Raw genomic sequence first — 143,688 nt, forward strand, 5'->3', positions numbered from 1 at the left:
CCCGCTCCGCGGCCGCTCACAACGCGCTGCGAGCGCAGCCAGATGGAGAAAGGTTCCGTCAGGAAAGTTTAACTCAGCGGGGAAGCTGCAGCCAGTGGAGGACACGGTTCTCTCTCTGAGCTCTCCAAAAGCCTTGGAAAGCTTACAGTGGTGTCATATGCTGCTTTGGGGAATGCTCGCAGTCCGGAGGCGGCCGCCAGCCCTCTTTCGCTTCCTTCTTTCTTTATTTATTTTTTTGCTTCGCGCTGAGTTTAATTTGGGTAGCAGGATTCAGCATTTTCAAGTTGGAAAAAACTTGGTGGAAGAAGATATTTTAGGAAAACCCTGTCATGTGAACTAGCGGGAGCCGATCAAACCGAGCTATTAAAAGAAAGACATCGTATTTTTAAACGGTCCGGACTAGGGAAGCCAACCTGCGTGCCATGACTGCCGAGCCGTGACTGCTCCCCGATTATAGCTCAGCGTGGGATGAGGTGAAGCTTTCCGTCGGGGTCGCCCATTCTCCGCTCGCTCTGGGATACCCCGTGGCAGGACCCCCCACCCTCGCCCCCCAGGGTGCCCCCCACCTCCCGCTCCCCTGCTCTGCTGCAGGATCCTGTGCTCCCATCTCTGCCCACCTGCACTTTGCCCACCCCCCCAGCTCCTCCCCAGCTGGTGTGGTCCCAGAGAGGGGGGCAGAGCTGCAGGAGGGGTATGGGGTGCACAGCCGGTGGTGCTGCGCCCCTGCCCAAGCAGCACGGTGACACTGGATGCCCCTTCCTGTTGGAAACAGAAAACGAGCAGCTCTGATTTTGCTTCAAGTGATGCAGATGGGGGATCTGGCGTGGAACTGGCTTAGGGAGTGTGCTATGCTGGCGTTGGGGGTGAAATCTGTGGGCTCTGAAGAAGAGCAGAGTGTTGCTGGGTGCAGCAGGACCGGATCCATCCCAGAGGGGAGCTGGGGCCTGGGGTGCACCCGCACCCACACCCACACCCACCGCTCTGTGGGGCATCATCGCACCCACAACGCCAGGGCTGCACAGGGCTGAGAAAGGGCAAATCCTGGAGGTGCCAGGGCAGCCTCGTGGTGCTGCTCTGAGCTGCTCCTTCCTCCAGCACCGCGGTGCCTTTGATGTGCAGGATGAGCCGTGAAGGGAAACCTTCCAGGCAGCAGCCCAAAGGTGACACTTGCAGATGACATTGCTGCTCAGAGGGCGGAGGGGCTCATCCTCTGCAGGGGAGGAGGACCGCTCTCCCCGGGAGCCCCCGGCTGTGTGTGTGGGAGGGATGCTCGGCCCCATGGGGTGACTGTGCAGTGGGATGGCGCTCCCCAGCACCCTCAGGGCTCAGTGGCAGCACATTGCATTCACAGGGTGCGGAGCTGGGGAAAGTATTTCCGCCCCTGCACGTCCAAAAATGACAAAGGCTAGGAAAGTGAGGTGCGCTGAGTTTCCCTGGCCTGCCTGCAGTTGCTAGCCTGCAAGACAACAAACTAGAGAAGCAGAAAGTTTGATTGTGATACCTCCTCCGAGTCGATTTTGGGACTGAGAGAGTGAAAAATGGAAACGGCGCGCGGGTGCCAGGCGGCCCTCTGCTCGGCGCCGGCCAAGTCCCGCTGCAGTGACTCACTCCCCGCTGCTGCCCAGGGCTCCAGCTGACCCCGGCAGCCACCCCGGCTCCGTGGGGCTGAGCGGTGCTGTCAGAGCGGGATCGCTTCTGGGGAGAAGCAGGGGCGAGCAGTGCAGGCAGCGCAGCAGCACACAGGCGCCTGTTAACGTGGCAGTGAAAGCTGCATGTGGCAGCAGCACACGGCTGGCGACATCTTGGACTTTATTTTCCTGTTTTCTTTCGCTTTATTTTCCTGTTTATACATAGTGCGTGTAAACACACCCACGTTGTCTTGGTTTCGGAGGCTTCCTCGGCTATTTCGTTCCTGCTGAGCTCCACGTGTATCAGTGGAAAGCTGTGGGGCTGCTCCTCTCTCTTCTAAAGGGATCCAGAAATAGAAGCAGAGAGGTCTGCAAAGTGCCACCAAACAAATTAACCCCTATTATTTTGTCTCACTTTTCGTCTCCTGTATGAAGACTTGAAGCAGCACTAATTAGAAGCCAAAGCCCGTGCCAGTAACGCGATGGGTATTAATAAGGTGCTGGCAAATTTAAAAGACGTAAATGTGAGCTTGGGACTCGAGTTCTCTCAATGATTTATTCAAAGGTAAAAGCAGCAGCAGCCTGGGCTCGTCCCTGCTGGGAAGAAGGAAAACTTCTGCACAGAAGCCCCGTTGCTCTGAAAGGCTTTGCAGTGCCTGCAAGTTTTGTTTAAAAAGCACACACTGGGATTTTTAACATCATCCATATTTCTTTCTTTCTCGCTCTCTAGCTTTCTGCTCAACAATTAAGTGCTTGTGCTGCAGACTGAGAAAGCCGCAGAGCTGCCTTGGCCCGGAGCTGGGAGACGTCATGGATTCCTGAGTGTGAATTTTGCAGGAAAGCCCTCGGTTTGGGAGATGGAGGCGATCCAGGGGTTTCCATGGCACTGGGATAAACAGGAGGAAACAGTGAGGGAATCCCGTTATTTTACAGCATTCAAAGACTATAAACACTCGGAGCAGGGAAGGAAGTGGCCTTTCCCTCTCTAGTAACCCTCATCTCAGAGCAGAGAACTGACTTCACTTCAGGAACAAGCTCAGCCCAGTTCGGATCCCTCTTAGCACCTCCAAACAGAGGAGGCGAGCAGGAGGGGTTCCCTCTGTCTGGGCAGCATTGGTCGAACATGGTTTAAAGAAGACTTTTTTTATTCTATTTTTTTTTTCCCTGATACTGATTTTTTTTTTTAATTTCTATTTTTTTTTTAATTTAAATTCCCGATGCAGAGAGAAACTGCCTGCAGGCTGGTACATTACCACCACATCATGAGGTCTATGGATCAAGGTAGGGTCTCGCTGGGGTGCCGTGTCTGTGCGCTGTGTGTGTGTCCCCGTGCCTCTCCCCTTCCCAGGGCTGCGCCGCTCACCGCGGCCCGTTGTGCCGCGGGCAGAGAGGAGGGGGTCGGGGCCGGGAGGTCCCGCGGGGAAGGGACCGGACGGGGTTTGGGTTTGGTTTGAAGGCGATACAAACCCGTCTGGAGAAACCTCCTTTAAACCTCGGCCAGAGAGGCTCTCCTCTTCCAAGCCATCACCCGAGGCGGCTCGCTGTCAAACCTCCGGGCCGCTTAACCCTTCCGCCCCCTGCCCGGGGCTGGATCTCAGGGCCCCGCAGGCGGCTTCCCCGGGTCCGCCGGCGGCGGAGGCGGCGCCGCTCTCGGACGGGCGGCTCTGGGGCCGCGCTGCGGGGCCGGGGGGGGGAGGGACGCGGGGGGACGCGGGTTCGGAGCTCCCCGGGGCGGTCCCCGCTCGGGGCGAGGCGGCCCGAGGGCTCCGGAGATGCGAGGGGAGACGCGCTCCGCTCCCGCTGCCCTCGCCGCGGCGTCTCGGTGCCGGTGGAGGGAAGAGTTAAGCGCGGAGAGAGGAGGAGTCTGAGCCGCCGTCAGCGCCGGCGCCGGGGTCCGCTCGGTCCCCGCTCGGAGCCGCCAGCCCGCTTCCGCCGCCGCGATCCCCCCCCAGTCCCGGCGGGGCGGGGGCCGGGGCACCGCGGCACGCTCCGGCTGCGGGGCCGGGGGGGGGGCCCTGCGGGGGCTGCGGCCGTCAGGGAACGCGTCCTCGGAGCTCCCGGGAGCGGAGCCGGGCGGAGGATGCAAGCCCCCGCAGCGCGGCTCTGGGTCGGCGCCGGCGCTCCCCCGGCCCTGCAGCCCCCTGCCCGCTCGGCACAGCACCCCGAGGGCCGGGCTGGGGGTGCGGGGGGGAGGGGGAGCGCAGGTGAGTCGCTGTTTCTGACGGCGGAGCTGCGCTGGGGGGCGGGGGGTGGAGGATGGAAGCGCTTTTCCAGCGGCTCGTCCCATTTTCGGTTCGGCTCCGCTCCCCGGGGCCGCCCCACGCGGGGTCGGGGACGCGCGGGGAGGGACGCGGCCGCTGCCGCGGGGCTGCGCTGGCAGAGCTCGTAGTAGCGGCTGTTTCTTTTCTTTTTTTTTTTCTTCCTACCTTAGTAAGCTCCCCGGGCACCTGCCAAAATACACTCTTAACACGCGCACCCGAAAGGGCTCATCCGAGAACTCGGTAGAGCCAATGGAAAGGCGCGGACGGGCTTTGCACCGCCTCAGGATCAGGCCATCGCGCTGCCTCCCGTGTCCTCGGTTTTCTCCGGCCGCAACTCCCTCTCTCCCGAGCGCCTCAGCTCTTAGTCACTCTCACAACAACCCGGAGAGGATTCCTGCCCCCACAGAACACTGCAGGAGTTTCATTAATGTAGGGCATGTAAAAAAGTGTAAATTTGGGCTCTAGCCCCACCTTACAATTAGAGCAGGCTCAGAGTGGGGAAGGAAGGCTGCACGTGGCTGTGTGCAGAAGCGCAGTGCTTTCCAGCCGTGCTCTCTTGAGCTGCAAATGTCAGCAGGACGCGTGCACAGCAGAGGTTTTCATCAGGTGACCACGTCCCCGTGTCGTCCCGATTTCCCACATTCTCGGCGTGGCCCCATCCTGCGGGCCAGCACTTAGAGCAGCTCACAGCCAGTGAATCACTACGGAGCCTCTCTCACAGGGCAGAAATCGCATTCGCAGATGGGACACTGACATAATTGGAGCACTCTTTTATAACATTCCAATAGATATTCTAACTGAAATGTTTCATCATTCATTTTTTGGAAGCGGCCAAGGATAATAATATCCTAGAGCTTCTTTTCCACTACTGGCTTCATCTATTTTTTTAAACTATGATATGCGCATTCCTTTGGTTTGCACAGCAGACTTCAGAACTTAATGGGAACGTGGAGATGTGAGCAAATTTTCCATCGTCCTTTCTTGCCAAACCGCTTTAAGCCTAAAATTTGGGGGTACCATCTCTGACTCAACCTGAGCCCAAAATTGAATGGTAGCTGTGCAAGTGCGTCCCTTAAAGGAAGCGCCGGAATATTCCCCCCCCCCGTTCCTTTTTCTCTCGTCGTGCTCCCGCTCCCCAGGCTGAGCCATCAGTGCCTTGTGGTCTGAGCTCATTTGAAGAGCTTGGAGAAGGTCCACGTGCGAGCCCTGCTAGATTCCTGTCGTTCGCCCCATGGACCGTCAGCGCTCTTTGGTTCTGAGGACAGCTTTGTGAGGCAGTTTGTAAGAGGGATTTGTACCCTCTCTGAGTTTGAGGCGCCGAACAGAAGCACAGCATTTTAAATCACCCTTCCCTCCCTCTTCCCCATCAGAGATGTTTGATGCGAGCGTTCCATGCCATGCACATGGCAGCTGGCAGTCCCTGTGCTTCGAGAGGAGCGTCCCGCTCCTTTCTCAGCTCTGAACACGGTCCGTTCCCTCGTGCTGCCGACCTTCCTGGTGCGGGGAATGCCGTGGGGCACTGGAAGGAGAAACCGAGACTCAGAAGCGGTGTATGAGATCCGCGGTCGATGTGAACACTGAGAATTGTGTTCAGTGCTTTTTAAATCACAGTCCGCACTACACTAAAAAATATCCGGAGCTTCGCTGTTGGATCTCTCGTCCCCGAGTACCTCGGTAGTCCGGCGTTCACATACTTCTGAAGTTTATTAAAGCGGAGTCCTGCCAGGGGCGAGCTCTCGTCCAACTATGTGGAAAAGGACTCCTTCCATTCTCCAGTTCCCTGAAATGGCAACACGATGTATTTCCAGTTATGCTCTGTGCGGAGGCTGCCGCAAGTATACGTGGCTGCAATTTTTGTTACTGCTGCCAAGGACAGAGTTTTGCTTAACTCCTTGAAACACCTTTCTGGCTGATGAGAGCAGCAGTACAGAAAAGCAGGAGCTGACGCTGAGCCCCAGAGCTGCAGTGTGGGTGTCGGTGTGGGTCGGGGGGGCTGCGTCACTCGAAGGGAGAAAACATGGAGGAGTCTCATGGAGAGGAGCGGTTCCTTGTGTGGAAAAGGAGAGTTAGGGACAGCAGCTAGTGTTTCCTGTCCTCGCACGCCGCATTCTAGCCTTTCTCTCCAGTCTTAATGGGAAACAAGCATTAGGAAGCGTTTGTCACATTGTTTGGGTTCTTCCTTTGATTTGGGGTGGCTGGATGCCTGTTCTGAGCGCACGTCTCGAGCCCACAGATGACTTCAGCCTGGTAGTTCTCCTGCCTTGTCTTCACTGCAGATTACTAATGGCCCTCTGGGTGGATTTGTAAGTCCTGTAGCTGCAACGCTCAGGCATCTTTTTCTGACGGTTGGCTTGAGAACGTGTTTGGGGTTTAAGTTAAACTCAGTCCTCGGAGGACTCCAGAAGCTGCAGCTGTCCCTCGATCTGCATGCTGCAGCTGCTTGCACCCCGTGATGGTTGGTTCATGCATTTCCATTTAGGCCAGATCTGAGCTCGACACAGCACGTCGGTAGGTTCCAGCACAGCCCGCGGGGCACAGCATCGTAACTCACACCTCTGCAGCCCTGTGGGAAGCGTCGTTCCCATCGGACCGATGTCCTCACGTGCCCTGTGTGCACAAGAAGGGAGCAGGGGAAGCTGCTGAGCAGCGTGCCCGGTGGCTCAGCTCCCTGACATCTGTCAGGTTGTGTGCTGGGCAGAAGAGCTGACTCCTGCAAACTGAGCTAATTCCTCCGTTTCTCCAACACTTCTCTCATTGCTGTCTTGTCACCCGAATTCCTGGCCAGTGTCAGAATTTATGATTCGATGAATTAGCAGCGAAGCTATGTCGTATGACATGGTCCTCTTGGAAAGCAGAAGGTACATTTTCCATTTGTGGAGTATTACTAATTCTAGGAGTAGCTCAGGAGAACTTCGAAACTTTACATTCTTAATGGGTTGCAGACGAGCTGGGAAGCACGGGATAAAGGATCGGAGAGAGGCCGAGCAGAAGATGGGGTCACTTCCCCATGCTCTCTGCCAGTCACCCGCGTCTAAATTTGAAAGGCCAATGTTATCATTTGCGTCTTTTCTTTTTGTGGCTAATATAAATGATGTTATCCACTCGTGCTCCATGTGTTGTGAGCTGGAAGGCTGACAGCTCCCTTTAGAGCTCAGCCAAGATCAGCAAGTCTATTTGGTTTTTCTAACAAATTTCAAATAGAACGGCCAACGATAAAAGCTCAGTGCTCCAGCAAATGGTAAGCATCATTTCAGAACAGATAAATAAAGATGCCAATTTAATATATCTTCTTTCTTCAAACTCAAACACTCGGGAACGAGTTGAAGCCCTCAGACGCCGCAGCCCCCGCCCCCCGCGGGGCCGCTCCCCGCACGCGTTCCCGGGGGCAGGAGCTCGGCCCCGGCTGCACGCAGCCTCCTGGGGGGCCCGGTCCCGGATCCCGGTAGCCACGACCGCTGATCACCGGCTTCCCCGGCTGCACCCGGCGGCAGCGCAGCCCGTTCGTGGCCGCAGCGCACAGCGAGGAGCTCCAGAGCGCTGGGAATCCACGTCTGTAGCGTCAGGAATCGCTGCAGCAGATGAGGTGGACTTGAACCGTGGTCTCCGGCTCAACCGCAGAGAGACACTGCATCCGTTAGGGAGCCGAGCAGGAGGAGCAGCCTCACACAGCCCCGGCCTTTGCGCGCTGCTCACACGCGTGTGCACACAGCTGCACGTGCACAGTCCACACCCGCTGCTGCTCGTGGCTGCGGGGGGGGACGCTGCACGGCTCGGTGTGCTGCGGCTCGTGAGAAAAACTCCTCTAGTCTTCGCGGAGTTAAAACACGGCACTGAGCGCAGTGACATCCCTCGTTCATCTGGCGGCTGCGAATACGGAGCAGCGTGCAGACAGAGCATACCGGTAGGGCTCCTGCTATTTCCAGCTAACCGTCTCCTCCTGCAGAGGTCTCAGTACAAAGCTCAGCCCAGCAGGTCTGCGGGACCCCCTGCCCCCCAGGAAGGCTGCTTCCCCTATCCGTAACCACGTTCGAGTAAAGAATGAACGTCACTAAGGCCTGATGTCCCACAGCAGTGCCCGTGCAGGTGCCCTCCCCCCCTCCCGGCAGCAGAGGGCCCCGTGCAGTGTTTGCTTTCGCCAATAGGTGCCCCTAACGCATCCCGGAGCTGCGGGCACGGTGCTCGCCGGGCGCCCCGCAGAAGCCCGGGGGAGGAGGAGTCCAGTTCTTGTGCTCTGATCTGGGAAAGCACAGAGGGAAACAGCGTGATGAGGAGGTCATTCCTTGGCTGCCATCTAAAGGTGACAGGTTGGAACCCTACATGCTGAGACCCCGATTGATGTGCCAGACTTTCTGCCAGCTCAGCCAGCAGCTAGGGGCAGATTTGTAACGCAGTTAACGTTGTCCTGCTGACTGACTTAACAACACAAACAAGTTGAGGTGGATGCTGATACACTTTTTTAACGACCTCGGTCCCTCTGCCTTTGCCCTTCTATGCTGCCCACGGGCTAAGAGCATTTTTCAAACCCACAGACCCAACGACAGCAGCGTGCACACTGCTAACAGGGGCCGTACAGACAGTGACTGTGGGAACAGAGCCCTCTGACCACAGCTGCTGCAAACACACAGATTTAGGATCTCCAGGTGAGGTCACGGCTGGAGGCAGCGGGCTGCTGGCAGGCAGGGCCAGCACGAGGTGCAGATGAACGGAGGCAATGTGGCCCAGGGGCAGCAGGACTCGGTCGGTGAAATGCTGTTTGTGAGCAGGCAGGGAAAGAACAGAGGCCTTGTGCAAGATGAGCTTCGTGTTTCTGCGAGTTGAGAGAGGTTGACTTGTGAGTGCAGGAGGAGATACACCCCGAAGCTGCCTGGTGCCTTGCAGAGAGGGGAGGGAGCACGTGGCATGGGATGCAAAGCACCTGGAGAAGGCGAGGGCAGCACCTGCGCTCCTGGAGCTGCTGCAGATCCCACCAGCACGGCCTGGGGTGGGGGAGGCAGCGTGCAGGACGCAAGGTCGTGCTCAGCACAGAGGGCGGCCCACGCCGTGGGAGCTCAGTGGGACTTCCCGAGGCTTCCCACGCCACCACTGCACCCCCAGCACTGTGCGAGGCCATCCGCGGCCCCACAGCCCCGCGCTTCCCTTTCCCGTTTCGCTTCCCCCGCTCCTCCAGCATCCTCCCGCAGCAGACACCCTCTCCCCGGGGCCGGTGCGGGCCGGGCCGGGCTCCTCCTCCCCGGGGGCGGCTCCGGGCTGCAGGTGGCTGCTCGGGAGCAGGAAGCTGCCACCGCTCGGCTCCCGATCCCCTTCTCGTGCTACCGCCGTCGGGGCAGCGGAGCCGCCCTCAGCGACCCCTGGAGGACCTTATTATTTTGTTTTGGTTCGGTTTGTTTTCCCCACCTTTCTCTTCCCCCCCCCCCTCCTTTTTTTTTTTTTCTTTCCCCCTCCTGACTCCACTCGCACTTGGAAGGATACCTCCGGCTCCCATCGCCCTTCGGGCTCCTGTCGCAGCAGGCCAGCCCCGGACGAGCCGCCCTCTCCGCCGCTGCCCGCAGGGGGTGGTCGCGATGAGCTCCGCTGCCCAGGGTGCGGAGCCCGACCCGCAGGACGGGACCCCCGGGCACTGCCCCGGCCCCGGCCCGGCCCGGGACGGCAGCCCGCAGGAGGAGTTTGATTTCTCTATCCTCTTCGATTACGACTACCTGAAGCCGATCGAAGGTTGGTGAGGAGTCGCCTCGCCCCGACGGGGCCCCGGGGCCGGGCGCTGCCTGCGGTCGCTCGGGGTCCCCGAGGCGCTGCCGTGCCCCGTGGGGTCGGTCCCCGCGCAGGACCCCGGGCCGCGTGGCGGTGGTGGATGCGGAGCGGTGCTGTTGGCACCTGCGGGCGGTGGCTGTCCCCGCACGCTGCCGGTGACCGAGCGTCCGCAAGCGGCAGCGGGATTTCTTGTTGGGTACGAAAGTGGTGCACGTGGGAACTCGAGCCCAGCGCTGGGAGACGAATCAGGAGCGCTCGGCTCGGTCGGTCTCCTTGAGACCGTCGTCATCGTGCTAGCGGGTGTGCTGGGGGCACGGGGCAGGAGCACGGCGGCGGTGGGCGGGCAGAGCAGGGGGAGCCGGCTCCCGCCTGGGGCTCAAACACCGTGCACTTAAGAACAAGAAAAAGTCAGTGCGTTCTGCTTTCCCGAGTGGATGCAGGTCCGTGGTGCTACCAGCACCGTGATGTGTTCCCTGAGGTTGAGACTGATAATTCTAACAGTTAATGGTACCAAGAATTAGCGGTTCCTATCCCTTGAAACGCGGGTTTGTGCGAAGCAGCGGAAGCTGAAAGAGGCAGAGCCCAGGGGATGTGCTGCCTGCAGGCTGCTTCTGAGAGCTGCTGTGCTCTGCAGAGCCGAGGAGGCGTTTCCTGCTCGTGGGAGCCCGCTAGGCCTGAGCTGGGCTGTCCGCAGAGAAAAGGAGGGTCCTGATGGACGTGAGCTCTTTGCTCACCTGTTCACACGCACACTGTGCCCGCACGGCCGCTGAGGAGGGGCACTTAATGGCAGCAGATGTACAGAGCTGGATGTTGCCTCCAGGTTCAGTGTAGACCAAACCTTACTGAAAGAAATCCTCAATGGGAAGAGGTCGGAGATTTTAATGAAAATGTGTTCAATCTCAGTGAAAGCTTCAGATACTTTTTTTTCTCTCTCCACATCTTTTCTTTCCTCAGTGCTGAGTCCTGCTGGGAGGCTCGAAGTGGGAAGTCCCACGCAGCATAATAGTGCGTAGGTGGGGGTAGAAAGTTTTAATCTTCTCAACCGCATAAACGCGGAGCAGTGTGTGCGTGTAGGAGAAGTAACTTCCTTCTCAAGCCTGCTTTCTCCCCGTCTGAATGACTGGGAGCCATAATTAGTAGTAATTTTGTTTGTTCCAAAGATGGTAATCATTAGCATAAAAAAAAAAGGAAAGATCACAACCATATATACCAGCATTGTAATCTGGAGAGCATTCTCTCTCGCTTTGAAAAGGCACCAGCCGACGTCTGCAAGCAATCCAGTATACATCCGTGACCTTTCATGTACAAAAGATTAAAGCGTGTTTACACGAGAACAGAAAATGTTCGAATTTTGGGGAAGGGTTTGTCCACATGCTGGTGGTAAATGCTGCTCGCTGTGCGTGTGCGGTGCTGCCCTCATCTGAACCGCACTTGGGAAAAACAGATCCTTTCTGTGGAGGATCCCAAATGGAACCGAAGCCATCGGAGCGTGTGAGGATGTCAGTGCTGTTCCTCACAGCTCCTGCACCAGCAACCCTCTGTGGACGCAAAAAGTCCTTTTTTCTTTGAAGAAGCAGTGGTAACCGTGAGGCCCCAGCACTGCGCCGGGAGAGGAAATTGTTTCTGGTGAACGTTTTTGAAGGTCGTGATGTGATAGTATCCACTGGAGCTTATGTTTTAAAAGTAGGATCAGTATCACAACTTGTTGTCATGGAAATGCCAGGAATATTCATCCTGAAAGCCGCTGGCGCTCAGCAGTGCTCGTGTGTGCCTGAGACAACAGGAACATGGATCGCTATGAAAGCAACAGGGGAAAAAGAGTCAATAAAAACCCTACAGTCAATATTATTAATATTGGATATCCCTCGTTCAGCCAACCGTTTCCATGAGCAGGAGCCTTGTACCCAGTGCCATTTTCCGTGTGCCTTTTCCCCTCTTTGCCAGACGTGGTTTATCCATCTGCTGCACTCCCCAGGCAGGAGGGACAGGGATGGGGATGTGCCAGTGGTGCTGTGAGGTGGCTCCCCTGGCTGCCAGGGACTCGTGGTTTCGCTCGGGTGAGGAAGATGCTTCCCATCCTGTCAGAGAGCCTGTCGATTCGCTTCCTTCCAGGGGACACACGGAGGTACCACTGCTGCTATCCCAAATGTCATCTTATTTCAAGCTTGGAAGGTGCAGGCTGCTCCTCGGGGTGGGCAGGTTCCAGTCCCAGCGGGGGCACGACGGAGCTGAGGAGAGCTTGCTCCTGCACAAGGGATTTCCTCATGGATGTGTTCTGACAGATGTTCTGTGTATTGTTCCTTAGCACTTCATGCTGCCTCTAAGCTGAAGAGACACAGAAGTGAAAATCCAGGCGGGTGCTCTGGGTCAGGTCTTGCATCTTTGCTCTGTGCTCAGCGTGGATGGGATGATGCGTGGGATGGCAGTGGCATTTGTTACAGCTGAGGTTAATCCCTCTGTGCAGTGGTCCCCTGAGTGCTGTTCTGAAATCTGGAATTCAAACAGAGCCCCCTTATAATGAGGTTCCACAGCGAAGGTGAGAGTGGCAGCTGGAAGCCTTCCCCACAGGACCCAGCCCTTCCTGCAGCTCGGCCCTGCTGCTGTTACACCTTGCAGTAAGGATCTACGGGGAAGCAGCTGTGTGTCTGTAATCCATGGAGGGGAAGCAGGGAATGTTTGTAAATGTGACTGTTCTGAATGCTTGTTTGTGCACAGACAGGCACAGGGACATTGCCAGGTCTCATAGATGTCGAACCCCAGATAGTTTGCCCACCTCATTCATTCTTTTTCTCCCTGTACGAAGCTGTCAGCAGGGGAAGGAGCAGTGCTTGCAGCTCAGTGCTGGGACCTGGCTCGGTAACACAGCACGCAGTGTTCTGCAGCAGCCCTACCGTAAGGAGACAAATATGCACATGGAGCACAGAATACCAGATTTCACTCAGGAAACCGACTTTCACTGTGAGCTTCCAAGCAGCTAGTGTAAATAGCAGAACACTCAGCATCTGACAGACACAGAGCGCTCGGCACTGGCCCTTGGAAACGACAATCTGCAGTTTTCAAAGTTTTGGACTCCTACACAAATAACTCCATCTAAATCACAGGAGCTGCTGCAAGCGGACGAGGACAACGCTGCGCGCCCCCACCCGCACGCAGCTGCTGTCCTGAGCTTTTCTCAGCTGGTGATCTGTGAACCCATCAAGGAACGCGGTCGCTGCGATGATCTGATGTTCCCTGGTCTCATGCTGCTTGGGAAGGTCGCGTTCAGCTGACAGCAGCTTGGAGGCGCTGCCTTCAAGTGATGCTGCAGAGTGGGGGCTGCTGCTGCCCCCAGCACGGGGACTGGGAAATGCCCTGGGCAGCGTGTGGAAAGCTGAAATCCTTCGGAACTTCACTCCGATGATCTTCCCCCCCCCCCCCCGTGTTTTAGCTCTCCTTGTTAACTGCGTCTAATGTGAGCACCTGGGGGGGCTGCCGGCTGAGCTGCTGCCAGCAGTCGTGTGTCTGCAGCGGCTGACGTGCTGCTTGTTTATTGCATGGCAGTGTGCAGAGCTCTGCTTGCGTTTCCTATCGTGAGGAGGGAAGATTGTCTTTAGAACAGTAACCGCGTAAGGGCTGTGGGACCAGGCGGGAGCGATGGAGCTGTCAGCGTGCACGGGGTGGGGGAGGACTTGGGGCATCCCGAGCCCTGGGGCCGGGACCGGAGGGGATGTGACGAAGTTTGCCGACAGCTCGCACTGAGCTGACGGGGAGCAAAGAGGTGCGGTGTTGCTTGGATGTGAAGCTCTTTTAAGTCCCTTTCAAACGAGAAGGACGTTGGGTCGGTGAATCAGAGGGTGATTCAGCAGCAAAACCTAAGGCTGAGAAGTGCCCAGGGGAGGGGAGGTGGGGAAGCGCTGTAATTACACGTGTGGAATGGAGATGCCGCAGGAGCTGGGTCACTCCCTGTGACGTCTGTTCAGCTGTGGTCGAAAAGTTGTCTGCAGGAGGAGCTTGGTCTGCATGTGGGATGCGGGAATGGGTGAATCCTTGGCGATGGCAGAACCCTGGGTGCAGAGCTGCTCCTCCGCAGTTGCCGCATGATGGTTTTAAAGCTACTTCAGTGTTTGAAAAACATTGCTAGGTCACCTGGTCCCAACAGCCCTCTTGGAGGGGATGCAGTAGCCCCTCACCTCCTGCTGCCTCTGGACAGGGGTTCGCTGCCCTCTGCTCCTGGGGGCAGCTTTTCCTGCATCAACCCCTGGAGAGGCACAGGCACTGCTGCCTGCCTGGGCCCATGTGCCTGGAGGCACTGCCCTGCTCTGGGCTGCGGTGTGTTCTTGTTGGTGCTGTGTTTGGAAGAACAAGCCCCGTGGTGCTTTTGCGTGGGTCCCGCAGCCCAGGCTGCTCGACAGTGACTTTGCCACAGCTCTGAAAGCACACAGGGCCTGGGGCTCTCCCCAGAAAAACCCTCATTCTGTGAGGAATGTGCTGAGCCCCAGCTGCTGTCTACAGCACTGTCACATCCCGGTGCTGCTGCCTGCTGCGTTGATAACTCGGTGCTGGGGTGGGGGTAGGGAAATGTTTTTGCTCTGAGGAAGGCTGTGGGTGTTGTCTGCTTGGCAGAGGGTGCCTGCCCTACTTGCTCCCTGCTAGCACTGTGAGCAGTCTGGCTTTGCGTGGCCGTGAAGCGCTGCAATGCTGTGAGGAACGCCGCGTGGAGGCACGGTCCTGTTGCAGCTTGTTGGCGTGCATAAAAAGGGTTATTAATATCTGGAGCATGGATCATCCTTTGGAGGGTGAAAGTGCTCGTGCAGACACAGTATTTCAGTGAAAGACAAAGTTAAAGTCTTCTGAAGGCTGATTTTTAATGAACCAGAATGAGGGAGGGGGGTTGTCTGCCGGACCTTAGCGTTACACGCACACGTACAAATATCTTGCTGCTTTCCCCGTAGCCCCCAATGCAAATCTCAGTGCAGCAGTGTCACTGCTTGGCTCGAGCTGTGAGGAGCTGTGCTGCTGTTCCCAGCAGCTCCTGGCACGCATCCGGAGCAGATGTGTGGGGCAGTGCTGGAGGTGCTGTGCAGGGAACCGTGCGCCGCTGTCCCTGGGTGGGAGCCACGAGTGCCGATGGCTGCGTGAATCCCATCTCAAGCCTCGCTCTGTTTGGTGCAAACTTTGCTTTATTGCATCAATTTAAATCCGAATGATTCTTCTGAAAGCAGTGGGAGTGATGTTCAGTGGGAGTGCCAGGAGGTGTGGGGCTGCGCTGAGCCCCGAGGAGGGGTGAGCCGCACCGATATCTGCGTATGATGCAACAGAATTTGGGTGATGTGACACACGAATTCCCACGGGTGAGATAATGGTGCTAAGAAGCGTGCAGCTCCAAGTTCAGTCACTCGCTGCTTCTTCCCTACTCCCCAAGGAGCAACGGGCTGGGATTAAGGGCTGGGGGGAACCCAAGGGCTCTGCAAAGCTCCCCCAGTCTCCTCTGATTCTGTCCTGTGTGGATTCTGTGTGGGTTGGTTGGTCGGTGGATTTCAATGAATGCCGATGCTCTGCAGTTCCTCTTAAGTTGCTCTGTTTTCTCCAGGTTGTGCAAAGTGTTCAGCACAGAAAGCAGCAGCAGTCTGAGGCTCTGCCTCTGTATCATCTTCAGCCCGAGTTAATTTTACCAAAAGCTCCTGGAGCTGATGAGTCCCATACTTGGGAAACACTGTTCATTTGGGGGAGAAAATGGGCTCATCATCAAAAAGTAAAGGTGGCTTTGAACTTCTCCTTACGTTTGCTACAGACCCAACTGTGGAGGGTTTTGCTTTTGCATTCAGAAGAATTCAGTAGTGAAAGCTAACAGAAAACCCCTGAAATTGAATCACAGTGGCTGTGTGTAGAAGCACCACTACGGGCTCTTCTGCTCCTGCACAAAGTGCAGTCGTCTCTGCCCTGGCTCTGCTGTGATGTACTGCTCATGGGAAATGCTTCCTCGTGAGGGGTGGGAGGTGGGGAAGGGCTGAGTGATGAAGTGAACTAACACAGGCCGAGAATCTCTGGCAACTGAGAATTTGTGCACCAGGAGAGAGGGTTACCCTGAACACTTCCCTGTTATTCCGTGCTTTGTGACTCCTCTCTGGACAAAGTGCTCCCTGAGCTGAGGCTGTGAAGTGTTTGCCTGTAAGCATGGGGTTGGATCCTTTCTGTCTCTCTTTTCTCACAAATCATTGTGAATGTGTTTTCTGGTCATCTGGTGCCTTCTCATGCAAAAGTTGTTAATAAAACACATTGGGCTGATAAGGAACCAGACAACTGGCTTTTGTTTTGGGAGCCTGAACTCAGCACTGGTTTCATGAAGCCTTCTTCTGGCTGGGATTTGATGTGTAAGAAATATTTTGCTCTCCATCGAAAGCTGTTCCTCAACATTTCGGTTTTAGGTAGGCTTGCTTGGAAGTGGTTTCATGATGTGATGGTCTCACTCCAGCTCATAGCTGATGGAAGTTGACTGGAACCACAATGCCCCAGTTGGTGCTAATGGGTTTAGTCGTCCAAATGGATAGGAAGGCCAACAGAGACTCTGGGCAGAGAGGCTGACGCGTTGTGTGCCCCTCCAGGTGAGCCCTCAGCTCAGGGCTCGGGTGGTGGGAGCCCGGCAGGGCAGCGTGGAGGTGCTGGAAGTGCTTCTGTCCATGCTGCATCTGCTCTGGAGCTTCCCTGGCTGTTAATCCAGTACTTTTCACAAATATGAATTGCAGTTAAAAATAATTAAACAAATATTTACCTAATATCTGATCACAAGCAGTTTATAAATATGCATATTTTTTAATCCGTGATTTCTCAGCTTCTGTAACAATATTTATAGTCTTAAAGAGACCCTTCTTTTTCCAGAAGAACCGACTCCACATAAAACCAACAGCCCACCCTCTGGAGTTGCATACGCTCATGATGTCTTGGACTGTGGCCTCAAGCCATGCCCCCTGCCTTTTCCTAGCCTTTCTGCAGATCCCATGGGCAGATATGGACAGCCAGATAGCATAGGGACAGCACCTACGCACCCTGCCAACACCGCAGGGGCCTCTGCTCCGAGTCCTAGGATTGAAATTACTTCATATCCTGAACTGATTAATTCAGGGGGTCCCTTCCGCAGCAGAGACACAGATGTTCTTTTGGTAGAACATCAGTCAAACTCAGCTACCACTAGCCCAAGGGTTACCCTGCCCGTCCCTGGCTTTGAGGGCTACAGAGAACCACTGTGTCTGAGCCCAGCTAGTAGCGGCTCTTCTGCAAGTTTCATTTCAGAGACAAATTTATCTCCTTGCACATCACCATGTGTTTCACCAAATAATGGTCCTAGTGATGACCTTTGTCCGCAGTTTCAAAACATCCATACTCATTATTCTCCTAGAACCTCTCCAATAATGTCACCACGAACAAGCATCACGGAGGAAACCTGCTTGGGACAACATTCTCCATCACCACGTCCCAACTCAAGGTCTTCATCACCAGGTGCAAAACGGAGGTACTCTTGCACTCAGCAGCCTTCCACTTCTCCACGACAGTCAAGGACCCCCTCTCCACAATCCTCTCCGCACATCCCCCTGAGGGACGACAGCTCTACGGTTACTTACACGCAGCTGTCCAGCGCTCCTCTTTCCATGGATGCTATGAGCAGCCTTCCTACAGATCCTTCCTGTGGTGTTCCCACGAAAATTTGGAAAACCAGCCCTGACCCTTCGTCGATGCCTTCACACAAAAACAGCATTCCGTGCCACGTCTTTCAGACTGTTGACTTCCACGGGCCCTGCGAGCAGGAGGACAGGAGAAACTCGGCGCCAGAATCGATTTTGTTGGTTCCTCCATCCTGGACAAAGCAACTGATGCCAGCGATACCTATCTGCAGGTATGTAATGCTTCTCGTGGCTGTGGGTTCTGTGATGGTGTGATGCCCGTGTATGGTGATCCCTAGGGAGTGTTTCCTCAGGTAGATCCTGCTGCAAAGCAGAGCTCTGTGCTTAGGGACAGCACAGGTTAATGGGAGCCCAATCCATTAAGATTTGGAGAGATAAAAATCATGGGGTTGCAGGAAACATTGTAGAAGTGATTCGTTGGTACCACAGCATACAACGTTCACATCAGTTTGCTTAACTGTGTAAAGACTAGATCCCAAACAAGCTCTGACAGAGGTTAAACGCTCTCATTACCTCCTGCTACTTTTAATTCCACGGACACCTCACAAATTCCCATCAAGAATGAAAATGAATATCAGGTAGAGTGTGCCGCTCCAAGTCAGACCAAACATTCCTTCGACCCCGAGGGACTTGCTGTTTATTGATTTATGAAGTGCCATTTAACCAAGGTCTCAGTTGCTGCACATGAGCTCCCTCCATTGCTGGCACGGGCACACCCAGCTGGGCTCCTGAACGTGTTAGTGGAACCCTGGTGGGGGTTTTGAAGGACAGATGTGCTGGGGCTTTGAGAAGTGAGGTGCTGAAAGCTTCATCCTGCCTGTCTCTGTGCCCAGCTTGCCCGTCCAGTCGCTCCCGCCCCTCGAGTGGCCGCTGTCCTGCCAGTCCGGCTCCTACGAGCTGCGCATCGAGGTGCAGCCCAAACCCCACCACCGTGCACACTACGAGACCGAGGGGAGCCGAGGGGCTGTCAAGGCCCCGACTGGAGGCCATCCTGTCGTCCAGGTAAGGGACTGGAGAGGAAACGCGTGGAGGAAAACGGGCTGGCTTATGGTGGAGGGCTGTGCCGGGCACTGACCCAGAAATGGAGAGCTTGTAGCTCTGGGTGTGAATGTAGATGTGCATGAAATGCCTGAAGTTGGACGGTGGTGAGTTTCTGGAAGTTTGGAAAGTTGGTTTGGATTGGCTTGTGAAAACTCAGAAACTGAACAAAAATATTTGCTACTTTTTCTGGGCTAAATGTTAGAAATCCTGTGATCCAACTCTGTCATAAGATGTCCAGATGCCCTAAATCCCAACCGAGCCCGTTTTACCTTGGAAACAGGCTCTCTCTGTCAGTTAGGGTGTTTTGAGATGCTCAAGATGTCAAGAGATCATGCCTGGCTTTCAAGCTCCATGATCAACCAAACTGAGATTTAAAATGAATAGCAGGTTGTGTTAGATCTGTGGTCCTGTGTCCTCCTAGCAGTGGTGGGTGAGTGTTTCAGAGCCTTGATGCCCTGGGTTCCTGCAGAACAAGTTCCCCTGAAATGTAGGTCAGAGAAACTCACCTGTGTGTGATTCAAGCACTTGTTACCCTCGTTTCAGTCTGTGCCTGCTTTATACATAACTTACTGATAGTTTTGCTCATCATCTATGGTAACTTGCTGCCTCCTTTTTGTCCTGGATATGTGACACCAATAGGAAATGGTACTAGCTGTAATTGTGGTGTGATAAGGAGATAGGAGGGCATCAGAATTACGTAGCAGTGGGGATGAGTTGAAGAACATTTGGCCCTTGTAAAGCTGTGGCTATGGGGAGGATGTGTTGACCAGCTTTGTAACTTTACAGAGAAAGAATGAATGAGTTTAAGCAAGAGCTGTCTTCTGAATTGGGCTGATGTCTGTCCAGTAACAACAATTTCTGTCCCTTAGATTTTGGTTGTAGTGCTATAAAAATCTGGTTCTGATCCCACTTATGCTTGTGAGAAGGGAATTCATACTGCTGTTATCAGCAAACCAAATCCAGGCTGATGGGGATGAGGGTAACCAAATTTGGCCCTCAGCTGATGAGCTGATCCATGGAGGAGTTCTTCACTGTGCAAAGTCTGTGTGAAGAAATGTCTGAGAAGCTGGGCTGCAGCCACTTCGGGCTTCTCACTCATTTCCTCCTCATTTCAGACAGCATTGTTCAGGAAGGAAAGCCAGGGTTTTGGTCAGGGTTGTAAGGTACTGGTGCGACACTGCTGGTAACGATGCATGGCAACTGTCTGGCTCAGCTACAGCTTTCAGTGAGCAAAGTTGGGGTGCATCCTGCAGCTGTTCCCATCGCACTCATGACTTGCCACAGGAAGCCCTGGCCAGGAAAATGCTGAGGTCTGTGCTCCATTCTAAGCATGTGATCAATACGAGTAATTTCACTGGGTTGATTTGTGCTTAACTTCAAACATATGTTAAATATTGCCCTGCAGGCTCAGCCCCTTTTAAAATCAAGCCATAAATTGTTAAATCAATGAATGTGTTTACTTTGGTTGAGCTGGACTTGTGTGTGTATACTGGATACAGCATGATAATAAATAGCGATCCCATTTCTCATAACTTAATGGATGTGATTCTCCTTAATTTATAAATCTGACAAAATCATAACCCAGCATGGTGTGCTGGCAGCTCCCTGGCTGTGTGAACCGTGCGTGCACTCAGCACTTGGTCATTTCTCAGTTGCTTACAAATAGTATCTCTTACCTTCCCAGGATGTTCCTAACCTCTGGATGTTTATTGCAGTGAAGGAGTTTCTTGTCATGTGGATAAATACAAGTGTTTTGTTTCCTTCCTGTAATCAGTATCAATCAAAGAGGGATTTATATTTTCTGTCAGAGGCAGCAACTGATATTCCTAGTTTTATCATAATTTGCCTTCAAGCTTAAGGATCTTAAACTGTGAAATCAAAGATCCCCGTTAAAGCCTCGCGAGCAGATGTGCCTCCACACAGCTGTGCCTGCATATGGGGGAAATATGGCCAGATTCTTTGTGAAGGTTTATCATAAACCTGGAAGTATTTGTTGGCTCTCTGTTCACTTGAACGTAACAGAGTTCATGTGGGTACAGAGCAGTGAGATGGATGCACCTGTATGGTTTATGACATCTGAAACTCATGAAGGCTAGTAAAATCCAGCGCTTTCATGTCGTGAGTTATTTGGCTTCAGGGCTTCTTTTCTGCTTTCCCCTCAGTGCATTTTAACTTTTGTGTTCCTGTCAGATTCCAATATTACAGCCACAGACAAAATGAAACAGAAGAGATTTCCAGTGCTGCAGGAAGTGCACAAGTTTCAGGCAACCGATGGCAGGGCAGTTGGGTTAGTGTATGGGAACTGCTGAATCACGGCCTGATCCACTGATCGATCACCTGGGGTGAGAACCCAGTCAGCCATGGGCGCACAGGTGGAGGTGATATACCTGTGTGAGTGGAAGGGGTGGAGCCTGGCTGCACCTCTCCCAAACCCCATTTAAGGGCTGACCACCACCAGGGAAGGATCTCTTCCTGGAGATCCCTCCCGTGTGGAGTCCCCAGCGAGCCTTTATCATCCTGAAGGTGAGCCATCTTCTTTTGCTTACTATTTTTGTACCATCTCTATAGACCACTGAAATATACCATCTTCTATACTATTTCTGAGTACCATCCTTGAGGATTATTTACCCTACAGTTAGGTTCCTTTCCGTCAGGCTGTGTCTGCTCTCAGCCCTGGAGCACGCGTGCAGTGTGTGCTGGTGGCAGAGCTGCCTGCAGCCTCCAGGCCCTACACTGGGACTGGCACACTTTGAAAACGTCAGAGCTGAGCACACCGACCACTCCTGGGTTCGTTGGCTTTTGGTTTTGTCTTTTTTTGAGCACTCAGACCCCTCCACACCAACTTTCTGGAATCCAGTGCTGTCTCTTAAACTTTTGGACTTACTCACTGAGAACTGTGAGTGGGAAGCCCCAGCAGAGTGGTGGCACTTATGGAAAGAGTGAACATCCCGCTCGTGATGCTGCATCCTACAGCCGCCTCTGATAAACTGCTATTCCTCTATTTTGATTACCTTTTCTAAAATATAATATATATTTTTTTCTAATTTCCTGTTAAATTAACCCTTCGTGTGATGCATTATCCAGCTGAGCCTTCTGGAGCAAGAAATGCAGGCTAGTCTTTGCAACTTCGTGTTGGTCTGCAGTATTTACTTTTTGAAAACTAATTTTGCATGCAAGTTTCTTCTTTTGGGTGCTCTGAAGCTACAAACCAGCAGATCTCATATCCTCCAGGCCTTATCTTGTGGTTTATCTTTCTGATGCTGCTTCCTCCTCTTCACATGTCTAGCCCCGAGAGTTTGTGCTCTGCACCAGTTGTGCGCTCCAACTTTGGAAAGAGAACTGTCTGATTAATCAAAATGACAATTTAGATGGGCGGTGCACAAGTGGCCATTTGCTTTGTTTGCCTGGGGAAGGAAGAGAGAAGGCATTAATCCCATAGAACGTTCACGACATCTCACTTCAGAGATCATCTAGAGACATGGAGAAGTGAAGGCTCCCAGTTCAGTTCTGAATCACTCTTTGTAGGAAGCTGCAGCTTGCTGTCAACTACAGTGAAACTTGATCCTTTTAGAGGTGTAAGTTGGATGCCAACATTTTTCTAGTCTAAGTGTCCCCTAGAAGCAACATCACTGAGAACAAGGAAATCTGGAGTAGCAGGGACAAAGCAGAACTCTGCACGCATGTACCTTCTTGCAGGCCCATCCACGTGCTGAGACAGCAGAGGAGACGTGACTCGTCCTCCTTTCCAACTCTTTTTCACTGAAGTTTAGGGATAGCTGCTTCTTTTACCCAACTGCTCTCATCAAGGCTTAAAAATGGGTGCGTTTCTCCTATTGCACGTGGGGAAATGTGGCAGTAGGAACTCCTGTGTTTCAGGGAAACAGATTTTCAATTCTTCAGCAAAGTTGGTGATGAAAAGAAATGAACTATTTGATAGGAAAGATTGGGTACAATCTGGGCTTCACCCCATGGTCAATAAGAGTGTCTGGTCCCTTAAAAGCCATAACAATTTAGAAAGCTCAGTGCTTCTGTTCTTGTCCTATTGCTTTGCATGAAGTCTGACTTTTTCCACGACTGAACTGAAGTTATATGTTATTGTGTGATACTTCAGGGAGCTCTAAGTAGGGCCCTTGCCTTTCCTTCAAGGCAAGAGAAAGGGAAAGGAAAGGCTTTAAAGGAAGATGAGCAGTTGGCTTATGCAAGTGATTACCCACGCGCTCTGGATAGTTGGATCTGTCCTTGCTTCATTAGAAGTAGTTGTGTTCTGAAATACTCGGGGTCCCTGGAGGTGGTTGGTGCTAGATAAGTGTGTGCAGTGACAAAGAGCATCAGTTTCCACTGTGCATCTGCTGTGGCCTACAGAGAGGCTGAGGTATACTGTTCTGTTCGGGATCTGTTTGAGAGACTTGCTCCTCAGGGTTTTTCCCAGCTGCCCATGTGTTTTGGACTTTGCTTGCTGTTAGCAGTCCCCGGGGAAGCTGTGTTTTACGCAGCTCTTCAGCGCAGTAATTTGTAGTAATTTTCTCAAAGGAGTGTGCCTAACTCTGGCATTTTGGGTTTTATTGCCATCTTAGCAAAGCCTTCCCCTGATAGATTGCTTCTCTAACTTATCTTTACAAAAGGCCCAAATCCTTCTGAATGCAAACAAGCACAGAAGCAGTCGGTAACTTCTGCATCTTTCTAGCACTCTCCCCGTGTTATTAATTAAGATTTTCATCTGCAAAGCTGTTGCCTTCCTCTGCTCGTGTCAGATAATTCAATCAGCTCAGCACAGCCCGGGGCTGCCATTTGTGGAAGCAGACAGGAGCACTTGATGCCGGGGCTCTCATCTTTAAAGGCAGTGCCGGGCTGATGCAGCCTGAGCCGCAGAGCAGCCATGGCTGAGCTGCATCTGCTCGGTGTCCAGGGGCACCAGCAGGCTTTGCAGGAGCAGCTGCTGCTAGAGCTGGCATCGGGGGCTGGGACCATGCTCTCTCCTTGAAGACCTGCAAAGTGGCCCGGCACGACGTGACACAGCACGCCTACCCCTGGGTGGTCACTTTTCAAACTGTGGTGACTTTCACTGCCTCTTTATTTATTTATTTATTCGTTAAAAAGAAGCCGTAATTGTGGAGCTGTTAATGGAACACACAGGAGCTGCTTTACAATAACAAACGTATGTTCACTTTCCTTTTATATTTGAATTCTGCCGTGTGTGTTTTCTTGTGGTTTCCAAGTCAAAGACGACTTTGTTTTCTAGCCTAGGCTTCCCGTGGGGCTCTGGCTTGTAAATGTGTGTGACTTCCAACAGTCAACTAATTGTTTTGCTTATTAGTGAAACCAGAACCTTTGATGGAAACTCAAAACCAAATCACAGCTTGATATCGTAATTCCCCTCTCCCAAGTGGGGCTGGATGGATGCTGTGCTGGGGGCGCACGGCGGTAGCTGAGTTTGACCTCCTCTGCCCATCCCCCAGTTCAGGGAAGGGGAAGTCAGAGCTCTGGGATGGAGCTGGGTGCTTGCACATTTGGCCTCTGTGGGCTGCGCTGGGCGCGTGCAGCAGAGCGAGCTGGTGCTGTGCCACGCTTCTGTGCTGCTCCCATTGCCTTCACTTCCTTCTTGTAGCAAGGGGAAGCATCGCACAGGCTCTGGCTGCTGTTGGACCTTGGGGATCCTGCCCCCAGCTCACAGTGTACGACGAACTGTCGGTGTTTCATGCCTAATTTGCCTGCAGGATTGTTTGCACAACTGTGGTGATGGTACGTGCCTTTCGAGGGCTGAGCTGCTGCTTCGTGCATCCATTTGCTGTGGTTACACGTGCTACTGCAGGGATGGATGTGCAATTCTGAGAATGCAGACCTTGGTTTTGGATAGGTCTGGGAAACTCTCAAAACAAATATCCCATCAAATGCAAGGGCAGATGAGTTGGTACCCCTCACACTGTCCTGGTTCATCCTGGTAGTGTGACGGTACCTGGGGGTCCATCTGAAAGCTCACTGGAGCCAGTGAAGAATTGTAGATAAATTGGAGGTGAGGTAGGGAAACATGGATGAGCCTGAAACTGGCTTTTGTTGCGATGTGGAACTGGACTGAATAATATGGTACCAACTAAACCAAATTTAGAGGAAGAGCTGACTCATAATAGTTGCTAACGATGATGCAAGAAGATGCAAGAAGAGAACTGCTCGATAACAATGAGAACGATTAGCTACTGAGAATACTTACCAGAGCATGAATTACGTTCTCTGTTGCTTAAAGTCATTAAGCTGAGTTTGTCTGAGTGGAAGGGATGCTGACCCTCACAGAGTGCTGAGGGAGGGGTGGTGAAACTGAGGCACAGAGAGGCAACAAGCTGCCTCTGTTACCCAGTGTGCCTGGTCTCAAGACAGGGAGGAACTAAAGCCTGCTTTGACCTCAGTTGCTTCTTCCAGCCCTCTCTGCCCTGGACCTCTGCTTTAACCCCTGGTAAAAGCAAATTAGCCCAGCTAGATACTGGGAGCCTGGTCCTCATTTATGGTGAGGAGCAGCACAAATGAGATTCAGTCCTTGGAAATCTCCTTATGGTTTGTGTTTTTCTGCTATGTCCCAAGTACATCAAATTGAACAGAAATGTGACAAGTTTCAACTTTATTGCTCAATGTCAGCTCTTATGAAAGCAGACGGGCAAGCTGCTACACGGTATGGTGTCTGGGGGAGGTCTTTGTTAATTACTGACAGCTATTGATATGCTGCTCTCCCTGAGACAATACGCTTTTCCATCTTGGTCAGAATACTGTTGAATAAAGGCCCCCCTAAAAATCCTTGGAAGCGTTGCAGCCGGACAGCATTAATGATCAAAGCACAAAGTTCCTTCAACTGGGAAACGAAGTGACCGGGCGCTGCAGAAGTGCTATGGCAAGCAGGGACTGTTCAGACAGGCACGTGTTGCTCTGCTCTGCTCTGCCGCGGGCTGTCCTGAGATGCTTGCTGGCGTGGCAGGCAGCGTCCGGGCAGTGAGGTCTGAGCTGGGGAATCGGTGGTGCTGGTGGAGCCCTGGATCACAGGCGTAGCTCTGCAGCCTCTGGCTGCTCCAGGAGGAAGGTGGGAGCTGAGGCAGTGGGGGCTCCTTCCTCAGGCAGCTGAGGGCCGAGCCTGAGTGCTTTCTTATCTTCTCATGTACAGCAGGAAAAGGGAAGCAGTAGGAGGAAGCGATTTCTCACGCGGCTTTCTATTTGCTTCTAATTAAGCGTTGCCGGTTGAGCTCTGTTTTCCCACTTTTTGCCAGCGCCTGATGGTGGCCCTGAATCACCACGGCCACACACGTGCACACCCCTTTCAGGGGGAAGCTGAAATGACTTCCACGAGGAGATAGCAAGTAGTATGCAGCAGTCAATAGGCAGAGCCTCGTGGTATGGTGAGCTGGAAGAAGCAGAAGAGCCGATTCATTTCAGATACATTAATTCACTAGTCTCAGTGTCCATATTCCCCAGCTTTATGCTCTCCTCCTGGCAGTAGCTTGCATTGTCTAGACAGGAAGATGTGCAAAATCATCTTTAAAGATGTGTAGTGTTATATGCCCCGGGAGGAAGACCTCAATTCTTGACAAGCAGAGCTCTGTTGGGATGTGTGGGAAACAAATTATTCCATTCTAATCTCAAAGGCCATCAGTGTCTGTATCATGCAGCCTGCCTCACACAGGTCCTCAAAGGGCTCTCCAGAGGTGCCTTCAAGGCTTGCACATGCTCCTGCTGCTGTCTGGCAAAGCCCATCACCGTTTGCATGCAGACTAGGTAGTTATTTGCCTTGCAGATGTGAAACTTGAAGTCCTCAAGAATGGAAAAGGCAAACACAGAAACTTTCAGTACTATCAGAAACCAAGATCTTGTAGCTGGTGAGAGGAGCTGGTGCTCATTGCACAGAGCTTGGCAGCTCCCAGAGCAAGGCACAGCATGGCAGGGATGAGTTCTCACTGCACTTACTGCCTGCGGGTGACAGAAGCCACTGCTCCTCACTGCCTTGGGATTCCTCAATTTAGAACAGTTATCTCCATCTGCTCTTCCTACTTCTTGATAATGGCATCATTTTATGTGAACTGCATAGTTCTTAAATTGAAGTAAATATGTGCTATACTTAAAAGTTCTGAAAGTTTCCCCAAATTCCCTCTTGGTATGCTTGTGTTGTATCTGTGGGTGACCACCTACAGAATCCTTAAGGGATTTTTCTGACCGCTGTTGTTGGATCCCTCCGTTCCCAGATAGCATAACCGAGCACTGCTGCAGGCTTTGCTTTGCAAACAGATTTGCTGCTTACACAGTGCTGCAAAGGTGAACCTGTGTTTTTAAATCACTGCAGCCAGAGGTGATGCAGGCTGTGCAGCTGCAGGCTTCCATTCATCTGAACACTGAGTTAGGAACCCATTTGGACTTGCACTTCAGACTTGCTCTGTAAGTGCTGTGTATTCAGGTCTGCCCTCTCTGTTCGTAGGACGACCTGAGTTTTTATATAACACAGGGAAAATAATGCCTTATCTCATAACACGTGGTCTCAGTGGCTGCAGTTGGCAGCGCTATCTCAGGAACTGTGCCCATGCACAGCTGCTAATGGCACAGCTGCTTGTGTTTTGCATGCAGAATTGCATGTGCCATTCTGAAAACGTCAGTTAACTGCCTCTTCTCCCAAATTTGACTGCTATTGATCTATGGATGGAGTGTAGAGTGAATGAATTTTGTTTATGCAGAGGTGAGCTGGTGATTTTAATCATGCCACAGATTTCCATTTTGTTTAGAAACCCAATCCTAACAGCAAAAACCGAACAAGAAAAGTCTCCTTGTTTTCTGAATGATGTTATTTGTTTATCTGCCAAAGTGCTTTGCATTTCCTTAGGTCACAGACCAGCCCATGTCTGGCTATGTTAATATTATAAGAGTTATGTAGAAGTAAAGTTTAAGAAAAATCTTTCAACTGAAAGAAATAGGATCTTAAAATCCCAAAATAGAGTATGGAAAGGTACACATCATGTCTGGCTTCTCTTTCCCCTTGTGGCAAATGTGACTCAAAGGAGTTGGTTTTTTTCCAGCTCGATTTGTATACAGTTTGGGGGAGTTTTATTGTGAATAGCTCACCTTATAATACACAAACATATTTCCTTTCAGAGCTCTCTATTCGTAAATCTTTCTCGATTCTCACTCTCTTGAAGCTGAAACCCAGTTTGGGTTTTTTTTTTTTTTAGTTAATTAGTGCCAGGAGTGGGAAAGGTGCAGGGCTGGTCCTCTGCTCTCATCCCTGGTGTGCTCCCACTGCCTGAGCAGCAGTGAAGCATTGCTCCCTGCCCTTGGGCAGCTGCAGCTCTGCAGTGCCAGCTGTGCTCTGCCCTTCTGAGAGATGAGCAAAAGAGTGGGACTAGAAAATTCTGAGACGTTAGAGGAGCATGGTTGTTGCTAAGGGAGTTCTGTGTATGAAAATGGCAGCCCAAAATATTAGTTCCTTCCTGTCCCTGTGAAGAAGGTTTAGCATCCCTGCTGCCCTGTTACAGATGGAGAGAAATTACATGGCCCAAACAAAGCAATGCAGTAAGTTAGTGGCAAAGCTGGGTGTGAAGCTCTGACTGCAGTGTGCCTGCAGCAGTTCTGTGAGCTGTCCATCCTCAGTTTGGTTCCTAACTCATCCTGATGTACTCTTGGCATATGAGTGGCAGATATAAATGCTTGTGCTAAACCATCACCTGTGTAATTCTTTATAATGTAAAATATAAGCGGTTAAGATAAGATCATGCCTTTTTAAATTAGGATGCTCAACACTTCTATATATCTTATTTTGTGTTTGCTTTATATAATGCTATTTTGATTTACAGTGATGTCATCCCAAAGCATTGCCATAGTGCCGTAAATTACCAAGTAATTACCTTACTTTCTTCCACTGATCAAACCATTCATTTCAAATCTGGTCCTGTGAAGGATGAGGTCTTTTACGATGTGCTTTATTGCCCTCGTCCCTCAGGTGACACAAACACTGCTGTATGAGCAGACAGTCATCTCCTCTTTTTTTTTAAGCACGTATGAATTTAGGCAGGTGTACACCTACATATGTATGTGCTATTAGAAGACCAGGAATACTTCTACCTAGGGAATGTGCTCTGTACGTGAGGAGAAACAATGCTTACAATTAATTTTCAAGGTGGCCAGTATTAAAGCCTGAGTATGGAGCCAGTTCTGCTACAGCTGCTATCGGCTGTGCTCACTTGGGGCAAGTTTTCCTTTGTAATTTATTACCTGTTTTCCTGTGTTCCAGTCTCCCAGTGATAACTCGGGGGTTTTGTTCAGCCAGTTCATAGGCAGAGCAAATGCTGCTTTGCTGTCACTGTAGCCACTCCAGCCCAAGGTGTCCTCTCATCATCTGAGCTGGGCCTACAAAGAATTGTGCTGTCAGGCATGATAACTGTGCTCAGTGCTTAAGAAAAAAAACTCCCCTCTTGTCCCTTGTAAAGACAAGCCGGCTTTTTGTCATACAATGTCTTCTTGGTGAAGGCCAGGAAATCCTGGATTTTGAAGGTACCGTGCTTAGGCTGCATTTCAGCATCACTCCTGCAGGACCTGGGCTTAGTGGGCCTCCTCATGGGTAAGCAGGGGATGATTCACACTCAGGGCTGTTCCTGATAGACCTGTCATCCAGACCTCTGTTGCCTTTAGTCTTTTATTTTTTTTGCCTCACTCCACCTGTTTCTGAACCTCCCCATGGCTTACCACATTCTAGGCAAGGCTGCTCCTCAGTACCAGCAACCCTCATGCTCAGAGCCCAGCTCTGCCCCTCCTCTGCTCGCTGCTAACGGGAGTGTTGGCACAGAGCCTTGGACCCTCCTAAGCAAAGCACTCGTGTGTGTGTGTGTTACTGTAGATGTCTGAGCTGCGTCTGGGCCGGGTTCTGGGGTTCTTCCATGTGCAACCTGTGCTTAAGGTCTCTTGGCTTCAATGGAGCCTTGGGCTGTAAGGTCTCTGGGGCACAGACAGCATCTTTGTGTGCCTTGCAAATACGTGCTAGGTGAGTAATGATAGCTTAGCAGAGTGAGTGTCGCTTTACATTTGCCATACCGAAGGAAGGTTGCCAGGACTGCGTTGATGCTGCATGTGGTCCCCTTCCGGGGGGGAATTAATCCTCCTGTGCAAAGATACCTCCTGCTGACTGGTGAAAAGAAAAATAAAGAAAAAGGAAAAGGTTTGGCCATGATTACCATTAGCTTAATCTTCCTTTTTTTTGTGATCTTCTAGTACTGTTTGCTTTGCTCAGCTTCATCAAGCTTTTGTATGTGGATGGAATAATTGAAAACAAATTTAGTGTGTCTTGGACTGTAACGTTCTCTTCCAGCATCATCACTGTCTGTGTGGTAGATAAATGTCTGGTTTTCATTTTTGGTTATGTGGGAAATTTAGGACGATTTGATTTGTAATTTTGAACGTTATTAAAGAAGAAGATATTTCTTTGTTTTCTGACCTACAAAGAAATTGTGGCATTGTTGCTTCTCTTGCAGCAAATATTGTTTATGAACATGTTATTTATTATAGTAGGATCCGTTTATGTCTTTGAACTGTAGAGTGTCTTACCTCTAAGGTCAACCATGTTCTCATTGTGTCACAGAACAAGAAGACCATCTCAACCTGCACAGATGATATTTAGTGTAAAGACTATGTAAGAATTTTGCAGACAGGGAGCTTTGTAGGGTGAAGATGTAGATGTTAAAAGAGAACATCCTCCTAGAGGGAAGAAGCTAATGGGCAGAAGATACAGTGCTGTGAGCAGACAGTGGATGTGTGTGCTGTGTGCATGTGAAACAGCGGGTGGTGCATTTCAGCAGTGGTGACAGTGATGTGAAAGACAAGCCACGTTCCTGACAGCATGCAGGTTTCTGTAAGCACAATTTGCAGGATCTTGTTCATCGCTGGCAAAAATGCACAGCTAATGATGATGACCAAGTTGTAGCTGAGAATTTACTCTATCGAATAGTGTTATTGTGCTCTTTGTATCTGCCGTAGTTTCATTGGAAATAAATAGGAGGCATTACTTTTGGAGTGGCCTTCTTTCTGATCTCCATACCTTTGTCCACCTGTGTAAATCTCCTGAAATGAGGGTACTGCAGGCTCTGGGTGTGATAACAGATTTTTAATGTCTTGCCAGCTCCACGGTTACATGGAGAACAAACCCTTGGGCCTCCAGATCTTCATTGGGACAGCGGACGAACGGATCCTTAAACCTCACGCCTTCTATCAAGTCCATCGCATTACAGGAAAAACTGTCACCACCACCAGCTATGAAAAAATTATTGGCAACACCAAAGTTTTAGAGATCCCACTGGAACCCAAGAACAACATGAAAGCAACGTAAGCATATTTCTTTTTATTAGCCAAGTTGCGGATGTTCAGTTCCTCCTCCTGTGGGAAGCAGGCACTGAAATGGATAAAGCTGTCTGCCCTGGGAAGACCCTCCTTTCCAGAGCATTTGTCTGATACATGAACGTGAGGCCCTTTTTATGGAACTTGGAGCAGACAGTTACAAGTACCTGGGAGAAAGCTGCTCCAAGGCATTCATCAGCTAAGCATGCACGTGCTTCTGCTACGTGTCCCAGTTGCTGCAGTAACGATGTGGTAATTGCCTGTTGTATCCAAAGTCAGAATCGTTCAGTGTGGCACTGAGGGAAATGAGGCTCAGATCTCAAGTCCTTATGCCACAGGGGTGCGAACAGGGAGCAGTAGACAGTGGAGGAAAAGCATACATTTCATTTTACAGCAGTTAATGGAATAGAAAACATCTCTCCTGGACTCAGCCAAGTGCTCTGGCCATGGAATTGCACTCTCCTGTTGTAGTAGGTTACCAGAAAAGCAAGTACGGGCACATCTTTTCTGTATTATTCCTTCCAGTTTTATGGAGGCAGAGGGATGAAGTGGGCACCAGTCTGAAACTTCAGGCTTGAATGTGTGCCAGACAGCATGAGAGTGATTGCTCTGCAGAGGGAAGAGCTGTATCTCCATCCTTCAGAGGATACTGACAAACTTGGCAGAGCAGCTTTGTTTCTAAGCCCCTCTGCATCATCACAAAATCCACATTCTTTCTTCATATATCTTTTTTTTTTTTTGTAATAGAATATATACCTAGTTTCTCCTTTTCCTCTGAGCCTCTCCTTCCTCTGTACCCGAAGAAGTAAATAAAAGCCTGCATCTCAGATTTAAGCAGCCAAGTGCTAAATGGATCGTGATTGTCTCTTCCAAATTAGTAACCCTGGAATAATGAACCCCTGCACATAAGCGATGGTGGGGGGGGTAGGAAATTGAGTTGGGCTTATTCTTCCAAAATGTGTTTTTCATTCGTATGGGATGTGAGGCATCTTTTAAACGACGCAAAGACATGTTGGCAGTGACCATTAACAGGGCACCCTCAGCGCTGAGCTGCAGAACTCGGATCCTGTAACTACGTATTGGCACTTCCTATGGCCTGGGCCCTGCTGTGGCTGCACAAGGCTCAGCACGAGTCGGCCTGCCATCATCACACGATGCTCAGAGCAGTGCTGGGCCCTGCAGCCCCCCCTCCCCTCCTGCTCCCGTCCTCCTCCCTTTGAGCAGAGCTGTGGTGAATGGGGGCAGAGCAGAATTTTCTTTTTTTTCCCGGGTTGAGCCTGCTCTGAACAGCCCGTGTGTTTGGCAGCATTGACTGTGCGGGCATCCTGAAGCTGAGGAACGCGGACATTGAGCTGCGTAAGGGTGAGACAGACATCGGCCGGAAGAACACCCGCGTCCGGCTCGTCTTCCGCGTGCACATCCCTGAGTCCAGCGGCCGCATCATCTCTCTGCAGGCAGCGTCCAACCCCATCGAGTGCTGTGAGTACCGCCGGGTCCTGCCGGGAGCTCGGGGGTGCGGATGGGGCTGTGTGCATCCTGCTGTTTGTGCTCCAGTGCGTGCGCTCTCAGGAGCGGTCTTTGTAGGGAAGGTGCGGCCAGAACTGGTTGTCTGCACGCTGGTGGTTGGAGGCTTTGAATCCTGTGACAGGAGCACGAATGAAGCGGACGGCAGGACCGTCAGGTTTGGGTCCATCGTGGTGGTTGTCTTTTCGAGGTGACAGTGCTGCTGAGGTGTGTGCTGCCCAGCAGGCTGCAGTTGAAGCAGGGGAAGCCCAGGTTATTCTGGTATTCCCCTGAGAGACAGAAGAAAACTCACAGGTTTGATTTCTAGGGGCATGTTCTGTAAGTGTGTAAGCTGAGAAACCTGCACCTCCCACTTGTTTTAACGTACTGGATCCTGAGAAAGAGAGGCCTCCTTGAGGTGTGCCCAGGGTCACAGTCATTTCTGGAGGGGCTCCACCCACTCTGCTGGTTTACACGCATCCTGTGATGCTTTTTGTTGGTAAATGGTATCTTTTCTGAGGGCTGGGGATTTCACAAATACAAAATGAACAGTTTTCCTCTTCCTTTGCTGAATGACTCACCCCTTTAGCAGAACCTGTCTTGCCATAAACCATGTTAAGGTAGTCATTGAAGAGTTTCTCAGGTGCATTTTATTTATTGAGATGCAGGCTTACTTAAATAACAGCTGCTTACAACAGGAGAGGAGAAACTTTGGATGGAAAATCAAGGGAAATTGTAACTAGTGAATCACTGAAACAAACAGAAAAACAACAAGCCAGTAGAAATTAATTTTAAAAGAGAGGCAAAGGAGATAATGGTGGATGTGTCCATTCTCCTGGCAGTTCTTACGAGAGGATACCAACTATCGGGGTGCTTTTGCTTTTCGGTTTCTTTTCCAATTGAAAATGGCCTATTTTTGCCTGTAACAGGGACCTGCTCAGGCAGGGAAACTCTGGGTGTAACTCGTATGTCAGCTGTGCAGACAGATAGCACAGATGGATGGTCCCTGGGTTGTGCGTGAGCTCACCGCTGCACCCCAGTTATTCCAGTTCTCCTACCAGAAAACAAACACCGCTTCCACAGAGCCGGGCAGCTCTAAGACCCGTCCACAGAGGCACGCTGTATTTGTGCCCATCACTGGTGAGCATTCAAGCAGAAATCCAGTCATGGTTTACAGAGTCAGATCACATTTTCTGAATCATACGTGCGCACCATTGCCTGTGCAGTGACTATTTGCACCAGCTTAAGATGTCTAGGCATTTATTCTGAGATGTGCTTACTTAGATGAGTCCTAAAGGTGTCAATAAGCCAAGGGTGAAGGTAGTAGTTCAAGTGGCCTATGTGTAAGTTTATTGTAATTGAACTGAATGTAAGAAATGTTAGTTGCATAGGCAGACAAGAAAGCACGCGCGAGAAACTCGTGGAAATAGAGTGTACAGTGATCTGAAGTAGGCCGCTTTGGTTCAGAGTGCATTGCATATTTACAGGGCTTTTGCCTTTAAGTAGCAGCCCAGTTCTGGGAAGGTGGTTAGAAGCACGGCTTGGCTCAGCCAGCACTACTAATGCAGGTCAAATCACACTCGAGATGGCAGTCAGGGTTTCTCGCAGCCCGCTCGCGTCGCGGTGCTCAGATGAGCTCGGGGACCTGTCACACTGGTGCAGCAGGAGCGTGCTGGGGCTCGGGGATGTTTCCCCTTTGCATCCCGGTTTCCTCCTCCCTGTGCTGCTGGGATTCTCTTTTTCACCACTGTTTGCTTTTTGTTTTTTTGACGTGGCCGCGTGGGAGCCCTTCTCCCCACGGCCTCTCCTGGAGGATCTCTTCTGTCTGGTAGCTGTTAATGATGTCTCCCCGGGAAGGCCTCAGTAAGTAGCAGCTTTAGGACAGAGAACTGCTGCTCCCCGGAGAGCACTGTTGCTACCAACAGAACATCCGAGCGCTCTCCTCAGCAGAAGCCGATCCTGGCTGAAAATCCCACCGGTGTCAGCAGATCATTAGCTGCAGTGAAGCAAGAACTGTGAAGTGTCTGCTTTTCTAGAGGGCGATTTTGGTTCTGCCTCATCTGTGTCACATCCAGCACTTGACAGGTTTTAGGAGGGGATTTCACAGGTTCAAAGAACCATCCGGAGCAGTTCCTCCCCAGGCAGCTGTGTGGGAGGAACGCAGAGGTGCTGTGCTGTTCAGTGATGGGTTATGCCTCGAAGTGGACCTTGGATCCAGACGTGCCTGTGCACTCAGCAGCTCGCAGAGGTCTTATCCTTTTGCCTGTTGATTTGCTCTGAAGCCTCTGAGGAGGCAAAGGCATCTGAAAGCCCTCTGATGGCTGTAACAGGCTCTCACTTAGGAAGGGATAAGAAAGCTGCTGTGTTGGAGGTGTGGCACTGGAAGGGTGAGAAAAACTTCTTCCAATTGTTGCTCCGTGCTGACCTCAGATCTGAGTGTAAGCATGAGTCCCAACCTCTGCCGGTATTGAGAATGTAATCAGAACAAAGTGCTTCTCAGTGGCAGTCCTTTGCTGCCAAAGCACAGCATTGTCATCATCACCACGGCACGTCTGAGGTCACAGCAGCTATCGCAGAGCTGTGAACAAGCTGCTGTCACACGAGGGGGTGAAATCTCAGCCGTGAGGAGTCCTGCAGTTAACCTGACCCTTCATATGCAGCTGTAACAGCAACAAGTATGCAGTGAATTGCCCATGGAGAATTGTGGTGTTTGCAGACCTGCTTGTTATTTTCAAACCGTTCCGGCAGCATCTTCAGTGTCAGTTCTGTTTGTTTCCTTCGATGTGCTGCTCCCTGCAAGCTGAAGCTTGTCTTGGTGAGTGGTTGATCACTGCTCCTGGGCTGAGATATCCACGGAGTGGGGAAGGAGCAGCATCGAAGGCATTTCAGAGCAGCCACAAAAGCACATGTGAGAAGCTGCCTGCTTTACTTCATGCTGTTGACAACGGAGAGCTGCTTAATGCAAATGTCTGAGATGTGAAAATGAGGTCAGGAGTCCCACACGCAGTGTCACAGATTTCATTCTGGTGGGTCGTGGTCACAGCTTCCTAAAGCAGCTCACAGTGCTCGTGTCATATAATCTATGTTTGCTGAAACTGTGCACACAAAGCCCTTAAAACACAAATGATGGCACTTGGCACGAGAGAGAGAAAAAGTCTATAGCCTTGTTCTTATAATAGATATTCCATGGTGGTAAAAACAAAACAAACAAAACTTATTACTGAAGAACAGTGTGTCCATCTAAGGAATTTAAAATAGCTTCTATTATTGACAGTATTTTGTTCCACTAAATTTGGTCAAATATCTTATTTCCCTTCAATCAATTTCCCTGGAAGTTTCCTTTATTTTTCTCTCCTTCTAGTAGATTTTCCCGTATTAGACAATCTGAGCCTATGATATTTGACACATTAATAACTCCAGAGGAAAGAGCTAGTCATTAGAAAGAATGTTGTCCTGGCAAAGCACTGAGTGCTTTTCCTCGGCCGCGAGTTGTGCTGGCTGGAATACGGTGGCAGGAGATGGAGCCCTGCTTTACTGAGCTGAAAAAGTAGAAGCAAAGGGTCGCTTCGCACCTGAGAGACACTCATGTGCAACCAGAGATGTGATTAGTGTGAGAGCAGCATGGTTTCCAGCTGAATTAAGGGAATTTCCCCCCTTCGTTTCAACTCCAAGACAGTCGTGCAGTTCACCATAATGCAAAAACTGGGGCTTTTCCTGAAGTGGAATTTGCCTCTCTCCTATAGCACGGAATTTAAAAGTTAGTTCTGACATCTTTTGCCGATTTCCTTGTGCAACCAGAAGTTTTTAATCTGGAAAATCTGAGTCAGAATGCCCACCCCTTTTGCAGGCTGCAAGCCTTGCTGCAGTGGCGAAGTCCTGTTTATGCCTTTGCAGTGCTGCTGCTGCTGCTAAAAGTAAGCGACCCAGCCCCATGGAGCATGGATTTCTGAGCATAATTTAGGCTGAGCAGATCTCCTCCACAAGGGATTAAAGGGAAATGCTGTGCATACCCGCAGAGATGATCGACAGAGAAGTGAACCGAGGCCATGGTTTTCCTGTCGTTAATCACATGCTGGTTTGTTGAGCTGGCTGCAGTTCATAGAAAGTGTCGTATTTATCTGACACTGCTGCCATCAGTGCTTCTCGCTCCTTTGCAAGGGCATCATAAAATAAATTATGTGCAGAGGAGGAGGTGGAGAAAAGCCCTCTGTTATTGGTGCTTTGTTTCTTGGATGGCTCTGTACAAACTGCTATTAAGCCTCACTGGTAACAAGTTGGAAACTGTTGTCATCCCATACTGGGCTCTCCTTTTGGCAGCATTTGGATCACATTTCAAGGCTTTGCATCGCAACGGTTGGAAATGTGCTTTATTTACTTGGTTCTCACTTAAGCCTTCAGCTACCCCATGCTCTTACCGGGGGGAAATCCCGCCACCCTTCTGTCCTTGGTCCTCTCCCAGCTCTCCTGCAGTGCAGCTCTGCAGCCTTCACCTCTCTGCCCACCCGGGGAACTCAGGGTGCTTCAGTGTGTGATGAATGGGATCAGAGTCTCTCAGGACATTAATGAACTGGATAAGCAGAGGGCACAGGAGTGCTGCTCCTATCAATCCTCCCGCAGGCAAGCAGGTTGCAATAAATAAACAGTGTGACAGGAGGAAAGAGGTATTTATTTTGGCTCGTTAGGGTTTGCACTGAGGTGGAAGAATTAATCCCACAACAAATCACGCTGCTACTCAGGCACTGCTGTTGCTTCTAGGGTTTAGGATTATTATTTTTTTTTTTTTAGCACCAGACAGGCAGCTCTGATTGCCCTTCTCCAACCCAACAGGAGACAGTGGCTTCAGCCAAGCGCCTTTTGGGGTTTGAAAAGTCATGTCAGGGTTGATGAGTGATGGTGTGAAGGATTCCGGTGAGCCGGGGCTGCCTGGGATGTGGTAGGAGCAGGTGATCCCAAAGAGAGACCTGGATGTTTGGCCTGGGGCAACTGCTGTGCTGAGGGTGCTGGTCCGGAGTCCTCCTCTTTTAACATCTTGATTATAGTTTAATTGGCTTGTGATGACAGAGGTAATTAGAATTAATTAGAAAAAGAAAAAGAGGTAATTCCAGCATTTTCCTCACTGAGCTGCAGGTGGTCCTCAGTCCTGCTCCTTTTGGTCACCCAGATAAGATCCCTTCTGAACTGTGCTCAGCTATAGGATGAGATACAGGGACAGCAGGATGGTTTAAGCACAGGATCCAGAGTTGCTGCAGGTGTCAGCAGTATAGCACAGAGCAGCTATTCTTTGGCCTCTACTCCACAGAAATGTGTGCGGAGGCCTTCAGCTTCTCTGCAGAATAGGGCATTGAGGAGCTGCACTGATAGAAAGAGGCTATGGAGTGTCTGCCCTGCAAGTATCGTCAGACCTGCGCTGCTCTGTGCAGATTTCACAAGCCTGTTCCTCCCGAGGAGCAGATAACGTCGGTGTTTTTTTTCTTTGCCTACATTCCCTGACCCATTCCTCGCTCTTTGCACGTGCAGAAGAGAGACTGCCTAGACAGTTCCTCTCTGGAGGCTGTTAAGATACATTTAACTTCAGTTAAGACTCCTCATAAAACGAGTCAGCGTTTGGGCAAGACAAGGCAGCACCTGGAAGCCCTCCAAGCCGGTGGAAGGAAACGCGATGCTCAGGCAGAGCTAGAGCTGCTCGGCCGGGGGAGCCATGGAGAAGCTGTGCTGATGGGGAGAGAGAGGGGCTCTCAGGCAGAGCTGAGATTCCCCAGGGGCACGGATGAGTAACGCTTTCCTGGGGGGTATTTGGAGCCACAGTAGGTGTTTCCACGTAGTCCTTTCTCAAAATATCCCTTTTTCATCCTAGACACCCAAAAGCCCCTCTGCCAAAAAAGGGCCGATTGTCGGTGCTGTGGGCAGGTGAGGATGCAAGAAAAACCTGTCTTGGCACTCTGCTTATGGTCAGCCTGCAGGTTTGTACGTTCCATGTGCAGCCTTCAGCCCACCAGCCCAGAGATTTAGGTCTCTATCCTTCTTTCATCAGCTGGCACAGGAAAGGAGACCGAGGGGACGAGCTGTGTGGCATGGCAGCAGCATGTGGGCCCCCGGGCACTGCGGGCAGGGCAGGAGGCACAGGGGCTGCATCCCTCCCAGCTGGGGCTGCCCAGAGGTGGTGCAGCTGCTGGGACAGCCGCTGCCTTTCTCTCTTGTGTCACTGTGTGCATTGTGTTTCTTGGCACCGTGCATCCATGACATCTTGATTTGCAGACAGTCAAATAAAATTGAAAAATAATGCCCCCCTATTAATAGATTGACACACTGCTTCAGGCCAAGTGTGAGTATTTCTATAGCATTTGCTCTGCTGCCTTATGTCAGTAACTGTTGCTATTGAAAGTAAACACCCCAACTGGTTAAATCAACAGTGTTTTGTTTATTCAAAGCTCATAAACTCCAGTAGCTGTAGGTCACTTTATGAAGTGCCAACCCCTGGGGGAAGAGAAGGAATAGTGTGAAATTATTGCATACAGTCCACCCATCATGAGCCTTAGAGGAAGGGGATTTATTGGCAATTAATATTTCTTGCAGAGGAGAATAAAGTAATCCTATTGAGACAATTCCGTGCTGAACCTCGAGCCTCCCTTCTCATGAAAATGGGAATTGGGGTGAGATGTTCTTGCAGGCCTGGGTGAAAAATAAGATATTAGAAAATGAAAACTATTTTTTTAGAAAATGGTTTGCAAACCACCCAGTGGGAGGAGAACGGTGCCAGCAAAACGTGCAAGAGGGAAGCCTGGTGCTCAGTAGGCACCTGAGTTCCTCCCCCTCTCCCTTTTGCATGATACCTACACTGCAAAACTCAACGGGAAGGTTTCCAAATGGCATTGTTGTGCTGCACATTTAAAGTAGATGTGGGTTTTGTGGACCTATAACCTATGTTACTAACTCTGGGCCTGGTTAAAAGCTCTTCTGCAGATGCCCGTAGCCTGTGCCTGCATGTATCTTTGCCCCAGCCTGCTGCCGGCCAGGATGAGACTGCATCAGCAAACCCCAGAACTCCTCTGCACACTGCAGGCTTTGGGCAGCGTTGCTCAGCTGCCCTGCTCTGCTCCCCAGTGTACCTGCTGCCCTCCCCAGCTCCCTGGTAGGTCGTCGCAGCGTACACAAACACTGCACTGGATGGAAGTTGGACAGAGACTCGGTCTTCAGCAGCCATTTCCAACTTGCCTGGATCCAAATGTAATTAAGATGAGTCAGATGGTTATTTCCAGGCTAAATTTTGTCCTTCTTCAGCCTGAAGAAGCCTTGCAAACCATTGGTTGGTGGGATGACAGGCTACAAAGCTCCCTGTTAAGGCACTGAAGTCTGCAGAAGTCGTAGATTAATCTGCAGTTTTGAAAATTTGGGACACTCAGGAAGTGAAGTGAATGAATAGGAATAAACAGTGTTCAGGGCAAAGTGTAAATACGTTTTCTCCTGAGTGCTGTAGACACGATCTTAGTTACTGCTATTAACTCGTAAGCCTTTGAGGTTCCAGACCTTTGTGATAAATCCAATTATGAACTCATCAAAAGTGTGAGGACTTAGGGCTCGGAATTAATCATGCAGCCATGTGAAAGAAATTAGCAGCTTCTGTGAAAGTAATCTGAACATATATTCTTAATTGGCAGCATCTTAGCCCAGCTGTTGTAATATATCTGAAGGGAACAATGAGTCATAAGGTTGTTTTAAATAGATTTTTTTTAAATGCCTTTTGAACAGCAAAAGAAACTTACAGTTATCGACTTATTTGTATTTCTAATGAGAGCAGAAATTGTCCGAGTGCAGAAGGGCTTCCACTGAGCTCGTCTCTGCTAGAGATCTTGTCCTCCTCTCCCACGTGCACCCGTCCTCGTGGTTTAGTGCTTGTGTTTTCCCCCTGAATATACCAACTTTGTTTTGATGCAGTGAGAGAATTTGGGCAGCTCTTGCTGCAGCCGAGGGCTGCCAGCTTTTCAGCTCTACGTAAGGCTGCAGAGCAGTACCAGGATGCAAGGATGCCTGCACCACAGCTCTGCCTGTGTGAGTGGAGCCCGGCACCGATCATGTAGGATAACACTTCCTTACTTTTGGTCCAGGAGTGATTGGTGTTCAGTGAAGGCAAGACACAAGTGCTCAGGGCCTCTTGGGAACAGGCTTTTTGTTGCAGAAAGTTAAAATCCAGCCAAGGCAGCTGCTAGATAGATGAGCAGCATCCTCTGGAGGCCTTTCCAGTTGGGGTGGATGAATCTGGAGGAGCTGGAGTGCAGGTCATGAACTCGCAGTTCACCAGCCCCGAGCTGCTGCCCACCTGGTCTGCTTGCAGGGAAGCTCATGATGCTTTCCATCTGTCTGCGCTGCAGGGAACGATTCTCACGTCTTCACTTTCTTTGGTTCCTGCTCCATGTGAGCAGAGGGTTAAGGTGGGCTCACAGGGAAGGTGACCAGGACCCTCCAAAGCTCTCCTGACCCCGGGGCCGGCCCCACATAGGGCCTGGTCTGTGGGAGGCAGTGAGCGTTGGTAGCAAAGGTTTATTTTTATTTTTTTTTCTGAAGGAATTTGGTGTTATTCAGTGGAATCCTCTCTGCAGGTGGAATTTTTGGGCTCCAGAGCTGTAGTGTGCCTGCACTTGAAAATTTGGCCATTTATTTGGAAACAGACATGGGCAAGTTCCAGCTCATTCATCCAAGCTGTCCTTTTTCAAGGACAAGGAGTAAGGCCAGCACAGCTGAAACGCCGCAGCCAGCTCCCGAATGTTTCCAAATAAAATGCCTTGAGTAAGTTTATTTTTCCCTCTCAAACCTAAATTTAGCACCCTGGAGAAGCTGCTTTGGCAGTCAGTGGATGGTAACGATGACAAGATCAATCTGTGGATAGTTCTGGGCAGATTTGGAAAGTGCTGGTAAAACAGAGTTGATTTCATTCATGTCTGTATTTTGTCCACAGCCCAAAGGTCTGCTCACGAACTTCCAATGGTTGAAAGACAAGACATCGATAGCTGCCTGGTGTATGGAGGGCAGCAGATGATCCTGACGGGACAGAATTTCACCGCAGAGTCCAAGGTGGTGTTCACAGAGAAAACTTCAGGTAAGGCAGTTGTTAGTCTCACTTTCCCTAATGAGATAAGGCAAATCTGCAGTACTGTTGTGTCTCGTGGTGCTGTCCTATGGTTTGTGCTCGGGAGTACTCAACCCTACTTCAGTGAGTAATCCCCTGCAGGCTGTGCTAAGTAAAACCAAATCTCTCAACTTGAGTTAACCATGTGAGTGAAATCAGTGCTGGGAGCAAACATCTGCATCGCTGGCAATGCAGGCACTGTTGGAAAGTAAATCAAAGCTGTGTCATGGGGAAGGTTCACAAGAATACAGACACTGGGAATCAGCAGAAAAAGGATGCATTGTCAAAGGAGTGGGATGACCATTACGTGCTCCACTGTGCTCGTTTGAGGGACTCGTGTTTATGAACAATACTGTAGAAATAAAAATTGAAATGAGCATTTTTTATTGCGGTGAACTGCAGTCAGGGGTTGGGTTTTCTGCCCTTAGAAGTCTATGGGGAAAAAATGTTCACAATGTGTATTTTGGTATCAAAGCAAAATATTTTTATATGCACAGTGAAACACAAGAGTGCATCGCTTCATCTTCTATATTTTTTTCAGATATTTTTACATTGATTGTTTCCACATTAGTAGTTCTCACATCACGTCTTAGCTGGAGCCATTTTAAGCATAAGCAAAAGCATGTATTTCCCCACAGTGTGAAGGGAAATAGTGCCTCCATGGGCAAACGAAGTTCAAGGCTGTGAAACATGCTGAAATTAAATGGAAAATAATCCAAAATGCCACAAAACATGTAGAAACATATTGACTGTGGGCTTGCTTCTGTAAGAGCCTTTCTCTTCGTGTCAGTTCTCTCCAGGGAGGCTGCTGAGCTCTCTGAAGATTTCTCTCTAACTTTACCACATACCCCTGAAACATAGTTGAAATTTGCACTGCTTCAGAGTGTGCAGGTTTACATCACCCCAGCACTGCCACTGTGAGCTGAGGCACTGAGTTGAATTACGCAGCCACCTCAGGCTGTGCACAGCTCCTGCCACTGCTGGCTGTGCGGACGTGCAGCAGGGCCAAGCGCATCCCTGGCACAGGAACCCTCAAAAACCTGTTTTGTTTAGGCTGGAACAAAACAAATCAAAATCAAAGAGAGAAGTGACCTGTTATGGCACAATACTATATTTTTTTTCAGCAGGGCTACCCGTTTCAAATCATGTTTTGCCAAAGTTTTCAGGTAATATTGCTAGCTCTTGGGCAACCATGAAGGGAGAATGATTGCAGATTTTAAATTCTCTCTCTTCTCCTTTCATCTTTGCTATTTGCTCAACTTACACAGGGCCCATACAAGATGACCCCAAGCCCTGCTTCGTGTTGGATGAATATAAGTAATAAGAATAATGAGAGGTTACTGGGAGTTATTTAATTGGCTAGCATCACCTCTGCTGCTTTTGCCAAATTTGTGTTATTGTGTCTTCCTCATGGCACGCCGTAATAAACATCCCTTGACTTCTGACTCAAAGAATACCTTGGCCCAGAAAATGCACCTAGCGTGGTCTAATAATTCAGTGGGCAGCAGAAATTCAGCGTTCTGCTGTAGTTAGTGACCTGCTTTCTGGGAGCGGAAATTGTTTCTTTTCTATCATGCATTGGCAGGCATTTCATCTCACCTCACTAAGCAGTATTTATATTTTATTGGATTTTCTAAGGCTGTTTTACAAAGCAACATTTGTTCGTTTGTAGATGGTCTGGACTTGTTTAACTTGCCCCTCCTCAGGCCTGATTTCTGTATTCTGAATAATGTGCCCTGCAAGGATAACAACGATGGCCAGGGAACAGGAAAGCACTTGGCAGTATGAAAGGCCAGACTGTGCCATCCTCTGCTCTTGTTGGTTGCAGTGAGACAAAGGAATTAGGAGTACTAAAATGCAGCACTTTGTTTTATGTCAGCTTTGCAGTCTCCGTGCTGTTAAGAAAACACTGTCCCTACGTTTCCTGTCAGTGAGCTATGGCAGAGAAAGCTTAAGCACTGGATCGAGTGACTTGTGAGGAGGGATTTAGAGAAATTTCATTTCCCAGGTGAATTGCATGTGCGTGATTTATTGGGAAATGCTTTTGGCAAAAAATAAGAATCCAGCCAAGCATTGATGTATATGAGCATCCACTGGTGAAGCTGGGGGAACAAAAAGCATGCGAGGGGGCCTGATTTCTTCTCGCAGCACCTGCTAGCCGTGCTGTTTCTCAGTAAAGAAGAGTCAGTAGTCCTCTGAACTGTGAGGGCTCCTTTGAGCCTGAGCAGTCAGTGCACTTTTCTTGGCGCTCTTCGTTTCCTTTCGAGTCCATGGATTAATTCCTTCCCTCTGTGCTGCCACTGTTCCGTCGATGTCAGCGAATCATGAAGGTGCATGGGAGCATGCTTGGCAGCCCGCGATGGTACCTGTCCCAAGAATGCTGTGCAGTAACTAAAGGAGATGATACACTAAAAAGGAGGGAGATCTTAATGCCATTTCGAGGAAACATCTGAAATGCCCAGCCCCTATTTCCGTGTGAGAGCAGAGAAGGCTCTGTCTGGAATAGATGTTAGAAAGTAAAAAGAACAACAACATTTTCCACACTAAATCTAAAGCTTTTCTTCACTACTGGGGAAACTGCACTTTCTTTTCTTTTTTTACCTCCTGGTAGTGGAGAGCCATGACTTATCCCAGCAGCCGTGCTCTGTCTGGAGCAGAGATTTGCACGCTGGCATCCCGTGTCCCACACTGCTCCCCTGCTACCTCCGCAGCCAAGCTCAGGCTGCTGGGCTTTGAGTAAATGATTGGCAGAGGGCATGTTTGGAGGCTGGGAAGCCTGAATTCAAACCTTTCATCTGGATTAGAAGTGTGTACAGTCTGGTGGTTTGCGTAGTGTGTTTGGGGACCCGCTGTGCTGCAGGTTTGGTAGCTCCTTGTGTGTCCAGGCACTGCTCAGTAATTCAGCAATAGGTCTTGCAAATAGGCCCTGAAGTGCTTTTAGTGTGAAGATTTCTGTCTTTAATAGATGCATGTTAAGGTGAGGAAGGTTTAGAAAATGAGCTGGATATGCAAATCATGCAGGGGCTGATGTAACTTCAGCTGAATGCAGTAGATGGAGAATAAAGCCTTCCCACAGGGCTTGTTAACGAGTGGCCCAGGCAGGCTCAAAGTGAGGAGCTTACTCACCTGTGACTCTCAGCTTCTCCCTTTAAGAACTGTGGACTATTCACGTTACTATTGCAGTGCCATGCCTGGCTGTCATTGTGTTGGGCTGCATGGACACAGCAAAAGAGGCCGGTTCTGCAGGCGAGTTTCTCAATTAGAAATGTCACTGGTGGAAGGAGGTGGATACTGCGCTCACCTCGGAGAGCTTGCTTGCTGCAGCTCCTGCCTGCACAGCACTGTGCAGAAAGCTCTCATAAGCTGCTCAGCAGCAAACTAAACCACAATAAACACGAAGGTGGGTGGGTTGCTCGCTGCTCGCGTGGCCCTGCCTGTCATGTCCTCTCCCAGCTCATGGTGCTGCCCCAGGAGCCACTGAAAGAACGGTACCTTTGTGAAGGCAGGAGCATGCAGCAGCTCTCAGGGGAAACACAGTTTTCTCTGCGTTTTGTTTTAACAGCCACAAGCCTTCTCTGTGCCAGCAAGCGCTATTTGATTTCCCACCTTTGCCACTAGTTTTAGCTCTACCAGTAACAGCAAGGGTGAGAACAGCAGTGTGGACAAGTATCTCATGGCTTTTGGCATGCTGTACTCTGCTGATGCCCTCGGTTTGGCTTATTTGTCTGGATTTAAGATTGGAGTAGATTCCATTTTTAGTGAGATTCCTTTTTTTTCCCCAAAATGTTCTGTGCACATGCTTGTGTGCAGTGAGCTGTTCTCCCGAGCAGGATTTCAGAGACATTCCCCCTCCTGGGCCCACCCAGAGCCTGGGGTCTGGATCGGTGCCTGCAGTGAGCCAGGCACTGAGGTTGAGGTCTCACAGAGTGATCTGCTCTTGGGGCTCACGGCTCTCAGATAGGTTTTACTCTTCAGATGGGTACTTAAAGCGTTCTTCAGTTTCCTCTGGATTTTGTTGCTCACTCATTATTGTGACACAGAGAAATGTGGAACTGTTTGTACCTGTGACCAAAATGCTGCATGCTTCTGAGAACAATAATGAATAGTTCTTGCATCGCTGTTACTGAGCACAATAGATGTAATTTTTCCCCAAGAAATACCTGGAAAATAAAGAATACTCCCAAAATTACTCTGGGATTTCATTATGAACCAACTACGTTTTGTATTAAGCTAACTCACCACCAAGAAGGCTGTGAAAGACTCATTCTAGGCTTGTGGCAGGAAATGGCAGCAGGAAACAAACTGAAGAGGCAGGAGCTCAGTGCTCTGTGTGTGATCGAGGGGATGAAGTGCCTGTGTTGGAACTGCTGATGCCTAAATTTGATTCATTTTCTTACTGATAAGGCTTACCAACTTGCAGGCATTATAGTTCTAAGTTCTTTTTAAGGTTCTGTCTGCCTGATGAGCGATTGTGATCTCTAGCTGCTGTAGGGCAGGGAAGCTCATGCATTGGAGTCAGTGCTGCACACAAAAGCAGAGCTGGGTTCAAGGTCTGGACTCATAGAAACCTAACTGAGCCTATCCATCTGGATCGAGACGGGCCAGGGGAAGTTACTGGATGGGATTGCCCAGCTAGAATTTTTTGAAGTGCGTGTATTCTTTCAATTTTGATCTGGAAGAGAGCGCTGGGAAAGCAGTCCTGTGGCTATTGAGAGTTCTGAATATGCTAAAGGTCAGGGGTGTTAGTGTTTGGTTAAGGGCCACATCTTACAGTGCAGTTAAAAAAACAACAGAGCACAACAGTTTGGGAATCCCCTCTTGTATTTGTTTTAATTATCATGTAATAATTTGCAAGTCAGATGCTGTTGGTTGCATTGTTTACTCCCATTTGTGTACTGGTAACTGCTGCTCTGCTATGAGTGATAGAGAAGTTCCGTGTTTCTCCAGGAGAAAAGTGCAAATGGACTGGCTTTCCCGTGCCAAACTCTTATGGTGGCCACATGGACATCATGAATCATCGCTAGGACAATGTGGGTGGTGGAGGAACAACCCAAACAGAAAGCGTACATCTTTGGATGAGATCCACCGTAAATCTTCCAGTTCAGCTCCACAGTGCAGGGAGAGGAGGAGGTGCTCTCTGCGCCCTCTGAACTGATGCAGCTGTCAGGTCTCTGAAGCAGGGACACTCCGAGTGCATTTAACAAAAATAAATCTTTCCAGCCTCCAGATTCAAGCAATAGAGTTCTAGGGTCTTTTTTTTCTTTCTTTTTTTTTTTTCCCTCGAGTTCCCTTACTGTCTGTCTCGGTAATATTTTTATGACAGTGGTTTCGTAGGATGCTAGTACCTGGAGCAGGTGAATCTGAGCATCCAGGAACATCTGCTGCTTTCAGGAGAGCTCACTGCAGGGCAGGATCAGGACGGTGTTCACTGTGCACACCAATCTGCCCCAGGAATTAGTGAGTGGTGAGTTGAACCCTTCATCTGTGCAGTGCCCAAAATGCTGCGTGTGAATGGAGGCACTTACCCCAGGCACAAGCCATGGAGCCTGTGCCAGCACACGGAGCAGCAGGAGGGGCAAGTCCTGCCAGCCTTTCTTCTTTCCTCTCTCTTTCCTGTCCCTACCCCCTCTAGCTCCAACCTGTAGCCCCTGTGGTGTATCTGACAGCATTACTAAAACATTCAGAACACAGTTCTCAGTTTGCTGCATCACCACCGTGCCCATCATGTCAGTAGTGCACAGCTTCAGGTGAGCATCTGTCCTCCAGCATGTGCCTATCCTAAGGATGGCCACTTTCTGCTTCTCGGGTGCACGTTTATGTCCGTGGGAGGTGGCTGTGGGAGGTAGGCTCTCACTGCACACCCAGATACACTAACTGCAACGGGTTGTGTACTCGGGAGCAGCCATGTTCCTGTTTTAGCTCAGTATCTTACATTTACATCCCCTGCAATGACTTGACTATCACTAGAATAACAGTAACTGTTCTAATGGTATCTGTACAACTCGCACTCTCACTCAAATCTCCAGCACTTGTCTACATCTCTCACTATAGACACATTCATTATTTTAATTCTGAACAAATCATTTCAACTCTTTGAAACAGACTACTTTCAGTGTGAGAAGCAAGCAAGATCTGTAGGGGTTTTGCTTTCAAACTCAGTTTTCAGTATTGCTGTTGTATTGCAGGGGAGAGATTTCCACTCGCTAGAAAGGTTCTTGTTCAGAAAGCACAATGAGTTGGACGCGATGATGCTATCAATCTTCCTGCACCACTCCCTGCAAAAGTTAGAAGGAAATCACAGCTCCCTAGAAAGATTTTATATTCACAGCTTATAGATGGGAAGAGTGATTGTTTGTTCCTTACATATTTAGACATAGTTAAATTGCACAACGGAATAAAAATATAAGAAATTAAAAATGTATGGCTTCTTACAATCCCACTCTTCTGGTCTGCAGCTGTAGCAAGAGATCAGGGGACTTGCTTATGAAAAGCAGCCAAAGAGTCCAGAGAGATGGGGTAAATTTTTTGCTAATGGGGAGACTTCAACAAGTGGTTTTGGAGCAGTGAGCTGTGTGCTCTCAGCTGTATGCTGCCAGGCCCCAGAGGGAGAAGCAAGGCAGCCTGAACAAGGGGAGATGCGTTGAGCCCAGAGGCAGTGTTGCCTCACGCCTGTGGATCCCAAGGCATGTACTGATAGCTCTCCTATGCAGGAAGTGCTCCGTGATGGGAGGGCATTATGACACATAAAGCGTGAAAGAAGTTGGCTTGTGTATTGATAACAGTGAGGAAATGGGGCTGAAGATGAAGTATCTTCTCTGGGAGATAAAGGAATTGCAGGACTGCTGAGAACAACATTCCCCTTTTCTGTTGTGTTGAGGCTGAAGCTCCTCACCGTGCCCCAGATGGGGGCTGGATGCCACTCAGTGTTTTGTCAGTGATCAAAAGATGTCCTGAAGAATGTAAAAAACAGAGAACGACTTTCAACAAGTTTCTCTTTGAACTTTTGATGCAAAATTATTGATGCAACTTATTCAGCAAATCAAAGATAAAAGAGAAACCCAAAACATTTCAAAACTTTCATTTTTTTCCCCTGAATCCATTGAACAGAGATGTTTTGTAGCTCAGTTCAGCAGACAACCTTCAATCTGTCACGCAAGCTGGAAGCTCCAGTTCTCTCACTGGATTTCTAAACCAGTGAACTGAAATAGAAAGTTAAAGCGGTGGAGAGGAGCAGGACATCCCTTAGCACCTGCACCACAGCTCAGTGACACGCACTGCTCGCTGCCCATTGCAGTGCAGGTTTGTCAGGTGCCTTAACCTGAGAAAAAATCCCAGCATCTGGTAAAAACAGACCGACCAACTACTGGTTCTTCATTTCATTATGGAAAAGGCCTAGGACGAAAGCACAAATCTCTGGGGATATTTATGGAGTTAGCATAAGTAAGGGTGGTACTGTCATTTGAAATGAGTCCATTTGTTCACAACATGTGAAGTTCTGCAGAGAGTATATGAAACAAATTTGCTATCTTGCTCTTTTCCTGGTAGTTCAGGAAGCATGCAAGCAGTAGCACTTTTTCTGCTCTACTATTTATAACTAGACTTTAGCATTAAAAGCTGCATTCACATCTCCAACTCTAAACCTGCAGAGCGATGAATGGGGTGATCCAGGGGAATAAATTATTGGTCTCTGTGTCAAGAGGCCCATCTGATTTTTACGTTGGCTGAAAATGATCACCTTTCAGATTAATCTGTCCTTGTCATGCCTTGCAGTGCACTGTTGCAGTGGTTGTTGCTGCAAATAAAGTCAGAACTAGAGAGGGTTGGGGGGGGGGGTCATTCTCTTTGAGTTTCTGTTCTGTTTGTTCTTTCTGAGTGAAAGAGAAAGGCATCCAGAGCTACCATCACTTCCGAACAGTGCTGAGTGACGTGTTCACCAGGCAGACAGCAGTTGGCCCTTTTTTGTTTCGCAGATTGGAGACTTTTGGGGTAAAGTGGACATGTGCTGCTGCTTCTTGCTATCGTAGCTGCTGAAAGCCCAGCAAATCTTTTGTGCACAGGTTTATCACACGGCCAAAACGTGCTGCTGGAGCCGGGTGCACTCATAATCCCTCAGGACAGCTGTTAGACATGAAGCCGGGGAGCTCAGAAAAACACTGCAAAACAGGAAAAAATCTAAGGATCACGCACACAAAAATGCAGAAGAGTGTGTGGCTGCAGAAATGGAGTTGCCATAGCTGTCAGAGGCTCAGCGAGACAGGGTGGAATCCAGTGTTTTGGAAGGTTTCCCCGTATGACACAGGATTTTGGAATTTTACAGCTGGTAAATCCTTATTAACACAGGCAGCCACTGCTGGCCTGGATTCCTGGCTCGCCGTTTGCTATGGGGGCGCCTCGTGGAAGCGGGCCTGCTCCTCGTTATTCAGCTTTGAATCTTAATTGTTTAAAGAGAAAATGAAAAAAATAATCACTCTGGGAACAAACAAGGGGCAGAGAGACAAGCTCCCATCACCTGTTGACAGAAAATCGATCATTTAGAAAGCTGGCACGGGGAGTGGAATTCCCTATTCTCCCACTTAGTCATCGCATCCTGGTGTGACTCATTTTATTACACGGAGGTTCCCAGTGGTTTTATTTTGAGAGGAGCTTTTGTTTAATAATTTATACACACACACACACACAGACACACATACAAACACACATATAATCTTAAGCAAACAACTAATCTATTTTGATGAGTTGGCATAAGGAGTTGTTTGGGAGAGCCGTGGGGTGACAGGCTGCCTCTGCTGCTTTGCTGCTCAACTACTGTCTGTATGGGCTTTTTTAGTGTGAATTGAATTCCTCAACAATAGCTGGGGAGAAATCTCCTCTAGACTTGTTCTCACTGTGCAAAATGTCAGATGTGGGGCTGGGCTGGATGGCGAATGACTAATCCTGTTGGCCTTTTACCTCCCAGACCTTGACTTGTAGCTTTGGCCTCGGTGACTCAAACTCACGTCCTCAGTTAAATGAAGACGCTGGCCTCAGCTCTATAAACAGAGCTTCATTAACTGCAGTGGGCAGTCCTGCTTCAGAAAGAAAAATGAAGCTCAGTGAAAGAGTCAGTAGCTCTTCTTTTGCACGTTGTCATTTCATTCAGGCTGTGTTTGCTCTAACATTTAAAAACCATTCTGAAGTAGGAGCTTAGGAGGCCGCAGCTGCTTAGGTCTGGATGCTGAGCAAACTTGCTCTGACACGAACCAGAATAACTTCCCAGCTAAAAGCAGAACTCCTCCTCGAAAAGAGCAAGGATTTGTGCATGTTTTCCCCTGTCTATAAGGTTTCCGCATCCCAAAAGTGTCTGTTTTGCTGGGAAGCCCCTGATATTTGTTTTGTTCTTGAGGTGACTTAAAAAGCCTTGTCTGCTTCCAGAGATGCCTGCTGTGTACTGATAAAACCTGCCAGAGGTAATTGTTGGGTGTTTTTGGAAGTTTTCTCAAAACGTATTGAAGCAGGGCAGTTCATTGCAAGCCCAAAGGGAGCACTGCAGAAATGTGTGGGGAGAGCAGTGCCCCGCTTGCTACCAGGCTCAGTGTCTGTGGGGGACTCGCACGGTTTGCTGCCTGGGAAAAAGGTAACAGGTTGTTCATTAAGTAATTTGTGTAATGCTTGACTGAAAAGCAATGTGCATTTTCAGGCATAAAATCACATGCAGGCACAGGATCACAGACAGCGTCGGCACAATAGTGCACTTAGTCTGCAGTTGGAGAGAACTGCAAAGAAAATTTCCTGAACCTCTCAGTCCATCAGTCATGCTTGTTCAAATAAAGCAGCAAGTTTGTTTCACTGCTAGTTACTGACCCCAAAGTCATGAGTAAAGGATCATGAATAATGTGTAAAGGCTGTAACTGGTTCAGAAAACCTTTAATTGGCTAGTTAAAACAAGCCTTGTAAGGGGCTGCAGAGAATCACCCAAAATGTTCCTAATGCAGGCTGACGTTTTGATTTTCCCCAAAGTTTGAAGCAAGACTTTTGGTATGATCACAGTTTGAGCTACATAGGGTAGAATTACGTTCTTCCAACAACTCATTCATTCCTCCAAAGAGTGCTGACACAATCAGATCTCTCATCGGGGTTTAATGCTACGTCTCATAACCCTGAAGCAGCACAAAAATCTCTATTTCCTGAACGTTTCACTGACCTGTGGTGTTAAAGACTTGCCAACTAAGACAAACCATTAAATGAGCAGGGAACCACAACAGTAAAAATAGTGCGTGAGGCTGCCGCGGCTGCTGAGCCCTCAGGGTCTACGTCCAAAAATATTTTATCATCCTGAGTGGAACTGCCACTCCGTTCAGAGCCACGGGTTGGTTCCCCATTGGGGAGGTGGAATTTGAGGTGCACCACACACGTGGAGCTGACACTGAGCTTTCACGTTGCTGTGCACATACCGGGGCGTCCTGCAGTGCTCTGCCTGGTGCGTGTCACTGCTGACACTTTGCCTCTTTAAAATGCCTCAGCAAAAGTGGTGCTGCTGTACTACTGCAGTTGTTGCACTATTGCAGGATAGCTATCTGTACTTGCTGTCCGTAGATTAAGTTACCTGTCAAGCTGAGGCTTGATTTTCTTGGTTTGCAGGCAGGACTGATGATCTGTCCCGTTTGTGGCACTGTAGAGTTATGGAATAACTGAGGCTGGAAGGGACCTCGGGACATCACTGTGCCTGATTTCCTGCTCAAACACACATGCCCTGAGCGTGCAGATCTGCTGACCCTCTGAGCACAAGTAATCATAGTTCTGTGTGTGCATGTATTTCTCATTTTATTCACAGCCTCTCACTTCCTTCTGCCAGAAGTTCATTGTAATGTGCCTGTTCAGAGGGGTTAAAACAAAACCAAATATTGATTACTTTGAAGTCAATGCATTCACAACTGTGGGAGTGATGCGAGACAGAAGGAGCCATCATTGGAATTTAAGCATAAAGGTCAGCACGTGAGCTGCAGGGTGCTTATATTCAACTGGGCTTTGGTGCCTAAAGAGCAGGGATTGATGCTGCTGACAGATTTGTTAGGATCCCGTTTAGCTGCTGCAAGCATTAACATATCCAAACAGAAGTGTTATCATTGGAATGATAACCCCAAATAGAATTACTTCTTGTTTGGTTGGGCTTTGTCTCACTCTTACTCTCCCCAGACTTTGGACTCAGCCTAAATGTCACTTGATTTTTATGGCTGGCTTCATTAGCTTTTAGTGCAATTTCAGTGGCTGGGTTACTAAATCAAATCAACTGTGATTGCGGTTACATATGTTTCACAGGCCTTGTGAGTATGGCAGATGACTTTCAGAACTATTTCTCTTTTATTTTTTGCACTGTGGACTGACTGATCCTTTTGAGATCTACCTTCTATGTGAAGTTAGGGCTATTGCATCTGCACAGACTGTTTGAATTTAACAGTATAGAACCAAAGATGAAAACACTGCCTGGAGGGAAAACAGTGTCAAGTATTCCCAGCTGGCAGGCCTTGTCAGGACATCTTCATACTGCATTGCTGACATTATTCCTGGTGCGTGTCTCTATTAGGACTATTGTGCCATATCTTCTTGTTTCGTATCTTCCTGTTTCCTTTTACCTCAGAGGGCTCTAAAAATTGTTCTTTCGGAGTTGTTTTGGCATATGTGGTAAGGTTCCTTAGCGCCTGTTATGATGGTTTCTTTTCTCAAGTGTCACCTCAAAGGGGAATCCCCCCACGAGGGATGTACTGCCTTGTCATCAGATGATGCATTTGGTACCTGCGGGATTAAACCCACAGCCTCCCACTTCCCCACTGCAGCCATAGTAAAGCATTAGCTGCATTAGTAGGGGTATAGATTTAACCAGCAACAGCCCAGAGCAGTGGCCAAAGCAAATGCTTGTTGTTAACTAGTGGAATACTTTCCATTCATCTGCACAGCGGTCCCCTGGGATGGCAGGGCTAGCAGCAGCCAGGAGAGAGGCTCGCTGCTCCAATTGCACCGCCTGCTCCGGCCATCCCCTCCCCACCACCACCACCGATCCACATCCTAGCGTGGACAAGGCAACTGACCTGTAGGGGAGAGTCTTGAAAGGCTGAAAAGAGGAGACAGAGATATTCTGTATTTCCTCCTTGCAACACGTGCTGCAGCAAGTGCTGGAGGGAGGTGTTTGGACATTGCCTTGCAGTGGCAATGTGTGTGTGTATGCGTGAGAGCAGCAAACACGGCAAGCCAAGGGAAACACAGGGGAAGGAGGGAGGGGGCACACTGTGGGCACCCAACGAAACCATCCTTCTCCTGGTGGGTATTTAAGGGCCAGAATGTAGCTGAGGTTTCCTAGGTAGGAGGTGCCAGGGAAGGCATGGTCCTGCTGGGCTCACAGGGCACGCTGGGACCCTGGGGCTGAAGCAGTGTGAGCCCTTCCCAGGGAGATGCAACCCAAAGAGCTGGGCACATCTGTCAGGTCAGTGTCTGGGAAGGGGAGAACAAAGAGAAAGCAACAGAAGAAATGCAAAATGCATTTAAAAATACTCTTTCATTTCCCTTTTTGCCAGAAGCAGAAGTACTTAAATAACAGAGGACAAAAGCAGCTTTTGCAGCATTTCCAAGAACCAGGAAAAATAACAAGTCCTCTGAGAAGAAGTGTTTTTATGAGACTTTATGCTGTGCTACCAGGCCTGGGCATGCAGGAGGGGAACCCTGCAATTCCTCCCTCTGTAATGCAGGCACCAGCCCCGTGGCTGGCTCATTTTCATCAGTGACCTGGAGGAGGGGATAGAATGCACTCTCTGCAAGTTTGCAGGTGACACGAAGCTGCGAGGAGTGGCTCCCTGCTTTGGCAGGGAGGTTGGACTTGATGGTCTTCAGAGGTCCCTTCTAACTTCTGAGATGCCACAGAGTTCTGTAGTTGGCTTCCCAATTACATCTTGAATCTGTCCGTGTTGAACTCGTTCTAGAAAACCTCCATGCTCAGAGCATCTGCCAGCTTCACAGTCCAGCACCTCTAGAAGTCAGCCCTGGAGTGGCCCAGTTTGCATGCTACAGTCTGCATGCACTGGAGCTGAATTTTTAGGATGCTCACCCAGGCTTTCCTTCACCTCCACACCCCACTGTCCCCTTCCGCACTGAGGGAACTGTGTGGTCTGAAAGCAGCAGGAAGCTGTGCCCCTGACCCAGTGTGAGCATTAACAGCATATCTGACCTTCAGGTGCCCTCCCTCAGTCAGGCTGGCTGAAATCAAGTCTGCTAAAAAGCAGATGTTGCACCTGTGTGGAATATTTCATTCCTCAGTCTGCTTAATTTCTACATAAACATTTAATTTTAATAGGTAAGTCTTTTCCTGGCGAGAGAAGTGTTCAGTGATGTATTTAAATGAAATGCTTTTGGTTGGGACTGGGAAGGTGGTTGAAATTAAGTCCATTTGGAGAGCTTTGCTATTTTATTTTATTTTATTTTATTTTATTTTATTTTATTTTATTTTATTTTATTTTATTATTTTATTTTATTTTATTTTATTTTATTTTATTTTATTTTATTTTATTTTATTTTATTTTATTTTATTTTATTTTATTTTATTTTATTTTATTTTATTTTATTTTATTTTATTATTTTCTAAGCCTTATGATTAAAACAAAAAAAGTTGCAGTTAGGTTAATACTGTAATGTTCTTCTAGATGGGCAGCAGATCTGGGAAATGGAGGCAACAGTGGATAAAGATAAGAGCCAGCCTGTAAGTATGCAAAACATTGGATGTCCTCTCCTTGAGCTTCTCAGACAGCAGCTTGTATTCAGGGGGTAGTTTCCAAAGAGTGTCTCAACAGAAAGAGCTGCTATCTGACTGCTGTGAGGAACAAATGTCAAATGCTTCAGTAGTAGATGTGTTGCAAAAAGAAACTATTCATTTAGCAGTAACCCACAGCGAATTGAATGACTGCTAGATTTTGTGTTCTTGCAGAAGACTCTATTGTATCAGCCCAGTTTTGGAAGGGTCCTCTGCAGGATGCTGGCTGTCCTGACTTCCTTTTGCCTGTGTGGAAGTCTTGGGTGCACTGTACTGTGCAGGACAGGATTTGCACTACAGTATTTAAAATTAACACTGGTCTTTCAAGGGAACGAGTCTCATTGTTCACTTTGCTACTGGGACTGTACTGTAGTAGCTCAGCACATTTAGGAGCTAGCACTTGCATTGCCATGGGCCATGCCTGCCCTTGCAGAAGAGCATGGGGCACTCGCTGTTAATTTCCATGGAACCAAGATCTGGCTGTGTATAAGAGATCTATAGAATAACCAAGTTTAACTGACACAGAGCACTTAGCTGTTTGTCAAGCACCCATTCCGTGTGTTTTATTTGTAGCTGAGGTATCTGCAAATTGAGGACAATGTCATGCACCAGGAGGATACAGTGCCTAGAAACCGATCTCCTAATGCCAGAAGTCTTCCTCTTTTCACCATCTGTCCTTGTTTCCTTTCTTCCTCACATACTCTTCTTGATAGGGATGAATGGGAAGGTTTCTCTTCCTTGGTCCCTGGGCATGTAATGGGGGAGATGCTCGCCACAGTCTGCTGTTGGCCTCAGTTACTGATTCTGCCCTGTCTCCTCTTGCTGTTTCAGAGCATGCTTTTTGTGGAAATACCGGAGTACCGCAACAAGCACATCCGCACACCCGTGAAGGTGAATTTCTATGTCATCAATGGTAAAAGAAAAAGAAGCCAACCCCAGCATTTTACCTATCACCCAGGTAATTCTCAGGGACGGAGCAAGTTGTTGCCTAGTTCTCATGAGTGGGATTTTACTTTCTGCAGTGTTGTTTTCTTGCCATTATATGAGGACCTAGATTTTACTAATTTGATTCGGCTAATTTCTGATAAGTGCTCAACCACTGTTTGGTTTAAAGGATGCACATGACTTCAGATTGAGGATTTCCCATAAACTTACGGGGACAGTTACGTAGGCCATGGACTGATTCTGCCTCATTCTCTTGATGGGAGTTTGCCAGCAACATCAGTGGGAGCAGACTCAGTCTGTGACACGATTTGACCCTGTGAAAACAATGACCATTGCCTTCCTCAGTTGACGTGTACAACAGAAAGATAACATCGGATCTGGGAAAATTAACAAGGGCTTGGTATGGAGGAAGAAGAGTAATACATACTCTTCAGAATGGGGCTTGTTGAGAAAAAAATGAGTGCTTTTCTGATGTTTTAACTCTTGGGAATTGGTGAGCAATCTCACAATAAACGCAACAGGATTACTAATGAGATTCCCAGAATTACTTAGCTTTGGCTGGGAGAAAAATGTTGTGAGAAAATCAGAGTGTGGTGCTTGTGGAAACCAGAAAGCATAAAATAACAGTACTGGATTTTTTCGAGCTTCAAAATGAAGTCTTAATTTGACTGGTCTCTAAGAACAGGCAAACACTCATCCTGCTTCTTATTTTAATCTCCTCCAACTTAACAATTGTTGATCCTCTCCTCAGATGTAGGGATTGTGTAGGATATCACTGATACGGTGCTGAATTGTTCTCCTATCGAATAATATTGAAAAGTGTGACTCTATTTTGACACAAACCCCACCTCTGAAACAGACCACTGCAGAGCAGAAAAGCTTACACTTTCCAGAGATAGCACTGTTGCATGACCGTTATATGGTTCCTATTGTATGATATTTATGTACTGAGCTTTGGGAAAGATTTGACCCCCCAGAAAATAGCCTTAGGAACGTCAGAGTTTGCAGAAGACCATCATTTACCCATACCCAGATTCACGCAGCTTTTCCTAAGGGGTGGTCTTTGTACTGAGGATGTTACTTGTAGCAGATGGCCTGTAGGACAGCCCCAAAGTGGTTCTTCGCTGCCTTTGGTCACCAGCTAAATGTTTGGCAGAAAACCGAAATGTTGTACGTGTCACTGAGTGTCTGCTCACTCACCCTTCTTTTGAGATGCAAATGTTACATGAAACACTCACTTATGGGCTTCTTGTTTTGCTTATGTTACAGAATGGCTCTTTAATGAATTAATATATGTGTTAAAATGCCGTAATTTTCGTTTTTGAGAAATTTATGGTTAAATAATTGATTAAAGATTTTCTGGAACATCTTAGCATAAAAAGCTTTCAAGTGAGAGCCTCTCACGGTTGCATATATATGTTTTGTTAAGCGTAATGCCTGTGAGATAGGTGCTCGCACATGCAGATCTTGTAAATGGTTTAAATCTCTTTTTACTTCAAGGAAAACCTCTCTGTTTCTCATCAGCTTGTTTGCATGCTTTATTGTAGTACCATCAATCAAAACAGAGCCCATTGATGACTATGATCCAGCCTTAATCTGCAATACAGTGCACAGTGGTCTGGGAACAGTGACACAGCCGTACTATTCACAGCACACAATGGTCACCGAATCCCCTTCCTGTCTTGTGGCCACTATGGCTCCCTGCCAGCAGTTGCGCTCAGGCCTTTCTTCTCCTGATTCTCGATACCACCAGCAGAATCCTGCTGCAGTAGTGTACCAAAGAAGCAAGAGCCTCAGCCCAAGCCAGCTGGGCTACCAGCAATCCAGTTTGATGGCTACACCGGTCGCTATTTCAGATACCCATAGGTCAGTGCTAGTGCATGCTGGTTCCCCAGGCCAAACTTCAGCAGTGCTCCACCACTCTCCAGGCAACCAGCAATCTTCTCCAGTGATTCACTACTCTCCAACCAACCAGCAGCTGAGGTGTGGAAGTCACCAGGAATTTCAGCACATCATGTGCTGTGAAAATTTTACATCCAATGTTGCAAGACCAAGCCAGCCCCAAGTCAGTCCAGCGCAAAGATTAAGTCCGAGTTCATATCCTACTGTGATCCAGCAGCAGACAGCTTCAGGCCCACGAGCAGCAAAAAATGGACCACCAGTCAGCGACCAGAAGGAAGTATTACCAGCTGGAGTCACTATTAAGCAGGAGCAGAATCTGGACCAAGCATACCTGGATGACGGTAAGCACCACTCTTCTCTTGTACGGGTCCGATGGTTGGAGGGAGGGGTGAAGTTCATGGCTTGTAAATCCCACCTGTTCCTCGGCACAACAATGATGTGGCCTCCTTTAGAGGACTGTGGGTATTTGCTGTTTGCTCATGAAAGTATGTTTTTTGTCTTTCATCAATCGCACTGCTGGTAGATGGCATTGTGCTCTGCCAACCGAGCAGAAGCAGCGTTGGGCAGGAGCCCTCTGTCTTGCTTGGTGACATGGTCTGAGCCTTTACGTTTCAAGCTGCTGCCATTTTGTTTCCATTTGCCAAGCGTTACTTGGAAAAATGGAGAAACTGAAACAAAACGCACTTTAAAATTATTTTTTATTATTCATATCAGGGCAAAGTCTGCTCTGTAAAACGCTTCTGTACATTTTGTACCAAAAAAAACCACCCATTGAACAGTCCACCAAGGCCTGTAATGAATAGGGTTGTGCTGCAGGCAAAACTATTGCAGATGTTCTAGATGAACAGTAGGACATTGATAACCAAAACAATGCTGTTTCTTTGTTGTGAGCTCTGCAGATTTAGCCTTTAGGAATGAATATAAGTTAGAGTAAAGCTTTCTTTGAACATATCCTGCTTGTTCTTAGGTAGGCAGATACTGGCAAGTTGGTTCAGTGGTTCTTTTATTAAAATAGTAGGACTGTTTGTTGCAAGAGGAAATCAATGCAAAAATTAATACTAGCTGCTGACTAGTGCAATCATAAAGGCCACTAGCAAAACTTACATTGATTTTACTGGAGCAGAGTGAGACTGCTTGATATGTTGCTGCAAATACAGGACATTTTTGCAAAGTAAAGACCTGATTTTTGCATGTATTCCCTGCTGTTGTCCTTACAGTCCAGGTAACTGCGTGCATGATTTGAGATTTCTCCTTCAGTAACCCACTAGAATCGTAAAATTGTGCTCTTGAAAGAATCTTTCTCCTAGGTTGAGGTACTGAATGCTCTGTGGTTGTGTCACACAGTTTTGCTGCTTATGTGGACAAGGTAGATAGAACCTGCAGTGTTTTCTCCATTAGGCTCTGTCTGAAATGTGGTTAATACATTTTTGGTGCCACGACAGTAAGGTCTGGAGAGTTCTTGCCAATCTCCTTGTCTGCAGAGAAGTGTCAAATTGGGCTTTAACAGTGAATTTGATTTAGGAGATTTGCTAGACCTGCACAAAAACAGCTAAAATCCACTTCCCGCTCAGAGAATGGGGCGTGATAATGAAGCAAGATAATCTTTCTGATGATAAAAATGAATGCTGTGTTGTAAGGTACTTTTGGTATGCCTAGCTGAGGGGTTCCTCCAGGTTTCTATGTAGAAATACTTGGCACAAACCTTGTATGAGAAATAGAAAGAAGGAAAAGTGAGGTTAAAGCCAGCAAACTTCAGTCGAGCCCAAGTTCACTTAAACGAACTCCCAAAATAGACCACAACTTTAATTTCAGTGGATTTTGAATCAGACCAGAAACATGTGAATACAGCATAGCTCACAAGGGATGTGCTTGACCTTTGTGCTAAGAGGAGCCATTAGGCAGAACAGCAGCAAGTTAGAAATCAAATTCCAGGCTTCTGCCTGGGAGTTAGTAGGTCAATTCTGCTCCACAAGGCAAGCAAGGTGACATTGGCCACATCCAGCTCCTTACTGACTTTGGTGAGTTTACATCAGTTAGGAGTGTGACTTGGAGAACTGTGATTTACTTTAGGACTTTGCAAAACTTTTGATTCTGAAATGTTCAAACTTGAATTGAAAAGCCACTTTGTTTGCTGCTGGGGAGAAGTGACTCAGAACTTAACAAAAGCCATATTTTTCCTAAGGAGAAAGTTTATTTTTGTGCTTTATAGTATTAAAAGAAACCAAACCCAAAGGATTATGGAGGCTTTACCCTCAAATCCCTTTTATCCAGAAAACTCTTCTGAGATAAGTGAGCCGTTAGGTCTTGTTGTGATTTTTCTCAGGCAGATAGTGAGGTGATGGCTCCTCAGCCTGGCTTGGCACGAGTGCACGCCCTGGCACTGATGTTCAGATGTTAGGCAATGACTGCTCTGGTGTCACTCGCTTCCCTTGTCTCCTGTTCCCTTCCCCCATCTTCCTCCTCCCTCCTCTTTGTTCTTCTTTCTCCATATTTCTGCTGACAATTCGGCTTTCGACCCTTGCTGCAGTTCTGACCTCTTCTTCTCAACCCTTGTCCTCTGCCTGCATGGTTAACACACAGCCTCAATGTTCTGGACTTTGCTTCTATTCTGAGCTCTGCCACGAGCTTCTTGTGTGCCTTGGGACAGGCCCTGCTCCATCACTTCTCACTCCTGAAGCTGCTGCCTCTCAGAGGGGGTACAGAGTCCCAGTGTTTGAGCCCTCCTCAATGTGACCAGGGGAGAACATCTCATAGATAACACAATTACTTTAACAGAATTTATTTACGTGTATATACACACTCACACACGTAGCTTTCTGATGATGAACTAGTGTAAAGAAGAATCCCCAGAGGAAGGGACTGTACATGAAAAATGAGCAGCAAAATCTTTGCTGCACACTTCTGCCTCTGAGATTCGTTCCTGCTGGAAACACGTTGGGAGTGAAGATAAGCCATGGTCAGGAATACCTTCAGGGGACATCAGGTGATGCTGGCAAGAAGTGGCAGGTAGGGATTCTGTAATGTTCATCACCAAAACCAACCGCTGAAGTAAAAGCTATAAAAAAAAAGCTGATTATTTGCAACACCGTCCAAAATGTTTTGGTGCTGACTTGGAGAAGGGCAGAATGCAGAGCAGGAGTGACTGGGGCCTGGGGCACTGGCTGTGCTGCAGCAGGACCAGAGGTTTCCTGCACAGCCCTGGGAAGCTGCTCAGCTGCCTGCCACAGCTCCCATCTGTCACACAGAGACACTGGGATGGTGTGAGAAAAGCAGGAGGAGGGTGAATGCATCACAGACAAAGCATTCAGATGCCACACAATCTGGAAGTGTCTTGTAGAGGTTCAGTGTAACTGTGGTGTTGGGTCTTTCCATATACAAAGGAGTGGACGTGCAGCTGCTGATTCATCAACCTGCCTGCCCCAGATTTAGTCTTCCTTTTAGCTTTAGTTGTCACATTGTGTGCTTCTTACTTTACAAAGAGAAGTGGTTGTCACTATTCAGATGGTAACTATCTAACCACATCTGACACTCAGAGCCCTTGATACAGCATCTTTAAGTGATGTTTGGAGCAGCGGTAATCTTCAGTGCGGAGAAGCAAGGCAGGTGCTCGTGCAGGGCAGTCACACTGACGATTGGCAGAGGTGTTTCATGGTGAACTCACGGGTTCCAGAGATTTCAGGTGCAGGAGAAACTGCTCAGAAGCTTGATCTGCAGTGTGTGCCTGTAATTCACCAGCACTTCCCCCTCATTGTGAGCAATGTTAGTCCCCAGCACCGCAACCGTTGCCCAGACTTGGGAGTGTGGAAGATCTTTACTTATTCTTTTCGTGTTCTGTCATTCAACTGCTAGAAAATCCAGAGTCTGAACTCAAATGCAAATCTTTCCTTTCCTCCATGGTCAGGAGGAATTGTTTTCTGAGCAGCTTTTCTCTCTCCATGCAGAAAGTGGGGGCTGTTGGAGGACGTTTTACTTTGATTTATGGTTGTCTTCATCGTGTGTCTGCACTTGACAAATGTGCAGAGAAAAAGAGTGATCCAGGGCAGGGGGGAAGTGTTCCTGGTTCCCCATGTTTTAGACAGGAGTGAATTTGCATGTTACAAATGAGCTGTGGTTCAGTGCAGGCAGCAATTTGCATCATAAAAAAGCCATGCTCTGTTTTTAATTAGAGCTACTTTTCATAGAAGGTGTGGTCATTTCTGCTCAGACGGGGCTTTGCTAAACGTGAAGCACGTATGTTCTCCAAAGCATTTTGCTCAAGAGCACCAGCAAGGCTGAGTATTCATCAGCCTCATTCCTGATGCTCTGACTGACTTTATTCCAGATATTTTCTGTTCCCTGATGGGACCTTATGCCTCTTTTCGGGTACACTGCATGCTTCATTTTTGGGCTGCTGCTATTGTGTGTTTGTGTCACATTAGGACTGAAGTCCTGCAGTCACACTTACAGAGTCCTGCTTTGCTAGGTGTGATATGAAAAAAGAACAAAAAGGGGGAGGGAGAAGGATCGTTGTATCAAGAAGCAGGTCTCCTGGGCTGTGTCACCATCTGAAAATTCAGCCCCCTCTCTAAGGGCTGCTCTTCTCCCCATACGCTTTCTGAGTGGTGTCCTGCCGCCCAAAAGCATGCGAAAGAAAACAAAGTGAGAAAAAGAAAAACCCATACATCTAAAACCAGCAGCAGAGGAAGGAAGAAAATGAATCAAGTGATTAAAACCATAGTTCCACTGGCACCTCTTTGTTCTCGAGCTCAGTAATCTGTAATTGGTGCAGCAAGTGCCCACAGGCAAGTTGTGTTACAAAGCATTTCCTGTTCAAAAGAACATGCAGACTCCATTAGGAGACCACGGGCACGGCCGCCAAGAACTGACAGCGCAGGATGGGCACGGGACGCGCTCCCGGTGCCTCGATGGGCAGGGTCCCACCAGGAGCTGATGCACCCAGACAGCAAAGCCCCGTGCACACCATTTGCTGCTGTTTGAAGACTTAACCAGTGGGCAGTTATCAGCAGAAAGCCCTTAGCTTTCGGAAGGCATCAAGCGATTCTCACTGATGGTTTTGAAATGCTGGCAGAGTCACTTGAAAAAAAGAACTTGTTCATGCATTTAGGAATTGAAGGCTTCTAAACCACAATAAAGTCCTTTCCCAGACTTGCTGTCCATTTACTCCATGCTCATGGCATTCCTTAGGCAGTCTGAATCACAGACAGCAGACAGCTCTTATAAAGAAGACCATAGACACCCATCTGTTGGGAGACATCTGCCAAAATAGGCCATATCCACTTTCAGTTTAAAGGGATAACAACAATAACATTTTTCAGTGCAGTGACACTGTTCGTTCGGTGCAGAGGAACAGTCACAAACTGCAGTAATTCCTCTGCAGAAAGCAGCAGGCAAGGCTTCTCCCCTGCTCTTACAGATGGATGTGGAGCACGGAGCTGCTGGGCGATTTGCTCACGGTGATGCAGAGTGCCATGCTAAAACAGCAACTGGCCAGAGGGGTCCCAGGCTGCCGGGTCCCTGAGTCACTGCCTGCCTGTGAACCACAGCCCACACGTAGCAGCAGGAGGAATGGCACAGCTGCTCTTCCCATTTTGTCTTTCCAGCAAACTCTCCTTTCTTACTGTTTATATCCGAGTATACTATCTGCTTTCTAGAAGTGAATGATTGACTGCTGGCAGGGATACATTACCTGTCTCTGAAGCAGGTGTGGCTGCTAGAATCACCCTCATTTCTTAGGGCACAGCCTGGAGAAAGGGCAAAGCTGTTGTATAAGCAAGTGCAGGGTGTAAGAAAAATGAGTCTGGGGTCTTGCTGTCAGCTCGGGGTGGCACTGAGCGTTCTGCACAGAAAGGCTTTCAGTTCAGTCGAAGCCAGAACTGTTCTGAGAACGTTTTTTGGAAATGGAGGCTGTTGGCAATGAGAAATGTGAAGATAGGAAATGGCTTATAACAAAACTGCAAAGCAGGTCCTAGAGCTAGATTCACCGTTTTGCACTGAGCTGGAGGAGTACTGCCTGGAAACCTTTCCCCAGGCTTGTCTTAGGCAGCTTACCACAGAACTACGCTGCTTGAGGCGGCTGAGTTCTTCTCTTTTGCTAGCACAGCTGTTACGGTAAGAGCCATGGTATAGGCACAGCTCTGTTGGTGTAAAAACGCTGCCATCAGCACGTCTGGTGCTGAGGAGGGGGAGCACCACCAGCTGCTTTGGGAAGGGTTCTGTACCAGCACGGCCATGGCTGCGCAGGCACAGCATCGCCAGCAGCACCAGTGCCTCTCAGCTGGCTGAACTTGGAGGGCTGCAGCCCACGTCATAGAATGGATTCTCACGTGGACAGTAATTGCATGAGCTCAGCTTCGTACGCTTACTGCCTCCAAATGAATCCCGATGCCGTCACTGCCTGAAAGACGATGCAGTGTGCGGGATTCGTTTATCAGAAGGATGTGTTGTTGGGGGAACTGTGCCCCCTGAGAGCTACAGCAGCAGCTAGCTGTGTTCTCACCACTTTAACATCAGTACTTTGGAACTGAGTGTGTGTAACCATCAATCTGCATGGCAGCTCAAATTTTTTGCTAGTCCTTTGCCATTTCGTAGCGAGTCTTGGAATACTGATAGAGATTTGAAGTCCCTATGCAGGCCACTGCAGCAAAACAGGAGATTACCTTTTTTCTCCTAGTGATCTTTTCAAGTTTGGTCCAAGAACAACAACAAAGCACATTAAAACTGTGACCATATCTTGGTCTTTCAGCATCCAGGAGGGCAAAAAGATGCAGTGGGGATTGATGGCCCGATGTTAAAACCACTCTCATGGTTGTTGGGTGCCTACAGCACCTGCGTTTGGTGTTGATGCTCTTCGCAGTTTCATTTGTTACAAATGCTGTCAGTGCTGAGAATGCGTGAAAGTGAGAAAAGGGGAGGGATGTTTTCTGCCCTGAAAGCCCAGCATGATGTGGGGGTTCCTGTCCTGCAGTGCGGGTGAGGCTGCAGGCAGCTCGGGCCATCTTCAGACTGCGCTCCCAAAACCTTGCAAGCAGCTGCAAAGAGCCACATCGTGCTGGAAAGCTTGGACAACATCTGCACATTTCTTTAACTGTTGTGAAATAAGATGCCTGGCGTAGGGAACCATCTTAAAGACACACAGCCTGCTAGCAGAGCAAACAGTTGCAGACAGTATCAGGGTTCCAGCAGTTTCCACTGGCAGGCAGCACAGAGCTGTGGGACACCTGTGGCCCACGCAGCTTTTCGTCTCTCACAGGAACGAAGCCCTGACGCTGAATGATTTAACATTCATTCTCCTTCCGCCTGCTTCTCATTCTTTATTTCTTTAAAAATATCACTATTCGTAAATCCCTTGCAGTTTAAAATAGAAAGGGCGAGCTGCCTGAGCTTCCCATCAAAGCGATTTTCTTACACAAATGCTGAGCAGCAAGAGCTGCTTTTCTGCCCAGCAGAAGCTGCCGTGGCCGTACACTACCGGCTCACTTTGTAGGGACACCAGTCCCACGGGACCCCTGTGCTCCCGCCTGGATGCAGTGTGCTTGTAGGGGAATTTTGAAAGCAGACTGGATAAACGCACAGGACAATCCTGCATTGGCTGTGAGCAGCACTGAATGACCTAATAGGTCATTCCTACTTCTGTGATTTGAAAAACAAGCAGCACATCTGTAGCCATGCCAGCAGGGACGTCAGAGATAGGGGAAAGAAAGCAAAGGCTCGAAGGCCGTGAAGTTCCCTTCCCAGCACTGGCTTCTAACGTGAGCGTTCAGCCAGCTGCTAACTGTCACAGTCTCTCATTTTGTAATATAACTTCTTCTGTGCTTGCCGAGAAGAAGCCAGAGAAAGGTAAAAGCCAACCTGAAACGTATAAACAATGCAGTTGTGTCTGAATCATCACTCCAAGTCCCCATGCTTCAGTTTTGCCAGCGCGGAAATCTGGGCATATATCCAGCTGTGAATTTCACAGATGGATCCTCTCTCTAAAAGGGATCTGTGCGGAAACCTAAATCCAAGTACTCCCAGCTTTGGAAACTGTCCCACTCTTCAGTTTAGGTGCGTGTCTACTACAAATACTACAGTCTGTTTGGTGATTAAAACTCTGACCTCTCTACGTTCACATGACTAATGGTCTGATAACATTGACTTTGAGAACTTGGACCCAAGTTAGATTTAAGCAGTGGATTATGTTAGACATAAAGGAGTTAAATCTTCAGCTACTATAACCCAGAGCAAAAGCACCGAGAATCAAAGGACTTCAGGGGTGATGCCCATGTGACTCAGCAGAGCAACACCAACTCACTAAGTGAGAAACTGGTCTAAGCCTCTCCATCTCCCTGCAGGTTAATCCACACGGTTCCCATTTTAATCAAGCCACATCTTTCTGTGGGTTTTTAATTTGGAAACTGTTTGCACTCCGAAACAGATTAAAATGTGCCCTCGATTGTCATTGAACCAGATTTAGTATGAAGACCATGATGGGCTTCTGCCCATCAATGCTGGAGTGATTGGTTTGCATGTGAGGGAGAATTCTCCCACGTGGATAAGTGGCAGGTGTGACGGGGAAGGGCAGGGCAGGGTCCCAGCCCACACTCTGGGCACTGCTTTGGCTCACAGCCGGGACAGGTACATGGCAGACCTGGTGAGCACCGTGTACAGGTGGCACTGTGCAGTCCCTTCATCCTTTTACAGTGCTTCTGTGTTGACGCGCTCTTCTTTTGTGCAAGGATGCTGAGCCTTCATTTTTAACGTGCAGAGGATAATTTGGAGCAGGGCAAAAGCACTATATTAGAGGAGTGTGAGCTTGCAGTCCTTCCCCCTGGTTGCTCTGCCAGGGGAGCCTAGTCAAAGATTCCCAAATGGTGGTGTGGTTTGGTGCAGTTTCTTAATGATGAATGACTTCATCATTCATGAATGAATCAAGTCAAACGTAGAACAAATAGTGAGACACACGAATGACTCTTATGACATTTGCAGTGTCTCAATTGGTGCTGATTTATTTAACTGGTTTCTAAGTTTCTTAGGAAAGAGTGAGAATGACTAAATGAAGGGGGAACCACTTCAGAAGACGGGGAGTCAATGGTGAAAGTATTGTGACAGTTAAACCCCCCTGGGTTCAGTATCTGTCATTATGAGCAATGCTGCGTTGGGGATGTGGCAGGAGCCCAGCTCCAGGAGCTCAGTAGCCCCATGGCCAGAGGAAGCAGAGTGATGCACCAGCCACTGCTCTCTGGTCACATACCTCCTGCTGCCTGGGGGATGCTCACGGCTCCCTGGGATTTCCCATTCCTATGGGGAGGCAGTGGGCTCTGAAGGTGTCTGTGGAGGGGCTGGTGCTGAGCAGTTCCTGCCCTCAGATGTTGTGTGCATGGAGCAGGTGCACAGCCTCAGTGACACGAGTCGCAGCTCTGCCCCATCACCCCAAAAGTAGGGCTCAGCATTTCTGTAGGTTACAGCCACTGCCTGGGAAAGCTGTCCTAATGGCTTAGGTGTGTCCCTCAGTTCACGTCTGTGAATATGGAGTAACTGTGTATTTGTGCAAACTGACGCTTGCTAAAGGCTGAATTGTCTGAAAATGTGGGCACAGAGCAAACTGGCATGGGTTGAATCAGACGAGGAGCAGGGCAAGTCAGAGAGGACGTCTGAGATTTGTAGTTTTTAACTACACGTTGTTTTGTGCGTCTTTTCTCTTTAAAATTGCATTCGTTTTTCCCTGTCTGGTTTCTTCTTTACACATACGCACTGGCTTTGAGTGGGGTGTTGTCTTCTTCCTTGGAATGAGTACCAAGGTCCTAACAGCCAGCAGGCAAGCCAAGGGGGCTGGCAGCGAGGAGGGCTGGCTTGGAGGAGGAGCAGCTTTTAGTGCTCCCCTGTCCTATTCCATCATGCAGAAAAGCATCTCTGCTCTTCAGAAACCACCATCGAGTGCGAGTGGCTGTGCACAAGGCAAGGAGAAACCTCTTCTGCGTGCAACATCCTCGATGGGCAGCGTCCCCCAGCAGTGCAAACCAGGCTGCCATTAACCCCAGTTAGACTGTAATGTTTACGAGCACTTTGTCAGGTTGTGGTCAGGATAAGAAGACATTCATTTCCTCCCGTGCATGCAGTGGGAGCTGTGTGCAGCCGACAGCCGAGCCCTTGCAGGAGGCTCCTGCTGCCAAACACGGCCACGCTGCACTCAGGTGGCTCTGGGGAGAGGAACGGGAGCAGTTGGCCAAGGGCAGCATCTCCTGGCCTCACTGCAGAGGTCGCTCTGCTCTCCATGTGTCCGCAGCAAAGCATCTCGAGGATGTTCAGGACACATGCTGCCTTTGGCCACCGGCACATGCACAGTGATCCAGGCAGTCCCTGGCTGTGGCACACGGGCGAAAATGCTCTGGCAGACAAAGAAGTGAGAAAATTAACTTTCTTGTTAAGTTAAGAAAGCAGTGAGCACCATCATGCCTGGATAGATGGAATTTGTTTTGATAGCAAAACAAGTTCTATGGAAACCATTGTGAGCCCTGCAGTGAGGCTGCCCAGGAGAATTGGGGAAAGCCGCTTTTGTTTGTTGTGCTTGGCACTGTTTTGCTCTGGATGAAGATGCTTTAATTTTGTGGGGAGACCCGAGAGAGCATTCCTCTTTTTCCATACCAGAAAGCCTTCCAAGATGGCATAAGCGTCCCCTCTTTCCAGCTGCTCCTTTCCAAGCACACTGTGCCTCCTAAAGATAGTCTTTACAGTGGCTGGGGCTGGTGGAAAACATGAAGCCTGCATGGATTAGCACAGGAATTCATTTGGGCTGACGAATTGGGTTTCCCTCTATAAACAGCACTAGTGTTTTCGTCTTCTGGACAGCACAGCAAACTTCACGTCCTCTCGCTGCTCAGCCCGCCTCTCCCACACTGTGCCTGCCTCCAGCAGCCTGGTGGCAGACACACGAGGTGCTGCTGGTGGGGGATGGAAAAGAGCAGACCTTCAGCGAGGCATTCCCAGCCGCCCTCCTTCTCAGACAGGTTTTTTCCAATCCTTTAAAGAGATAGTGTGGTCATTTTGTTTTCTTGGTTTATTTTTGTTTCCAGGTAAAAGGGGAAATTAAAGTAATCCCTTCTCCTCTGGTTCAGTGACCTTCCAAGCAGCCCACAGTGTCTATTTGTGCATTTACTTTGCAGCTTTGTTTATCTTTGGCTGCGATACACTTATCTGCAGGAATCTGGGATCCTCTAAAGAGGGTTTTGTCTGCTCCCTTTTCCCTGCAGACTTTGGTCTTTTTCTTTGCTCTTTTCCCAGTATTTCTCACATTGGTTTGCAGGATAGTGCTGTGTTTTGTAGCTCCTCGCAGACCCCGTGGGTGTGAGTGGCCAAGGAGCTGTGTGGGATCCCAGTCCCCACCTCCATCCCTCCCCATTTTCCCCTCCTGCTGTAATCCCTCCACCAGGCCTTCCCTTTCCAAACACCCCTCCTGCAACAAGTGCGCTTGAGGAGGGCATTATCGTGATCTTGAGACCAAGTTCACAGAATCACAGTGGACATGGGAGCAGTGCAGAGGAAGGAAAACGTGGGCATCACTCATGTCTAACCTGTCCTGCTGCTGCTCCGTGGCCTTTTTACTGGTGACATAGACAACAGTATAGAAGGGAAGCAGAAGAATTGCAAGCAGATAGCAATGCCATGCTGTTTGACAAGTTTATCAGTGTGCACTGCATGTGTTGTGCTGCATTTCGTGGTGTAGGCATCACCATACTTTCAGAAAAATCAGATGATGTTGGAGTCAAGATGCAGCTGGCTGCAACTACGATGTTTTCTCTGCTGCATTATTTGCTGCAGATACCTGTTTGTGCAGGTCCTGACCACCCCACTCTCCTTTGGTGCAGTTATGATGGAGTTCCCATAAGGGTGACAAGGAAGCAGGCTCACTGAGCTTTTGCAGCTGGAGCTTCAGCCATGCTGAGCCACTCAAGGAAAACAAAACCCATCCGATTTCCAAAATACTGACAGCTGGATGCAGATGACATTACAGATTTAGAAAAAAGCACAACCAAACGAACCGCCCTCGTGTTGCTCTGTTGCCCTTCTGATGCTGCCCCCGTGCAGCAGCAGGGCCATACCGAGTGCCATGTACAGGCAGTGAACCAGAAAGGCTGCCACGGGGTGTTTCTGGGGTGCCCCATTTGGGAGAAAATGGGGAAATCCCCACCAGAGACAGCCAGCCTCTGGAACACTGCTTCTGCCTGCAGACAGTAGGCTGTGAGCCTTTGTGTCTTCAGATCCTTCCCATCTCAGCCAGGGTCAGCAATGAGCAGACCCTCCCTGCAGCCTCAGCTGGTGCTGCACAGATGCACTGTGAGCTTTCCTCGTGGCAATGCTGCAAGGAGCGTGCAGGAGTGCCCTGCCAACAGATCAGCCCTTTTACAAGGACAGTCCCACCCCTGGGCATCCCAAAAGAGCCCCTAGTTCCTTGTGAAGGACTTCCTCTCCTGGAGGTTACCAAACCTTTTTCCACCCTCTGTGTCAGGGAAATGCCAATACAGCTCAGGTGGAATCCTGGGAGGTGATGTCTGCTTATGTCCTTGTGCATTTTTATTTTTTTTAATTGGGCAGATGTCTCATCCACGGTGATTTAGTTGAGTTAGCTACCAAAATGCTTTTTAAAATCTGGCCTTGCAGAAGACAGCAGTGGCATCTGATGGTTTCATTACGCTGCGTATTATCTGGGGCATTTCATTCATGTTGGCAGTCCCTCTCCTTCTGAGACCACTGAGAAAGACTTGCAGTGATCTTGGCCTTCAGATCTGCTACTGCTGTATCTTCCAGCTGTCTGTGGCCAGTTCCCCAACTGCAAGACAGTGTTCCCATTCGCTCTGTGTTCCTAGCTGAAGGAATGGCCTGCCAATTGCTTTTGAACGTGTTCTGTAGTCAGATGAGATCACATCACACGTAAGAAAGTTTTGTCTTTATTTTAGGCAAGAGGGTGTTTTATCATAGTGTGGTTCCAAAGCCTTCGTCGTTGGCTTGGAATTCACCCAGGAAGTGTAGCAATGGATGGCTAAATGCAAACTAATAGGTTCAATATGAGCTACAGACGCAGAGCTCGTGAGCTGGCTGTGCAAACTCGTGTTTAGAGGAGAATGCTGTCATACAGCTGAGGAGAGCTTGGGGAGGATTAGGACAGTCTTGCTAGGTATCTTGCAGCACACCCCCGAGACGCTGCATTGAGCAGTGCATTTTGCATCCTGCCTGGGTTGCGTGGGGACGTACACAGCTCAGAGAGCTCACGGCTGGAACATTTGGGATGGCTCATTAGATCTTGGGAAGGATTCCCTAGAGGACTCTCTTTGGGTGGTTGTTGTTCCTACATCTTGATCTGGAACTGGGATGGAGGTCTGCAAATAACTGCGGGCTCATTTCTGAACAAATGTAGGTTATGAGATGAGGCTGGGATTTGCCCAACCTCAATACCTCTGGCTGCACTTCAGTTAAAAATAATCACTGCAAAAGCCATTGGATGTGGAGGAGCTCAGTTCTACTTCTGGTAACTCACAGCCCCCCTTTCCTCCTCTCCTTTTTTTTTTCTTTTCATACTGAGAATGAAATTTTTATCGTTCGTGCTGTTGACTCAGATTGAGAGTTATAAGTCTGTGGATGATGCAGTTACATTTTTCTGATGCTCTCAGGCTGTTTACCGTCAGAGGTTCCTGGCCTTCTTGAGCTGACATGCAAGGTCAGTTACAGTGTCTGCTCCACTTTCTCTTCCACACTCCTGTTAGTTACAGGCATCAATTAGAATTAGTTCTCCGCTTTCGGTTCATCACGGTCTGATCTGTGCATACAGTCCACTGTATTATTTTTATTATTATATTTCAGTACTGTGAGAACCCCTCATGGATGAGATTTCCATTGTGACAGACATTGTCTTGACTCCAAAGGAGTTAAATGGTTCCTGCCTCTAAGGGCTTTCAGCCAAAGCACACAAAAAAAGCTAGCAGAGGGATGTGGGCAGGCAGGCAGCATCTTGTGTGTGGCACCTCCTTGACACTGTTCTGTGTGAACTGTAACACTCTGTCAGTAACCACTTAACTATACTGAGTGGAGTCTGGATTCTTCCCAGTGAACTTGGAACTTGTAGCTTTAAAAAGTTATTTGCTTTGCTGTCCTGGAGTGCCATCACCAAACCCGCCCACCTCCAGCAGTGCCCACACCATTCAGTCACCTGCAGAGGCAGCTCCAGCTAGCAGTGCTCTGAACAGAGCTCACCGAGGGGAGAAGGTCCTGCCCCCACGAAGGGATTTGCTGAAGGATGTGGAGTTGTGATAGAAAAATAGTGTGTAATATGTAGTAGCATGTAAAAGTAATCTCATACGTTCCCATTCTCAGTGTTTTTCACTAATAACCAGCTACTTACTGCCCCAAATCCTCTTTAAAGTAAAGTACATTTTTTATGTACTTACATTTTTATGTACATATACCTCCTTCACACTCAGTGTTCCAAAGTGGTTTGTGAAAGCAAAGTAATTGCAAGTAGAGGGATATTTGCATGCTTCGTGCATAGGAAAGCTCAGTGCATCTCAGAATTGTTCATAGGCCATGTGTGCATTTCTCCTGGTGCCTTGGGACCGTGGTTTCCTGCTCGATATTTCCACCTTAGAACCAGCTTCAACGTTCAGACACGCTCACAGGGAAACCTAGTTTGCTGGAGAGAAGCAGATTCTGCGTTGCAAGCCTTGCAAAGCTAAGACACCCCAGAAGATAAGATGCCAGAGAATCAGAGCCAGTAAATAGTGATCTGGATTAGCAGACATAAGCACTGGTGCTCAAGGGAGGAAAATAGATTACATTATTGACTGTTCATCCCCTGCAAAACTGCCTGAAGGGAAGGGTAACACGGCTTGTTTCCCCTCAATTAAATATTTGTTAAATGGCTTGTTTCCCTTCCATTAAATATTTGTTCTGGTAGTTCCTCTGTGACAGAGCTACAGAAAGCAGCAGCACTGCCTATTCCTGTTACTTTCAGCTAATCCCAGCCACGCTGTAACTGCTCTTCAGCTCCTACCCCTCAGTTATTTCCTGTAAATAGAAGAAAACAGCTTTCTCCCATCCATTTTCTAAGCGTGTCGCTGAGTGACTCGCATCACCTCTCCGCAAATGGGTTAAATCTGGGGGAACGGCGAAGCTGCAGAGCGATGCGTGAGGTTCCCATTTAGAGGCACTGCGGTGTCTGGTACAGATTTCATTCGTGCTCAAACCACGAGGTGCAGGCTGCTACAGGAAAAACTCGTCGCCAGCCTCCTTTGGTTTTGCTGTTTGTAATCTAATGTCAGAACCAAGTGGCACTGCTTTCCTCAGCGCTTGTGTAGTGAACTCCCGGTGTGCACAGAAGCAGCTCAGCTCGCCCTGGTGCTCCGCAGCAGCCACAGGGTTAGGTCAGGACTGAGAACACAGAGCCTCCTGCCTGGCGTTTCTTAAGGCTCAGTCCATCAGCGTGGTATTTCTGGATTTGTTTAGCAAACTAATGTGATTTTAGAAAATGAACTCCATCTCCTTCTGGTATCGGTTTTTGTGTATTTATTTATGATGCAAGTCCTCTGCTTGGAGTATTTTGCTCGGTCTCATTGCACGTTAACTAAATACAAACTTCATCTTTTCTCAGTAACTTACTATCAGCTAGAGAGAGCCAACTGCATGACTCAAACACGTGTCCTTCCCTTACGATTGCAGCCAAAACTCTCTGGCATCGGAGTCTTGCAGAATGAAAGTCATATCTAAATATATGTGAGCAGAAAGAAAGTCAGTTAAAAAAAGACTTTGTTATGGAAAGCTACTACAAACCAAAGCCACGGTGGCCTGGAGTTCCTCATCACACCCAGGCTGAAATAGTTTTCCACTTTCAAGGTGCTCTTCCCGAAGTGGCTACTGACACTCATGGGAGAGCTGCCAGGCCCCGCTCCGGCCCCGCAGCGGCTGAGCAGGCTGAAAGGGTTTACCCAGTAACTGAGCAGTGTCTGTCATCCTTTCGGCACATGTAACGCCTGAAAGCATACTTTTCTCATAGCCAGCTGATACGGATTCTTCCTCCAAAACATAGACAGGGTTTGCACCTATCTTATGATATTCAGATTAAAAAAGCACTGAAATCCATCAGACAAACGGGAAATCGCACTCAGGAGTACGACCAGTCCTTCTTCTTGCTGCAGTCCACAACACAGAATGAGAAAGCCAGAGCACGTGGGCACATGTCCTGCAAATAACCAACATGACCAACCTTCTGGCACCTTATGACGAACCCTCTGGCACCTGATCCTCCTCGCAGCACCTTCCTCAGCTCACCGCAGTGCAGCGCTCAGCACCGCTCCCCCAGCACAGTGTCATTTCAGGCATGCACTGCTTGCACTTCTGCTTTCAGCCCCTTGTTACGGGGGTCCAGCAGGGAATTCAACATCCCGTTAACACCCAGTTCTCCTCTTACTGATTCATTGTGTGAAAGTCCTCTGGCCATGGAAGTGTAATGAGTTTTTACTAATCACTTACGGGTTCAGGTGCAATTTATTACTGATTTACAAGACTGTAACCACTTGTGTAACGAGCTGAAGTGAAGCATGGCAGAACAGCACAGGCACCCTGCAGCTCAATGCATGGCGCTCAGCACAGGGAGCGCAGCACAGCTTTCCCTTTACCCCCACCCATGCTCCCTGCTTTGCTTCGTAGTGCTGAGGAGAATTTTGATGGAGGGAGCAGTTTGCAGAGCAACAATTTCTGCTGGAGGATGATGTGTGAACAAACAAAAGCAGAGGGATGTCTGTCTGCGAGGAGCACCTCGGGCCGCCCGCTTCTACTCAGCACCTCCAGGACATGGCAGCCCCAGGGAAGAAAACAGATCCAGGATGTTTCTACTGACCTTATTTCAATAAGGAGTAAAAGCCTTTAGAGCGGGGGATGTGAAATGAAAGTAAAACCTCACAGCTGAGCACCCCTGGGCAGTTACATGTCCCAGTTTTCCAGAAAAATCCTCTCATTGCTATTGATTTATGAACCCTCCCCCCCTCGTATTTTTCCCCAGTGTGTTGGATTTGGGCTCGCTGTGCCCGATACACCTAGGTTTGTCCATTAGCTGTGCTTGCATGTGCAGAGGCCGATTTTCCAGGATGCAGAGTATGAAATAGGCTGTGTACTGAGTGGTAGGTTCCAGTGTTTGATACGTGGCTGCACAACCTGAGGGAGCCAACTAAAATATTTCTCTTCTATATATAGTCACCTGAAATCCAGCAGCAAAGACACATCTGAATCTTGTACTCAAGACTAGTTTAGTTCATAAGATGTACTTTTTCCTCCTTATTATTGGAATATTTTTTAATTTCCACGTGGCTTTGCAGGAAGTGCCAAATTTAATAAATAATAAATAAATTTAAAAGAAATCTAAAAAGATGAGACAGAGAGAAGCATCTGAGTTTTAAATATTGCCAAATGGTGAGGAAAAAAATCGCTTTATTTGTGTTTGAAGGAATGACTGTAACTTTCCTGACTTCTTCAGGCCTATTTTTCCCGTTCCTAACAATTAAAGCAAGGTCTAATTTACACAGCCACTGTGCTTAGATCTTTTACTTAAAAGGGACTGACTCTTGGTCTGGCATGAGTGTGTCCTGTTTTCTTTGAGCCACGAGGATGCTCCCATCAGATTGGTTTGCAAACAGCAGCGAGCAGTCCTTGAGCTGGGTTAGGGACACGTGGAGCTGCTGTGGCCTCGCACCAAGCTGCCAGCATTACCCTACTGCCATCAGTGCAGGTGTGTATTTTTCTGCATACTTATTTCTAGATACTATCAGTTGAGAAAAGGGGGAAAAAAGGTAAAACATGGTGCTGGATCTGAGCAAACAGGAAGGTCAGCGGTTGAGTTCTGCCTTATGTACTGTATATGCTGAAATGTCCTTTAATAAATGAAAGCACAAAATGAAGGAGTAGCTGAACACTAACACTTGGCCTTGCAACGTAGGTCAAAGGTGACTTTTTTTCTCAAAAATGGTTTTGCAAATCTTTTTCAGAGCTGATAGATACACACCTTAGCTGGATACAAAACATTATATGAAAAAGAATGACTGATCTTTGATCCAAGCAATCAAAAAGAAAGGTAATTGGTATTCTTCTGCCTTTTCTCCAGCTGTGTGTTTCTCTTAACCTTTATTTACTTATTTTTTCAATTAAGAAGTCATGCCCCTTTTTATTTGGCTTAGAGACTTTAAAATCTCACTTCATTTAATTTTTTTTTCTCATTCTTTTTCTTCCCCACATGTGTTACCACAGAGCTGTCCTGAATTAGCTGGGCTTTGGTGGGCAGGGAAGGAGAGACGGGGCTGTGCATGCGGGGCTGAAGCATCCTGCTGCTCCCAGGCAGCAGCTGGGACGTGGTTTGCCTGCTCACATCTTCACGGCACACCAAAAGCTCAGGGTTCGACTTTCCATCCCTGAAATGCCACCAGGCCCTCTCCACGTGTCTCGTGCTGCACGCATGTAAAACGCTTCCTGGCCGTATTAGCAGAGCAAATGTGGAATACGTGGGATCGCTGCCCAGCAGTGCAGGGTGGGACCCACGGAGGTCAGCACTGCCTGTGCTGGGACTCACTGCTGCAGGACCCTGAAACCCCAGACACTGCCACCGACAGCGCAGCGGCGGCGCTGCCTCCACGGGTGTTATTCCGGGCACATATATGGAATAACGCAGTGAAGTTGTTATTCCAATGTGTGTGTGGATGTGTGTGTGCACGCATGCATATGAATGTGTGTGTGAATAATCAATTACAAGGAGCCTGACTCGTTGCCAGCTAAAATTGGAGACTGTTTTCTGTCTCTGGACTACTAGTTGAAGCTCGGTATTTAATACAACCCACTATCATCCCACAAGTGAATACTCTCCAGATTTCTATCTGAGAGGATGCAAATTAGAGTCTTAAACATCTCTGAGGACTGGAGCCTGAGAGACTGACTGTAACCCATCAAAGCTGAGTGCTTAGGACAAGGGGGAACAGTTTTTAAGTAAAAGAGATTTAGGTTATGTGTAAACAGGAAATTATTTACTCAGAAGGTAGGGAGGCCCTGGCACAGGCTGCCCAGAGAAGCCGTGGGTGCTCCATCCCTGGAGGCATTCAAGGCCAGGCTGGTGGGGCCCTGGGCAGCCTGGGCTGGTGGGGGGCTGCCAGCCCGTGGCAAGGGGTTGGAGCTGCATGGATGGGCTTTAAGGTCCCTTCCAACCCAAGCCATTCTGTGATTCCAGCTCATACCTGAGAGGCATTTTAAGCATGCTACTGAAAAGAGATCTACAGGATCTCAGAATAGCAAGTTCAGTCCGCGATCTCAGCTTCCTCTGAAGTGTAGGTACATCTCAGTTTGCTCGTTTTGTTTACCCTGCTATTGAAACCCAAGTCACTGAGATTACACCTCAGTCTGGATCCACGTGCTCCCAAAACCTGAAGATGGGTGATGCCACCAGACTGTGTGGAGGTGACTCCAAGCAGCCTTGGGATCCATTTCTCCAAGCATGCACGCATTCATTAGATTTAGGGGCTTTGACTGTAGATAGGACTTTCCGTGCTGGATTTACACAGCCTTCCCTTGGAACTGCAGCGTTCCCTCCTTCCCCATGCCACATGCATGTAGCTGGAATTCAAGGTGCCTACAGGACACTGAGGCCAACTGGTAACAGAGAGTGACCTTATTATTCAGAAACAACAAAAATCCAATCTGCAACGTGCAGCAGCTCACACAGAGGGAACCCAGCTGTGCACTTGAAGCCCATCCACAGAGTTTACGTTCCACACCGTCTCGCTGCAACTGGAGCTCTTCAGATTGCTGTCCCTCTATAACCTCAGCCCACAAAACCTGCTGCTGACCTCCAGTGCAGCACGCAGGAGGGAAAGTGAAGGCTGCAGGCTGGGGGAGCCCATCGCTGCACCGTCCCAGCTGCCTGGGGCTGCGAGCAGGACCGCCTGCAGTGGGCTCGTGGTTTGCTGCTGCTGCTGCTTTCACTTCACCCCATGCTCAGGCTGGGAAACAGAACCAAAAAGGGACCCCACAGAAGGCTGTGGGTTTAGCGAGCCCCATGTAGTTACCTGCTCCTCCGCCTAGTATTTAACCCTTCTTAGACCAAGAAGACTGTTGGCTCTGACGTTTCCATTAGTCGTGGCTATATTAGAAGGAAGGAAACTCGCGCAGCACTTTTGATACGCTGGCATGTCGATAAATTGAATCGCCCTGCAGCCTCAGCCCACTCGTTTTTAGAAAGGAAATGACCCTGTGAGAATGGGTGCCCACTTCTTTTACCTCACTGCTATTTTTAGCTGAGACTCTGAAAAATTTCCATCGAAGACCTGCTCCTCTCATTTCCTGGGCAGAGCAAACAGGAAGCTCTTCTGACGGAGCTGCAGGAGGGCTCCGCCTGAAAGCAGACCAACCTCACCTCCCTCTGGTCGCTTGCTCGCACTGCAGCCCCCCGAGCACCGCTGGGATGCGCTCCGTGTGCGCGGGGGCAGCGCTGGGGTGGAGGGCAGCAGGAGAGGCCATGCTCTTGGCACATGTGAGTGATGCTCCAGCAGGAGCCCGTCTAGTTGGAGACAGGCTGGGATGAGAGAGAAGAGCTGAAATCCAGGCTGTTGGCAGGGGAATTCTGAGCACGGAGGGGTGGGAAGTGCCTTCCTTGTGTCACAGCATGCAGCAGAGACCAGGGCAGCTCTTAGTCCTTGAAGAGTGCAGGCGACCACAGCGGATGTCAACATGGAGCTTCACGTAAAGCAGATATTTGCTCTTTTTCTGAGATAAGTTCCATTGCTTGTAGAGAGATTTCCAACTAATTGTTGTTACCTCTTAAAAAGCGTTGCATGCGTTCTCCCAGACGTAGTAAGAGATTGGGCACAGCATTCTAACTGTGATAAACTACCACTTTTCATAAGCATTTCTTGTTTATTTGTTGTGTTGTGGAGTCCTACAGCTGCATAGCTGTCAGTCAGGCTTGGGCGAGGGGCTGCTTTGCTTTGAATTAGTCCTTGTCTTAGCCTTGAAATATCAATGGGGAAAAATAATTTAGATTTGGAGTCTGAAACCTTAGAAAATTCGGCCTTTTTTTTTTTTTTAAGGCAAATTTGTCAGAGAAAAAGAGCAGTTTCTGGATGGAGAAACCCCTCAGTGAATACAGCAGCAAGGAGCTGCACAGAAAGAGTCCCTCAGCACGCAGCTCTGGGGTTTGGCACCAAAACATGGATCTTTTAGGTCACTCCTAACGGAGTCACTGCCTGGATAGGGGGGTTGTGCCAGGAGGCCTTGGGCAAACGTGTGAAGGGCATGCAGGATGGGATGGCTGTTGTGGATAGCAGGCGATTGTTCAGGTTGTTTTAAGCAGAGAAAGGTGTTTTGGTGTCTTCCATTGACAGCGTGTCCCTCCTCTCGGGCTGTTACAGCAGTGCAGTGAAATTTGCTTCTGCTGCAGTCTGCAAACAGGCTGTAACAAAAAGTGCAGACCAAATAGAGGCACCAGTGAGATTTTTCAAAGAAAGCAAACACAAAAAAGTCAACACCTGAATTGCAGCCCGACTTTCCAGCACTGCACACTGTGTTCCTCCAAGGCGGGCTCTTCTCTATTCAAAATATTCTCGTTTCATCCTAGTGAAGGATGTCATAAAGTTGAGATGCACATCTGTTGTAGTTTACCCAGGTGAAGGAGCTGTCTGTGAGGTGTGTGCCAGGGACATGGTACAGGTTGTCAGCTGTGTTTGCATGGCACCTGAAGCGTGCCAGACACCATCGAAACCCCGTCTCTCCTCTCCTTCCCTCTTGCTTACCAAGAGCGTGTGGCCTGGATTATTCAGCCAACGTTTCTTTCAGTTGTAATCAAAAAGTTACAGTAAGAATAGAGAGGATGTTCTAACTGAATGGCAAACTGCCCCAGGACTGCTCTTACTTGTCGTGACTTTGGGAGCGCTCTTAACATTTCTTCCTCTTTCTTTTTATTTCGCAGTTAACGAAATTATCAGGAAGGAATTTTCTGGACTCCCTGCCAGAAATCAGACATAGAAGAAGATTTGTGAGACAGCTTCTACCAAATCCTTCCATAACTGACCTCTTAGATCCTTCCAGTGCCCCTGCAGCCTCCTGCTTCCTTAACTGTTCATCTCAAGGCACCAGTTCAATGCAAGGAACAATGTATTGGCATCAAGCTGACAGCCTTGAGTAAGCAACTCGCCACCTCTCTCTGTAAACATCGAAAAGGGCACCCTTCCTTTCGTCCAAAGATCACATTGTTCTCATGTAACAGAGCATCTGTCTGAGGAAACACTTCAAGCCTGCTGCAAAATATCTAGCTGTGTATCGATCCATCTATCTCAGTAATAAGGGAGAAGTGAGATGGCACTCCTGAACGACACACAAAGCAAGGGAGGTTATATATTAGTCTTTACTTGGGTGGGGTGGGAAACGAGGGAAAAAGAGTAATATATTGCGTGAAAGAGCAGCGTTGTTTGGCTCTCTAACAAAGACTTGCCTTCCAGCTCACTAAGCCCTTCTGAAAAGTTTTGTTGTAGGAAACAACATTTAGTTGAAGCAGCTCAAGCTCCCTCTGCCTTTATCCAGACTGGGAGCAGAAGCTGCATTTTCCGACCCTGAGCACTGTGATCAGTCCTTCAAGCAGTAGACATCAACTAGATGTAGAATCCGGGGCTTTTCTCCATTTCTCTTGTCTGAATGGGCAGGTGTTTGGCAGAGAAGGATGCTCACAGAGAGCCAGTGAAGGGAGCAGCTCAGCAGCTGTCACACCTATCTCAAGGTGAGCGAAACCCACATAAACAGAGATGGGCATATGGGAGTCACAGTAAACTCAAAGATTTTACAGCCAATCCTCGTTCATATTTAGGCAGTGTACGAACGCATCTTACATATTTTCTCCCAAATAAACTGCTGCTGTTTCTTCTCATGTAGAACCCGCTGTTGGCTGCTGCCTTGTCTCATGTAGCAGCTGTAATGTGTAACCACACAAGCTGCAGAGGAAAATAATTGCATTTCACAGAAGCTGCATGTTCCAGAAAAAGTATATACTTACTTATATATCCTTTGTCTCCATAGCATTGCAAAGCACAGACCCCTGCAGGAGTACAACTGAGGCCGCAATGCCTTCTGCATAGTTTAGTGACTGAGTGTTAAAATAGCATTTGCTCTGTACAGCACTTCAGCTGGTTCACATGCCTCACACAAGCTGCTCTTGCAGTTGCTCTTAACCTGCCTTATTGTTGGAATCTGCCATCCCCTATGGATTTTTAATGCATTTTTATGGATTTTTCATTTTGAAACATTTCTAATGCCGACAGTTGTCTGTCAGAAATTCCCCACTGCAGCTGAGCAGAAGAAGATCCCGAAGGGGTCTCTTGGCATGGAAGTCCCAGAAATGGCCATCTCGTTTTCCCCCATCCAACCTGTAAGGATCAGATAGGAGAAATTAAGAAATAAAAACAGAAATCCATTCACAGCAAACCAAAGTCCCCAAGTAACTGACAGGACAGTCCTTTTGCTGCGTTTCGAATTAAATACCAAAGAATGTGAGCTTCTTTTCACGACCCCATCCTGAAAGCACTGCTGCTCTCCTGCTGCTGGCAGTAGCAGCTGATGGTGGCAGTGCCCCTGCTCGGATCCCACACGCCACGGTGCCCAGCAGCCTTCCCCGCACTACGTGTGTTTGTGCTGTGGACTGATTTCCATTTTTCGCCACTGCCTCCCAGCAGTCATTTAAGCATCTTTCTCCCCTTGTGGCTCTGAGGCGTAGAAGTATATAGTGGAGAAGAAAGGCACGGGGCCTTAGGAAAGGTAGGGAGCCCTCAGCGGGAGCCAGGCCGGCCGAGCCCCGCGGGGCACCAGCACCATGACCCTCACTGCTCATGGGCTGCGAGGTCGGACACGTGCTGCTCTGGGTGTTCTTTTGGGCAGTTTGCTTTGGAGAGCAGGAGAGGGGTTTTATATATGTATTTATATATATATTTAATATATGCTACAAGTGCTTTACTCGTGCTTGCACTAGCTGTATTTCCTCCTCATTTTTAAAGGCGTAGATACTAATCCGATGTGTGTTAGTGCAGGGGCATACACATGTATATTTATACACTATAGCCACGTAAGTGTAGATGGTTATATATATACGTGTACACATCCATCCGTGCTTCTCTCTGCACACACGTGCCATCACAGCTCTGGGCTGTGATCCTGCAGCTGGCTCCAGCCAGGCAGACCTGCTGCCCCCACGCCGAGCCAGCTGCTGGAGCGAGGGCTCCTGGGGTGTATACAGTGCAGACTACATTTTAGTGGTTTTATTTACAGCTACATCAGGTCAGGCTGTGCTACTCTTACCTGCTTTGACATCAACCTTAGTTAAATAGAACTGCTTTAACCACTTTATATTTATTTCTGGAGAGAAGGAGTATCTGACATAGCGCTATACATCGCTGTCTCTTTTTAAGATGAAAGCAGGTATGTATCAGACATATAGCTAGGCTGAAGAACTTCAGATTACATAGCTGTGTAAATTATTTCCTGTTCTCGCTGAGCAGTGTTCCTCCAGTATTACTATTTTGTTGCCTAACACAGCTCGCTCTCTTTCTGCAGAAGCATTAGATTAACCTCAGAAGAGTTAATGCCATTCTGTGAGCAATTTGTTCTCACTCTATCTGGAAGATAGCCATATTTGCACATGAGGAAATTCTGTCTTTCCTCAGTTATCTGAATGTTTCACCGCAGTGCCTTCCTGCCATTGTACCAAGGGCCCCCGAATACATCGTGTGCAGGGTGAACATCTCTAATGCGTTTCCCATCGAAGTCATGCCATGCAAAGTACGTGGGGCTCATTGGAACTCAGAGTTCATCTCTTTCTTTTTTCTGTGCGTGTGTGCATTTTTTTACCTCGCTTTTTCCATCCAAGCTTTGGCTGCAAGTACAGGATGAGCTTCTATAAACGTCTGCATCAAATATACGAATGCGTAAAATAAAACCATCGTTCACCATGTGTAAACAGTCTGAGAGTGGAATGGGAGTGGACCGATACCGGGGAGATTTTTCTGTGTCAGTTATGAGTGTTGGAAGTGCAGTTTGCCAGGGGAGGAGCTGCTTGTGAAGAAACTTGCAATGAAATATGAAGTCCCGTTTTTGTTTTTCTCCATGAGAATAAGCAAAATGTGAGAGCTGAGCTGCGATGGGATGAAAGTGTCTAACGTACGTGTTCTCATTGGTAGAAAGAATGTAGAAGAGCCATGGGTTTTGCACTTGCTTTATTTGTATCCATGTAAATACGTATCACTTCCATTCTTCTTGTAGAGATACAGCATTTTCTGAATGTAGAATATTTCCAAAAACAGCACTATGTTATTCTCTATTGTATAAAATGCTGCTGCTTGGTAACATATCTAAAACAGTTCTCAAATTAGCTAGCATGTTTTTAAGTGTATTTTATAATCCATATCTTTACCAAAAAGAAAAAAAAAGTGTCTATGCTTTTGGTCTGGCCAAATATGCAACGCCTTTTGGGTTAAGGATAGTATTTATAAAGGATTGATCTTCATTTTTTGACGTGCATTAACTTTCTATGCAATTGTTGCGGAATTGTCATTGCCCCCCAGAGTTGCATTTGATCCATTTTCCAGAGACTCCAGGACAGCTCTGAACAGTGCAGAAGCGTGTTTCTACATATTTCAATCTGACTTTGTGTCCCCGTATTCCTTTCCAAATGGCTTTTTAATAGAGAACAATATTATCTGCCAGATGGGATTTGAGAAAACGACTCTCATCTTATTTTCAGATCTTGAATTGATTCACATCTTCGTAGATCTTACACCCCGTAGATCACCCGAGGTTCCAGGTTACCCGCAGCTCTCTTGGTTATGTATGTGGTGCGCGGGTGAGCCGCAGGTTCCCCAGAAATGGACCCTTTTCCTCATTGTTTACATCACACTGATTTCACCCATGTACACGCGAGGCACCTTACAGTGCCCCCTGTGACACATGGGAGATTGCAATCCTTGATTCATCTCAGTTCAGAATGAGTAATCCACCTTTTGGGACGTTGGCATCTGTCTTTCACGTCTGCTGCTTTGCTCGCGGCAGCGGATGTCGGCCAACAGTCGTTTCTGCAGCTGCCAGTCAGCGTGCAGTCCGCGTGGTCTGTTGAGGCATCCTTTGTTGAGCCATTTTCCTTGCTCCTGGTGTACAGAAAACAGATAAATCGGGACCAATCCAACATCGCAATACAACTGTGTGAGTTGAAGTGAAGGTGCTGTCATTCTAATGGATGAAATGAGTTGGTCGCCTGGGAAAAAAAGTCAGTGATTCATTTTCGTTCCGGTCACTCTCTTAAAACAGCCAGATGGGGCAGAAAGTTCTAGAACGGCTGAGTCACACGACAGTAACATTCAGTGTGCCTGTAGTCCTCCAGCCATCCCATCCCCAGCCGTGTGCTGGAGGAATGACCGCTCATTCTTCAGCAGCTGCCAGGACTGAGCTGCTGCTGCTGCGGCAGCGCTGCCATCCCCGCAGCGTGGTGAGGGCTGGGGGTGCAGGGCCGGGTGCTGCTCAGGCTCTCGGTGGTGGTCTGGGTGGGCCCTGCAGTGCTGAGCTGCTCCCCCGTCTCAGGACGCCCAGCTCACCGTGCTGAAGCACGACCTCTGTGTCCAGGCAGCAGATATCCACGCAAGTAAGCAATCATCTCTCAGCTCGTTCTCACAGATGTCTTTTTAGTCAGACGGTTTGTTCAAGAGCCTCGCCTTAAGAACTGAAGAGGAGTTTATATCATTTACATTCCTACAGCAACGTGGTTAACCTCCAATGTAATTTTTTTTTTGCTATTGTCTGTAAAATATTTTTATATATTGCCTGTACTGTGGTAGTTTAGCAATAAATGAGAGGATATCATCTGCTGCACGAGTGTTTGGTGTATTCTTAAACACCTTTCTCTCCCGTGATGAACTAATACTGAGGCATGGGTCACCCAGACGTGTCCCTGTCATCCCCAAAATACAGTGGTGTGTGTAAGGCTCCCAGAGCACGCAGTGCTTCCTTGGAATGAGACGCCTGGAATCCCTTTGAATTAAGCTCCCACGTAGATGAGTTTGATTTGTGCAGCGATACCTCAATGAAGTTCTTCATTCACTGTGACTGCTTTCCCTCATTTCATTTCTTCCCCCTCACTGCCACCCCAGCAAAGTGCACCACAGAGTCCACACCAACAGGTGCTCCCTCTCAGAACAGCATTAATTAATGCAAATTAATTAATGCAAATGTCCTTCCACAGCAGCATATGTTTTAGAGACGGGGATGCGCTCTCTTTTTCTTCATGTAAACCTTCACTCTGCGTTTCTCTTCTGGAGACACTCAGAGATGCATTCTCACAGCACTGGAAGGATGCCCGGAGCCCATTATGTCTCAGTAAGAGCTGAGTTTATACAGCATACAGTTAAAGACATTTACCTTAACAAAATCAATATTACCCTTTGCATTTAAAAACAGAGATTTCAAACCATATTTGATGCGTTCGCTGGGCATAGAGCAAGCACTTTGCTCCACTTATTCACAGGAGCCTCAGAGGAGGAGCCATGTGGAAGCCCTTAGCTCGCAGTGCCCCGCACAAAGGCTGGGAAGCTCATAAACCAGGCAGGCTTTGCCAGCAGAGAAGCTGTTCTGGCTGCGGGAGAACATTTTATGCTGAGCAAATATATAGCACACAGGATTTGAGCTTTATTCGGCAGCAGGAAAGTTGAAGTAACTTAACCTGGGGATTCCACAGCTAAGGGCTGAGCACCTGACCTGATACTCCAGCTTTAATTTATATCTTGGGTCCAAATGAAAAGCCTGCAGTGGTACCCCAGATTTGCAGCCTGAGCAGGAAATTTCCTGGATTTTGTACGCTTCACTCCTTTATGCCCCTTCAACACAGCTGACTTCTTTCCAGTTTTACTTCTTGTGGTAGCAGCAAAGACCAATTCATGTTCCTAATGAACATCTGGGTTTCGTGTGAGGCCTCGCTTGTTCGCGTGCTCAGTTGTGTAAATACGCGATTTACGAGTTCTTTTCTTTCTTTCTTTCTTTTATTAATACGGATGTAATTTACTCAATTTTTGAAGCCGCCTTTCGGCTTCATGCCAGATTCTTTTCTAAAAGCATCCCCAATGACTCGCTCAGGTGGCCGCGCTCGTGTGGCCGCTCAGAAGCCGTGCACGGCCGTACAGCTGCCTTGCCCCTACTCTGCCCTGCCCTGCCCTGCCCTGCCCTGCCCTGCCCGGCCCTGCCCTGCCCGGCCCTGCCCTGCCCTGCCCGGCCCTGCCCTGCCCTGTCCCTGTCCCTGCTCAGCCGGGCAGATCACTGCAGTGCACGGAGCGGAGGCACAGCAGTGCCCGTCCGTCTCGCGGCTGCCTGGCAGCTCCCTGTGCGTGCACTGCATCCTGTTGGACGGACCCATCCTGGCTGGAAGCACCAAAAGCTGCTTGGTTTCTTGGCTTTCGTGTTAGGCTTCGCTAAAGGGAAGGGGAGGGACAAAGAGAGTCCTTTCGTTTCGGAGTGGCAGTGTCCGCTGCACAGCTCAGTCCGGCATTAGTGGCAAAGTGCCTTTCTTTTTGTTTTTCAGTTTCCCAGTTCTATAACTGTTCTGTAAATCAGGATCCTCACTGGCCACGTGTACAAGGCACTGCAAGAACCCGCTCTGGCTTCACCTATCCTGGAAAAGGCCACGAAATGTAAGAAATAAACGGAAGAAATATACGTGATTGAATCATGCCCACGTATCTCACATTCCCTACTCTTCCTCACGGGATGGGGATCGATAACACTGTGCCCCACAGCGGCACCGCGCTGCGGGAGGGGCCGAAGCAGTGCGTGCCGAGCTGCAGTCCGGGTGTATTTCTGTCCCATCGGAGCGAGGACAGAGAGAATGGGGCGGTGCGGTGCGCTCCGTGCGGAGCGGAGCTCCACTGCCACCTGCAGGGCTGCCCCGCACCGCCCCGCACCGCCCATCACTGCCCCGCACCGCCCCGCACCGCTCATCGCTGCTCCGCACTGCCCCGCACCGTTTGATTCCCCGCTAAGAAAACCGAGGGCTTCAGCATCCGAGCTGTGCCGGTGCTCCGTGAGCAGCGGGTGATGCCTCTCCTATTACAGAATATAAATTAAGACCTGCAGCAGCTCTTTCTTTATTAGCCCGGTGTTTGCACAGCTGCTGTGGCAGTGGGTGACTTCGCAGCCGTTTTCTGCGCTGCTTTCCCAGCACTGCCCACTCCCATCGGCCAGAGGCCACATTTCACAGATGGGAAAACCATACTGGGAGCAGACAGCAGCCTCAGCTGAACTGGTGGGCACCGCTGGGCAGCACTGCAGCTGCTGAACATCAGCACAGGAAGGACAGGCTCCGAATTCACCCCCAGCATCCTCAGCCTGTCTCCATGGCAGAGGAGCTCCAGCCCTCTGAGCATCCCCTGTGTCCTCATCATCCTGGCCCCGCTCCAGCAGCCCCACATCTCTCTGTGCTGGGGGCCCAGGCCTGGACGCAGTGCTCCAGATGGGGCCTCAGTAGGGCAGAGCAGAAGGGGACGGTCCCTCCCTGCCCTCTGCTGGTGCAGCCCACGGTGCTGTTGGCTTTATGGGCTGCGAGCTCCCCCGTTCACAAAGTTCAGTAGGCTGCAACCATCTTGTATGAGAAATAGTTCCAGAGGAGGACTGGGGGCTGGCAAGCACGGGCTCTGAAAGGTGAGTAGCTGCTGTGCTGCCAGCCCCTACAATAGTCTGGCACAGAAACCACTGCTCACATTGACGCTGTTGCTGTTGGCACCGGGTATCTGGTACAGGAGGAGCACCGCCCTGTTATTCTGCTGTCCTTTGTTTCTGATTTATGGCTCCCTCTAAAGTGCAAGTGAGAGGTATTCACTTGCGGTATGTGGTAGAAGTGGGATTTCAGGACTGGCCAATATACCTCCTACGTTTGCTGCAAAGGCAGCAAATTCCACGTTTATTTCCTCTTCAACGGGTACAAAATTTGCATGCTAATAAAGAAGGCACTTGGGAGTTGTTAGGAGCACATATTCAAGGTCTGTTTTCCACCCTGTGATAATGTGGTCTCGTCAGTCAATGTTCAACCCCAGATCTCACTCTTTAAGGGCTGAGGTTCCTGTCCTCGTGTGCTGACACTGTACCTGCTGCTGCTCACCTCTGCCCTGGGGGCTCTCCTGTTGCCAAATTCAATTCTGCAGGATTAAAGCTGTGCGAATAGAAGCACAAGCTCAGAACAGGGGATGCTCTGCAGTCCCTGATTTGGATTCTGTAGCATAAACCAAATTTCCAAGTGAGTAGGGGTGCTCCATTGAAGTGGGACTCTGAAAGACATGGTAATAAACACCATCCATGGCAGAGTAAACCTGTGTGAGCAGGCTGATGTGAACAGGACGTGTCCTTGTACCGACCTGCTCGTTCTGATCCAGTTCATTTCCCTGAGTGTAATTTTGAATGTATGTCTTAACGATGCTCCAGAACTCAGCATTCTGCATTTCTCTCTGCATCACTCTGCATCACTACAGCTGACCGAGATGCAGAACCACGGCGCTGGAGTTAAAACACAAATCACAGGGCACATTTATTAATTGGTTTAATTAAATTCTGCCTCCGCACACCTCACTCCAGCTCTTGGTTCCCTCTTTCCTTTGTATGAGAGCACGGAGGTTTCATCCCCCCACAGCTGGAGACCCACACAACCTTACATCTGCCACCCATGGGCTGGGGGGCGGGGGATGGCTTCGCTCTGCTTGGCAAGCTGGGACCCCTCAGCTGCACTGTGCCTACGTGGAGCAGCTGAAAGGCATTTCTTCCCGGTCAGCTCTGCGTGGGTCTGAGTACCCATGTCTGGAGCAGTGGCTCTGAGGGCCCCAGCGGAGCACTCAGTGCTCCTCCCAGCAGCACCGCAGTGCACACAGAACCACTGACTGCAGTGGGACAGAGCCCCACGGCGGATTTGTTCAGCTGCAGAAAGAGAAAAGGGGGGGGGGGAAGAAGGAGGGGAGTTTCATCCCATGAAGCATTTTCCTTGGTTGCGGAGAGACATCTGACTTTAAATCTCCCTAATGAATAAACACAGTGCACTTAATTTTGTTTATGAAAACGGATTTATGTGATGGCAAAAAGCATGAGTCAGTGCCCTGACTGCAGGGAGAGCTGCAGCTGGAGACACTCACTGAAAAACAACGCCTCGGGAACCAGAAGAGCTCTCCTCTCAGCCAGCACCAAGAGGTGCAGTTCCCCCTCTAGAGTTTTGTTGTGTGGAGCAGGATTAACACACAGGGCTCTGTTCAAACAAAATGAGGGAAACAGAAGTTCAGCACTTTCCGTCCTTTCCAGGATAAAAAACAAACAAACAAACAAAAAAGCAGCCCATTTTTGGAAGGGCAAGCATGGAAGAGGGGAGGAAACTTCAATTCAAAAGCTGCAGTTGCTCCTCTGCCATTGGTGCCAGGTGAGATACGCAGCACACGTAGCAGCAGCATGGCTGGGGGAGGCAGAGGGACTCCAGGATTTTTTCATCTTTCTTGCGCCCTATTTGCCCCCGGAGATTCAGATGGTTCAATCACAGACGGATCCTTTTGAAGTGCCATGAAAGCCTCCAATTAAACCATGATTTTTTCCCATCTCTTCAGCACAGCACCAATCCTTCATCAGCCACAACAGCAGCACATGGAGAGGTCGGGATTCCCGCGTGCACTGCCCGATGCTTCATGCACAACCTCACGCAGTGCTCCTCTTGCTCACAGAAGTCACTGCCGTGGCCGTGCTGCAGCACACCCCGTGCTCCCAGCACCGTGCTGCCCGCACCAGGCTCAGCTCCGGGCCCTCCGTGTGCTCTGCTGTCCCACTCCTGGCACAGCGAGGGCTGTGTCCTTCGTGGCAGCCATACCCGAGGCACTAATGCAGAGGAATAGTGGTCAGTAACAATATTCCCACAAGATCCATTTAAAATGATCTGTATCCAAAAGTACTTGTAATTCAAGGGGAAAAAAGCTCTATTAGAAACTAGTTCTGTGGTACTGAACTTGGCTCAAGCCAGCCCCCTGAAAACAAAAATAAAAGCCTAAGTGCTGTAGATTAGTTGGCTTTTCACCAACCCAGTCTTGATTGAAAATCAGATGCAGATGTGAAGAGTTTCAGCAGTTTGAGCTCTCCCAGCAGCCACTCGTTGTTGGCACACCCCAGCAGAGCAAACTGGAGCTGCCCGGTCCGCACTGCAGCCCTCGTGGCAGCTGTGTGCAGTGTCCCCACTGTCCCCATCGGGATGAGCAGTGCTCTTCTGCAAAGCGGGGAAAGGAGGGATGAAGGCAGAAGGGCTCAGATGGGAAAGCTCAGTTTTCTTACAGCTGGAGGGTACGTGTGCAGCTCAGTGCTGAGAGCGAAAGCACAAGCCAAGGAACTCATCGTCTGCCTCCTCCCGGCGGTGCCTGGAGGGGAGGGAGCTCCTCCTGCACTGGGCTGGGAGGGCTGTGACACCACGCTGAGCACAGCAGCAGGCCAGCACGGGGAAGATGAGAGCACGGAAGAGTTTGAAGGTCCTCACATTTCAAAAAGAAATGCTGGAGAAAGAGAGTGTGATGATAAAAGATGCTCTGCGCAGTGCTGGCGCAGGAGCAGAAGGGATGATGTGATGAGTCAGTTCCCTCTCCAGCAGCAGCAATCCTCAGCATGTACCTTCCACAGCGGCCGCTGCCTGAGCTCCCCAGCTAACAGCAGCAGTGCTTTCCCCAGGACAAGGAGCTGTTCTCTCAAACTTAACTGTTCTTTGGGGAAAAAGTACCTCTTTTTTTTCCCTTTTCTGTATCACTGCTCCAAGTCCCTTCGGGGGCAGACAGGCTGCTTGAGTGGCTGCTCATCTCTGGGGCAGGAGAGAACATTCTGTAGTGAAACAGATTGTATGTGCTTGATTCTATTTATTGTGCACATCGCAGACTATTCTGACTCGCCATACCCAGAAACACTGGGAGAATAAACATGAAGCACTGAAGAACAAATCAATTTCCACATACAACTTGACCAGATTTGTTGTTTTATTCCAGTTCGTGCCCCTGGACACACTCCTGGTGCTCCCGGACACCCACTCCCACACACACAGAGCTTATCACACACGACACGTCATCTCTTGGCAAACGCTGCCCCGAAGGAGCTTTGACTCAGAGACCTGCCTGCCACCAACAGCCGACTCCTCAAAGTTTCCTACAGAAGCAGAGCCAGGAGGTATCTCTCTCCCTTAATTAGTTCTCTGTGGGGAGTGGGAACTTGGAACACCTCCGCAGTACTGACTGGCAGTGTGGCTTTAACTGTATGTCTATATAATGAGCAGCACCAGAAGCATTGGTCTTCTACTGCAAAAGAATCTGAGAACAGAAATAGCATTGAAGCGGGGAGAGTGGAATAAAGATCCTTGCATTAGAAAACCATTTGCCAACAGCCATGGATAAAATATCAGCTCTGGTTCATGACTCATCTCTGAACCTATAACTGTTTAAATGCCAGAGTACTTCGAATTGTATGTAGTCGTGGTAAATAGCAACAGGCAGTGGAATTCACATTCTCAGTGTAAGTTTTCACTGAAGAGGTCTCTCTGCAGAGCCAGCTGCTCACCCCTCTCTCCTTTTCCATTTTCTCCATCATCTTGGATTCCCACCTCCTTTTTGTTTCCCAAGAGAGCATCCATCCCCAAATGTACTCACAGCACCGCAGAACCCCCCAGAATGAAACATGGAAGTAACCCAGGGGTGTTTACAAGAGGATCGTTCATAGGGTTTACTCTGTAAGATACTGCATATTTCTGGTGATGAGAAGAGCTTTGGAGGTAACTCCTTATTCAGCCATCACTGTTATCAGCCCCAGCTAAAGACAGCCAACGTTAACATTGCCCCATGTCCTGCAACTCTGAAAACAGAGACTTCTCTGCTTTTGACTCTGGCATCTCCTGGGACACCTTCTTCATGTGACAGAACAACCCCACCTTCGAACTTCCACACCCTTCCTCTCTGTTTTGCTAGCAGATATCTTGCTGCAGAGAGCAATTACTATGCCAGTTTTAGATATTAACATGCCTGCAACCCTCAGAAGAGAAAAGGAGGGGATTCAGTTCTCAGCTCAGGATGTGTGGGTGCCCATTTCTGCTGGGGAGAGCTGCGGGACGCAGGGCTGGGGACAGCATGGTGAGAGCTGGGTGTTTGCTGTGAGCAGGCAGAAGCGGCTCACGCTGGCTGCAATTCAGTGCAAAATGTGTCATAATGAAAACAGAAAGAACAGGGCTTTTCCCTCCCACCTATTAACTCTTCAGAGCTCAGCTGCTTCTGCAGTTTACATTTACAAACATACTTTAGTTGTTAATGCAAGATCTATTACATCGCCACCGAGCCCCCAGAACGTTGGCACTATAGCAGCTGCCCCCTGGGGTCTGTGTGCCATACATAAACGTTCTGTCACCTGCACCAACACACCCCTGCCACCCAAGCTCCATCGGATGGGCTGCGACCATCCACTCCAAAGGGCAAACTGATGTACCACGAGGCAGCCCACTAACAGTGCTCATGAGCACAAACTGATTAAAGCTGGTAATCCTGTCTCGTAGTCCTTCTCCTCCTGCCTGGAATCTCTGCCTAATCAGACTATTTTCCTCCCATCCTCACTCTGGCATATCAGAGATCTTTTCCAGCCCTGGAAGTAACCATCATTCCATGAATATTGCACTTTCTACTTTATTTTTTCCATCCTGCTCACTTTGTGCAGGGGATGCATTCAAACCATTGCAGCCGACGTGCCCTGAGCACACCCTGCCCTGCAGGGCAGCCTCTGTCCAGCCCATCCCTGACGCCACAGCTCAGGGAGGTGCGAGCACTCTTACAGCTCCTCAGTGACCCAAGGGCTTAACTTCACAAGAAGAACAGTCTGGATGTCTAGTCCTATAGAGAAAAACTCATTCCCCCACAGGGCAGACCAAGCAGACTTGCTCTCAGTTAGGGGCTGTGTGCAGATGAGCTCCATGACGTACGATCTCTGAGCACTTGGCTGGCTGTTGGCCTGCTGGTAATTTGGGTCCAGTGTGCACAGAGAGTGTTTTGATCCAAGCTCAGGATTCACACTGGGGAACTGAACTCCTACATGCACAGCCCCGCTTTTGTCTAATCCGCCCAGATTACACTGAGAAGAGCCTGGGTCTCCACAAAGACACCCATTTTGCTCAAAATATTCCCTCAAGACAGCGAGAGCTGGCCTCAAGCCTGCAGCAAGCTGCTCATCTGCAAGTCTGGACTTGGAAATGGGCTCAAACATATGGCCCATTAACTGCATGAGCCTACCCGAAATGATCTGGCTCTTCTGTGCTTGATGCCTGCTGACCCTGAAACGTAAAGATCAATCGTGATTTCAACGGCAATGATTTCAACAGAGCCTTCCAGTTACTCAGGAGATGGATTGTCAGCCTTCCTCCTGTTGCCAGAACGGGCACCAGTGCTCATGCTGAACCCAAATCCTTTCAGCTCCTTTGCTATGGAGCTCTGTCCTGTGCAAGGACAGACCAAGGCAGGAACTGCTTGCCAGCCCATCAGGCATGGCCAGGCCTCCACCCAGCGAGGTTCCTCTCCATTTCTGTACTATCCACCAGCTGTAACCTGCTCGACTTTGGGCACTGAGTGCCCCTTGAACACTCGGGCTCCACCATTTATTGCCCATGTGTCAAAATACAGAGGTACGTGGGGTATCTGTGACACTGTGTTCACAATGAGGGACCATGTGAGGGACCTGGGACCAGGTGAGTGTGGTGTCAGCATGAGGCTTACCAGCCATGAGCAGCCCAGGTTGCATCCCTGCCTCCTGGAGCGGGGTGACATACCAGCCCTGCTCGCTTCCTCCATCCCTGTGGGAGCACATGGCATCTGCAGCACATTACTGCCTTTTCAAAGAAGTGCTGTCTACATTAAGAAGAAGTATTTAATTAGCACTTCATTCTGAGCATGTGGTAGAGCTCACAGATCCATTTGGGGCCTGGGACGATTTTCAAGGGTGGGTGGAAAACAGGCGAAAATGCCGAAGGCCGGCGTCGTGCACAGCAGTCCCTCATTTCTGTCCTCACATCATTGTTAACGTAGCGGGGAAGCAGCCATGGACTGCAGCACCAGTGAAGTGAAAGCAGCCCCTGAATGCAAAGACAGAAATGCCATAGGAGCAGCGTTGGCCAGTGCCACATCTCACCTCCGTGCTGCTTCCCACCTGCAGCTGCTCTGCTGCAGGGCTCCTAATAGGACCCTGAGCAGCAGCCCTCCCTCCCCATCCCTATGCCCAGACACATGGACAGGCAGTCCACGCAAGCCCAGCCTCGCCCAGGGGAAGCCCTGATGATTCAGACACCCTCTGAGTCACTCCCTGCCCCGGACTGGCTGCTTTGCTGCTGGATGAAGGTCTGTAAGCCCTGGGCCTGGGGAGAGGTGGGTGGTGACACCACGTCCAGCTCAGCCCCTCTGCTCCCCACTGCACATTTCTCACTCCCCTTGGAGATAAGGAGCCTCATGCACAGCCTCATTCTAAGTAACGAAGCACAGAACTCTGCAGTATTGTTTCATTGTCCATAATTTTATCAGTTCCTTTGAGGACTGAGAGATTCAAGTGTCCGTATTGGCCTAAATATTCCTCCTCGGATGGAGAGCCAAAGCCTCAACCACGAGCTTCTTGCCAAGACCAAGAGCAAGTCAAAGGACATCTTACAAACACATGAGAGCAGAGCGATGGCACTGGAGCTGTTGGAGTGACCTGGCCACATATTTTGCACTTCTGATGCTGAAATCTGTGTCTGACTGGCCTCGGATTTTTGCCTTTGCTCCTTCCTGTTGCGTAAAATATAAATGAGTAAATAATTTGGTACATATAAAGAATGTACCATAATTATTATTGGGACATTGGTCAGACATTACGGCAAAAGGACAAGACCAAGAAGCTGTGATTTTTGTACATTTATACACACATACACATACCTGTCCATTCCTAGATAGCTAGAGATAAGTCTATTAATATCTATTTCTATCTATCTGTATCTCTCTGCAGTGAAAACCTCTTCCTGGGCTGAGTATATACAAATACAACTGCTATTAAAGCCAGTGTGACTGTGGTGAATGTGTGTGTACAATCACTGATCAACTCTTGCCAATTTTAGGTGCAGTGTGCCACTAGCTTTCTGTAAGATGGAAGTGTACTGTGCCTCGATTTTGCACAAGTTGTCACTGCTGCAAGTGACACCAGTGACCTGCGGCCACTGAAATCCATCTAGTCCAGCCATCACTCGTGATAACGCAGTGCTGGATGAGCCAGAGTGCTGTCATTCTGATGATGAGAGATTCACAGAAAGTTTAAATGTCAATACGAGTTGGAAGTGAACGCACGTCTCTGGAACTGCAGATTTCTGATTTCCAAAATCCAGCACACAGAATGCTCAGGCTGCTGCAAAGTCTTCGGTTGAGGCTACAGAGCAACCTTCCGAGACTCATATTTTATACTCCGGTCTGCACTGCCAAGCAGCCTTAACTGTCTCCATTCTGCATACGTATATCATGCACTTCTGAAACCCCAGGGCTGCATTTGTAAAGCAGACACTCTACAACTTTCCTTTCTGTGCTCACCGTTGCTTGTCTATACGTAGCTGCACAGACTTTGTCTTTGGCAGGAAGTTCCAAACACACAATTATTATGGGCACAAACTTGGATTTCCTTTGACAATACAGTCCATAACGTTTCACGAGGTAGAACTCCTAATGCTGTATCTGACAGTGGGAAGCTTTGTCCTCTGCAGTGGTATTTGAGCTCATGCCTGCTTGTAGGCTGTCATATGAAGGAGCTGCACTGTGTCTCATGTGGGATTGTATATCTCATAGCAGTGTGTAATTTAGTGACTCCACTCCAGCAAATTACAAAGTTGGAGTCAGACTCTGGTCAGACACGGAGAAGTGAACAATGTGTGCCACCAGCGCAGCTCTCCTGGGGTCCCTTAGCAGATTAAAAAGTTGGCTCCAGTTTGCCAAAATGTAAATGCAAAAGTTTCTTGTCCTGATCTTTGCAATTGCTGTGACTATGTCTGCTCACAATAAATGTGGCTGGAAAAGGATGAATTTTCTTTTCAGAATTACATAATTCATATCACCCACACATGCTCCTGGGGAAAGCATGGCTGCCCAACCCCAGCCTGCTCTTGCAGGAGGCCATAACCAAGCGTGAACACTAGCAACTGCAGGAGCAGCACTTCAGCACTGAGCATCTCCAGAGGTGATTCCCTGCAACTGCCACAAAGGGGGCAGCCGTGTGGGGAAGGAGCACACGGAGCTGTTTTCCTGGGGAAGCAGGGGCAAGGAAAGTGCATATAAGGGCAAGAGATCTCCTGGGGAGGAAACCTTGATTTACATTCTCTGAAGATACAGAGATAGGACATAACGAGGAGAAAGGAAAGACATCTTAAGCCACTTTTTTGCTGGCTTTCCTCCTCCTCTCCACATATTCCCTGGAAGGTTTCCTGATGGCACAAACTACTTCATGTGCATCTTGTTTATTCTTGGCCTGCATAACTTCCTTTAGAGTCAGCCCAGCCCCAGTTGGGAACATGCGTTAAATCTGGCTTCATCTGAAAGTCTCTTTTGGAATAGGCAGGGGTGTCCCTGTCAACATGTCAGGTTAGGAATGCTCCGCTTGGTTTAATGGAGCTGGCTTTTGGTTTCATCCAAAGGCTGTGTTACCTTCCAGCATCATTTATTCTTCAAAAATTGCAGTCTTCGGAATTACAGGTTTTTTATTTTTATCTACTTAATTATTTATTTTAGGTAGTGATTTCCTTGTTAGATTGAATTCCTTCATTGCTTGTTTTGATAGTAATTAAAGTCAGTTGTATCCACTAGAGATCAAGTTAAATATGGCACTGAAGAATGGAAGAAAACTAGAGGAAAATTTAAGGGCTGATACCTGAACATCATCACAGAGGACAGAGTGGAATCAGTTATTTCTTCTAACACAGACTTCTTGGTGCTACTGGGAGCCAATTCAGACACGTGCTTTAACATCCACTTCTGAAAGGTCACTCTGATTATTCTTACCTTCCAGAAGATTACACTCCTTCATTCATAAGGGAAGTCTTTCCCACCAGTAGGCTTGTAGGGTTCTCTGAAGCATCGTTTTGTGGCAGCTGAAACTTCCAGAAACCGAATCAGTCAGAAATCCTTCTTTGATTTATCTTTTTGAGAGAACAGACGATGATGAATGCTGTGTGCTGGGCTGGCACACACGTCTGCGTTCAGCTCCTGTCTCTGGCACAGACATCTGGCACCCACACATCTACCGTGCGACCTCAGTGAGGAGCTGCCTTCCATTCCCCATCCCATGGCAGAGGGGCAGTAACCCTTCCTCACGCTCCCACTCTGTCTGTGTGATCCAGTTACAGGTGAAGGATCCATCTGATCAGACAGGACCTTTCACAGACACTGACTGGCCAAGTGGCACCTGCACAGCTCAGGGCTCTGTGCCAACACTATTTGCCCAATATATCAGGTTCTTCCTTGCTCAACGTCTTTGGAGGAGGCATCTTGCTCCATTTCGACTCTGTATAAACCAACCTTTGTCATGCAGAGGGCTTGCTCCCGCGGCTGTGTCTCACTGGAGGGGCAGAGTTCTCATGGGGACGTTGCTGCAGCTCTCCCAGCACACCAGAGTCAGGCTGCCATACCATCAGGACATTGCTTTGGTGAGGGGAAATGGTCCAACACGGGCAAAGCCAATAACATTTCTTACACTCATCCAGAACCACAGCCCTGTCTGCAATGAGGAGAGTGAACCACAGGGTAAAGGGTAGGCTGGTGGTTTTCATTTTCAAGTCGCCAACAGATCATTTCCATGACTATCAATCTACAGATCTCTTCCCAGGCATGATCTTACTCCTCTGTGTGACCCAGACCACGGTGCATCCTGCGGATGTACTTCTGTTCCTTTAAAACTCCCAGGCTCCTCACTTTAATTATATAAATATATATATATATATTATTTTTTTTTTTTTGCTCCAAGGCACTTGAAATTTATAAGTGCTGTGTTCTAGGTTGTCTGCTCTGCTTTTCATTCACAACATACATGCTCCCAGCTCTCAGGGTGCGGGTTCTGCACTGTCCACTGAGCTGCCACGCAGAAGCATTTGTTTTCTCCTTGTATTTACAAAAGCAGTTCCTGGCAATCAAGCACAGCTCAAAGGAACTTGAAGGCACTGTGCTATAGAGACCTGCAGATCCTGGCTGACCACGGGTACGCTGGTTGGTGCAGGAGCATGATGAGTAGGATGACTTTGCAGTACAGCTTGGGCAGCTGTGCCATGCAGGGCTGTGCAGGGACAGCAGGGGGAGGCTCTCCCTCTCCCACTTCCAGTGACACTGTAGAAAATTTGTCCTGCAAAGCTCTTCAGTTTTTGGTATATTATGTTCATCTGCATCCCCTGAAGCAGAACAGAGAGCACTGTCAGAGGCAGAGAGCACACAGGCAGAGCATATTCTCAACTGATATTCCCATCTAGTACAAGAACTGATGCTGTGGATTTTCCTGTTCTTGCCCTGAATCAAAAAGCAACTCCATTCCTGTCCCACTCCCAGGTCCTTTGGAAGAGGGAAATGCAACTCTGCTCATCACAGGGAAAATTGCAAGGCTTAGTGCCACGGAGTAATAGTTGAAAGGGAATGGTTCTACTGCATCGTTCAAACTGCCAGGCTGGATGTGCTGCACTGGGAAGATCACTTATTAATTTTAATGGGAGATACTGCGAGTTATGAAAACAGAAGTCCTCCTCAACAGAGAAATCTGCTTTAGAAATCAAAAAGGGTTTGTTTGTCTTTGGGTTTTCATTACAGGAAAGAAAGATTTCCAATTTTAGTTTCTTTATAATACAAAAATAGCACCAGGGTTTCAAACTAAAATGTAAATCCTTTCTCTTTGTGTTAAAAACAGCTCCAATTTCAGTGTGCCTTTGTCCCGAGCTGCATTTCCCTCCATTTCCTTTTGGCACTTGGCCAAGAGCGCAGCCTTGAATTCAAAACCTTTACTGTTTTCTGTGGGTCGCATTGAAATCCCAGCATCAAATGGTTTCCTGTCATTTAAGCCTCCCTACAGTAGATAAAACAGGTTTAAATAAAACCAGATTATTTAACATATTTGTACGATTCTTTTCTAAAATAAACAAATTTTAAAAAGTAAATCAGAGAGAAAAGCTTATAAATAAAAATGTAATGTAAGTATATTAATGTAATATAATATATTCTTAAATTTTGTATATATGTGCACTTTGCCTGCACGCTTCTCTGCTGCTGCTATTGCAGAGGGATGCGGGCAGCTGCTCCCCAGCAAGCTGCACAGTTCCGTAAGGGAATGAGCTCCACTTGGGGTGTTCACGCTGAGGAAAGAAGACCCCCTGCGTCTGAGCATCAGCACTGCTGCGTTCAGCGAGGCTGTTCAGCACAGAGAACCACCTAGGAGATGAGGAAGCAAGTCTGATTCCTCTCCAGCTCGCCGTACGGACCGCACAGTGCCGAGGAGCACCACCTCCCCCTGTCCGCAGCGCAGCCCGCTCTGCTGCGGAGCCGCGTGGCTGCTCGTTTCCCTCCGAGGGCTCCCCAGTGTGGGTAGGCAGCTTTTAACTAATTATTTTAAACTGCTGCTTCGGACATTCTCAAATTAAATTTCAGCTTTTAATCCAAAGCCGTTTCACACCAACTGGAAACGAAATGAGCCATCCTGTAAAGCTGCGCCCTCTGGGCTGGTTTCCCGTGCCTGGATGCAAGCTGCGTGCTTACAGAACAGCCCAAACTTTTACCCCGGAGGTAAAGACAGAGCAGCCGAGCCGCGTCCGCTACTTCAAAATGAACGCTACCAAAGCGTTTACAAATGAAAAAAGCATTTACACAGAAGCCAAGCCGCCTTGAATCGTTTTTAGCTGACGTGGATTGGTTTGGGTCGCGGCTTTTATTTATCGCTCGCATAACCTACATCCGTCGGGCCCCAGGCAAAGCCGTCCGCAGCCCGGTAACGAAAGCACTGCTCCGTGAGCCGGGGCGAGGGCAGAGCACGGAGCCGGGAACGGCCGCTGTCCCGCACAGCCACAAGAGGGAAACCTCGTCCTTCCCGAGCGCATCGGGAGCGCTCCTGCGCGTCCCCGCCCCGACGGCACCGCCGGATCCGGACGGGCGCGTGCGGAGTCAAAGGAAAGGAGACCAGCTAATCATCGAGATATGCGTGCTAAACACCCCTTGTTCCAGGGCTTCTACGTGAAAAAATCATTTATACGGAAGCCTGCAGCTCTTTTTCTCCGCCGTGTGAGTGTCAGCAAACCCCACGCTGCGCTCACGAGAGTCCGTGGGCTTCTGCAGAAAGGCCGAAGCGTTCCCGTCCGAGTTGGATGCGCAGCGACAGCGGGTGGGCTCGGAGCGGCCCGGAGCTCGGCGGGGCGGGCTCTGACGCCGTGCCCGCTGCTCCAGCTCCGAGCACGACCGCGTGTGCTGCTGTATCAGACCCTGCGGCCCGAGACGGCCTCAAGTGAGCGAATAATTAATATATTTTAGGCACTAATTCTGTGCTCCTCCTGGATCCCATGAACGTGCCGGGAGACCCATGCGGCTCAAAGCAGCAGCTCAGGTCAGAGGCAGGCTCGCAGGGCTGGGAAACAGAAACACAAGTGCTACTCTGCTTTTCTCCACAAATTCTCATTTTTAAAACAAATAAATAAATAAGAAACTCTTCTCACTGTAGGAAGGCTTAGGAAGGAATCCTGCCTTAATGAGGCCAGATCTGAGCAAAGGCCTCCTCAGCAGCCGTCCTGATGGCGTTCCAGTCCTCACTGGGAGCCCCGTTGTCTTCTCACCACAACGAAATTTTTTATACTCTTAAATGGGTGTGGGATGTCACTCTTGCTGTGTGCTGCACGTGTACAGCCCTCCGTGCCACGTAAATCACAAGGCTGTGGATGGAGAAACACAGCCTGGGCTGCTGAGGTGTCAGAGTCCATGGATCAAAGCTTACCCAAAAGAAGAATGATTTCTTATTTCCACTGTAAAACCACATGTAAGAAAAAACTTCACTTAGAACAGGTCCACAGAAGAGAAAAATAATTGAGATCATATTCTTTATCACCAGGAAGAGCTTTAAAGTGGTTTCATTCCTCTTTATGGCTGCTATCAATCTTGACCTTCCCATCCAACTCATCAGCAGTGTCTGAGTCACACTTATTTCTCCTTCTTTAAATAAAAGGAAGAAGCGATGAATTTTGACAAAGACATCTTTATGCCTCAGAGTGTCTCAGAAATCTGAGTCAAAACAGTGCTAGCAGCACCCCAAGAGCCTTCAGATGGTTTGAAAAGGTTCTCCTCCTCACGCAGGATCAGGGCTCTGTCTGCACAGCATTTCTCATTCATCATCCTGCAGTTATCTGGGTAGAAAGGCCTTATGAGGGAGAGGAGGAAGGAACATCAGAAGTTAAAACGTTGGGGATTCTTTAAATAGTGCCACAATAGTGAAATAGAGGGCACAAAATGGCTCATATGCACCCTTCACCCCACGAAGTCCGAGAGAAATGTTCCTGCTGGGAATGGCTGAGCGCATTTCACTCCTGGATTTGTCGATGTGTTTGTTCTTTGCCGCAGCACCGAAGGTTCCTGTGAGGGATGGATGCACACAGGGAACAGAGTGATGCAGCTCCAGAGAAACTGCAATGGGAAACAAATGCTTTGCAGACAGAATGATTTTACACTTGTTACTTCTGAAAACCAGATGCCTTTTTAGTGAGCAATAGCGCATTATTTAGAAGTGGTGCTGTATTAATTACAGACGGCCTGGCCCCAGGCTATGCCACCCTGCAGAACTGCAGGGGTGGATTCTGGTGCCTTCCCACAGAGCTCTCCCCTCCAGGAGTGCTTCTCAACATGTCCATGAATGGGTTACATGAGTGAAAACAAGCTCACGCTGTTGCCTAGTGAGATATCAGTCCTGTGTAATTAGTGACTATCTCTCGATGTTATAAATAGTATTATTAATTACACTGATATTAATACTGCCACTAACGTTATAAGGTTTCATTGTGGATACAGACTGGGTTTGCTGCAGGATCACAAGACATTAGCAGAAGAAATTTGCAGCTCAGCTCTCTCTGCTCCCGGTGCAGAAGGCACTCACAGGCATCAGGACGTTTGTGTGCTACACGGTGGTGCTCTTTGAATTTTCAGTCCATCATCATGTTTCTCCCCAGAAATAGGGCAGACCTACGCTGGGATATGGGCCCTGCTGTTACTGTAAAAGACAGATTCAGTTCTGCTTCTCCTGCTGTGATCACTTGAGGGAAGGGTGCAGCAAACCCACTGTGTGTTGGGAGGACCAAAATACCTCACACACTGCTTTGGATTCTCACAGGCTCCTGTTGTCCTATCCCTTTGAGCAGACAAGCAGGCCAGCAGCTGTGGGGCAGGACCTCCCTAATTCGCTTCCTTCCCTTTACCCAGTTCTGTGTATTTAACATTCCCCAGTAAACTGAAGTGGGAAAATATCCCTTTGTGTTTCCTACCCATGCAACACAGTCTCAGAGCTTCAGTTTGCATGAACAAAGGCAGAGCTGCCTTCCCCTCTTTGGTCACCTCGAGAACACAGTGTTAAGATTGCTGGTGGGGCACATCCATACGTCAGGTCAGAAATTCCTGCTTCTAACAATGTCATGCTGTATTTACCAGTGTCTGCCTGGGACCCTGACTGGGACCAGGCACAGAGAAAGGAAACTCTCTGCAGTCACTGGGTGCGAGAAATGACCCACGCTCAGGCAGAAATGAAGGAAATCTCATTAACAGCTGTGTCTGCTGGGAGGCTGGAGTTCGGTTTCCTTGGCTTTGGTCATTAATCAGTTTTTATTACTTTCCTTCCTATTGCCATCTACGCTTCTGCTACTTTATACTTCCCCAAGTTAATTAATGATAAAGATTAAAATGTAGCTGCATGAGACATCTCACTGGGCTTGAAGGGGAAAAGCACTAAGAACTGAAGTCTGATGAAAGAACCAACTGGGGAAAAATGGCATTCTGAGCTGTCAGAAGTGGCCCTAAGGACTGAGTCCTCAGGAACTTCTCACAGGTGAGGCAGATTATGGAAAACAAAGGGAAAACAAAGAGAAATTTTCTGGTTAAATCTGTTTTAAAATTCTCCGTATTAGGACAGTATTTTATTTGGGGATACGAGAATCCCAAGGGCCCCAGAGCAGCGTGAAAGCAGTGATTTTCTGGGTCCAGCCCCTGGATCAAAATCCCAGGGGCTCTGCAGAGCCAGGAGCTGTGCAGGGAGCTTCGGCCTCAAGGTGCTGCTGGCGTGTAGCCCAGCTGAGACCAACGGCCACCATCAGCATCCCTCTGCTCTGTGACTCAGGGCTGGTGTAAGCTCATTCATTTGAATTCGTGCCGCACATAGAATTGTGCACCTAATTACCATTTGCAAGCATGCAGTTTGTGGTTGGCAGTTTGGAAGATGTAATTCAGAATGCAACAGTCACCAGTGCAGCAAACGTTTGGAGGCTTTCTAAAAACCCATAGAAACAAGAGCTGGTAATAACAGTTAACATCAAAATCCCAGCATTTAAAGATCAGAAATTCAGATTTGGTTGGGAGGAAATGAGAGTAAACCCATACATTGCACTTAAAGAATGATTGTGACTGGGAAAAAAAGAAAAAAAAACAGATTAGAATTTGTGAAGCCGTTATACTGAGAGAAGACTGAAAGCAGAACAGAGAAGCAAAGCAGGTGACTGATAATGCTGTCACCTGGAGTGGATGGGCTAGTGCCATGCTCAGGTAAAGTGAACACTGCACAACATCGCTGTGCTTCTGCTGCACACATCTGTGCTATGGAGCTCAGGGGCTCAGCAGCTGTGCACGTGGAGATTACAGGTGCATTAATCCTTGTCAGAGGAGTGTGGCTTCTTCTTAAGATCAAATCTGAGTACTGAGCCAATTTAATTCTCTTAAAAGCTGTGTTTGGGGTCACCGGGTGAAACGTTTTTTATTAGTTCAGATTCTGAGTACAGATTGAATGAGACCTGCACGGACAGAACAAATGTGGCCTTTAACATTTATATTCTCTAATAACCCCCAGCAATCAGTACTCAAGTAGCAGCTAAATAAATAAGCACGCTCTTACCTGCTGTGAAACCTTCAGGTACCTTAAACCTTTGACATCGCAGGACAGTTCTCCTATTAAAGTTGGTTTGCAGATCCAAAGGGTGGAATAAAAACTTAAAACACTTTCACATAAAATTACTTAAAATGTAATGTACTCTCATGTAATAGAGAGTAAATACCTTTAATGGAATATATGAGAGCAAACTACTCTGGAAACATAATATTAAGGACTGAAAAAGCCACACGCAGGGTAAGCCACAGTGGTGAAGCTGGTTTGTAAATTCAGGCTGATAGCGTTATGCTCAGACAGCTTTCCATGGGGTACGTGATGTATAAACTTCCATATCATAGTGAAAATTTCATCAACTACTGTAACTATATAACTGGAAAAAACTCCTCTCTGAGCAAGCTCTCAAGGATGGTTGAAGGGTACGAAGCGCTGGAGTTCTGGCTGCGCTCCACTAGAGGTCCTGCTCAACCCAGATTGATCTGCACAAGCTTTTCCAAACCCGCCTCAGTGAAACGTGATAAAATGCAAATGAAGACATGCCCGAATTGTGCACACAGACGAGATACATGGATGCGTACACTAAATTTAGGGTATGCAAATACGTTTCTGATTCATATGCCCAACAAGTGCCAGTGCAGCAATACATCAGGGCACTGGCGAAGGCCGGGGCAGCGACAGGGCAGCTGGCATACAGACTGCTGAGCAGTGCGTGTGTGATCACAGCAGCTGCACGGAGCACTGAACACACACCTTCCAGAAACTGTGCTCTGTACCACTGGAAAAGAAAGCTGAATGCCAGGTGCCATCTGTCCTAAATTAAAATCCTGTCTCGGGTTCAGCGTGGGGCTGCTGGGAGCCCATCTGGCACGCAGGGCTCTTGCACGAAACCGCGTGCAAATTGCACGTCTGCCACAGTCAGGAAGTGAGATGTGAAAAGCAGGCTCTGCTCAGCACCCGGGGCAGGCAGGCTCGTGCCATGGCTGTGCTGCACAGCACTGCTGAGGCTGAAGCACACAGATAAATGCTGCACAGCGGGAACAGTGCTGAGGAGACAAAAAATATCTGAATGGGGAAATAACACGTGGACTAAACCCAAAGATAGACATGCACTCGTAGGTGATGTGATGGACTTGGATCGAGCTGGAGCTCAGCTGCTTTGGGAGCCCACGTGCCCCCTCTCAGTCACTGTCATCTCTGGAAAATTGACCTGTGGTTGTGTTTCCCATGGGGAGCACTGGAAATCAAGAGAGCAGGCATGGTGTGTCCGTGGATGTCTGTGTGCTGTGAACACATGGCAGTCACTCACTGCTTTCACAGCCCACATTCAGCCTTGCTCTGGCATCAGAACAGCCTTACTCAGCTCCTGCTTTGCTCCTTGAGTCATAACTTCTTGTTTTATAGACAAAAATCAAGTTTTCTAGCTTCTCGGTGCCACAGAACCAACGCAGGGAGCAGACTCCCCTGCACTCAGCACAAGGATGCAGCACCGCTCCTGCTGGCAGCAGCTTTTTCAGAGCAATGGCAGATGCAGACAAACAAATACCAGCTGGTAGAAAAGTCAGGTCCTGATGTCTCATCTGGGGCTTCATTTTTCACCTTCTCATTTGAGAGATTGCCTTTAAATCAACACAAGAAGCTTTCCAAGGCTGCACACATGCCATTGCTGCAATAAACCTCTCTAATCGTATCTTGTGAAGACATGAGTCATGAGCAAAATTCTGAAAGCCAAAAAGGCTTTAAAATTAATCTAAGTAATCATCACATCACCGCCAGTGCTGCCTAAATCCTTCCTACAGTTCCCTTTGGCATTCCACAGATAAAGATAAGGGATGTTTCAGAGTCCAGCTGGCCGAGCTGCCTTAGCCCGTAGGTAGAGATATGAGAGGAGAAAAGTCAAATAATACTGAGGGTAAGCTGAACATTATCTAGCAACGTAGGGGAAGGAGAGGTGGAGAAAGCAGAGAAAACAACAAAATGCTATTTCCTCCCCTCCAGGACGTGTGTCTGCCTTGAAACCCAAGCATCCAGACAAGGAAAAAGCATCAGAACAAAAAGATCATGGTTGTGTATTTGTCCGTTTTCCCTACACCCCCTTCTATTTTCATCACTCTTTTTTTTGTCTGTTCAATCTCAGAGACCCTAAGAGCCCACGATGCTGCGGTCACTAATGCAGCTGCAGCCCAGGGCAGCTCTCCAGAGACTTTGGCACAGCCTCTCTTCTGCAGGAGCCTCTACTCAGAGACACCCACTGCCTGCCCTGCCCGCCCCTTGCCTTGCAGTCAGGCAGCTTCCCATCCCACGTGGAGGAGCACTGTATGGTGGAGTCAAAGCAAAAGAAATCAGTGCCGAACTTGGAGTTTTGTTTGCAAGAACTGGGGAAGAAGATGGCAGAGCGGAGAGCCCTATTAAGCTGATCTGATCTGAGCAAAACCCAACACCTAGAGGGAGAAAAAGGATGAGGAAATTGTTAATGCTACAGCCACTGCACTCACAGGTAGAGGGGAGAGTGTGCGAGGACTGCGGCAGCACGGGAGGAATTTGGGATTCTGTAGGCGTGGGTCGAGCACACAAAGTTCCTGCAGTGTTTTTCTGAAACAAAACAAGGTCTTTGGTGTCACATTAAACTCTCACAAAGTATTAATATGAACACTCTCCATTCCTCCATGAAGTCGCATGGAAACGGGTCACAATCTTCTTGTCAGATCATATCTGAAAGGAACTATACATATATTTTTTCTATCTATTTATATAGCCTCCATCACCATAGTAACTTACCCATCTGTTAATACTACACTATCTCTTCCTTTAGTCAGGAGGGAGAAAACACAGTCTCCCATGATCAGCACTCAAGGTTACTGCACCAATTCCGTGGGTGATTCCGAGGGACACTGTGGATCAGAGGAGCCCTGAAGCCCCAAATCGCGCTGCCCACTGCAGGAGTGGGGAAGGGAAGCTGTCCTACAGCAGTGCCTCAAACAGCAGAGAGGAGCAGCATTAATTCCTGCACCCCTCTCCACCTCGTGCCAAGTCAGCTGCTCGAAATATTGCATTTCTTTTTAATGTTAAACTGAAAAAGAAGGCAGGAGAGGCACTGAGCCCACAGCGGGGCCGCGGGCACCGCTCACTGCACACAACCCCTGAAAGCTGCAGCACTGTGAATACAGCTCTGTGCGCAGTTACTAAAACCAGGCTGCAGCTGATTCATAGTTTTGCTGTAATCAGATGAAAACCAATTACTGTCGTAGTGCAAACTGCTTCTGATGTGGACTTCCAGGGAAATACTGCTGCGTTTGTAAAGCAGTGGCACACGCAGATCGTTGTTTGCACACTCTGGGAGCTTTCTGCCAAACTCTGTACAACTGGAACTGCACTGACAGTTACATGGGGTCGTCACCCCTCAGTGGAGCGACTTTCCCTTTTCAGAGAGCATTCATCTGCCTCTGACCACAGGACAGCATCGCCAGTCACCACCTTTTCCCTGCAGAAGGGGTTTGTCCCAAAACAAAGAAATCAGTTTTCCTTGAATATTAGAAGCTAATTCTCTGCACGCACACTTCTGGTGGATCCTTCCTACAGAAGTACAGCCCAAGGGGCGTGGATTGAAGGACATGTCTGTAGAGCAGAGGTCCAGAGTGCTGCAAGAGCCAACCCCACCAGCACCACGGCCTACCTCTATGAGCAGTTCACATCCACGCGTAGAGGTTGGCACCACAACATGTGGCAGCATCGCTCTTCCCCACATTTTGGAACTGCAAATTATAATCAAATTTGTGCCAAATAGAATGCTAGAAAGATGAGAAGGCCACGTTTAAAGAAGAAATACAGTATGGAAAATATTTTTAATGGGCATTGTGAATTATGTTTGTCTCATGCTGCCGTGCACTGCCCGTGGGTGGGAATCAGTGGTTTGGCACTGGAACAGACTCACAGCCTGCACTGCACACACACGAACAGCAGCAAGCAGGACACGAGGGCACAATAAATACTGCAGAGTGAATGCGAATGCTTTTCACTGCACAAGTAATATATTTTTCTTCAAAATGAGTCTCTCTCCTCCTTGCCTTGACAACGAGATTTGATTGTCTTCACCCTGACTGGAAAAAAAAACCTCAGGAAATGCTGATTGCTCCGTGAAGTCGTGTGTCAAAATTTAAGGATGTTTCATCTGAAAAAACGTTGAACCTGTGGGGACTTTCCAGAACAATCAAGGAGAGGGAGTGTTTGCTCTGCTGCCCTGGGCTGGTGGAGCCCACACCTGCACCCCTCTTCTCTCCACATCAATCTGAAGTAGCACCCAGTGCTCTGGAAGCCACCACGCCGCAAACACGAGCAGCCACTGAGGCTTTGAGGTCTTCATCACATAAAGTTCAAAGCCTCACCTTAGAGCTCTAGCACATTTCTGCCACGATGAAAATATCTTTTGAGGGTGAGAAATCAGTTTCTTTCCCAACTCCACCTATAAACAGCAAGTCAATAAGGAAACCAGCTTCCTTCACACAACAGTTTTCTCTCTCTCTGCACCTCCTGATAAGTGCAACTCAGTGCCAAATTAGGAGGTAACGGTGCAAGACTGTTCCTTCCCACAACAACACAGCCACTGCCTCCAGGAAGGGAGGAGTGCAGAAGAGAAAGTTAAGCAGCCCTTCGCTCTCTGGCATGGATGAAGCCGGGCAGCTCTCCATGCAGAGCAGGCAAAGCACAGCAGCACTGGGAAAGAACTGCACGATGGTTCTTATGGGCTGAACCAGTGATTGGCAACAGCCTCCTTCAGAGCAATGGGACCCCTGAATGCAAAAACCCACGGTGCACTACCAAAGGTTTTAATTTCAATCCTCCAGTGTCCCAACCCTCTGCAGATGCAGTTTTACCCTCCCTGTCCTCATCTGTGCGTCAGTCCCGAGCTCTGTGGGATTGCCACCTACCAGCTGGTGGCCGTGATGAATGCCTCTCACCCAGCTTTGGCTGCAGAATGATTGAGTCTCCCTCTCTGAAGACAAACATTTAGAAATGTACCTCCCTTCCCAGTGACATGACTTTGTTTCTTGGTTTTATATTGATAACAGAGCATTGGCATGCACAACTGCACTTTGTATTTTATTATTTTTCTATCTCATAAAATATAGAAATCTAAATCACCAGGGAATTAGAGAAACGAAAGAAGCATGTTTATGCAACTACTAAATGTGGTTTACATCATGTAATGGGACATGTTTAATGTGGTCTTACACAGCAGCCTTTCATCATTTACATTTGCCTCTGGCTTAATAAACCGTGTCATTCTGTTTACGTTTGTTACGGTTGGATATAAATGCTTCCCAGGCAGCATCCCCATGAATCACACCTGGAACATGGAAATTGGCAATCAGCATTTTCATACATCACTTGTGTGCTCCTGCCTCTCAGCCATAAGCTTTAATATTTTATTGAGGAGGGTGCCAAGTGCTTTCAATTACACTTGTCGGCCAGCCACGAGCACCAGTATCAAACTGTGAAGTGATGTAAGATTGCAGCCTGCCATCCTCACTGTGAGTAATGCCATGTTCCAGGAGTCGTTGTGCTGATGGGGATACATCATGCTGATGGAGCCTGTGACATGTGTTCTGTGGTTACTACAACAGCTAAGTGGCCTTCTTCACAAAAGATGATAGGGTCCATGACAGAAGTCCTGTTAGCTCCAACAGAGGCAGGAATTCACTTCCAGCCTTCTGGGCATGGACAACTGCAGTGAGTGGAGGCATGTTACTGGAGGTGGTTCCTCTGGGACATGCCATCTCCAGGTGAGCCCTTGCATCTTGCAGTAGATGCTGGGAACGTCCCTCTGGAGTGCAGGGCTGCAGTGCCCATTCCAAGCAGTACCTCACAGGGACATCACAGGAGCTCCGCCTGCTCTGAGATCAGTTGACTCAATGTATATTTTTAAGCCTACAGCCACAGTGGGATTTCACAAAAGAGAGAATGCATATTCAGAAACTGCCAAGAAACAGCCACCTGCATGTGGCAGCCATTGCTGGTACATTGGAGCAGTCAGAAGTAGCGGGACTAGAAACAGGGAGGCTGACAATGCTGCATAGGACACACTTCTAACCACAGTCTGCTCCAGAAACGTCCTGCTGGTGCTTTATGGACATGCATAGAAACATCCTGCACAGCAGCTGAGCCAAAGCAGCCCTGCAGCTCCAGCACGAGGACTCTGCACATGGTCAGCATGGTCCTGGTGTTCTGCAGCCCAGCAGGGAATGCTGCACACACTGAGCTCACACTGCTCTCCTGGAGGGGACGTGGCAGTGAGCCTCTCCAGCAAGACAACAGCGGTCAGAAAGTGAAGGCAGCTGCCTTGGAATTCTGTTCTCCAGCATAAACACATCCAGATTGTATTAGACTGAGCAACTTCACATCCAATAAAACATGGGTAAACATCACAGAGGTTTCTTTAAAAATCTCCTTTCATGGACATTTTAATGCAGAAGCAGTTTCTGCTCTTTAGAAAACTATTCATTATATGACAGAGATTACAAGCACAGAGTTATCTAATCTCTCTCATAGGTTTTCATTAAAAATCAGGAGTTGTGCAGGGCTGAAAGTTCTCCAAGATGTTATTAAATTGGGCAAAGCTGGAGGAGGAGTAACAAATGTTCACAGGGAAAAAGTTTCACTCCTTTTATAACTTCCACTTCCTCTTGCTCAGCACTGGGTTTCTATTCTTTTCCCCTGGCACTTTCTGGCTCCTGTTCATTTTGAGATTCATAGTCTGAATTTAAATCTAGATACACTGTATATGATAAAGCCTCACACAGATTACAATACTTGTTTGGAAGTTGCATTTACATAGACACGACAAGGAATGTCTTCCATAAAACTGCTTGAAATGCTCTTCTTATTTTTATAATCAACCTACAGAGTCATCATTAGAGCAGCAAAAGAAGGTGAGAGGAAGGAAAAAATAAAGGAAATGAAACAGGTAATAAAAGGCTCAGATGAGATCTGGAATCAAAAGCAGAAAGACATTTCAATGGAAAGAAGTGATGCTGTGCACTGGAAATTGCAGAGAAGTTTAACGTCGAACAGTAGCAAAGGAGTGCAGACAAAAACTGCAAATGGTACGGAAAACCACTGTGGGCAAAGTAACTCTGGGGTGGAAGGGGAGCCATGGAGAAAGGAGAGCCCATAGGAGGACATGGACGTGTGCCTGCAGCACGCTCCAAGGGGGAAGAACAAAGTGAAGTGTGCAGAGAGGTGTGAGCTCTCCAGACTGATATTGTCAGGCCCTGAACAGCTAGATCTTTATCCAGGACACAGTGAAGAGGGGAATTTAAGACATTGTGGTTTTGAGCAGCAGTGGTAAAGGAAAGAAAGAAGTCAAGAGACAGAAATAGTGAGGTAGTAAAACTTGGCTTTTAGTCTAATCACTCTGAAGGAGATCGCTCTGCACTCAGTAATAACATGGGTGAGTTCCTCTCACAGCAAATTTCACTTCATTCCAAATAATTACAAAAGATAGATCACAGCTGCTGTATTAACACATGCATAGTCTATCAGGGTGTAAGAGGGACGGGGCCAGAAAAGGAGAGAGCATTTCTGCATTACTTCCACATTTGCAATCACTGCAGTTAACCCCCAAGTTCCTTAATCAAGGCTCATCAAGGAAACGGTATCAATGGAATCAGGAGAAAGACTGCTTGAGCAACTCTTGAGGCAAGATTGAAGATTTTTGCAGCACTACATTATTAAAAATGATGGGCAAGTCCTGATCTTCTAATAAGGCCAAGCATAATAATCCCCACATTCCTAGTGGCTGCTTTTATCCAGTTTAAACAGAATCACCAATCTATGTAACCTGCCAATCTCAAGGAGGTTTGGAAACCCCACTGAAACAGATACCAACAAATTTAAGTCTTGAAATTGCCACGAGACAATTGACCAACCCTCATCAATGTTTTACAAAGCAAAACCAACTGCAACGCAGAGCACATGATTTGAAATGCTCAGTACCTAATTGGACCCAAAGTGACAGGCATGATCAATAAGACCTTCACTAGGCTCCCAGGTGAAAAGAAAGGCATCTAGATGAAACACGCTGTAGTCAAAGCTGAAATGTTTCATCTCCTCACTGTAAGTTTTTCAAGGGATTTAGAAAACCCACCACAGCCCCACATTGCCTGAATTATTTTATAGCGCACCAGGACCTACTTTCCAACACAACACTGCAAGAAATATTATGATAAATCCCTCGTATATTGGCACTGATGCATTGTGTTCATGATTTGAAGTGATAAAACACCCCTAATGCGACATTTTATTGCTTTCATAAATCAATTTCATGATGTCAGTTACATTTCTGGTACCCACTATGGAAGATCTCACTGTTATCAGACAGATCTGTTTCTGTGCAAAGTACAGTATCCTCCTGCCATCGATCTCAAATAGCTCCAGAAAGTCCCCCGGTGCCCGCCGTTCCCACCTGCCCTTTCTGAATAACAGCACTGATAGCTGTTGCTTTTCCAACTCAACAATAATTTGTAGAGATCTGCAAATGTATTTATCTGCTCTGCATTAATCTCAGTCTGGAGACAGACTCGTTGTGCCACAAAGGCAGAGATTTCAAATCCATTGAGATCTGGGCACATCTGAGAAGCCTGGATTTCCAAGGGCCAGCAGCCCACGCAGAGCCACGGCAGGATGGAGCACTGCTCTTGGTCCTGAGCTGTGCATCAGCTGTGTGGTCCAGGCCTGCACTGCCACGCTATGCACCGTGCACTTCAATAAACATGGTTTGTTAAGGGCATGGCTACTGAATGGCCTGATCCTTTTACAGATCATCATTTCTGAGATGAAGCTCTCATGGTAGTGGGGTCACACAGGGAAAGCAGACATAGGATCCTACAGATACAGAGAAGAGTTCTGAGGTTTTGCAGTCGAGTAGTGGACATGAACCCAGCTGGGCTGGGAGCACTGCTTTTGCTGTGAATCTGTACTTCCAGACTGAGTAGGAATCAGAATTAACAGAGAAATGTGGAAATAATTAAACTACGGGAAAAAAAGCTACTCATGTTTAAATTTCATGCTCGGGTTCATTCAGAGTTTGAGTTGAAGGCATGAATCATCAGTTCTTGTGCTATTCAGACCCAGCCCCTGGAGAGAGTTGGATTACACCAAGTTACAGCCTGTACTCTGGCAATTAACCAGATTTGCTTATTGGCTGTCATTTTTCTGATCCTTCCTAACTGAGATGCAGCCTGACCTCCATGAGCCCCAGAGCAGTGCCTGCATTACTGCACTGCCATCCAGCCATGCTCTCCAGCTCCAGGGCTGCCAGGACCTCGGGGCTTCATCTGCATTAATAGAGGGTACTCTGCATCTGTATTAACACCGACCTGAAGGACTAGACTCCTGAAGGGCTGCGCACAGCTTCTCACAAGAGCTGAGGCTTTGGAGTTGTTGGCTACTGCAGTTTGCAGGGAGAGCATCTGCCCATGCCTGGGGTGAAAAGAAAGAGCTGCTCGCCTTCCCACCAGTACAGCATCCCCTCCCTCAGCAGTGCTAATGCCTCAGGGTGCAAAGAGAACTGAGGGCTGCCTTGCATGTATGTAAAGGTTTGGGTGGGAGGAGACACAGGATTTTTCTCCACTGTGCATCATTATTTGTATAGAAGAACTTTCCTCATTGTAATTCTGAATGGGAACGAGCACTGCTCCTACCAGAATTCAGTGCACAGCTCTTTTCCTTTCATGTGCTCCTTCAAAAAAATTGCTTCTTTAAAATGCAGTGCAATTTGGTATCAAGAAGGAAGGAAAGCAGGAGCCTGTTTTAGCTTAGTGCCAGAAGCCCCCTCCCAGCTCAGCCCCCCAAAAGACAGCACAGCTTCAGCTAGAGAAGATGGAGTGATATTTCCATCATCTTCTGCAATGCATCACACTGCTTCACTGTGTAATTGTGCAGCAGGAGCTCAGAAGGCAGAGACCTCTCGGTCCTGCAGCGTGTGGCCACACCTCCAAAACAGCACAAATGAGATTTTGAGACTGTGATCCTGTCCTGGGCACCACAAACAGAAGTGCCAAAGCAAATAGGAATTGGAAGTCTCAGCTCAGCCCAGTAATTGCCTGAGATGATCTAAGGAGCCTGCGTGCACTCTTCTGCACACGCTCTATATTCTCTCACTATTTTATGAATACTGATCAGCTGTGCAGCCACAGGACCATATTTCATCTGAGGCAGAGCTCTGCAAGCTGCCCTTGCAGAGCTGGGGCTTCAATAAATGGATTATATGAGACGTTGGTCTGATACATATCATTTTTTTTGCCTACCACTCATTTTTTGCACATGTACATGAGGAATAACAAGCAGATTCAGTTGTTAATGATCAGACTTCTGTTTCCTCAAACAGCTGCAGTGCTTTTTACTAGTTGCTTTAACAGGAATGGAAACCCAGTGAGGTTAAAGCTTCATGGATAATTTGGTTTTAATTCTCATGCCTCATACAAATCACTTCACTTACACCTTCATGCTCTACTCCATCCAAGCTTTCATTAGTTTTTATACTCCATCTGGGCTCATAACTTTCAGAATGTGACTGTGGTTTTAAACCACTGCTCTCAACAGAAACACATTCCTGCTGGTGGGCTGCACTTTGTACCTCCCTGAGGTCTTTCACGGCCTTTTACATTTTGTGTCAGTAATCCTATTTCATTAAAATCTAGCAATAAAAAAGAGAAAAAACACATAGAATGCATACTATATTTGTATCTTTTTGGGGTTAAAATGGAAGGGTCTGAGCCTTCCCATCCATTATACACTTTGTTATCACCCACAAGATGCCCTAGATATGTCCCCAAACCTGGAGCTGACAGTGCCTCGCTACATTCTGAGTGCATTTAGTTATTGCTGTGCCTCGTTTTGTTACTGTAGCACGAGCTCGCACTGGGTTTGCTCTCTCCAGCCTTCCCCCGGGCTGTTGTGACTGTGAAGGACCGAGGAGCAGTGATGCTGAGGGGCTCTGCACTGCCCCGGGAGCACAGGACACCCTGCACAGGGCTGAGCTGCTCTGGACACCACTGCCTCCACGTCTGCTTCCAGGCAGATGTACACCATCCCACGTGAAATAGCAGCTACATGGAAAGCAAGGTGGGGAGGGACAGTGCCAAGACAAATCCCCATCTGCAAAAGGTCTCAAAAGCAGAAAGATCGAGGTTCTTTTTTCATTCAGATCTACAGGCTTCAAAATCTCCTCCAAACTCCACCCTGTATGCGCCAGCACACAACAAACCATCGGATTCCGCAGTGAAAAACAATTTCCAAAATGGGAAACACTTTAATTCATCATTTAGAAACTTCCGTCAGCCTGCCCAGACCACTTCACAGAATTTATGAGTGTTTCATACCCATCCATGGCCATTTCACTGCCAGCCTCTGACAGGCTTTTCATCTTACAGACCTCTGCAGTGAAGCACAAGCCTTAATTGACCCCCACATGTGCTGCTTTCTCCTTTTTTCCCCACTTTTTCTTTTAACTCTCTTCCTCCAGCAGAGTTGAAATAAAGTTTTTGGAGCACTTTTTCATAGAGCTGAGGCCTAGATACATCTTATCACTCCTAAGTCATTTTAAAGTCAGATGTCCCAGCTAGAGTTGGCAAAGAGATAGTCTATAAACCTGAACAAGGAGAGGTTGCTCCCAAGTTTCTCATTAGTTCAGAATGATCTGCTTCGGTTCAGCTGTCCTAGAACCGTACTATTCCTTCTGCCCAATAAAACTGAATAGATTTGTATAGACCTGATGATGTCAGTGAGTAATACGGGTGGTACATGGACAGTTGGACTAGATGACCTTAGAGGTCATTTCCAACCTTAATGATTCTACGATTCTATGTCCTGTTTGTTTTATCATCCCTGTCTACATTGTTGACTCCTAGGGGAGGGAGAAGATTCATTATAAATCACTTTAAAAACATCAGCAAGTAAAGTATTAAATACTATGTTGATCAGTTATTATCTGAAAGTGCTAGACCTATTACATGTTGTACCTTGGGGCCAGTGGGCAGGATATTACAAATTAGTCAATGCTATGGCTTTTTGTTACTGCGATTAATGACATTTGCATGCTGCAGAAGGATCCACTTCAGTTCCTGCTGTGTCACACTAATTTCTCCAACACAGATCATACGTGCTGCCAAAGCCTGCCCTGGAGTTCCCTCCTTGCCTTCTCTTCAGGCAAAATCCCTGTAAATGCTAATAGAAGCTTTCCTTGATTAAGCACTTAATTATCTGACCTTTAACATTAAACACGAGCACTATGTGACTAACACTTTCCATCATGCAGTCCTACATAGAATTCTGCTACATGTCTTAGGATAAACTCAAACAAGCAATGTGAACGAATCCGTTTGATTTCTAAAGGGAGGCTCTGATCACCAGCACTTGTTGTTCTACATCGTTCCTTGGCTTTCATCTTGAGTCTGTACTTCAGGTTCCCATTGGTCCTCATCCCCAGTGCAGAGTGGGGCAAGGCCAGTTGCAGTGTGGGTTCAGCTCATCATGGAGCACATCCTCAAGGAAACACAGAAGCAATCTCAGCTCAAGTGCATACAGCAGAGGTCAAATGTGTTCAGTTTGACTCTACCCAGCATTTAAATATCATACTTGCACAGCTGTGATGGATTTCAGCTTGCTCAGAGCAAAGAACTGATCTCACTGTCTTTCAAGCAAGCAGTGAGAGGACCTGTGTGCTGAGCTAACCAGCCCAGCTCTGGAAGCCACCAGGTGAGTTCAGCTGGGGCACATGCTGTGTGGACACAGCCACAGCACCACGAGCGGGGGCTCCTGGCTCCTCTTTTTGATCATCAGGAAGTGGTAAAATGTGCAAGTTAAAGAACGCCTTCTAAGGACAGAGAAGTGCTCTCTGAATAGAATAAGTGTGTGAAAGAATGGCAAGGCTCCAATGCTACAAACCTCAGCACTTTCTGCCTCACAAGTTCTCCCTTAAAAGCAAGTTTTGGGTTTCAGTGCAAAGTGAATGAAGGGAAAAAAAAACACAAGCGTAGCAATGATAGAAGGAGACAAGGCTAATTAGAATTTCAGTCTAAAGCCCAGTTATGTCCCAGATAAGACTTTCAAACAAACAAAAAAAAGGAAATAGAACTGGAGAAAGCGATCCTACAGTGACAACCACCTCGTTTATGCACCAGCAGGACCAGTGCAGCCCACAGTGGCACATGGGTGAGGGCAGCATATGTTTGGATCACTGCTTTTCCCTGATCCAGAGCTCACACCATCCATCCAGGTCTCAGCCCTCCTCTGCAGCTCCTGGTTCAGCTCTGCACAGCCGCCCTCAGGCCGCTGCCATTGCAGTGCTACCCACCCAACACACCGCCTCAGACAAAGTATTTTCCAAAACCAGGGTGACAAGGAATTAACCGGTTTCATCTGAAGCACCAGGTGTCAGTGTTGCCTAGAGCACTCAGCTCTCACTCCTGCGGTGGAGTGACCCAATGAAAACTACAAATCACACAGGAGAATATGATAGGATTACTGCTGGAGTCAGACTGCCCACTTCCCAGGAGCCTCAGGAATCCACAAATATTCAACCACAAGAAAGGACAGGTAGAAATTTCATAGTCCAAGCCTTAATCTAGCCCTTGTAGGGCAGATAATTTGAAAGGACGGAATTCAGAGGAGACATCGCGGAGGATGGTATATTTCTGTGAGGCTTTAAATAGATGGCACACAGACTACCAGTAAGTAAAGGGTGGCTCACCTTTTATGATGGTTGAGGATCGCCAATGACTCCACACAGGAGGGATCTCCAAGAAGAGATCCTTCCCCAGTGGTGGTCAGCCCTTAAATGGGGTCTGGGAGAGGTGGAGCCAGGCTCCACCCCTTCCAATCACACAGTGCATTGCCTTCACCTGTGCCCCCATGGCTGACTCAGTGCTCACCTCAGGTGATCAATCAGTGGTTCAGGCCATGATTCAACAGTTCCCATACAGCCCTTTTATTCAGAAGAAAAAAAATATATTAATATATACCCAGAGAAAGTCACAAGAAGCTGCAGTTTAGAAGCAGAGGCATCTAGCGGCGCTGCCAGGAGCAGCGGTGCAGGCGGACGGTGTGCAGGATGCTCACACTGCAGGCTGAGGACAAGGACTGCAGTGTGTAAATTCCCAATCCTAACAAGCCAGTACATTTTTTTTCTCTTCCAAAAGTCCTGAGTTCCTCAACATCAGAGAACTCTCAGAATTAAACACAGGCTCTAAAAATAATGGCCTGTTTAATCCCATCATACGATCAACTTGGAGGAAGAGGGAAAGCAGCAAAGAGGGAACAAGAGGCTGTGAAGGAATGAAGACATGGGACAAATAAGATGACTCACACCTTGATTGCAGCTCTGCCTTCTCAGCTCAGAGAGCAGCAGGCTGCCATGTATGTGTACCCCAAGTGAGTGCAGCGATCCCACTGCTGGCACTGCAGGTGCTGCTGCTCTGTGTGAGGAAGCAAGGACAGCCCAGAGCATCAATCCGCAGTGACACTGGGCTCCATCGTGTAGCCGTGCATGAAAAGCTCAACAGCTGATCTTGCAGTGTTGTTAACGTGGTGCCCGCTTATGAGCTTCCTGAATGCTTTTAAAACAAAGATGAAAAGACAGCTATAGTAGTTACAAGAAACTACCCACTTAGGAGAATAATTTGCTGTGGTATTTGGTAGGGACCGGCTGCTCTCACAGTTGTGTGTCTGGGCCTTTTGAAGCTTGCCTTTGAATAAGAATTTTAAATGCTACATAGCAGAGGTACAGCCCTCTCCAGCCTACATGAAAGGTGGCAATTACACAGCTGCACACAACGTAAAAAGCCTTTAAAAGAGTCACACATCATTTAATAACACCTTTGCCTTCTTTCTGCTCCTGTGCCAGGTGCAGCTCAGAGCTCTGCTCCTGCAGGGCCACAGCTCAGTGGGGACCAGGGACGCTCAAAGGGACGGCCCCAGGGGACAGCCCCATGCAGGGACTGCTCTCGGGGTCCTACAGCAAGGCACAGCTGCCTCCTGAAATTCCTTCTCTCCTCTAAGAAATCTAATTATCACAAAGCAGAGCAGCACGGGACCTAGGATCGTGCACATGTTCTTGCAGCGCTTAACAACCGCTGTGCAGTTCCTGCTAATTAATGCTCATGATTTGCGTCTACGCTGGGCCTAACTTGATTATATGCTTTGTTCCAGCACCAGGGGATCATATAATTCCCAGTTCAATTGCAGAGATGGGTGTATTGGATTTCGATGATCATGGTCCCATAATTCAAGTGCAGCACTGTGTTTCACAGCAGACTGATGACTGATGCATTTTGTACCCTGTGCCATGCCTCTTTACAGCAGCACTTAATGCACCTGGGATATTACGGTCTCTAATAATCTCTTTTCTTTCACCATTAGTCTGTTTTCCCCACTTCTTTCTTTAAAACACACTCATTCTCTCTTCATTCCAAGAGCATTTAGAGCACAATAGTACCCAAGAGATAATGCACTGCTCCGGGATTGTGGTACCAGCGTTTGTCAAATGGAGTCCCTTCCACTTGGCAACAGCCTCCCCAAAAAATGCAAAAATGCAAAAGATGGGATTGTGTTTTCTTCGAATTTATAATATTTTCAGAGGAACTGTTGGCTTTCCAACCACTGGAAACCTGCAGTGTGCCCCAGCTCCCATTCTCGGCCAGCACAGACCCAGGCTCCCCAGGTCTGCTGCAGTTCTATGAGAGTGGGAAGCTCTTAACCACAGAAATGAAGTACAATAACATCATAACCCGGTCCAGAGAGGAGCATTTATCTGACTTTTTTGTACATACACATTCGTAAATATGGACCTTTAAAGATAAGTCCGTGCTATTGTGCTCGTTCATTTAGTTTTGGATATCAGCACTGAAGCTTTTTCTGTATCTCATGCAGGCTCCATTACAAAATAACCAATGCTCACTGAGTACACAAGCTGCTTCCCACAGCTGAGATCTGCTCCACGCTCATTTCCGTGATGAGTTCCGTGACCCCAGCTGCTGCTCACAGCATTGTTTGGCAGAAACAGCCGTGCCTACGACTGCTCAGTTTGAAGTCAGAACCACAGTAAAACAGGAATTAATTTTAATGCATTTATAAAGGTCAACACAGCTAACCACCATTAGACAGACACTCTTTTGGAGGTCAGATAGGTTCTCTCTCCTTTTTCTTCTGGACAACAATGACTCTTTGCGTTGCTCAGTTTTTGCTGCTGGACCTACCTTTACCTTTTGACAGCAGGGTATTTTCTTCTGCTCAACTTGAAGGGGTAGTTTGAGTTGACTAATTCAGACGTGCTCCAGAAAGAGTGTCCTCTAATTTAATTTTTAAATGAAGAACATCATGTTCACATTAGGAGCAGCAATAAGGAAAAAAAGAATAATTTCTCAATAATTATTAAAAAGACCAGAATTACAATTAAATTTGTGAGCAGTAACAGGAAGGATACGAGGATCCAATTACAGCAGCTCTTACTTCCATCACATTTCATGGAGATAGAGATGATCACATGTGAGTAAAAATTGTAATATGAGATCCTATTTAAGATGCTGCCTCTGATCTTCTGCAGCAAGCAGCCTTGATTCTCCACCACTTCCACTGACAAACAACACCCTTTTCTCCTCTGTTTTATACAAAGTCGGTATTTATGTATCATATACGTGTTTGTATATAACAGGTGATGCACAAGCAATTGCTTACTGCACACCAAACGATGCCCAGCTGAGATCTGGGTACTGAGAACTGCATTCATGGGACAGACTGAGAGCTGGGAATGGGGAATGCCCAGGGAACAGTCTCAGCCAGGTGTGATGATGCATCACCACGACGTTCAGCTCAGGGATTTCCTGCTGTGATAGCTTTGTAACTGGTAGCACTGGGCAGAGCTTTTTTCTTACCAGCTTCTCTTACATGGAACTTTCGAGACAGTAAATACATATACACACACATATATATATCCTGTTTGATAGGATGAAATTAAGATTTTTTTAGTCAGAAAAGCAGTTTATTTACTTTAACAAAAAGGATGTGTGTATGCTGAGCCCCTTACTTACACAATAAGAACAAACTGAATCTTTCCCTCTCATCTTTTTCTCATTGCCACAGAACTGCTGCCACGAGTTGTGAATGACATCTGAACTGAAAGCCTGCTCCTGTTGCGCAGGGGGAATGCATGCAGCACTGCATAACCACGGCTGTGCAGTGATATTTACTTTAATACCTTATCCAGACAAGCAGAAAAGGTCAAACCGAATAGCTCCTGGAAAATGAAAGGGGTGAATTTTAAGGGGTTACAGCTCAAGAACGAACTGCAGCACGAATTGATGAGGGCAGCTTTCCACAACTTGCACCTGTGTATTGCCACGTACACTCCTATGAATTGGTGAAGTTGTTCTCCACATTTGCAAAGCAAAAATTACTTTGAAAACACAGAAAAGTCTTTCTAGAGTTCCAGAGTACCATTCCAGGAAGTGGCAATACAGCAGGTTTGAGGCATATTTTGCAAAAGCTCACTGATGCAGAAACTGCTGGGCTCCTTCTTGGCATATGTTCCTGTTCCCACAGCCTGCACATCTTAAATGAGCTCAGAAATAACCTAGAAGGAAATAGGATTAATTTCTGACTCTATTTTCTCCCCTGTTAAAATATTTCTTCCGATGTTGCCGTGTTTTCAAATAAAAATATGAGATTCACAAAAAATGACAGACTTAAAGAAATACCTAGGTGATGTAAACGCAGCTCTGGTGTCTGTCCCAGATGGGAACAAGCTGAGAATGCACTGTCACCCAACTGGTCCAACCTGTGCTCTTTGTTGTTGTACTCCCCACCACCGCCAAAGGGATGTGGGAGAAGACGCAGGCTGGCACTGCATTTGTGAAGTTTAATTAATAAGCATATGTCAGGTTTGTTTGGTTTTTAATTATTTCTCTGCTTGAGATATTAATAATATCTGGAGCAGGGAGGCAGCAGCAATTTGGAAAGGAAAAGAGGAGCTTCATAGCCATGTAATAAATGTACTGCAAACAACACATGTGCTTGAAAAAAGTGATCTCTCCAGAGGGCCTAAGAGTGTCCTTCCTGAAAACGAGCTGGAAAACACGTTTTATGAGTTGTTAGGTTCCCTTCAATTCAGAGCAACAGAAAAGCTGAGAACACCAGCACAAATATTTCTGCTGTATGTCCATGTCCAAATCCAAGCATGGTTCGAGTGGTGAATCATTTCAGTCCAGAGGAAAGGCCACGTGCTCCAAACCTTCAAGAACCAGAAGGGTCTCAACCTGAGCTACACAGCCTGCAGCACGTGCACCTGCCCCAACTTTCCTGCTTTAAATGAAGGAATCTCTCTAAACCCGGGGCTGGCAATTTCTGCACTAGGAGATGGGTAAATCTGGATAACATTGTTCTGAAATATTTCAAAGCATACTATTCAAAGCCCAGGTTCTAAAATAACATTGCTGTTAAAGTTTAAATGCTAGAACAGAAAGAATAGAAAGGATAACTTCTTTATTTTTATTTTTTTTTCTGTGAGAAAACACAGGAGAATATTAATCAGACAGAATTGGCTCACGCTGGAATTTTACCACCCTAAGATTGACGCTGCGCACAAAAGCAAGCTCCCAGCCATCCCCACTCCACTCCTCCCTCAGAAGGCCCGGGCTGGATTTCCTACACAGACATAACAGATGTATTTATTTTCCAAAATGGCACATTTCAGCATTTCCAGTATGATGGAGACTTTGATTCGACCTTTGCTCAGAACCGAGCCCTGCGACCATCTGAGAATCTGGCTACGCTGAAAAAATTGTGCAAAAATGCTGACACTTCATTTGTGATGAAAGATCAAACCAAACGAAATGAGAAAACCCATCACTCACTGAATTTCGTGGCATTTTGTCACTTGCTGTAAAGCAGCCCGCAGAGCGACAAGCCTGGTTTTCTCTTTGTTCTTAGACAATAACATCATCAACAAACTGAACTCATGCAGTCTGTACAGCAGTGACACATGTCAGCATGCACCTGAAGAGAAAAGCCATCAACCACTAAAACTAGAGAGTTTTTTTCCAAAAGGACATATTTCTTTTCATAAGGGCAAGTCACTAATATAAATAGCTGTTTGACAGGAAATGAAGATATGCATCTGCAACAAGACTTCAGCAAAATGCAAAGCATCGTTAGAGCCTTTGACTCCTAGAGCTGGTGGTGGTGCATAGGACACACAAAGAGCAGTGCTCAGCAGTGCTCCTCCTCACTGACTCCGGCAGAGGCGGTCAGAAAGTACCCATGCCTCTGGAAAAGGTTTGGTTAACGTCCAAGAACACTTCACAGTAAAACACTTAGGTTTTGTGGGCTTTTTTAAAATGCATTTTAGATAAAGAATGGCAATACCTAATTACTGTCCTGATTTTGTCCCTGAAGTTCTCTCACTGAAGCTCAGACGAAGTAAATAGCTGAGAGAGTCAGAAATGAACAGCGGAAAGGGAGATAGCGAAAAGCCATTACCTGATGGAAGATAGCTCAGCGTTTTATCAGTGTTTGACTAATGGAACTTGGAAATTGGGCAAAATAGGAAGGGAAACAGGTCAAGGCCGTACACCAGCAGTGAAAGGATGCTCATGAAAACCTTTGAGCCCTCAGGGACCCTACACTGCTCTGAGCCACAGAATTTCCATCAATTTATTTCTAGACCACCATCGCACACAAAGTGCCCCAAAGTCTGCATCTCAAGCCAGTATTTATGAAACAAATATATATTTTTTAAATGAGTCTCTAGAGATCACATTATTACACCTAGAGCTGCTCTTTGAAATTCCACGCAGGGGACGTATTGAATAGATTACATCTGTTCCTTGGAGTTTGTGTTATTGCTTGAAAACGTCATCATCTTTCAAAAAAGAAAAAAAGGGTATAACAGCTATACAATTACGTCTGCATGAGAGGCATCTCCCCCTAGAAAGCCCTGGCATTGCTCCTCAGCAGAACAGTAGTCACCAACCATCAGCGTTATCACTCATCTACACAGAGATAAGGGCAATTTCTCCAACAGCCACGTGCTAGGAAGGCAGACTTCAGCTTAGGTCCATGCACAACCCAGCAGTTCAGTTGGAGAGGTGGCTCGTACCAACTTAGCCCTGCGGAAAGTTGGGCAACTCTCACCTCAGCTGTTTAAGAGACCTCCAAAGGCAAGGCCAAGCTGGATTATAGCAAAGAGCCTGGGAATATCCATCACATCCAGTAAGGTTTGGACAGCAGATCTTCACTGCTTTCATGTCACTGTTTGGTTTATGGAACATTCTTAACAGTATGTACAACTTGAGATGCATTGGTAAATAAAGGCTACAACTAAAACTGACTTGGCAGGTACTAGTAAAGAACAATAGTGAACTCTGCTGTGCAGTTAACATGCAGAAAAATGAGAAAAGGTGCTAAGTCAAACAAATAGCATCATTTAATGATTGCCATGACAACAAGCTATACATTTTGCTCAGATGAAAGACTAGAAACTGTAGGACAAGTGAGAGGAACTGTCTGTTAGCACTGAATGCATTTTTGCTGACTCCCGTGCAGGATCTTTGCAGTTCTCTTCCAGCCATGCACATTTGCCAGTCGAAGCCTCTGGCACTCCCATGCAGGAGCTAACAGCCTGTTTTCACTTCTGGCGAAGGACCAAAGCCAGAACCTTCAAAACTTGTTGAATATCTCAGGAGATTTTAAGCTCAACCTTTAATAGGAACAACCACGCTGCAGTTGGCACTAGCAATCCAAAATCCACACGGGCTTTATCTTCAGAATCTGTACAGACAGCAGAATCTCATTAAGGCAGGTGGCACTAAAAGATTTCAGGCTAGCTCACACTGAAATTGAGCAAGATGATTTATAAGATTTTAATGCTATTGAATTTAAACTCTGATTCAACCTTGGACGCAAAGCAAAATATGATGTATATCTGAATGCTGACAGCTCTTCTACAACACCACCGCTCAGTACACTGACCCAGCTGTTCCCTAACCCAGTTTAGCCAGCAGTGATCAACAGCAGACCCAGGCAATTGAGAGTTGTTTTCCCCTGAATCTGACAAACTTTACTCTGACTCAGGCCCATCGTCATCCCAAAATAGGAGAAGGGAAAGCAGCCAAGTCAGGGAGAGGAGGAGGAACGGGAGGAGCAGGCAGTTTTTCTGCTTTTGGAAAGAAAACATAGGGAAGCTCAGATGCCAATGGATTCAGACAGAACTAGTATCCCATTTTTAATTTTTTCCTTGCCACTAAACTCTCAGTTTGCACTAGTCTTGAGATCAGAGTGAAAAAGGAAGGACAGGCATAGCATTCATTTGGCATGAATAAGTAGACAGAGAATAATTGCATAAAATTTTTAATTTTTCAGCATGCACAGCTACCACACGTGTAGAAGACAGTCAGAAATCCTTGTGATGAGCAAAGGACCTCAAGGAGAAATTTCTCCCCTAGAAATGTCCCGGCCTACACATGATTACTGGGGAGGGGCACCGCTGTCCTTGTGTGATGATCTGCTCTTCCCTCACCCCCTCTGTGCACAGTACAGGAGGAAATGCTCCCTATCTCAGAGTTATGTGTACGTGAAAATAGCATTGTCCATCTTTGCAGTCACTCAGCATGTAAAACCAGGGCTGCTGGGAGGTGTCTGTCTGTCTGGGGGACGTGGTGACCATGAGCAAGAGAAATGAACTGCATGACCAGAACCAAAGGATTAAAATGAGAATCCATCGAAAGGGAAGGCAGAAACAAGGTCTGCTCTTTATAACCCCTGCAGCAAATGCAATGATTTCTTAATGGAGCTTTATTTTTGCATTCAGAACAGTGGTAGAAGATCCATGCAAAAGTTTCTGGCTCGGCTCTTCCCCTTCCGCCATTCTCTGCCCACCTTGTGCCCATGTGGATGCCAGCAAGGCCCCTCGCACGGCCACACTTCGTCTGAGTGCCAAAGCTGTCTCTGCTCGGTGGAGACCAATTCTTCCAGGGCTGGGAGCCCTCAGGAGCTGGCAGCAGGAAGGATCTCAGAAGAGCTCACAGTTACAGTTCCTATTTCTCAAGAGTAAATATCAAATAACCGCACTTACTCGCAGCTCGTGCCTTCCCTGTGCAGGAGCCCTGCCTGAGCTCCGGGCTGCACAGCCGACCCTGCTGCCCATGGGGCAGCACTGGGGCACATCACCTTCTGCACCGCCCCACAGGAGGGAGCAGCGCTGCACGCTTGTTGCCATAGCAGCCATAAGAAAAGTCCATAAATAGAACATCTCCTGCCAGCAGGATAACGCACTGGCAGGAAGATTTTGCTCCAGCTTCTTACGATGCTCCTGCTCCTCAAATATATATACACACATGGATGTGTATGTCTATGTATAATATATGAATGCATACAAATGAATACATATACGCATAATATATGAATATCCATAAATCAATATGCATATACATACACAGAAGAGCTACGGTCAGAAGCACACCCAGTAGCTTGACTTCACCCGAGCTGCCAGGATGTGGCACCCAAGGCAGGAACTCAGTTCCTCTGCTCCTCCTCTGGCCAAAGGAAAACTTTCTTTTCAGGCACATTGCTCGGAGCCCTGCAGAAGTCCTTTCAGCCCTGTCTAGAGAAAATGCATCCGCCATTCCTCCTTCCCTCCTCTCTCATGTATCAAAAAGGACAGAGATGAGGGGCCACATTGGAAGGAATGAACAAAACAATTCAAACCACTCAGGTGAGAAAATTTGTCAAGCAAGAAAGCAGCGTGGGATTCTGTATGATGTGTGCAGCTGCCTGGCTCCAACAGAACTGCTCTGCCTCAGGTTTCTGTATGAGCCAGGGGATCTTTACCTCAATCCCTTCAGTGAACACCACCATCTGAAACCCCTGCTAACCGAAGGTTTTAGACAAAAAGATATTTCTTGCAGCAGTCACATTACTACTATTGTTGTGGGGTTTTTTTTCTTTTTAAGCTTTTACACTTCAATGCTGACAGCAGTGAGGTGCTTTCAAACTGCACTCCCCCAGCATCCAGAATAGCTGCATCCCATCACTGCCATCAGGGCTCTGGGAAAGGAAGCAAATGCTGCACTCCAGGCCCCTTCCAACTCAGTGTTCAGCCACTGCTCTCAAATACCAGACACTGCCAGCAGTACGAATGCCTCCACCCTGCACAACACTTCATGCCCTAGCACTCCCCACAGACCCTTTGCCTGCGTTTCTGAGGTGCACAGACAGCTCAGAGGACCCAAAACAGTCGGTACTGCCCTCAAAACCCCAATGTGTTACAGATCCCATCCACTGAAGCTCTGCAACAGGAGCAAAGGACCACTTCAGAACCTCCACATTCCTTCTGAGTAATGTGAGAAAACAACAGCATGTTCAGCTTTATAGCCAACTTTATAGTGTTATAGCCAGAGGATAACTGCTCCAAGGCTCATGGCACACACAGCAGGATGGGGCTCCATGGGGATCAGGCCCCTGATGATCCTATTATTTTTAACTTCTTTGAAATTACTCAGTTATGGGGAGAGAGGCAGTGCTATTGAGCCCTTCTCTACCCCACCTGCTCTCATAAATGACCATCTCATGACCACCTCTTGGTCATCAAGGTCCTTTGTTCCTGTGGCTCATTGTAGGGGTGAATATCAACTTCCATGATATGGATGGGGAAAGTGAGGCATGAAGAGCTGGCACATCTGACCTAAGGTCACCCAGTCAGAATAGTACCCAACTGAACACAGCACTCTTCTACCCTCAAAAACATTTTGGTTACCACTAACATCCTAACTGAGATGATAAAGATATATAAAGATTAATCACTCTCTCTTCAGAGACTCCGTGTCTCATCTGCACCAGATAATACACTGAGATGAAGGAAGATGCAGATAAAGCTTGCCAAGAATCTGATCACATTCTGATTATTTACCCCTGCAGCTGTTTTAATCCCACTGATGTTGGACTAAACTTCAAAATAAACAGAGCATTTTCCTCCCCCATTAAAAGTAATTAATGGAGTCAGATAGCCAAAGATAAAAACCCCTCACACGAAGCCCACAGCAATGCAAAGTTTTGGTCTATTTTCTTACACAGCATTTTATTTACTTGGCCATTTTGGTTTTGTTTTTCATTCATCATAATTTTCTTAACCTCTGAAACCTATTCTGATTGCATTTCAAACCGTGCTGTTATCTCACCTAACAAACACAGGCGTTGCACCATGTCACCTGGGAAATGACAAAAATGGGTTCTAAAAAATTCAATTTCCCATTTAACAAACGATTTCAGCACACTCACTCTGTTTACTCTGCTGTGGTACATTGTTATTTGCACTCAGAACAGACACCTGTGACTGTAGGGCAGCAGACACTCAATCTGAACTGCAAAGAGGCAAATCCCTGTATTTGTGCATCTGCTTTTTAATCTGTAGGGCATTCAAATGAGGGTGCAATGTTGGCACCAGATAAGGAACATCATTTGTGTGTCCAGTTCCTCTGGATGCATACAGATGGCTTTATTTTCTACTCACAGCCACAACATTTGTGCCATTCACTCTGCTTGCCGATTAAGCAATGAATGAATATGAATATGTTTTTTCTCACAAATTGCATGAAAAAATCATCGTATCTGTATGTAAGAAAAGAAGATGAATGCACAGGAAAAATTCAGACCCCTCATCATTCAAGTAGTTGCAAGTTGCATCGAGGTTTCTCAAGAACATCTGCCTCAGCTGTACAGCCAGCTGATGTCACTGGAGTTGAGAGGATGTAAAGAAACAGCAAAATCTTTTTTATATATACTCAGATTTTCACCCCAAAGGCTGCAGAGAGCTTTTCCAGGATATATAATATGAAGTAATTCAATGGTGGTCTGAAATGAGACCATCTCTGATGGAAACGTGATAAACTTATACAAAGACGCATTGAATGTATGAGCAGAACGTGCTGCATGATAGAACTGTGGTGAAACGCACCACTCAGACATAGGGTTAATCATATTAAGCTCCTCCAAAAGATGTGCATCACATGAGGTTCTCTTCATCAGAACTGCAGCAGCTCCTTGATGCACAGCTCAGCACTGACTCGTGTGTACCCCGTGCCTCACGGTGTGGCAGGGCTGCAGGACCCTGCCTTGACCCTCCCTCACTTCTGATCAGCGTCACTTCACTATGTCAGGGGGTGGGCAAAGGGTAAAAGTTAATCTGAAATGGATATATGGACAAGTGTACGTTGTGGTTATGTGCTGAATATGTGACAACAGCCAGGTCCAATGCTCACAGCCATCCACAGAGTGCACATCACAGGCCCAAAAGCAACACTGACACAGTAAAGTGGCTTTCTCTTTGCATGTGGCCTGTCTTAAATGAACCAGGTTTTACATTCCTTTCTAAATAATCTCTAACAATTTCATCTTTAACATTTTTCTTTGAAGACATTTTTCCCATAGAAAAGTAATTCTTAAAGTAAAACGATTCAGTAGCATTCTGTAACTCAAACATGCTTCAGCAGCAGCTAATCCATACTTTGTTTCAGAGGCAGAGGTTGAAATCAAAATGGGAAACACTTATTCCTGTAACAAAAATCTATAATGGTGAAAGTCACCTGTAACTTAATCAGCAGCTATGGCAGGTTGGAAGATCTGTGATTCCTCCAAAATGAGTGATTTTTAGGACCAGTTAACACAAAACCAGATGTGAAGCCTCAAAACTCAGAGAGAACAAAGGTGGGAAGTCGAGATGAAAAGACAGATGCAGGAATTGGAAACAAAAAATCTGTTTTCTAATTTGCATCACCACTCTCTCTCGGGGTGACAGGTTCCTGCTGTAAGCAGATCAAGGGCCTGTGGTTGTCCACTGCTTGTTCATCTGCTGAAAGAAATTCCTGCTATCAGTGTCACTCTATTTAGAGCAAAGATATTTACCCATTAAAAATCAACACTGGTAGCAAGATTCTCTTTTCCAGGGGGTCATGAACTTTTATTATTTCTTGCATTTAATGAAGAGGAAAAAAAGTGTGTACTGACTGGCATGGCACATAAGCTAACATATCATCGAAGCACGGGAGCTAGACATCCACTTATTGTTGCTGTATTTGATTGTTTTCTTTACGGTTTGAGAGTGTAAATTGAATGAGAGCTTAAAAGTTAGCTTATCTGACAAGATGGCAAATTCAAAACAACGAAGGCAATGAAGTGATTCATGTGCAATTTAAAAATATCTCCAAATCTGCCAGCCACCAGATGCCACAAAGCCTGCAAGCAATGATGCACCAAAACGAGAGAAGGGCAGAGCTCTTCAGCAGCACCGACTACCAAGCATCAGGACACTTCTCCCATGGAGCTCCCTTAGACCCTTGCAGTGAAAGGAATGCACACATAAATAAAACAAAGGGAGATTTGCTCCACAGTCACCTGCCACAAAGTGGAAGCTGTGTGTTCAAAACCAGCATCCTGAGCACCAGAGGAAATCCAGGCCACCCTCACACTGAAAAAAGCATTTCCATGTATATGGAGCCACTCTGATCTTATATAAGCACAAACAAGGTGGACGTGCTGAGCATCACTCTCAGGTCTCACAGACCCAAGCACTTAATTTAACTGCTCACAGCACCAATTCACAAATGTTTATTTTTATTCACACGTAATAACTAGAAAAAAATACTCATCTTTAAACTCAGCCTCCATGCAACATTGGAATACCTGTGTGAAGTCCACCAATTAGTTTAACTAGAAAGCAACCTGTTGGCTTCGCCATACCCATTATCACATACTGTGGACTCACACAAAATATGTTCAAGTTCTGACACTAATGGCAAAATAGTCTAAGAAATGGTACTTGGTAAAGAACTTGACAAAAACCCACTCTTAATACTAGTTCCACAAAAACTGCTGGAGATCTTAACTGAAATAAAGGGTAAATCTCATCCTATAAATAGCTCTGCTTCAAACTCTGTGAAAGAATTTTCCCAATGAAAATAGTATTGAATATCTATTGAGAAAGGGATCTCAGTAGGTATGAGGCGAAGAGTAGAAGTGATTGCCAACACTCTGCAACCCAATGAACTCATTCAGGACAATAACTAACTTTACGTTTGTTCCTATGAGCTCCTATTGCTGCCGTTGGACTATAGCAGTCTCCAAGAGTTGCAACCACATAAAAGGAAGCACAGTCTGAATTTGCCCAAGGAGGCAGCAGGTTATAACCTCTGATAACACCTTGCTACTCTTCACTGCTTTTGTTTTCTACTCTTCTGTTCTGGAAGTCAAATGGTGGGCAATAGAACTAACTGCTGCCTGTTAAGCGAGTTCTGGAACCGACAGGCAGGAGGGCTGGGATTTAAATACATAACAGGGCTAAAGCCTCCAACGCAGGCCTGCACACAACACACAAACTGTAATTGGACCAAAGCAGGATGACGTGTGATGCAGTCCACAACAGGTCAGGCTTTCCTTGCTCTCATTAGCTGGAAGATGTAAGGCCAGAAACACATGCACATCACCATAGCTAATTTAGTCAAAAGCAAGGCAGCGAAGCACGAAGCAACATTTGACCTATGCAGTAAAAAATTGTATTTAAATCTTCTGAACCCTTATAAACACAGAAGAGCACTGCTACATTGGACCCTAACAATGTAATTAGTTGGTGTGCAGCAATCCAGGAGCTCCAGGGAAGCCATGCAATGGAAGCATGGAGCTGGGCAGTGAGGCAGCAGGATGGATGCTGAGAGCAGAGTCTGCAGCAGAAGGTGCAGCAGGGTGACTTCAGAGTGTTAGAGCAAAAGCTGCTGTGGGCAAGTTAATGAGATGAACAAAAGATCAGCAGTGGAAGAGGTTAATAAAAGTACAGACTGATTTTCAACCTTTTTGACCTTGAGCTTGTAAGGAAGGCAGATTCTCCCACCAGGACACGTGGCTCGGTGGGAGCATGAGCTGAGGGGCGAACCCGTGCAGCGGCCACACAGGTTCCATTTATTTTTTCCTAACTGAGGATGCAGTGAAGGAAATATTCGGCTTCGAATTTGACGCAGCTTGTGACATATAGAAAGGAAACAGAGAAGTGTTTTTTCAGTCAGATCACCCACTACGTCGAAAATAACAATCCACCCTATCCACTCTGACAAAATAACACATAATGGAACTAAAATTGTGCTGAGAAAAATAGTCTGTTAAGCTTCCCATTCCTCTGAGGGCTGAGGTCTATTTTTAACATGGAGAACTGGAGCTACATACGCCCCACAGAAGCTGCCTTGCTGCAGCCAATTGAGAGCAGCAGCCTGCAAAGCATTAATAATTCATCTGATTCAGTTTAGCTGGCATATTTCAGCAACCAAACCACACCAAACTCTCCTGTAAGGAAAGGGAAAGGAGATATTTCAGAACAAGCTTTCCTCCTCCATAGGGTGTTCTTTTTCTTTCCTTTCCATGTATTTATCAGCAATGAAAAGCCTTCACAAGCAGTCTTGGAGATGAAAGGTCTCCATATAGCATTGTAGTGGGAAAAGCAGGGACATGGGTGAGAAAGATTTCGACACCAATAGACCACCAGTCCAGTTAACTTCTGGTGAAAGGCAGATCATTCTGCACTCCTTCCTGGTCAGTTTGAGAAGTTACTCCCAGCATGGGATGAGCACCAGACCTGGGGCTGCCATCTGCACTGTCACATCACAGACACGAGCAGGATCTCCTTCCATGCAGTCTTAAAGCCAAACAAAACTTCGATGTAACTTGAAGGAAAAACAGCTGATTTTTCTGCACTAATACAAGCCACATACAGCTCCAAAAGGAAAATCTGCTGTCCTGCCATACTCTTCAGCAGGCCAAGTCCTGCATTTGTCAATTCATTTTACTTTTAAAATATTTTCTAGAAAACAGGAGTGGATTAAAACAGCCAGCATCTAGGTTTACTCACTGTACTGATTGCTCTGGAGATGAGAAGGAGTAATTATTTTGAAAAGGTTCACTCTCAAGAGTGAGCAGAGGGTGTGAAATGTGTTCAAAGTGAGGAATAACATACAGCTGAAGGTGAGAAGAAGATACTACCATGAATGAATGAAAAGAAAAGCACACAAAGGATCACGGTCTGTAACAATTGCTTCTGACGAACTACACAGCACCAAGGGGAAGTTGAGATTGTCCTAAATCAGAGATGTGCTTGAGAAGGAGCACCTTTATTTCTAGGGAACGTCCCTTCCACGTGATGAGTTTTGCAGCAGCAGCAGAATGCTCGGACTGACCGCAGAACTGCAGCTCGTGGTATTTCTAAGCAGAGCTCTGGACAGCCAAGACCTGCCCCTCCCAGCTGCAGCTCCACGGGCCCCACCTCACATACATTTCCCAACTGCGTGACCACAACAGGTATTTGCTACAAGGACAGCCCATGCTCTGAGGGCAGGAACTGCTGTTTTATCAAAAGTCCCAACAGAGCTCTTTTCGGAAGAATCTCAGTAAGGCAAAGTAAAGGAAGGTAAGGTTTCCTTCTCATTCTCTACCACAGCAGAGCAGCGATTAATCCTCCTCTTCCTTCTCTATTGCCTCCCCCACCTGCACAGGCTCCTTCACCCATCTCCACAGGAGGAACTCCTGGATGGTCAGTCAGGTCTTGTAAAATCCTTCAGGAAGAAACCCCTGAGAAGAAGGTTTGTGTCAACATGCAGCCAATTATTATTTCCTGCATCCTTACTCCCAAAGTGCTTTCTTCTTTACGACAGCTGCTTGCTTCTGCACATACAGCAGCTCCAGAAGAGGATCGTGGTGGCTGTTCTGAAAAACCTGGCAATGAATGCCTGAAATACCAAAAGGACTGCATACTTCCTGCGACCTTTTGGTGCCAGATTGTGATGAGAAACATGATTACACTTCAAAGAACACACACAGGTGGCACGAGTGAGAAATGGTTGGCTTCTCCAGCACAGCTCTCTGGAGAGAAAGCGTAATTCAGGTGCGCAGTCATCAGATACGTGTGCTCTGCATCTCCCCAAGAAGGAGCTTGTCATCTTTGCCACAATAAACCTGTCCAACAGGAAAGGAAGTCCTTGAAGCAGGAGCAAGCACTGCATTCAAAGGTCATTTTCACTTGATGGCTTCAACATACAGAGTTTGATACTTCACATTTCTGCATTTCATATCCTCCTGTACTGCTGCAGAATGCCACCACAGCTGTGGGGCCCTTCTCTGCCCTACAGAGGGAAATTACCTCATCAGGTGGCAGCAGAACTGCATCCACATGCACATCTTAAAAGGTGATTATTTCCCATAAGAATACATAGTTTTGAAGAAGAAAAGGTTAAAGTGCTTCGATATTTGGGGTAAGAAATATGTGCTTTGATTCAGGAATTATGTGATCATTGTTCCTTTGACACACTGTGCATTGGTTTTTATGGTCTCTTCCAATCTAAACCATCCCGTGGTTCTACAAACATCAGAAAAGTCCCTTTTTCTCTCCAGGAAAGCCCCCAGAATGTCAGACTGTCCTCTGGTGTGCTTGTGAAAGAGAGTCATAACAAGACAGCTTTTCTGCAAAGCTCCCATCAGACTCACCTGATTAGGACAAAAAAAGCCACACTGACTCTTTCAGGTACATCACAAACCTCTGCTCCTTGGGCTTACTGGTTTATTCCCTGCCCTCCTTGCTCTCAGAGCAAACAGACACACATATCCCTTCTGCTGGAGCCAAAATCATTTATAAGAAGAAATTCACAATTAACACTAAGATCTATTTTGCTTTTATGCTCATAATTCAGGCTTCTTGATTCTGCTTGTTCCTGCAATTCCAGATCTATAGAGGCTCGTATTAAAAAGTTGCCTGGCACAAAGCCTGCATCATTTGCCTACTCTCTGATGCCAAACGCTCCTGTTTTTTGCATCTTCTTCCAGGATTCTCAGTGCACGCAGCCCAGCAGCCATCTGCAGAGCTCTCCTCCACCCCCAACTCTCAATTATTTTGCAGCCTAAGCAGCAGTTGCTCCAACACTGAGCTGCAATTCCTATGAGACTCTGCAGCTCTCCTTCCATTTGACTGAGTTCCTAGCTGAGCATCTTTCCAGTTCTGTGATATTATTCTGATCAGCCAAGCATCCCCATTGTCATTTAGCCCCACAACTCCTGGACAAAGCTGTTCAGAGTCCTGTCACTTATTTCCTGCAAGTCTTATGAATAAATTATTTCTCCCTGCACCAAAACATTTCATTTAACTGACCCACAAACTCCTCACCCAAATTCCTGGAACTTCAATAGCTCCTTTCAAGACAGCAGGGTTTCTCAGGAGGACCTCTTCTTCCAGAGGTCTGAGATCTGCACTAACAGACCGGGCAGGTTGAATACTTGTGTAAAACTCTTTTAAACATTCAATCGTTCCACTTGGGTAGCACTGGAGAAATCTACTTTGTTATACTTCACTCATTTCCCAGATGAAATGTAGTACAGTAATGTAGTTATGCCACTGCCTCTCATCATCTCTGGCCTTGAATGCTGAGCTGCACAGGGCTCCCTGCTCTCCAGCTTCCCCTGTGTTGTACTCATTTTGGTGCCTCTGCTCCCCTTGCTCAGACCAACCTAGCTTAAGTAAGCATGGAGAAACAAAATCTTATTAAGACAAGCAAAGAAAAAAAACACATATTTGAGTATAAATATTTTTCATTTTTTGTTACCTTCATCTTTGGGTCTCACACTTTCTACCTTAAGTACTGTGCATACATGATCAGATTTCTTGCAGCAATTTTTAATCATGTTACAAAAAAAAAACATCTCTAAGTTTCACTGCACCTCAAGCATTGCTTCCACGGACACTCCTTTGTGATCCTGCTGGTTCAGCATGGAGATCAGGCAAAACATATAGAAAAATGCCACGCTGATGAAAACTAAGCCAGCCTAAACACTGCCACAAGGAGACAGTCCCTCCCTTCCCCAGCTCAGTGCCAGCACGGACAGGAGATGTCAGGGCCTGTCTGACTGTGTGTGTCAGCTGATGAGGGGAAAACTCAGTCTGCTGCCACTTCAAATCTGAAAGGAATCTCACAACGCGTGGGACTGCAATTACAGCTGTACCTTGGCTAGGACACAGATATACTGGGAAGTCAGAGCATTACTCCAGTGCCTTCCAGCACACAGAAACTGGATCCCTTAGCTCAGCAGAACTCTTTAGAAAGAAGGGCAGTGTCAAGACCATCACATCCCACAGCGTTGAATTACCACGCAGGCTGCACACCAGCGCTGGTGGCTCGAGCTTTCCAGGAACCAACATTTCCTCTGCTGTGGTGGCACAGTTTATTCTTGAGATCCCTGCAACAGTGACACTGATTAGTGATCTCTACCACTGCCACCATCATCCTGTGACAGGACACATCACTGAGCAGGTCAGTACAGCAAAGCTGAGAGCTGAGCCTGCCACCCCATCCTGACCCGCCCCGGTCACTATAGCAGTCAGTCCCTCACTCCTGAACATAATCCCTTTGATTTTTTATTTATTTATTTTTGCTGAGAGAATGCTAGTGATAGTTCACACCATTTTTTGGTGTTTTCCCTTCAATTTATTTGGGCAGCTGTTGTACTGTACTGCTCTGCTTGTCTTCACCCCATCTGTTTAGGTTCATGGTTGGTGTTTGCCTTGGACTTCTCCTTTCTTTATTTTCATTATATTTTAATTCTAAGGGCTCACTTTGGTTCCTGCAACTGAGCATACAGCAGGTCTGTTTGTGCAGGAAATGTGACAGGAGCATGTCACAGCAGCTACACAGGCTCAGATACATTTGCCTGGCCTGAATCTATTTTAAATCACAACTGTAGAGCTGGTGTTTATCTCATTATATAAAGTGATTTTCTGTTCAGTTAGTGAGCACACTTCCCTCATCTCCATGAACACGGAACCACAGAAACTGATGAAAGCTCCAATTTGCCTGACAGCACTGAAGTGCCACTCAGGAAGCACAAATGGGTTGTTTGTGGGTTTGGCTTTTGTTTGTTTTAGCTTCGTATTACACAAAATACATTTGCCTTCTTTTAGTTGCCTGCTAAATGAGGAATGAAAGAATACTTAGAACATAAGATGTTCTGGGTTTTTTGGAAGTGAATAGAAGCATACTGATGTTTTAGGGAGTTGCACTGGAAAATCCATAAAAGACTGAAAGCAGACCTGACTGACCAATCTGCAGATGTCAGTCTGATGAAAACTCTGTTCATTTGTGAGTCCTTCTGCCAATGGATCCATTTTCTGAAAGCTGTAAACAAGGAAGCAGTGCCCACCCAGTTTCTCTTGTGGCTTATTTACAACCATTATTTGTCCCAGCGCTCTGTGCTTCATCACTTAGAGTACTTCATCAGAGCAACTCCTCAGACAGAGGGAGGAAAGCAGGCACTGACAGCAAGAGCAGCAAGAGATGTCAACTCAGCCATCTCCAGGTATTGTGACTCGTGCTGTGGAAGAATACAGTGTTCTTACTAAAAATACCTGTGACTTAATAGTCTAACAAGGCAAAAAATCAAGAACTAGCCACATTCGCCTTTTCATTTGTCTGAATAGGCATTCAGAAGGACAAACAAGTTCACGTGTGTGCTTTGCTATCTTGACTAATTTACTGTACTTGTATCGAAATCCTGCTGGAAGAGGAAACCAACTTGTGAATAAACCCCAACCCTTCTCACCTCTTCACTGATGTTTACAGGAAGTAATTATACTTGGAAAGATAAAGCAGTAAAAGCTGGTGAGCAGCTCACCAGTTCAGCTAATGGCCGCAGACCTCAGCTGGAATGATTCTGGGCTTTCCTGGTGCTCAGGAAGATCCTTTTAACACCTCAGAATTCCTCCTGCCCATCTGTACGCTGTGGCTCCAGCAGAGCAAACCTATCTCCAAGTCTGTGGTATCAAGCTCAGCTTGCAAGTGTTAGTAATCAGTATCAATGTTCTTACTCCTAAGCACATTGTACTATGAGACATTTTGCATGAGACAAAAGGAAGCAGCATCAGGAATTCCTACATAACACATTCAGATTTAACAACTGCTCTAGAGAAGAATAACAGACAGTAAAAGACTGTACAAAGCAAGTAACCTGCTCATAGAATGTGAAACATTTCAAGGATAACCCAAGAAAAATCAGGCTGACATTGCTGTCCACGACAATTTGAAACTTGCAGTGAATAAAGGCAAGAAGTGTTCTGGAGATGGATGCAAGAGTTTTATTCAAGTTTCTGTTATAATACTTGGTGATATTTGGCAAGTAAACTCACGGAGCTCTGAGCTCTAGAGAGACAGAGTTATTTATGACTGACAAAATGCTCTAAATACCAGACCATATTACTCTGCAACACAGACAGGCTATGCCAGATGTTTCATGGCACTATATATTTTCCGTCCTTAATTAAAAAGAAAAAACCACAAGAACAAGAAGTCCCAAGTCACAATCATTACAAAGCGTTGAAGTAAAAACTAAATCAACTCTTTTACAATTCTCCGGGGGGCTTAAAATTGAAGTACCCAATAAAATGGACAGATAACCATATAAGCATAGATCCCTTCACCACTTTTAATTAAATGTGACTCATCTAAGTCACAGTTTTCCTAGAACCTTCAGGTGCACCCTTCTCAGAGGGGAGAAAACAGAGCATAGAATGGGATAAGAACGTAGTTAACTGAGAAGTTAACCTCACTCTGGAGGGGATGTGTGTACATATATTCAATATATTTCAAGGAACAACAAATTGGCAAACTGATGTGTCACGCATTGTGACATTTGGTGAATATTTTCTTCTTCCTTCCAACAGGAAAATAATAGAAAGAATCTACAGGACAGAGCATTTCAAGAGAACAGCAAGTTTATAATATATACACATGAACGCTAAAGGACAATAATCTTCAGGAAAGAAAGATGTGTCTGTTTCTCCACATCCAGTGAAACAAGGCCTTCTTTTCCATTCAAAAGACATGTAATCTCCTTGGAAAAGAGGGCAGAGAAAAAGAGGACCTTCCAGCAGGAAATGGTCAGTACTGAGCCCACTCCCACCTAGAGGTGAGCAGACTGCCCTGACTCCTGTTGTACGAGAGGAGTCATTGTGGTTCACGTTTGGAGTGCTGGTCAGGATGCAATACTCTCTTCTTAGGAAACAGAAACTGTTTGGAAGTATTGATTCCAGTTCTAAACAAAAACACAGTGCATCTTGCAAGGACAATATTTGTTTCTAACATATTTCCAAATGATTTTTACTATTACCATCGAAGTGAGGATCAGGCAGCCACTGACCTGAGTACTTACCACTTACACACACCTGCATACACAACCATAGGAGCCTTTTTCCAACGAGGACAGTAACTGTACACTGTAAATCTGACCACTGATGTTAACTCTGTATCCAGCACCTAATCAACAGACAATCTCACCAGCCTTTTGCAGGTGGATGAAAATGCGAAACACAAGTTCCACTGAGTTCACAGATTCAAACTTGATGTTATCTAATCTGTAGGCAGCATCAGTTACTGTAGGAGTTAATATGCAGTTCCAGTAACTGCCAGCAAGCCTATATAATCAAATAAGCCACTTAACATGTTAAAAGTAAGGAACATTCCACACCAAAGTGCTGCCTCTCATTTATACCTGAAGAAATCCTCCTAATAGCCTCTAATAGCAACGTTTAAGAGACTTCTTTGGCGTGCACTGTAACGCCTTTGTTCTTTTCATCCCCTTGCAAAGCCCACTACCGAGAGACCAAAGCTACAATTTCCTCTGCCTCTAAGTGTTCCATAATTTTACTCGACCTTTAGAAAAATACATTTTTCCTCCCTCTGCACCTCCTTTAAAGAGCTGCTTTATGGCAGCAGCTGTGGCCTCCTGGCACCACGGAGCAGTGGCAGGCCGGCATCCTGCAGCACCAAAGACCACGCAGAGCTCCCACTCACTGCCTTGCTTAGCAGGATGGTTGGCAGGCACACAAGAAAACCATCACTAGATGTGCAGAGCAAAGAGCATACTGAGGCTGATGTGCAATTCTGTCGCTGATTGCCCCACTCTTTTCTTGGCCAGTGCTGTACTACTCACCAGTTCCTGAAGCACAAACTCCTTTCTAATGCCTGTCATTAGCCCTGTAGGCAGCCTTGAGAAAATTACAGGGACCAGCTATTACAAATGTACCCCTCATGTCAACCTGGCTTGTGTACTCACTTAAGCCCACTTGCAATTTCTTAGAATTTAAAAATAAGTCATTACAATCCAGCTGAACTCTTAGACCAATGGGTTTGCTGTGTGCCAGGGATGTACAGAAGTAAACAACACAAGAAAACTGAAGAGGGCCTCTATTACAGACTCACCACATGCTCCATCTCAGCACAGGAGTGAACAGGCAGGACAGTATTGTGGACTCTACCCTGCGTGATTCAGTAGGAGAGCACAATCACCACACACAAACTGTTCAAGTGGGACAGTATCTAAGGGTCACAGCCCAGGTGCACATCCAAGGACCTGCCGTGGCTGACAGAGATTTGACCACATGCAATGTTAAGATGCAGGCTGCACTAGAAGCTGAAAACTCCCCAGAGCAAAGAGAGAAAAATGTGCCAGGAGCTAAAGGTTATCTCCATAGCACACAAAGCATCAGAGCTCTTCCTACACATAATATTAACCAGAAAACTTGCAGCCCACAGGTCCACAAGGATCTCAGTGTTGGATTCAAGTCAGCTATCTTTCAGTGTAGACTCTTGCTTTCCATAGGCAAGTTACTCCACAAGTGAACAGCTCCTTTTCTCCTCTCCCACTACACATACTCAGAGAAAGATGACCACACCGGTGGTGCCCTGCTCTTGACTGCTCACTGTACCACATTGCCAGTTGGAAAGGGTGAGAATGTTCAATGGTTTCATTTCTATCTATTTACTCACTAATGTTGGCTTGTATTTAAATATTCTAAAAGCAGCATTGTGGACAACCTGAACCATCCCACAAAAATCACTAGTATTGTTTTTAAACACTTCCTCCAGATGAAAAACTATTTTTATTACTTGACATTCAAAGCCAACAAGACTGAGATGAGCAGCAAGTCTTCAGTGTGATATGTGGGAGACGTGCTAAAATAATGGACGGCTTTTTAAAATATATATATATGCTTTATTTTAAATAAGACACCTGCTGAACCACTGACCAGGAGTGCAGAGAAATCAGGACTGAGGGAGGTGCTGTGCACTCAGCCATAGAGTCAGAGCCTGTGCCCTGGGGATCCAGAGCTAACACAGATGATGCATTATAGCTGCAGGGATGCAACGAGTTATCAAAGTAAAGCAGTTCCAGCAATAAGACAATATCCTTCGCATTAGTGTGACATCTTAATGCACATGTGAGACTACAGACTTGCAGTCTGATACTAAATGAAAAAGATGTGAACAGTGACCAGTGATTTAAAACAAACCAACGTTACACATTACTAGACCTAGGAACTTAAGGGCCTCGCACTTAGCACTCCAGACTTCATGCAGTCACTCGAAGAATATGCAAATCAAAGACTGCTTCAGACTCTGCTTTAAACATATTTTATGCTAGGTTCTAATGAGAAAACACTGGGAAAGATAAATGTAGCTAACTCAGACACATAGTACAACCAGAACAAACAAGCTCCACTGCCACTCTTAAATGGACATAATGGACATCCTCATGCCATAAGTAGTGCAACAAACCCCAGACTAATGAGAACCTGAACTATCTTCGCTCATATTATAACTCAACATCTGGTTCATTGGAGGTTGTTAATCTAATAAACGTGGTACAAATGAAAAATATTCTCCCCATAATGTTTAAGTGGATCAGTTGTAAAGAGTTTGGGGATGAGAGCTCTGATTGTCACAGCCCTTCCTTTGGAATAAGAAAAGATAACAGAGAACAAACACAACCAAGCTCTTGTCTAGACACTTCAAAATGAGCATTCTGTCAGCTCATGTTAGACACAGACTTCTGCTTTGCTTCCAACAAATTTCTGTTTGTTTAGCAGATGCTTTCCAAAATTAAAGCCTATATGAAAAAATTACCAAGAAAAAAAAAACAAGTGTAGTACAGAGTGACCTCATTGTACCATAGGGATAAAAAGCTCAGCAGTCATTAATCACCAGTAAAATAACTCCAAAGGTCCCACATGTAAGAGCTCCTATCCCAGCACCATGGTTTAGTTCAGCATTTCTTTTACACAATTAAATTCCCTATAGAGAAACTGCAAAGAGCATTAACGACTGTAATGTTTCATTAATTGGTGGTAAATACAGGTAAATCAGAGACACAACTCACTCTGTGGAACTTCTGATGCTCTGAGCATGCTAATATGCTGCTAATTAAGCATTCTTTTTAATGACTACACTTGCTTGCTTGAGATTCAATCCATATTTTTGCAGCTCTCATTTTTCCCATTCAGAATGAATACCAGGCAAAGACTACACAAAACAAAAATAAACACAGCCATTGCTTTCATGTTTGTGGCAACAAATTCAGCACTCCAGCTTCCAGCTCAATCTGCATTCCAAGTTAGGATGTGAATGTGAGAGAAAGACAGAGAGAAGCGTGCACATACATAATCCCATCTTGCTTCCAGGCACTGGCCCTTGCTCACCTCTAAGAGTGGAGGTGCTCCTCCAGACCTCACTTGTTGACAACAGTTATCTTCAGGATGTGTATCTGAGGGAGTCCATCCCTCCCAGCCATGGGATCCCACATCAGTGCTGTCACACTGCAGATCTCTGCAGCCACTCCTGCTGCTCCTCCTGAAACCTGCAGCTGTGGATGAGGACGTCTCAGAGCATGAAATTCAGAAGAGGAGAGGAAAACTGATGACAATAACACTGCAGAAGTCATAGATCCACAGTAAAGGAGCTACACTGGAGCTTCATGGTCTGCAAGCAGCATCTGGTTTGCGCCAGTTCAGAGGTGTAACAAACCAAGAAGTCAGAAAGGGGCTGCAAATCAAAATACATATTCTTACCTCCTTCTATGTCAAGTTTCTCATCATCCAGCTACCAAAAAAAGGCCGGTGTTTGCCTCACAAGCAGCCTTTCCTGGCCAGTTACATTGCAGCTGCAGTACATTGCAGGTTTCCTATAAAGCTGAATGACAGTTTCAGTCCATCAGGAACACCAGCACTCCCTGGCAGTGGGTGACCTGGAAAAAGACAGCCTAGCTGAAGTACCTTGTCTCTGAGTTTTGTTGTTTGTTTTGGTTTCTTCATTAAAATTTTCACTTAACGTTTGTGGTCAGCTGCCTGACCAAACGTCTCAGCACTGATAAAATATTAAACATACAATATATAATTCAGAGGATATTTTAAGGGGAGAAATTCAATGGTGCTCAGCAGCATACAAAGGCAGTGAGCACTATGAAGCACACACACCTAAGTCCCAGTGCAGACTACGTGGTGGCTTCATGGCCAGCAGACCCAGCAGAGCCGCAGCCTGCCGTGCACAGCCTGGTGCCTCAGATCCACAGACCTTGGCTCACCAGCACTGGGCAGAGCTTTGCCTTCAGGAGTTGAAGTACACAGTTTAAGGACAAATTCTCAGAGGGCTGAAGTGCTTTGGTTTTCTCGAGACTTTCATCTCGTGAAGCGTGAAGTTACAGATCAGTGAAGGCCCGG

At 47.6% G+C, this 143,688-nt stretch overlaps 1 protein-coding gene across 3 annotated transcripts; it reads left to right on the top strand.

The window, feature by feature from the left end:
• The first annotated feature begins 2,765 nt into the window (after positions 1-2,765).
• Positions 2,766-80,319, top strand: NFATC2 (nuclear factor of activated T cells 2). 3 transcript variants are annotated; one of them, XM_065754045.1, is made up of 11 exons: positions 9,385-9,601; positions 16,493-17,504; positions 18,126-18,294; positions 30,458-30,660; positions 31,979-32,151; positions 41,126-41,266; positions 54,961-55,016; positions 55,899-56,025; positions 57,560-58,255; positions 75,914-75,999; positions 79,873-80,319. In XM_065754045.1, exons 1-10 carry the CDS (start codon positions 9,451-9,453, stop codon positions 75,955-75,957), a joined length of 2,772 nt encoding a protein of 923 aa, XP_065610117.1. In that variant the 5' UTR covers positions 9,385-9,450; the 3' UTR covers positions 75,958-75,999; positions 79,873-80,319. The 3 variants fall into 3 exon arrangements, with proteins under 3 accessions (XP_065610118.1, XP_065610117.1, XP_065610116.1); XM_065754046.1 differs by lacking the exons at positions 9,385-9,601; positions 75,914-75,999 and adding an exon at positions 2,766-2,909; XM_065754044.1 differs by lacking the exon at positions 75,914-75,999.
• The last annotated feature ends 63,369 nt before the right edge of the window (positions 80,320-143,688 follow it).

Source organism: Cyrtonyx montezumae, unplaced genomic scaffold, assembly GCF_038088225.1.
Source record: "Cyrtonyx montezumae isolate F1298 unplaced genomic scaffold, pur_monq_1.0 scaffold_9, whole genome shotgun sequence".
NCBI classification, from domain to species: domain Eukaryota; kingdom Metazoa; phylum Chordata; class Aves; order Galliformes; family Odontophoridae; genus Cyrtonyx; species Cyrtonyx montezumae.

Excerpts from the sequence above, each read along its gene's own strand:
- NFATC2 (XM_065754044.1), top strand. The coding sequence starts at position 9,451 with ATGAGCTCCGCTGCCCAGGGTGCGGAGCCCGACCCGCAGGACGGGACC. Across the intron at positions 9,602-16,492 it reads CTACCTGAAGCCGATCGAAG|AAGAACCGACTCCACATAAA; the intron begins GTTGGTGAGGAG and ends TTCTTTTTCCAG. Across the intron at positions 58,256-79,872 it reads CCAAGCATACCTGGATGACG|TTAACGAAATTATCAGGAAG; the intron begins GTAAGCACCACT and ends TTTATTTCGCAG.